Genomic DNA, 144,179 nt, shown 5'->3' with positions numbered 1-144,179 from the left:
TAGTGAGCTGGGACTTCTGCCCCATCATCTGAGGCCAAACCCAGGCTCCTCTCCGGGACACCCAACAGTCAGCTCCTGAAACTCTTCCTCAGCCCCATCCCTTGGTTTCTTATTCTGCTTTGAACACAGACCAGAGGTCAGTATATTAAAGTGTAGGTCTACTTGAAAACATGCAACCCTTTTGACTCAGCAAATGGATTTCTAGGAATGTCTAGAAAGACAAGCAAGTCACCAAGAAAATTATGCGAAGATCAGTCTTAATGATGTTCATCATGCTGTTATTTACATTAGGTTAAACCCTATGAAACTGCCATTTCTTAGGTCAAGAGCAGCCAAATGTCAGAAATTTCATGTTGTTCAGTTAAATTATATAAAAAATTTAGAAACACTTAAACACCCATTAATAGAAATGGTTGGCTGCATTTCCATACCCACTGAGAAACTACTTAGCTGTTGGAAATGATGTCACAGAAGTATACTTGGTAGAACATAAGGAATTCAGAATGATTTTCAATAAAAAATAATGCATACCATCTGATCCCTTTTCTGTAAAAATGAAAAATAAATATGAGATAAGGATAGACCCCAAGATGCTAAGAAGTGTTTTCCCTTGATATTGGGATTGCACATGATTTTCATTTTCTTCTTTTTGTTCATCTGTATTTTCTGACTTTTATAACAAATGTGCATCGCTTGTATAATAATAAAAGTAAGCAACAAAGGGTTTAACACACACACATACCACACACACACAATAATAAAACAAAGTGTGGATCCCAGAGCTGAATCTGAGATGCTGACCAAAGCTGAAGAGAGGAAACTGCCCTATCGCAGCCCGGACCTGAATGCGCACCTCTGCTCTTTGCTGCTGGCGAAAGGCAGGCAGAGGAGGCCAGACAGGAACTCGGAGAAGGGGTGGTGCACTTTCTAGGCGTTCAGGCAGCCGAGAGGCAGAAAAGGCCAGGGTGGACAGGGGTGGGTAGATGGAGAGGGCAGGGCAACCTAGACTCAGAAGAGCCCTTGGAGATGATTTTGTCTAACACCTTGGACAGGTGGCAGAGAGAAGCAAGGAAGTGTTTAGGGTACCAGGTAAGCTCATAGCAGAGCCAGGTTTGGGACTCAGCTCTTTCTAACCCCAGGCTTTGCAAGTGGCCACAAGACCAACCGAGCAGAGTGGGGTGCATGGATGGGCACTGCAGAGCCATCCTGGGGGGTGTGGCAGCGTGGGTGGACAATCCCTCAGTCTAGGCAGCTCTCAGAGTGCAGCCCTGGACTTGGGGTCTCTAGGAGCACAGGTGCACGCTGAGCCAGCTGTCTCCAGCCACGGTGTCCTGTTAATAACCGCGCTAACTGTCCCCACACACGTCAGCACTAATCTCCCACACAGCCTTCCAGGACCTGATTTATCAGAATGGAGGGCACGCTCTTAAAGGGTCACAGCCCACCGCAGATCTCCGCTCCTTTAGCGGTAAGTGGCGGAACATATTTTCTCTGCTAACACTACTGTATGTTAGAGGATAGATTATTTTAGGAATCAAGACTAAATTGAAACAAGGCAGGCTTGATTTTTTTACCCCAGAACCATAGGAGGGGGTCATCTATCAGCGTGACACAGTGGGCACAGTACTAGAGAGTGACTGCAAAGCCCAGGGCGGAGGTCTCGGTTCCAGCACTGATTTGCCCAAGTGACCTTGGGCAAGTCACTTATCCTCACTGAACCTCAGCTTCCTCATCATCAAGGCGGGGGCCACTGTCTCCTGCCCTGGTACATCAGATGGTCTTACAAATACATCAGAGAAACACAAAACGGACATTTTACCAGGAAGGACATGCACACATACACATGGCTGGTAAATACAGAATAGAGGCCACAACAGTGAGAGGCCCGTGTACCGCAAAAAAAAAAATCCCTAATCAACTTAGAAATACAGATTAAACCAGCTAGAGGAAATTTTTTTTTTTTTTTGCGGTACGCGGGCCTCTCACTGCTGTGGCCTCTCCCGTCGCAGAGCACAGGCTCCGGACGCGCAGGCTCAGCAGCCATGGCTCACGGGCCCAGCCACTCCGCGGCATGCGGGATCCTCCCGGACCGGGGCACGAACCCGTGTCCCCTGCATTGGCAGGCGGACCCCCAACCACTGCGCCACCAGGGAAACCTTAGAGGAAATTTTTGATTATCAAATTGACAAAGATTAAAAGGTGATAAAAGCCAGCATCAGTGACTGTGGAGAGATACAGGCCTTTCAAACACTGCTGCTTAGAATATAAATCAGAATGACCTTTGTGGGGGGCAAACTTGGCTGTTAAAATGAGCTTACCCTCTGACACTGCAACTCCAAACCCAAGAATTTGTCCAGAGGAAATAATTAACTGTGTGAACAAAAATGCAAGAACTTTAAGAATTTTATCCCAGAATCTGCTTATAATAGTGGGGGGAAGGGGTGATGAGAAAGATCTAAATATCTGATCATTAGGGATTGGTTAAAGGATGTTACAACCATCTGATGGTACCCAATTTATCTGTCAAAACCATTAGTGACACAAAATTATTCCTCTTTAAGTTTTTTAAAAGTGAGCTTCAAGACAGAATCCAGAGTGAAATCTATGGAGGAAAAAGTACTAGAAGAAAATACATCAAAATATGGACAATGGGGAGTCACTGAACGATGGGCTTATAAGTGATTTTTATTTTCTTCTTTTTGTTTATTTGCATTGTCTACATGTTCTACAGTGGCCATTACACTCTTAATTTTACAGCAAAAAAAAAAAAAAAGTTAGTAACTATCCTTACTCTGTCTCCCCAGGGTGGGAGTGAGGATCAAACTGGAGACACTAAGGAAACTGGGCCACATAGAGGATTATGATTCCACTGTCCTCCCTGAAGCCCCTGCCCTGGGTCAGAGTTGGTCACGCCCTTCTCAGTGCCTCCATTTACTTGTTTGTGTCGTTCTCCCAGTACCGACCTCATGCTACCTTCTCTTAGATTATTTACACACCCATCTCCCCTTGTGGCCTGAGAGGTCACTGTGCAGAAGCCACCATTTCTTGCCATCATCACCTGGTCAGGGCTTGTCATAGAATCACTACCCAGTGAATGCCTGTTGAATTAAACTAAATGGCCATCAGCTAGAGCCAGATCACCTTGGATGCACAGCCTGCTTGCTGCCTTTCAGAGGGGTCAGTTGCCCTTGTCTGTGCCAGGCCCAGCAAAGCCTGGTGTGCGGCACACCCTTTCATCACCATTCTTCCTGGAAGGCTGCTCACAGCTTGCTGATCTGGTGAAACCTTACCTATAGCCTCTCCTCTGTGGGCAGTGGGGGTACAAGGCTATCCCAGACACAATTTCCTTGGAACCTCAAAACAACTTAGGAGGGAGATCAAGGGCTCTCAGCCCCATTTTACAGATAAAGAAACAGAGGCTCTGAGAATTAGAATGAGTTGCCCCTAGAACTACTTAGAAGAGGAGCCTGTGCTCCCAGACTCAAATCCAGTGCTCTTATGCTGTGCTCAGGGTAGCAGAAACCCAGACCCAAATGGATACTCTGAAGTCTTCACACAGTGACAGCTTTGGATTCCAACACTAACCTTCACTAGCTGTGTAGCCTTTAGGCAAGGCCCTTTCCCTCTCAGAGTCTGTTTTCTCATCTGTAAAGTGGTCCTAATAATCTCTGTCTCTGAGGGTTATTGAGGGGATTACATCAGAAGGGGAAGATCTTTCACACAGGATCCAGCTCAGTGTATACAAGTTCCCACGCTAGTCAGATGAGCCTTTGACAAAGGGCTGCCTCCAGACATGGCTGCCCAGGTGGGCTTTCTTCTGTGTTTCTCTGCGGGAATGGCCTTGCTGTCCATGTGCCCTGAGATCAACAGGTGCTGCCCAAGACTGACAGCAGACAGTGCCTCCTCCTCCACCCCTCACCCAAAAAAGGGCTCCAAATTCCTTCTACAGCTTCTTTACTGGGCAGAGAGGAGGGGGTGAGAATAAAAAAGTATGAGACTGATGGAATGTGTCTCTGCCACTGACTCACTGTGGACACATCACTTCTATATAGTGGGATGAATAATGCCCCCATCCCCTCACCCCCCAAATATCACGTCCTAATATCAGGTGTAAATCTTACCTTACATGGCAAGATAGACTTTGCAGGCATGATTAAATTAAGGATACTGAGATGGAGAGATTATCTTCAATTATCTGGGTGGGCCCTAAATGCAGTCACAAAGGTCCTTACATGAGAGAGGCAGGGGGAAATTAGACACAGGCAGATGACAAGGCAATGTAACCACAGAGGCAGAGATTAGAGTGATGTGGCCACAAGCCAAAGAATGCTGGCAGCCAGCCAGAGCTGGAAGAGGCAAAGAATGGATGCACACATACACATCCCTTGGAGCCTCCAGAGGGAGTGTGGCCCTGCCGACACCTATTTCAGCCCAGTGAAACTGATTTTGGACTTCTGGCCTCACAAACTGTGAGAGAATAAAATTGTGTTTGAAGCCATCAAGTTTGTGGTTAATTTATTATGGCAGCCACAAAAAACAAATGTACTTACCCTCTCTGGGCCCATGGGAAAGTTCTGTGATCCAGTGCTTGTAAACTCTCAGGGGCAAACAAAGCTTCCAGTTAAATAATGAAGAAAGTGACTCACTTCTGGGTTGTAGTCTGCAATCATCCGACGTCAAATGTCACCCTTTTCAATGCCAGAGGCCAGTGTAGGACTGAGCACAACCTTACGCCCTAGAAGTGGGTTAGGAGTTCTCAGAAGTGCTCCACCCAGCCCCAAGATCCTGCGACCTGCAGAGCTTATATGTACTCTTTTATGTAAAGGGCCCTATGTTTATTTATTTATTTTTTTTGAGAAAAAGAGTTCTGATTCTCAAAAAAGAAAAAAAGCTTTGGCATAGTCCCCAAGAATATAATTTTAGGAAATGAAATAGCAGAAAAATGAATTATAAAAACCATCAGTCTAGTCCAATCCTTCCCATACAGACCAAGAAACCAATGCCCAGAGAGGAGACAGGCCTCACCCAGGGTGACATCAGCAAGCTAGGAGAGATGGAGAAGTGGCTGCTGTTTCATTTCCAGAAATTACATTCCTTGGGCTTTGCTTCCAGCACCGTCAGCCTCTGGACCAGGGCTACAGCTCGGGCCTTCCAGCTCCTCACACTCACACACACTCACAACACTCACACACTATTAGATTTCTAGCACTCTGTGGTTTGCCAACTTTCATCCTCAGGAAGTCACCATTGTATTAGTTTCCTGGGGCTGCTATAACAAATCACCACCAACTGGGTGGCTTAAAACAACAGAAATTTATTCTCTCACAGTTCTGGAGTCAAAAGCCCCAAATCAAGGTATCAGCAGGGTCATGTTCTCTCTGAAGGTTCTAGGCTTCCAGCTTCTCCTGACAATCCTTGGCATTCCTTGGCTTGTGGCTGCATCACTCCAATCTCTGCCTTTGTCATCACAGGACTCTCTCCCATCTGTGTCTCTGTGTCTCTGTTTTCTCTACTAGTGAGGACACAGTCATTGGATTAGGGTCCACCAGTGTGATGCCATCTTGATTTGATTACATCTGCAAGGAGCCTCTATCACATCACAGGTCTAGGCAGACGTGAGTTTTGGAGGGACACCGTTGATCCCAGCATAGCCATCTATTTGCGCTCTTTATCCAAACAAATGAATATCAGAAGCTTGAGAGTCCAGCATTAGCCAAATACTTAAACGTCTGAAGCATTTTTTCTGTACCTCTATTTCTGCTCTGTGTAGTAGTAACATGTGGCCTGTTCTACCCTTTCTATATTGTGCATTCCTCAGGGTGAAAAATGAGTTCCCAGCCGCCTCACATTGACCTGGCACAAACGAGGAAGTTGGGAACATTTGCTGAACAAATGAATGAAATAAGACATCGAGAACACAGCCCAAAGAATGTAATTTCTGTAAATGGAGCAGAAGCCAATTCTCCACCTCTCCTAGCTTGCTGGTCTCACAGCAGGCAGATGAGTTGCTGTGAGGCCAGCAAGCTTCCAGGGTCTCTGCCTGAAGGAGGCACGAACAAGACTGGCATCCGGCAACCAGCCAGCAGGGGGCAAAGTGGTCTTATGGATGCAGCCCCTAAGGACTGAGTTTGGCTCCATTCACCCAGCAAAGATTCCCAGAATCAGAGTGCTTCTGATTGCAAGGGCTGAGAAAATATCTAGTCCAACTCCTCTTTGTAGACATGGAGAAACTGGGACCCAGGGAGGAAGGGCCTTGCCCAAGCTCACACAGATAGTTGGGATCCAGTTCTCCAGACTCCACTCCCTGGTCAATCTAGTGCTGCCTGCATCATTGGTCTCCCTGGGACCAATCCTTAACAGGGGATAAAAGAGCTTATCAGTTCAACACGCGGCTTTTAAAGGGACTCCTCCCTGATTTAATTCTATGTACACAATGTATATCCCCTTTGACCTAGTGATACTTCTTCCAGAATTGGACCCCAGATGTGCACAAGGATGTTCATCGTGGTGTTGTTTACAAGACAGAAAAATTGGAAACAACATAAATTTCAACAGTAGGGGGCCAGTTTAATCAATGATGACATATCTGTTTATGGACTATTGTGCGATCATTAAAAATAAATTTTAAGAAGATACTTATAAAGAAAATGTTCATGATATAGAAACCTGGGGAAATAATACCTATAGTATGTTCCTAATATTCCAAAATTATACAGATGTGTATATATATCCTTATACCTAAGCAAAGATGGTCCCTGTTTTGGGTCACAGTTTAGGGCACTCCACATTTCATAAACATACACGCAAAGAGTTATTCCAGAAGACATGGGCACTTCTGTTGCTTGGGATCTGGTGCTTGGTGCTGCATAGTGTAGCCTTAAATATCAACTCAAAACTAACATCATTTAAGCCCTAGGAACTATGTCTCCTCTAGCCCTCTGTCTTTAAAAACAAACAGGGACTGAATCCCAGTGCCACAACACTGTGTGGGCTGTGCTGCTCCTGACACCAGAGACAGACACTGCCTCAGAGTGCAGGGAAGATTTGAGCAGTGGACGTGCTTAAGGAAGAGAAAAGACAAATTAATTTGTCAAATACTTCCTCTCAGATAGCATGAAATGCAATCTTTTCTTGCATAACAAAGTATTATCTCCCAGTAGTGCCAAGTGTCCATTTCCTTGCTTTTCTTCATGTTCTAATTCGTGGTTCCAGAGGTACTCACTAATTAGCACATTTGCAACAGCTGCACATAACAGCTGAGGAATATTTTGCAGTAGGACATAATTCATTTTACTCTTAAATTTGTATGCATGTAGGTCTAGACATAATATGCATGAAGCATGATGCCAAGTCTTTACATTGACAACTAGATGGACCTTGGCCATTAAAATAGCATTGAGTTTTACTATTTTGAATATTTAGCTTAATTTACTCAAACATTTGAAAATTAAATGAAAGTTTTCAGCTTTATTGGAATAATTTTTATGTAAATTCTCAATATTTATTAATTATAATTCGAAGTTTGCCCACTCATCTTAATAATTTTGAATATTTTAGAAGAAAAACAACCTTTTTAGGAAAATGATTTAAACATGTGGTATATGGGACTCCAATAGTACTCTTGCCCTGGACCCCTCAAATGTACAGATTAGGCCTGTGTTTAGAAAAAATCCTGAGAAAAAATACATCAGAATTTTAAAGGAAGTTGAATATAGACCGTAAGATTGCCATGATTTTTATTTTATTCTTTTATATTTTTATTTGTATTTTTCCAGATTTTCTGCAATGAAAAACTATTACTTATCTAGTTGGAAAAAACAAGTAAGTATATTTTCAAGTGATGCATCTTTACCAGGTCAGCTCTCCAACCCCACCTCAACATGGAACTTTCTACCCTCAACCAGGATCCTGGGACAGGCTTCTAATTCTATCCCTCTGCTCCCACAATAACCCCAGTCTTCCAGCAGGAGGGACCCCAAGGGTGGCTCCACCCTCAGTCCACTCAGCGTTTTCCCCATCAGCCGACATTGGTGTCAGGTAATGAAATGCATAAAGGAGGCCCTGAATGCCCTATGGGGCGAACAGCATTCTTAGCCCAGAGTTTTCCCCCGAGGAGTTAACTCAGCGCTACTTCTGGGCACTAAGCAGAAACCAGTGCCCTCCCCAGAGTTTGCGATGACCGCGTCTCCCTCAGGACAGGGCTGAAATGCCCCACGACCTGACCTTACAGGATCCTCCTCTGGAAGAAGATCAGGTGATCAAGCATACTGGGGGCAAAGGGGAGATGCTATTATGGTTCTGTTCTCCATTCCCCAGCAGATGGAATTTCCCCATATCGGGAATTGACAATAATGGGGAAAATGTGTGTTTCTTCAGAGAAAACAGCAGTGGGAACAGTGAGGCAGGATGTTCTCACTGGTTCCGATCCAGTCCCAGACTCTGACACCTGAAGCTTCCTCTGCCCATCCCCAAGCACCTTCACCACCCTCCTGGGTCAGGCAGTGAGCGAGGCTGAGTTCCCTTGTCAGGCTATCTAACTTGGAGGAAGCAGTTCCCAGAATTGGGAGAGGAAGCCTCTACACCTACAGGGTCCCCTAAAGGGAAAGCTGGGAGGACCTCAGAGCTGAATCAACCCCTTTTTTTACACATGAGGCTCAGAGTTCCACCAACCACTGGCCCTAGGTCACAAAGCAATCATGTCCCAATGGGAACCCACGAATTTGCTCTTCTGGCACACTGGACAGCCTGAAACTTGCCTTCACATCATGACGTTTTAAATTGAACACTGGATACCTGCCACATTCTTCAAGGAGACCTGCTTACACTTCAGGTTTCTTAGAAAATTATCTCCACCTAGACACTTGCCCTGAGCTGCAAATTGAGCAAAGGCAGAGACTGCAACGCCTGATTCACCACAGTAGCCTCAGCGGTTCCCAGCGTGCTACCTGGTTTGCTGATTCTAAACTGGGCCTTTTCTCATAGTTTCACATCTCTGAGAGTGGGCTACAACTTGCAACCAACCAACCGCAGATCAAAGTTTAATTGGCAGCATTTTTTTCCTTAATAGATTGATCATTGTGTACCATACAATTCATGCATCTTAGATTCAATGAAATATGGTGAAATATGGTAATAGTGGCCAAAACATATTTGTCAAATGAATAAATGTACAAAGCACTGTGTAAGGGTCTACATGCATTTCATTTACTCCTCCCCAAAAATCCTCCTATGAAGGAAGCAATATTTTTCCCATCTAACAGATCAGAAAACTAAAACCTAGAGCAGTTAAGACACTTGTCCAAGATCACACAGCAATGGTGGAGCTATAATCACCCCAGGAGAATGCAATTCCCTTGTCAAGAAGTAGGGTCTGAGGGGTTTCCTGGAATATGCAAATTTCAGTGCTAAAACTAGCAAAGTCCCTGACAAACCAGGATGGATGATCACCCTGCCATCAAGTCCAAGAGTCCTCTATCTCACTGCCTCCATCTTCTCCAGGGACTGCACCTGAGCAGACCCCTAGGTCTGGCAGGATTCCCACAGCTGGGTCCCCCTCTGACTTAGCGGCCCCTCCACTCTTCAGTGCCAGGGAGGCCACCTATGGCCTCCCTTCCCTTAGTGTCTGCCGTCAACAGGCGCTAGATCCAGATGTTCACTGGACTTGCTGGGCTGTTCCCACAGTTGACAGCACATCTGGCTGGGTTCTCGAAGCTTTGTTGAAATTACATACCAGGCTATGTCTCCTTAATTCCCGTTTCATGCTGCTATATGAATTTTGACAAGAAGCTCAATGTTTTTAGGTTCTGGGAAGCTGCTACTATTAGTACATTCAGACCTAAGCAGAAAGGGTCCTTTCCTTTGAGAAGCCTCTCAGCCCTGCTGACCAAGATTGTAGGAATCCACACAGGGCCCAAGTTTGTTCAGAAGGTCAAGTTGCCAATGGGCAGTGCTTCTCAGGGGGGACCCCAACCTGGGGCTCTTATTACAATACAGACTCCAGGTCTTGGCCCAAACTTGGTAAATCAGCCTCCAGGTATGGAGCCCAGATATCTGCATCTGAAATAAACTCACCGGGTGGTTCTGATACGTGCCACAGGTTGTGAACCACAGCTGAAGACAGTTTCAGAAAATCCTGTGGCCCCTGCCTCATGTCACCTCACTCCAGACCCTCTTGCAGCTGGGCCCCCATTCAGGTGGGTCCAGGCTCCTTGGTGCCCCAACTATGGGGATCCTTGACTCTAGCTCCTTCTTTATGGGCCTGTCACTGCTGTCCCACGGTTGGACAGGAGGCATTAAACAGCTCTGTTCCCCCTCAGGGGGTGATGGCTGCAGGACCTGGGAAGCCTGCAGTCACAATTCAAGTACTCATAGGAGCAGCTACCCAGAGCTGAGAGCTACTTTATGACGTGTAAGCATCTTTGGTGCCCTCTCCCCTCCCCCGCTTCACCAGGACCTGGGTTCCCCATCCTCTCTGCCCCAGCCACACCTGCCTCTGCTCTCCCCTCTCCTCACCTGCTAGACTCCCAGGGCTCCCCAATGTACATTGTGGACTCCCTTGTAGTACTGGTAAATTTTACATGAGTAATGAATATATTGATCTGACCACAACTTCATAAATAGAGGCATGGGGTCTGGGGTTTGCTCTCTGCTATATCCTCAGTGCTCAGTAGAGAGCTTGGCACATTGTAGGAACCAATAAATAATTGAATAAATCCCCACATGAACCTATGAAGCAAGAACTATTATTATCCCCACTTTCACAACTAAGGAACTAAGGCAGAGGCAAAGGAATTACCGTCCAGAGACTAACTGGCAGAACAGAGCTGGAACCCACTCTTTGGGCCCCAGATCCCCAAGTTCTATCCCCATGTCTGAGAGGGTTCAGGAGCAGACAGACCTGGAGCTAGTCTGACAACTGGTTTGTCGTCTGTCCTGAGAACAGGCAATGTCTTCATTTTTAAATTTTCACCCCTTTTCTTGCTCCTAGATTTCTGTTTCTGCTTCTCTTTCTTTTTCCCCTCTCTCCCTTCTCAGACCTCCCCTGCCCATTGTGTCTGCAGCATGACAGAGTCACAAAGACCCAGTGAGCTCTTAACAGGGAACTTCTCAAAATAAAGGCAGAGTCGTGCTGAAGACAGAAAAAGCCCATCATCAGGGCCAGGTGATTCACTAGCCCCAGTGAGCTGAGGAAACAGAGGCAAGTAAATGTTGAAAAGAATTAGTGCTTTTTTCGTTTAAAGTCTGTCTTCAACATGAAAGAAAAATAAATTTTTAAAACACAGCTCCTGCAGATGAAGAAAAAGAATAATTGGAAAACTTGGAGAAACAGATATAATAATGATAATTGGAAAGTGGCTTCCACCCTTTAAAATGAATCCTGATGAGATGCATCCTGAAGTGTAAACAGATTTGAACAATAAACTTATTGAACCATATACAATTATTTCTGGAGAGAAATGGATGAGTAGTTGGTTAGACAAATGGAAGAGGTGTGAATGATTCTTAACATTCTGATCTGGCAAAATGGTCCTTGGAAATTAATGGAACAAAAAATTATACCGGGGAAGAGAAGCATCATCAGGAGAAAGCACTAAACATAGGAACCATGAAATGAAAATGCGTTCTTATGAATAAGAGAATTAATGAAATGAATTTAAGAAAAGGTCAAGTTGGGGAGAATATTGGATGGGCTGCAGTTCCACAAAGCCCCTAAATTTACTGTGGCATCTGAAGCACATGACTCTGGAAGTTCAAAGTCCCTGAGAAATCATCCATTCCATGCTTTTTCTATACATGAGGACCTCAGGTCCAGAGAGGTTAATGACTTGTCCAAAGCCACACAGCAAGGTGGGTACCAGTCCTTATGCTGCATTGATGCCACACGTGGATCAAGGAAAGCCGCGCCTCCATTTACTCTGAGCTGCATTTAGTGACAGAAACTTCACTTTAGAAGGTGCTGACAGGCAGGGCACAGGCCTAGAGGAGCTGGCTCAAGAGTGTCCATGCAGAGAACATGCTCTCTAGAGTCAGGGAAACCTGGGTTCAAATCCTGACTCTGTCACTTACCAGCTATGACCTTGCAAGTCACTCCACCTTTGGGAGCCTCAGTCTTCTCATCAGTAAAATGGGGCCAACATTGCCCTCTTTGCAGAATGAAATGAAATATCCCAGGAAAAGCACCTAGTACATGGTAGGAACTCAATAAATGGTGCTGATGTTATAGGCATGACCAGAATTCATTGTCTTAAAATTCAAAAGTTACCAAAAACAAAAAAACTTTTAATGGCAAAAGAAGGAAAACAAAGCATCATGACAGAGTAAGTCTGACAAAAGGAAATGAGGAATGGAGTGTGCTCCAAAAGCTTGCTAGCTTTCCTCAGAGAAGTCAAATGGCCCAGGATTGCAGAAAAAATATACTAAGACAGTGGGCACTGCCTGGGGAAATGCTAGGATCTCTTTACAACTTGGTTCTTGAGATACTCTTGAGGATTTGGACTGCCCTTCCCCAGCTCATGCCCATGAGGGTCCCTCTGCAGAACACTGTCCCCATAACTAGTGGTGCCCACTCTGCAGAAGAGTAGGGGTTTTTGTCAGACCCTCTAGCCCCCATCACTGGGTGTGGTTCAGGGAAAAAGGGCAGGAAGGGCGCTGATGAAGAGACTCCGCTTACCACCACAGGAGGACACCAGGGAGGCACTATCCTCCCAGGGCTGTCTCAGGAGCAGTCAGGTAGGGGCTACCTGGCTAGGGTACGGGATTTTGCAGAGGTCATGTTTGAAAATATCCACAGGGCTTCTGAGATCTGCAGAGCCTAGAGGTGACTCCACCCAGCAGGGCCCCCGAGCAACCCTATTTGCAAGGGAAATGAGAGTGCCTGGTTAAGAACTGACTCCTGTTCTAGTCCTATGAGAAACCAAGGTCTATTTAGCTGGAATTATCTTTACAAAATGGCGCTATGATGAGCTTAATAGTTTATTGCCCAGTAAACTATTATGCTTGAGCTCTGCACAGACGTGACCTAGGAACTCCCAATCAGCAGGACAGACAGACTCAGGCACTCCAAGCTAAGACTATATGGCCATAGCTCTCTAGATCCTTCAGATTAAGCTGCCTGTTTTGACTGAAGTAACTAAACAGCAGTTGACATCCCAGTTCAAATTCTACCACGTTCATAAAGCCTTCCAGATCCCCCCCCATCAGAAGCAGCTCCTTCCTCTAGATCCTGTGACTCCATGTTGACCACTGTCTTTCTGGAATTTAAGACAAGACATGCAGTCCTCTCTGTAGAATGAGAATAACAGTACCTATTTTGTTGGTTTTGAGGGAAGTTTAAATGAGATTACTAAAATGCTGAGAATAGTGCCTGGAACTTACTCAATTCTAAACAAGCGGGCACTATTATGTTCTCCCTTAGGCTGGTCTGAGGCATTTACCAGGCCCACAGTCAGGGCTGGGCTTTGTGGTGGGCTCTGTGGATTTGGTCCTGGCTGAGAGGGCCTGCCAAAAGGCAGAGGATCTGGCTAATGGCAGAAAACCTCCAATCTGGTCAGCACCACGAACAGCTCTGTAGGCATCCTTAGCTGGACTGTGGAGATGCCCCAGAGGTTCACAGCTCCTGAGGGTATACAGACTTTCCAGGGGATATCTAGCACAGATAACTTTAAGGAAATCTATTTCTGGGTTCTCAACTTCCACATGAAACATTTCCTAAAACTAATCTGCCTATGGTGGAAGCATCAGGCCACTTTTCCATTTCCATCTTCCCTTCTATAACACCCCTTCTACTGTACAAACAGACTCATGTATCTTTTCACCCTGAATCTTGTTATGGTGTATTGTCCTGTTGAGTCCAAACTTCTGGGACATCAAATAAAAGGACAATTCAACAGTGTTCTCAATGTCACCTTTAATCCAGGCTCTGTAAACACCACTCCCCAAATCCAGGGCCACCACATACAGTTGTGCAGGTTGTTCACTGCATAATTCCAGGGGTTGCCATCTGCATCATGGTCTATGTGAATGGCTCTCCCTGGAGTTCTGTGGTGCACAGACTGCATGGCTGTATGAGGTGGTCTTCCCCCATCCATCTCATTAAGAGAAACATTTCCAATAAAAGTTAATTGTTTAATAATTATCAAAATTTGCAGTACATTCATGTTATTTTAATCAAGCTTGTATTACTAATAGTTGAAATGATAGCTCAATCCAGAAGAATTTTTTTTAATTCTTAGAGGCTTATGGTCACAGGAAATTAAGAAATTCAATTTATATACATCTTTTTGTTGCAGAGAAGTATGATAGGAAAATCAATAAAAGACTTTCAAGCATAAAAATACATTACATTAGAATAAAATTCTGTGGGGGAAGTGGATTGGAAATATAATTTCCTACTGTTAAATAAGAGCTCATTCGTGTATTTTTTTAAAAGGCTGGTGGTGGGTATAAAATTGCTATGATATTTGTATCTTATTGGACACATTTAAAATAGCGATGTGAGAGTTTTATCTTACAATGTCTATATTTATAGTACACCAGACATTACATCCTTTGTAAATATTTTAAATTGTTTATTTAAAATTATTTTAAATTGCTTCAGATATTCTAGATGTCAACTTTTAAATGCTCAAGAAGGGATACAAATTTTCAAAACTATTTTAGGGAGCATTGAGAAAAAATGGTTAACCCCACTGATATCAACCTATTTTAGACACCAGCCTGTCCCAGCAAGTGGATGCATCCTCTCCACAGCAGAACACATATCTCACGTTGGGAGCACTAATTCTTTGCTTTTCTTTAGGCCAAGCTCAGGCTCAGAGACAGGGACGCTACTGCGTGGAAAGGATGGTCTTTGGCTACCAGAGCAGGTTTGCCTGGCTGCCTGCTGTCATTCCTCTCTTTGCCACAGAACTCGGGTTTTCTTCTGTGTGATTTTGTGCAAGGGTTCACCTCCCTTTGGGCTCCAGCAGTCTGGCTGTCAGGAAGATGAAGGGGTCAATCAGACCCTCAGGACTCAGATGATGGTTTGGGGCTCTGGTTTCTACTCCCCCAATGCTCCCTCACTGAGTGCTTGATACCATGCCTGGCACATAGTAGGCCTACAGTTAATATGTCTACCCACGTGACAACCTCAAATATGGAGAGATCTGCATTTTCCCTATAGAAATTTGCAGAACAAAGCTTTCGACCAATTTGCATGTATAAACTTTTAGGAATATAGATGAGATAGAGGTCTACTTATTTAATAAATTTTAAAATTTAATTTCACATATATGTCAAGTAACTTATATAAAACATATTACTATACCAATATAGTAATTATAAATTAATATGTTAATTGAAATTAACATATTAATATAAAGTCTTATATGAATTACAAATATATTTAGGAATACTGTTTTTCCAAGTTCACATTTAATTCATGAAACAATTATATTCATTCTCTTCACATACAGCTTTGACACTGGTATCTTTACCACCACTAGAGCCACTTCGCGAGTCATCTAACACAGCTTTCCAGAGAACATCATCTTCACTTCCATCCAAGTCATTTAAGATACAGGATGGTTTGCATTTTAGGATGATGCTGTCACTGGAAATTATACTCCTAGCCCCAAGTACCCATTCTCTATTCATGAGCTCTGCAAAGTAACCACTTAGAGTCTATTGTTTTTTAAAGGGATCTTTAAAAGGCTTGTTTATAACATCCAACACTTGCAATTATAAGGAAAAATGACTAAATCTGTGCTTAGTGTTTTTGTCTCCATTTTTGCCTAAGTGACGTTTATAAGCATTTGAAGCATAGCATTGATTGAAGTTATTGGGAGCTAATACGTCATCCCCAAATAGTGCTTTGTGGGTTAATATTAGGTGTTTGAGAGTGAGCCCTGTAACATAAAAGACTTAGTAAGGACTTGAATAGAAGGTAAATCTCTCTTTTCTGAGAGATAATGGGTGAGTGGTGGGGTGGATGAACAGTTGGGTGTTGGAGTCTTTGGCTAAATTCAAGACCCTCCCTCCGAGGTTGGGGCTTCACAGGGGCTGCCCTCCAGGTCCCAAGAGTCCTTCATTGGAATCTCCCCCAAGACTGGCCCACCAGTACAATGGGTTCCAGTTTGGGCAGAGAGAGGCTGAGGGCAGGGCTATCATCCCCACCCCGACCCAAGCCAGAGAAAGGAAGCCATGTTTACCACGTGCTTCCTCTGTACAGACAGCACCCTGGAGCCTTCTCCTCTGCTCCCCCGCTAACGCTCCCAGCCAGGCTGTGAGGTGGCTCTTTAGCCAGGAGGACACTGAAGCTCTAGGCATTTTTCAACTGCATGTATAGAGACATGAAAACTTGGCCAATAATTAATCTCCCAAGTGGTTACAAACTTATGCCCAGTGGCTCAGAGTTCGCTTTGGGAATTAGACGTCCCAGATTTAAATCCTGTTCTTCCACTTAGGAAACGTATGACCAGTAGTGAGTCACTTAATCTTTCAAGCTTTACTTTTCTTACCTATTAAGTGGGGGTAATAATGTCTGCCTCATAGGGCTGTCATGAGGATTAAAATAATGGTACCTAGCCCAGAACCCTGTACATCTGTAAGAACTTTGAGCTTCAAGACTTAAGCCCTGAGAGCAGAGAACATAATATAAAAACAACCAGATGTTCCTTGGGACAACACAAGCTTTCCCTGGGCAACAAGTGGTCACACTGCTGATCTTTGCATGTGTGAAATGCAAAGAAGAAGATAGCAAACTGGCCACCCACCCAGACACACAGTGATTCTAGCAGGGGGTTTGGTGTGTGACAACTATGTTAAAAATCATGTTTGCAACTTGATCTCTTATTTCAAAAACGGTACAGTTCATTATACAGAGAAACAAAAAGACAATTACAATGAACTCTAATTCCCAGGGATAACATTGGTTATTATTTTGGCATCTTTCCAATTCTTTTTCTTTGTTTGTTGATGGTTTTTTATTTGCCTGCTTTTCCTCTCTGATTTTTTATTTTTTAACTGTTTTTTTAAAGGGAATTTTATTTTTATTTATTTATTTTTGGCTGTGTTGGGTCTTCATTGCCGCACGGGCTTTCTCTAGTTGCAGCAAACAGGGGCTACTCTTCGTTGCAGTGCGTGGGCTTCTCATTGTGGTGGATTCTCTTGTGGAGCACAGGCTCTAGGCACGTGGGCTTCAGTAGTTGTGGCATGAGGGCTCAGTAGTTATGGTTTGCAGGCTCTAGAGCGCAGGCTCAGTAGTTGTGGCACATAGGCTTAGTTGCTCCGAGGCATGTGGGATCTTCCCGGACCAGGGCTCGAACTCGTGTCCTCTGCATTGGCAGGTGGATTCTTAACCACCGCACCACCAGGGAAGCCCATGATTTTCCTCTCTTAATTGCAAACATAGCATCATACCCTCCATATTATTTTGTAACTGGCTTTTCTCACTTAACACCCTGTGAACAGCTTTCTATAGCATTAACTATTATTTCACAACATTTTAATGATAATATAATCTACTAACTGATTGTACCATGCTTTTTTTAAAAAAATAATTTCCTTTTTTTTTTTTTGGAGGCTTTTGAATTGTTTCCAATTTTTCCCATTACAAATAAGGCCTCCAGGGCTTCCCTGGTGGCACAGTGGTTGAGAGTCCGCCTGCCGATGCAGGGCACACGGGTTCGTGCCCCGGCCTGGGAGAATCCCACATGCCACGGAGCGGCTAGGCCCATGAGCCATGGCCGCTGGGCCTGCACGTCCGGAGCCTGTGCTCTGCAACAGGAGAGGCCACAACAGTGAGAGGCCCGCGTACCGCAAAAAAATAAATAAATAAATAAGGCCTCTTAGAATTTTACAGTGTATAAAACACTTGCTCCCATCACTTTGGATCTTTTCATTAACTTGAAAAGAGGACAATGTGATCATCATTCTTTCCACTTGACAGTTGAGAAAACTGAGGCTCACAAGGAAAAAAGTGGCTTGCCCAAGGTCACTCAATAACTGGTAAAGCAGCACCCAGCCTGGGTCTTCTGGACCTCCAGCCTGGCCAACTTCCAGACCCTCCTTCCCCACCCCACGCCCCGCCTGACTGCCTCACAGAGTCATAAATCCTCCAAAAGATGCTATGCTTCTGCCTCTTCTTCCCCGGGAGCATCTGGGCTTAGAGGGACCACTTAACTCAAACGAGAAACCCTGACCTCCTACTCCAAAGCAGCTCCTCAAAGACTCTCTGGCCTGTCACCCAGTTTTATTTTGATCATTGTAGTTATCACTACTTATTATTTGCTTGTTTATTTACTTGTCTTTTATATAGTTCAGAAATTCTCAATAGGGCAGAACCAACCCCCGGTGATTGCAAAGCAAGTCATGGGTTGTCTCACATCCTTACAACATCTGAATTTTAACCAGACATCCATGTGGGTCAAAAACCACTCATAATTATCTAAATCTAGACTCAGGCTCCATCTTACACAAAAAGGATCATATGCTTGGTTTAATTGACGCTGACTTTTCCAGGAATGCAACCACCATGGAAAGCAAGAGATTACCTTACTTTCTTCAACTTGGAGTCTCCTCATTTCAGAAAATGACGTTCTCAGTGGCAATACCATTCATGATATTTAAGTCACTGTTATTACAGTTGTATCAGTCTGCATTTGTAGCTGTCACATTCAAAGCAGTTCTAAGTATATTTACCAATATCTTTTTTTTAACCCTTATTTCAAATTGTCAAAGATAAAGAGAAAATGTCATCAACACTCAGTTAGACATTATCTCTTTTTTCCTTAAACTCAAACATTCGTTATAAGTAAGTGAGGAACCAAATGCTTCATGATGCTTTCTGGTGTACTTATGACCAAACATTTGAATGTTGAAATACATATTACTTTATTAAAATTACTTTCCTTTTATTTCTCTATTACATTACAGTAAAAGGCTATGTTGATTTTTTAAATTATGTGAGTAAGTGGAATGTGTTATCCTATTGATACTATGTATAAAATAGATAACTAATGAGAACCTACTGTATAGCACAGGGAACTCTCTTCAATGCTCTGTAGTGACCTAAATGGGAAGGAAATCCAAAAAAGGGGATATATGTATACGTATAGCTGATTCACTTTGCTGTACAGTAGAAACTAACACAACAAGGTAAAGCAACTATACTCCAAAAAAAAGTTTTTTTAAGTTTTTTGGAAAAAACAATGCAAAGAATGTACCTCTCTGGAGAAAGGAAGTGTGGATAAAATGGTCTCACTCGTTTTCCAGATGCATTACTGTCTTGTACTCCTTTGGTTGAAAACATTTACTTCCTAATAGATTACTTCTAATAAAATCTTTATATGACAAAAAAAAAAAAGTGGAATGTGTTACCTGTGAATTTAGTTTCAGAATGACAAAGGAGCCATTCAAAAGATTTGAGTTCCAAAGGGGCCTTTGGGTCTGATTGTGTTGAGAACCACTGTGTAGTCTGTCTCTCCTGCTAGAAGATCAGCTCCATGAAGGCAGGACCTGGTCTGACTGAGTCCCCACACCAGCTCCTGGCACCCAGAAGGGTACTCATTAAAGACCAACTGAATGAAGGAACAATGGAGGCATTTCAGGCATTGTAAACAATTGGATGGAGAAGATATTTATGGGCAGAGTTCAGCCTTTGACAAGTTGATTAGGTAACATTTCTGAAATTCTTTTTCTCCAAGTACCAATTGGGGTAGGAACCCTGATCTGCCTGGATGTTGAGAAGATTCAAGGAGATCACAGATTTGAAGACTCCTGGCACAGGTCCTGGCCCAGGGGAGGGCTGAGTAATTGATTGCTGGTGTTGTTTTTGTTGTTAGATTTTCCAAACAGTAAACCATAACTCTCTATTCTCAGCTACCCAGCCTCCTTCTCTGCTCAAAATCTGGTAGCTGTTATTAATACATTTTCTTAAGAACCTTTTATTCCCATTTACTTCCTCCCACCTCCCCTACCCGAGGCCTGGGCTACCTTCAATAATCTCACTCTAATTGGAAATTGGAGCTGTCAGGATGACCTTCCTTTCCCCTCCCCAGTTCTCACCTTGGTCCATGCTCTGACAGATGCAAAGGTCCCCACGGCTCCAAGCAGAAGCCACAGACCACGAGGACGAGGAGAGGGCCAGAGTCCCCGTGTGCACCATGGCAGAGCAAGCCCGGTGCCCCAGACTTCAGCTGCCACACAGGGAGTGGACCTGGCCCCTCTGCCGATTCTTGGTGATGAAATGCCACTGCCCCCGGGGAGCTGTCTCCAGCCTTCCACAGTGGCTCGGGGCAGGTTTATCACACTCGCTGAGAGAAGACATAATCAATTCCCCAGCTGGCACTTTGCACTGAATACCCACTTTTTCAGCTTGATAGCAGGACTAAATTAGTTATTTAGCAACTAGGCCCTAATTTAGAGCGAGCGAGAGCCTTGACAAGGATCATTGTTCAAGGCCATCCCCCCTTTGCCTTCAGATAGGAGGCCCACAAATCCCCAGAAGGTGATAAATAGACAATTAGAAAATAGATATATTTGGTTAGATCTACAAGGCTCCCCGGCGCTGTCAGGCTCACAATGAAGGGGGCCGGGGTAAATTGGTGGCCAATGAACACCAGCTGCACGGCCATCCGTCCTGCAGACACTCAGCCATATGTGGCCATTTACAGGCCGTCCTGAAGAATAGATTGGACCAATAAGACCAGAGGGAGCTAAAAATACTTGACAAAGTTGGCTGCTCTTCATTTAACAAGAATAAAATATCTAATGGGGTGTAATGGAGGCCATCAATCACCTACTGCCAGACACAGCCGTAATACCACACTTTTAACTATTAATGCAACTTTTTTTTTTCTCTAATAAGTGGGACAGGCACATCCGCTTTGTATACAGGGTGGATGTTTGGGGAGTGGAGATGAATGGGTGATGCTGGAGAGCTGTGGCAGAGGATGAATTTTGGCTTAAAAATAGAAAGAATGGTGGGACTGGAAAGTGGTGTAGCCACTGTGGAAAACAGTATGGTGGTTCCTCAAAAAGTTAAACATAGAATTACCACGTGGGACTTCCCTGGTGGCACAGTGGTTAAGAATCCGCCTGCCAATGCAGGGGACACGGTTCGATCCCTGGTCCAGGAAGATCTCACATGCCGTGGAGCAACTAAGCCCATGCGCCACAACTACTGAGCCTGTGCTCTAGAGCCCGCAAGCCACAACTACTGAAGCCTGGGTGCCTAGAGTCCGTGCTCCGCAACAAGAGAAGCCACCGCAATGAGAAGCCCGCTCACCTCAACAAAAAGTAGCCCCCGCGTGCTGCAACTAGAGGAAGCGTGCACCGAGCAGCGAAGACCCAATGCAGCCAAAAATAATACAAAATTAAAAAAAAAAGAATTACCACGTGATCCAGCAATTCCACTCCTAGGTATATACCCAAAAGAATTGAAAGTAGGGACTCTAACAGATACTTGTAAACCAATGCTCACAGCAGCATTATTCACAATAGCCAAAAGGTGGAAGCAACCAAGAGTCCATCAACGGATGAATAGATAAACAAAATGTGGTGTATATATATAATGGAATATTATTCAGCCTTAAAAAGGATGGAAATCCTAACACATGCTACAACTTGGATGAACCTTGAAGACATTATGATAAATGAGATCAGCCAGACACAAAAGGACAAATATTGTATGATTTCTCTTATATCAAGTACCTAGAATAAGCAAATTCACAGAGACAGAAAGTAGATTGGTGGTTGCCAGGGGGTGGGGGTGGGGGGATGGGGAGTTATTATTTAATGCACAGAGTATCTGCGTGGGATGACCAAAAAGCTCCCGCATTAGATACAGGTGATAGTTGTACAACATTGAATGTAGTTAATGCAATTTAATTATACACTTAAAATGGTTATAATGATAAATTTTATGTTATGTATATTTTACCATAATTTTTTCTAATTATAAATGAGAAACACAGAGCAGGCAAAACTTTTTAATTTGCCTTAAGAACAGAAGAATCTTGTGAGTTCGCTTAATCTAGGAGTATTTTTTTAAAAGTCGCCCCACAAGACTGATCTTCTCTTGGCAAGTCATGATTTCTTGGGGTCTCAGTTTCCTTCTCAATAGATGATAGATAACAACCCCTGATCCCTCTACTTCCTGGAGCTATTGTGAGGCCCAGATGAGACAAATTGGACATGAGCATCCTTCATAAACTGTTAAGCACTATTGTCTAATTTGTCACCATACCTCTTTCCAGTACAGCTAAGAAACACTTCAGGAAACCTACTAAAGGTACTTCATCCATATGAACTGATCCATCAATCTGAAAGATCCCATGGATAGGAAAGTCAGGTCCCCACAGATGGAGACCAGACCCTGTCCTCAACCCACCACCCACTTGGAGAGTCTCCCCCTTGGCCACTGCTGGTTTCATGCATTATTCAGTCACCGGAGTCACCCTACAGTGGCCCTGATGGTGTCCTTCACACAATCTGAGTGTCTCCAGGCAGGACAGACAAGGAACAAGAAGCAGAATGACTTTGAACACACATGCAGAGAGCAGCTGAGCCAGGTGCTATGGCAGCGTGGAGCTGAGCGCTGTTTGCAGGGAAGCAACAGGGGTCTGGGCGTGAGAGGGGATGATGATGGCTGCAGAACAGTGGCCCTCACGTTTCATGGTAATCTCCGTGGTTTGAAGGTTTTGTTGTCTTTTTTACCAACCACCCCCCCCACCAGAATACATATTTGGGGTTTATTGAAAAGATTCCTTCTATTTCAGCTTTAAAAGCACATTTACGCCTTTCAACTCATTTGATCCTCAAAATCACCTTGTGCATAAACAGACTGAATGTTTCTTTCTCCTGAATCTGGCATGCCCTGCTTGTGTCCTAGTTCACCAAGTCTGAATTCAACTCAGTCCCTCTCTGATCACTGTTTTATATACACTCATGAACCCAGATGCCCTACATCCACTTTCTTTTTCCACCCGACTCATGCGCAATTATTAATTCATTTAGCAAATTATACTAGTTAGGATTCACAAGAAGCAGAAAATCAACTCGAACTTAAGCAAGAAAGAGGAAGTTAGTGTAAGGATTAAAGAGAATCTCGTGAAACCCAAGAACAAGAATGCATCTAGGGGGCTTCCCTGGTGGCGCAGTGGTTGGGAGTCCGCCTGCCGATACGGGGGACGCAGGTTCGTGCCCCGGTCCGGGAAGATCCCACATGCTGCGGAGCGGCTGGGCCTGTGAGCCATGGCCGCTGAGCCTGCACGTCCGGAGCCAGTGCTCCGCGGTGGGAGAGGCCACAACAGTGAGAGGCCCGCGTACCGCAAAAAAAAAAAAAGAAGAATGCATCTAGGTCCCAGGGGCAAAACCCAGAAGCTCAACCTTGGTCACCACACTTTTCATCTCCCTTCTCTGGCTGGTATCTGTAATTTTCTCTCTCTCTCTCTCTCTCTCTCTCTCTCTCAATTCCCATATCAGTCTTCTCCAATTCTCAGGTTCAAAGGAAAGGAAATATGGTTGTCAGTGATTCCTGACCTTCACCTCTTCTGTTTTTAACCCCTAGGAAGAAAGAAATCTGGCCTTTCTTCTATCCCAAATCTTAAAAGCCCCAGGAGGAGGCTTATTGGCCCAGGTACCCACTCCTGAATCAACCACCATATGAATAGAATGGGCCGGGGTGGAGGGAGCAATCCTAAAAGAAGAGGTTGGAGGATTTGTGCTAGGAAACAAAACACAAGGTTTCCATTACACAAACACCTCCATGGTCCACCATGTGTGAGGCTTGCATTCATTCAAAAATATGTACTAAACACCTGCTATGTGCTAGCCACTGTGTTTGGTTTAGAGGTTTGGGTTGCATGTGACACACTGAATTTTTTTCCCATTTAAAATGATGGAAAATTGGATCCCTGTTAGTGATTGTGTGCAAAATGTCTGATTTTCAGGAATGGATTATGGAAAGTACAGATGTGGTAGGAAAACTGAATTTGAATTGTTTTATAAATGCCTTCACTGAACTACAAATCAATACCCCTCTTGTATTAAGAATCAATATGATAATTGGTTGTATTAAGAGTTTCTGCATCTTCTGCAGAACAGTGATTACTCGTTTGTTCTCCTTAAGTTTCTACATCACTGAGCCACAGATCTGGTTGTGCCTTAAACCCACCTGAGGAGCTTCTAAAAAAATATAGGTGCACATGTCTCACTCCAGACAAATTAAACAGAATCTCTAGAGGCAGGGTTCATGTACCACTATTTTTTTAACTCCCCAGATAATCATTAAGTACACTCAAGTTTGAGAACCACTGCTCTAAACGACAAATTCCTCCAGGAATTTAGAAATAGGAAGACACTGATATAAGAACAAGATTTATAAAACCCACTAGGTTCCTCTTTATCTTGGCTACCAGCAAGCTCAAACAAACTTAGCTATAGTAACTCTTTTGTCCCTGGTTCTTACTTCAATTAACTCTCTCCTTTCTCCAGATGTTCAGATGCTGATTCTTTTCTCTTAATTCACTTGTATTACAATAAAATCCAAATTTTTCTGTGTTCTATCATCAGAATTCCACCCACTCTGACCAACCATTCTAGCATACATAGCCACACATGAACACACACACACACACACACAAAAAAACAGGGTTTAGCCTACTCCAGGAAGCCACACCTCCTGCTTTTGACTTAAATCTTTTTTTCTCCCCCTCTAGAAGTTTGATTGCCTTAAACATGTTCTACAGTGGTTAAAACCTTGACTAATCCAATTTTCTATGAATCAGGGCTATCAAATATTAATATCAACCCACTTTCTGTGGCTTAAAAAATATTTTACTTTGGGAACAAAATATATGGCCTCATTTATGCCTGAGTTCATCAACCAGTTAAAATTTTTTGTGTTGTTCTTTTCATCAGCTCTGACAAAGTGATATGGAATTAGACACCCTGTGAACTATTTCTTTGCTCTAATGTGTGAGCTGCGCTTCACTAGAGGGAATAAAATAATCCACTGTCATTTCTGTTTTTATCATATTCATTTTTGGCAGAGAATTTATTCACTCTTCACTATATAGTTATTTATGTGCTACAATCTCACATTTTTGCATTCCCCAGAGAATGCACCATTAAAACTCTTAATGTGACACCTCATATTTTTAGTAGACTAGAAAATAGTTACAATTTTAATTTAAATTGAAATGACTATGTAATAGCTGGACAAATCAGTTTGAGATCCCCAGAGCTCTTAATTGTAATTCTCCATTGTTTTCTATGCATAAATTTCTTTTCCAAAGTGTTCATTTTGAAATACTCACTCATTTTTTTCAGCTGTTCCATGCTCATTCCAAACTCACTTATTTAATAATTTTCTATGGTTAACAACTTCATGATTAAACTTTAATGTTAAATATAAATGGTTGAAATAATAAGCTTATTAGAGTGTTTAGAAAAGAAAGAGGATTGGACATTTAAGGAATGATGAGTTTAAGTATCAAGTGTTAGAATAGGAGAGATATTCAGTCTGGGCAAGAACAAAGCAGAGTCATAGATTTTGGTATCTATACATATATATACATATTTACACACACAATATATATATATATAACAGATATGAATGTATAAGTCTGCTCCAAGCAATGGACAGAGGAGCCTTAACATGATGGAATTCAGGGCTAGAAGCAGCTATGAGAGTATATAGCCTAACCTACTCATTTTACAAATGAGGAACAAAAAATTCAGAAAGGGAATGATTTTTTTTTTCAAAATCAAATGATGTCTTAGCCAAGGCAAGACTAAGAGAAGAATCAGAGGTGAACTAAAAGAAGGGGGAAAGGATTCTACTAAAGGCGGTCAGACAGCTTCTTTTCTAGAATCTCTGCATCCACCAACACAAGAGTCAGACGGAGCAATAAAGGATATCATAGCCGCCCATTTGCTGTGCTGAGGATGTGTTTCACAGTATCTGATTCTAAGTTTAAAAACAGAAACAAAAGACAACATCCTGGGCTTCCCTGGTGGCGCAGTGGTTAAGAATCCGCCTGCTAATGCAGGGGACACGGGTTCGAGCCCTGGTCCAGGAAGATCTTGCATGCCGCGGAGCAACTAAGCCTGTGAGCCACAACTACTAAGCCTGCCCTCTAGAGCCCGTGAGCCACTCGCCGCAACTAGAGAAAGCCCACGTGCAGCAACAAAGACCCAATGCAGCCATAAATAAATAAATAAGATAACACCTGACCTCCTGTCAGATCAGGTTTTATTTTCACTTGGTCTGGCAATGTTAAGGAGGTGAAAATATCTGCAATAGAAAACGGGTATAATGCCTCTCAGATAAGCCTTGAAAGGTCTGCTCAGCTCTTTTGAACACTACTAGAAACAAGAATATCTATTCTTCCCCCTACATGCCACACCCCAAATCCCTAGGACATACACGCATACGCACACAGCGAACCTAATGAAGGGTGACGGCTAAGCTGTCCCTCTACTTAATGAAGAAAATTGAAACCACCTAGAAAAGAGCCTTAGATAAGTTCCAACAGATATGGGGCCCAATACTGACCCTGCCACTAACTGGCCATGACTTTGGTCAAGTCCATTGACCACACTGGGATTCAATTTCCTTATATAAAATGAGAAGACAGGCCTAAAGTCCTGCCCTTCCAGCTCGAATATTCTGTGGTTTTAATTCTATCCCTTAACTTCGTCTTCATAGCCTTTACTTGACATTTATTGAGTGTGTGTATAGGCCAGACTCTGTGCTTGACACTGGGAATATCAAAGTGAAAAAGACACTGTCCCTGTCCTCTAGGGTCTCAGTCTACTGGAGTGAGATGAACAATATAGAGTGTGGGAATTAAGCAAGAGGGGGCTCAGGATAAATATGAAGTTCCTGGCATAGGCATCTGAATGGTCATGCCACTGTCAAAATTGAATAAAGTGACCTTATATCATTCAAACCAGGACATTTTTCAGAATAAAAGCAGGGATTATTAATAATTATGTTGGGACAACAGGCTTAAACTGAGACTATCCCAGGCAACCTGGGGTGTATAGTCACCCTAAAGACGGGGATTATAGGAGAAAATAGAGTTTGGGGGGATAAAAAGTTTGGGTCTAGAAACATTGCCTTTTAAGTGCCTATGGGACACCTAAATGGAACCGTACAATGGAAAGGTGGACATGGGGGCTTGGAGCTGAGGAGAGAGGTCTGGGCCAGAGATTCAGATTTGGGAACCATCATGAGCCACAGGAAAAATGAGAACATCTAGAGAAGTGCGAAGAACAGGAAGAGATGTTAATGTCTTGACGTTAACATCGAAGGGGCAGACAGAAGAAGAGGCTGAAAAGGAGACTGAGAAGGAGTGTTAGGAAAACCAGAAGAGAATAAAATCAAAAGCAGAGGGAGTTCCAGATGGAGGAAGTGGTCAACTGAGTCAGGGGACAGGAAGAGATAATGCAGTAACTGAAGTCAGCAATGAGCAAATTAGTGGTGGTACCCCTGGAGACTCTACCGCTGGACAGTTTCCTCCATAGCCACACTCTAATATCCCCTTCTGACCAAAGGATTTCTCTTTAAACCTCATCCCATCTGCTTGGAGTCTATTTGTGGATCTGAAAAAAATGGAGATGATATCCACAGACCGTAGAATATTAGTACTTACAAGATCAAATTGCATCAAGGACTGCCATTTGTAAAGCACTTTGCAAACCAGAAATGCCATACTGAAGTTCTCTCTTTTCCTCCTACCCAACATCCTTTCTGCCTCCAAGATCCGATGCTTATGCTCATCCTCACCCTCCTTCCCTTCTGCCTTCGATCTTCATCTTCATAGGTCTTACCTGTCTAGGCTCCATCCAATCATTCTTGCAGCCAAATCCATAAGCATGTGGTCTGAACTTCTTGTCCCTACTTCTCAGCAATTCTCTTGTGTTCCTGAGGTCAGGCTTCTGCCCCACCACACTCTTGAAGCTGCCCCTGGTTCCTCCTTGACAGATCCAATGCCCTCTTCTCATTGCTTAGCCTTCTTGTCCTTTCTGCAGCATCCAGCACTGCTGTTTATCCCTCCTTCAAAGGCCTCCTCTCTTGACTTTAATGGCTTGTTTCCTCTCCCATCTCTTTTCAGTTCCATCACCTATTCTTCAGAGAGTAGTTGACAGTGGCTAGATCCAGTTGCAGTTTCCCTGGGCTGAGATCTAGTCATATCACCCTGGGGCCAGGGGACATGCTAGGCCATTGAAAAGGGCCATTTTCCCCTTCCTAAAGCCAGATCCTAGACTTGAACTTTATATCAAGAAAGTCCTGGGGCTCCCACGCTGCAATGTACAAATCAGATCATAGATTCTCACGTCAAGAACCACTAGAATTATTGCTTCTCAGGGTTGAAAGGGAACCTCAAGGGATTTAGTTCAAACATCACTAAATCCTTACAACCCTTCCTCAATAGTCCCAGTTGAGGGACTGTCCTGCTTCTACTAGAGCACTGCAGGGATAGGGAACTGGCCACTTCCTGGCCAAGCATCTTTCCTTCCCAGACAGCTAAGGAGAAAGGCCTCCATCATAGCAAACCAAATCCAGCTTCTTATTATACCCATGCGTTCTGTCTTCTTTATACCGAATGGGTCCACCCATAAAAGTTCAAATCTCTCTTCCATATATCTTCAGACTTGAAGATGCCTGTCACACCTCCTCCTCAGTCTTGTCGCCATAAAGCCTGGCTACCTCCATGCCTTCCACCATTCCTCACATCACATAGCTTCAAATCCCCTCATGACCCTGACCCACTTATCTGAATGTAACCATTTCCAATAATGAACTAAGTGTGTGTGTGTGTGTGTGTGTGTGTGTGTGTGTGTGCGTGTGTGTGTAAGTTAAAAGGAATTCTTTTTAGTTTTCCTTTAAGTAGTTCATTTTTGCAAACATCAGGGAACAATTTCCGAGAGACAGCATGACATATGATGACATAGGAACAAGGTTACCCAGAGCCCAGCACATCAGACAGTCTGGAAAACCCTTAAGTGAAGAATGCTTGTCTCCATGAAACCTTGATAATTTAAAAGGGACAATGACTATCTGAAGCAGTCAAGGTCTCCATTAAATTCAGCAAAGCTAGGTGACTAGAAGGGGGGGCTTCTCATGCAAGGGACCCTTTGGTCTTTAGCGACATCATTATCTGTGGGTTATTATCATTACTACAAATACTAATATACTTTTATTAAGCACTGGCAATGACCCAGGGCAAGTGAGTTTAAGTTCATATTATATCCATTTTCATTATTGAGAGAAAAGAGGAGAATGAACAAAGGACTATAATGTGAAATTCTAAAGTAGGAAAAATGAAAAAGGGTTAATTAAAAAAAAAAAAACCACAGAGTAAAGAGAAAGGCTCCAACTGTTCGTGGTCAGGAGTCATGATGGATGGTGGATCTTGTCACCCTGGACTTGTCCCTTATGATTTCTCTCCATCTCTCTCTCTAAAAACAGATCCTCCTCTCAGCTAAGGACATGGCAGGGACAGGCGCAGGGGTGGGGAGAAGGCAGTAGATTTATCTCAAGGGCCCCTGAAATTCTACAAATCAATATTTCCTAATTCTAATGTCTAGCCCCAAACAGAATCAAGTTTAACATTTCAAATACATTAAAACATAAAAATAAAATTAAAATATTAAATCCTGAGCGACACCCCCTTCCCCCAAAGACTTTTTTTTGCACCTCTGACTCTAAAATATCAAAGTACACCACTCTCACCTCTGAGTATATACCCTGGCCTTCTGTATGGTTTACGTTTCTTAGGACACATATAAGAAATTTCCCATTAACCACCAAACTTCTCTTAAAGTCTCCTATGGAATTACAACTTTCTGCTCTATAACTCCGAGCTCAGTAATTCAAAACATTTTTCTATGCAAGTTATTTCTCTCCATCAAGCGAATGCCTGAGGCTTTTTAGAGTGTATAAACCAGACTGGGAATTCAGAACACCAAGCAGATCAGCAGGATGGACATCTAAATATAGAGGCAGTGTGTTGTCCAGGCCAGAGTATCCTTATATTTATGTCACGTGTTGAGGTGTTTGTAGCCACTCTGTCGGAGCTACTTATCTTGGTTAAACTTTAATCCATCACTCTAAATTACACATCAAACCTTGATGTCATTTGCAGTATCAGCTAAGAGGAACCCTGAAAAAGGTTTGTACATATTTGCATGTATGTTTCATGTTTATAGAATCAATCCTGGAGACAGTGAGTTGCCCAAGGTCATACAGCAGAATCAGGTCTGCTGAGTTCTTTAAGCGCTTGAGTCCCAGCATCCAGTGCTCTTCCTGCTAAAGTGCACAGGCTCATAGACAGTGATACAAAGGCCACAGTTGGTCTTAGAGAAGTCTTCACAATGCCTCAAAGTAGGAATAAGAGGTCATAGCCAGACCCTTCTCATATGTTATGAGAAAAAGGTGCCTCTTGGAACACTGGTTTAGAATGAGGATTGGGTGGAAGACAGACACCAAAAAAGCCTATGTGTGAACTTCTATGCATCTTGGTGCTGCCCATTGTGTTTTTCATTGAGACCCTTAGCACCCTGATGGCAGGATAATACATTTATTCTTTCCCATATCCCATCTAGTGCCAAGTATCAAGTTCAAATTCAATAAATGTTGACTGAGTAGCTGAACTAAATGAAGTTAAAAATGAGTCAAGAATGACTAAATAGGGGCTTCCCTGGTGGCGCAGTGATTGAGAGTCTGCCTGCCGATGCAGGGGACACGGGTTCGTGCCCCAGCCCGGGAGGATCCCACATGCCGCGGAGAGGCTGGGCCCGTGAGCCGTGGCCGCTGAGCCTGCACGTCCGGAGCCTGTGCTCCGCAGCGGGAGAGGCCACAACAGTGAGAGGCCCGCGTACCGCAAAAAAAAAAAAAAGAGACTAAATAATAAACACGCAGACGTAGAGAATGGACTTGAGGACACGGGGAGGGGGAAGGGTAAGCTGGGGCAAAGTGAGAGAGTGGCATTGACATATATACACTACTACAAACTACTACTACATTTACTACAAATGTAAAATAGCTAGCTAGTGGGAAGCAGCCACATAGCACAGGGAGATCAGCTCGGTGCTTTGTGCCCACCTACAGGGGTGGGATAGGGAGGGTGGGAGGGAGACGCAAGAGGGAGGAGATATGGGGATATATGTATATGTATAGCTGATTCACTTTGTTACAAAGCAGAAACTAACACGCCATTGTAAAGCAACTGTACTCCAATAAAGATGTTTTTAAAAAATGACTAAATATTCAATAAATGGCATGGGATCAACTGGCTAATCATTTGGGGGCGTTAAGTTTGGTAGTGGAGGGACTAGGGCCAGGCATACATATCAGATCTGTGTTTTGGCAAAGCCACTCTACATAGAGTCCAGTGAGGAAGACACTGAAGTTTGTCTGCGGACCCTTGGGGTGGACCCTGTGCTGAGCTGCACATATATTCTAACAATTCTTGCAACCACCCTCTGAAGAGGGCATTATTTTTTCTGTTTTACAGCTGAGAACCTGAAGCTTTCAGAGGCCAAGCAATTGCTCAAAGTCTCCCAGCTAGGATATAACAGAGCTTTTACAATAACTGCTATTTCAAACATCTTAAGTGTTTTAAAATCTGCCAACAACCCCAACTGTTCCACTTAATGACACCCCCATCAGTGTGAGTGCTATTGTCGTTGTTAGCACTTCCCTACTTTCTGGCACTAAGAGATGATCAAGATTCATCTTGCTTATTTCCAGCCCCAGTCCTAGAATTAGCCAATTCTCCAAGAAGCCCTGGTGCCTTTTATTAGAGAATGGTATTAGGAACTAAGATCTGAGCATCCATCTGCTTATTGCTGTCGTAGTGTCTTTGAGACCTTCTCAGCTGACAGGACAAAGAAATATTATGTGCAAATATGAACTTGTGTAATTATACATAGCTTTATATATTTCTATATGAAACCATCTGTATCTATATTAAGGTAAACACCATATGGATCATTCTAGCCTCCTTCCCTTGTTTATCTGTAAATCCCCACTCCAACAGTGAGAAATCTGGCTTCCACCACCCAAAATCCATTTACTTCAGTGTTAGTATACAAGTATCAGAAGTGTTAAACTGTATGCCCATGGGAAACAACTTTATCATCTAGAGTAGAGTGTTTATGTGTGGTTCCTTTTGCATTGAGTCTTACACACTTTCCTCATTTCCAAAGTTACTTAAGTCAGCACCTTTTCCCCCACTCCCTTTAGTGAGGTTGTTTCATACATTCGTAATACAGTTAGATTCTCTTGTCACAGTATACATTTCTTCCTGTGATACCCCATCTTCTAAATGATTTTTTTAAAAATTCATATTATAGTAATGCTATAGACTGAAGGTTTTGTGTCTGCCCCTTACCCCCCCAATTCATATGTTGAAACCTAATCCCCAATGTGATGATATTTGGAGGTGGGGCCTTTGGAAGGTGATTACGTCATAAGGATGAAGCCCTCATGAATGGAATTAATGCTTTTACAAAAGAGAACACCCTCCCCCAAAAAAAGAGACCCCAGAGAACTCACTCACTCCTCCCAGCACGTGAGGTCACAACGACAACCATCTCTGAACCAGGAAGCAAGCATCTGCCAACACCTTGATCTTGGATTTCTCAGCCTCCAGAACTGTGAGAAATAAATGTTGTTTAAGCCACCCACTCTATAGTACATTGCTACAGCAGACTGAATAGACAAAGACAACTAATATTTACTCATTGTGCTTTAAATTTCTATAGATTTTGACAAATGCATAATATTATGTACCCAACATTACGGTATCACACAATAGTTTTACTACCCTAAAAATTTCCTATTCAACACTCCTTCCCATCCCATTAGCAACCAGCCACTGATCTTTTTAATGTCTCCATAGTTTTGCCTTTTCCAGAATGTCATATAATTGTAACCATACAGTAGTCTCTTCAGACTGATTCCTTTCACTTAGTAATATGCATTTAATGTTCCTCCATGTCTTTTCATGGCTTGACAGCTCATTTCTTTTTATTGCTGAATATTCTTCCTTTGTATGGATGTACTACAGCTTCTTTATCCAGTCACATATTAAAGGACATTTTTGTGACTTCCAATTTGGGGCAATTATGAATAAAGCTGTTATAACACCATTCACGTGCAGGTTTTTGTGTGGACCTAAGTTTCAAATCATTTGGGTAAAGACCTAGGAGCACAGTTACTAGGTTATATAGTGAGATTATGTTTAGCTTTGTAACAAACTGTCAAAATGTCTTCCAAAGTGAATGTACCATTTTGCATTTCTACCAGCAATGAATGAGTTCCTGTTGCTCCACATCCTTGTCAATATTTGATATTTTCAGTTTCTTGGATTTTAGCCATTCCAATAGGTGTATAGTGTATCTTGTTGTAATTAGAAATTCTCCAGTGACAAATGATGTTGAGCACCTTGTCATACATTTATTTGCCATCTTCTTTGATGAAGCATCTATTTATATCTTTCACCCTTTTTTTTTTTTTTTTTTGCGGTACGTGGGCCTCTCACTGCTGTGGCCTCTCCCGTTGCGGAGCACAGGCTCTGGACGCGCAGGCTCAGCGGCCATGGCTCACGGGCCCAGCCACTCCACAGCATGTGGGATCTTCCCCGACCGGGGCACGAACCGTGTCACCTGCATCGGCAGGCAGACTCTCAACCACTGTGCCACCAGGGAAGCCCTACCCATTTTTTAAGTTGTATTGTTTTCTTATGGTTGACTTTTAAGAATTCTTTTCTATTTTGGATACAAGTCATTTATCAGATGGGTGTTTAGCAAATATTTTCTCCCATTCTGTGGGTTGTCATTTCACTTTGTTGATGGTGTCCTTTGAAGCACAAGTTTTTAATTTTGGTGAAGTCCAATGTATCTATTTTTCCTCTTGTTGCTTGTGCTTTTCATGTCATATCTAAGTACTCACTGCCTAATCCATGGTCACATTTAATCCTGTATGTTTTTCCAAGAATTTTTATCATTTTAGCTTTTACATTTAGGTCTCTAAAGTTAATTTTTTATATGGTGTGAGGTAGGGGGTCCAACTTCATTTTTACATGTGCATATCCAGTTATCTGAGCACCATTTGCTGAAAATGCTGTTCTTCCCCCATCAAATTGTCCTGGCTTTTTCGTCAAAAATCAGTTGACCATTGTGATAGGCAGAAGAATGTCCCCTGACCAAAGACATTGCAACCTAATTCCTGGGATATATGAAAATGAGATATTAAAAGGAGAATTAAACTTGCAGACAAAATTAAACTTGGCAAAATCTGGTCTTATAATAGGAAATATAATAGATCTTATAATAGGAAATATAATAGGTCTTATAACAGGAAAACAATCCTGCATTATTTGGGTGGGTCCAATGTGATCATCTTTGTTTGAAGATGGAGGATGAAGACCATGAGCTGAGAAATGCAGGCAACCTCTAGAAATTGGAAAAGGAAAGAAGTGGATCCTACTCTACAAGAAAGGCTTTTAAATATATAATTCTGTAGGCCTGTATTACATAATAATTATAATCATAAAAATAAGCTTTTAAAATGCATGAAATCACTGTGGAAAGCTGAAAGTCTTTCAATTCTTATTCCCTTAGTAGACTGTATTCTCCTTACTCAGAGGAAGACACTTTGAACTTGCTACTTTTACTAAAAAGAATCACATAACACACTCAACTGTAGTAAATTACACTGTAATAAGGTCTGAATCAGTGAAGTTTTCCTATGTCTTAACCAGTTTGTGTAAGATTGCTGCTATAAAAGAGCAATCTAATAAGTATCATATATAATCATGCTTTCCTGTATGGTACAATTTCAGGAGAGAGGTATTACCTCTATTTCTAGTATAGGAAAGAACATGGACTTTGGAGCCTGTCATTCCTGGTTCAAATCCAATGCACTTAAAAGTTTTACAACCTGGAGAGAGTTATTACTTTGTCTTTCTGAGCCTCAGCATTCTCCCCTGTAAAAAGGATACCACCTCCCTTGCAGAGTTAGTGTAAAGATAAATGAGTTAATGTGTATAATATATGTTATGATGATTTGAAAACATAGATCTGAATCAGGGGTCAGCAAACTTTTTCTTTCAATACTTTATGATAGTAAGTACTTTCTGTTTTGCCAGTCATACATTGTCAAGACTACTCAACCCTGCCACTGAAGCACAAAAATAGACATTATGAGCTATTTGATATTGGCTGTGCTCCCATAAAACTTTACCAGAAAAGGCTGCAGGGTGGCCCACAAGCTATAGTTTGCTGACCCCTGATACAAATCATCCAGCACAGTATCTGGCACACAGTGGGCACTCAATACCTGACAGCTACTATGATCACTGCTTTATTTCTCCCTATCACAGCTAACAAACACAATCTTTTATTGCTCCTGTGATTCATTCACCATTCTATCATTCCCAACTTCCAAAATATTCAAAACTACCTACATTGCTGTTGCAAAAGCTTCTGGGGTCACTCTACTCCCATCATCCAAACAACTGATCGTCTTCCACGATGTTACTGGACCTCAGATGCTAAAGCAGACAGGAGCTTCAGGACTATTAGTTCAGCTCAGTACTTAAATCCCTTCTATGACCTATCCCACAAATGGTCGTCCAACATGTCTAAACACCTCCAATGACAGGGAAACCACTCTATGTCTAGGTGTCCTTTCTCTTGTCATGTAGCTTGGAGTTTTTCTGAAAGCTCTTTATTGTGAGCTTAAGTTCAATATGGTTCAAGGACTTCCCTGGCGGTCCAGTGGTTAAGACTCCACACTTCCACTGCAGGGAGCATGGGTTCAATCCTTGGTCAGGGAACTAAGATCCCGCATGTCACACGGTGTGGTCAAAAAATTAAAAAAAAAAAAAAAGTCCAATATGGTTCGAGTTGATAAGTATATACTGAGTCCCTACTATGTTCCAGACACTACTACATGCTGGGGACACAAAGATGAATAAGATATGACCTCTATCTCCAACTCTTCACTGGACTGTCTTTGCCTGCTATTCTCACCAAAACAAGACCCATACTCTCCCTTTGGGAGTCCTCCAGGTTCCAAACTCCCAATTCCTTCAACAATTCTTTACAAATTCCCTCATCATTCTTTCAGACTGCCTTCCTCTGGACATAAGATTCACATATGCCCTATAAAGAAGCCCAGGTGTGGCTGGACAATGGAGAATGGAGCCGACTTACAACTATGCAGATTTAGTTTAGTGTCAACAATCTAAACCATATTTGCCTCTTAAGAACTAACCCAGCCTCATTTAATTAACTCACATCCCTTTAATTTTCCAAATGTTTCTAAAGAATTGGAGCTAAGTGATAGATTTTTAGATGATACGGCAACCATTAACATTTTCCTTAAAGAAAAGCAAGATTTACCCTAAATAGCAGTCAGGGAACCTAGTTTTAGTTGATCCAGTCTATGGGTGGCAGAATTAATAACATCATCTCTAGACTGAATTGATCCCCCCAAAAGCTCTTTAATTTAAAAAAATTTTAAAGTAAATATACTAAAAACTCCAATTTAAGGATTGCAATTGTCAGACTGCATGTTTAAAAGTGAAAATAGGAAATAGTATCTCTTATATTAAGGTTAAGCAGTGTTTTATAAATATGTTTATGTGATGGATCCCAAAGTAAAATGTGCTTCTTCCTATGATTCACGGTCAAAAGTTTTTAAGAATCACTGTTCCAGACCATGCCATCTGCTGAAGGAATAGAAGAGTGATTTTCTCTTATATCTTATAAAAACAGATAAACTGGACTTTAGAAAATTTTAAACTTTTGTTCTTCAAAAGACACCATCAAGAAAGTAAAAAGACAACATACACAATGAGAAAATTACAAATAATGTATTTGATAAGGGACTTATATCTAGAACTATATAATTCTTACAACTCAACAATAAAAAGACAACCCAATTAAAAATGGGCAAAGGCTCAAAATAGATATTTCTCCAAAAAAGATGTACAAATGACCAACAGGCACACGAAAAGATGTTCAACATCACTATTCATTAGGGAAGAGAAAATCAAAACCACAATGAGATACCACTTCACAGGACTAAACTAAAAAAGACAGACAATAACAAAGGTTAGAGAGAATGTGGAAAAATTAGAACCCTCATACATTGCTGGTGGGATCATAAAATGGTAAGCAGTTTGTCAGTTTCTCAAAATGTTAGATGACTCAGAAATTCCACCCCTAGGTATACACACTAGAGAACTGAACACCTACATCCACACAAAAATTTGTATACAAATATCCATAGCAGCATTATTCATAATAGCCAAGAAGTAGAAACAACCCAAATATCCATAAACTGATAAATGGATAAATACAATGTGATATATCCATACAATGGAATATCATTCAGCAGTAAAACAGAATGAAGTACTAAAATATGCTACAACATGATCAATCTTGAAAATATTAAGCTGAAAGAAGCCGGACTCAAAAGGCCAAATATTATATGATTCCATTTATACGAAATGTCCAGAGCAGTCAATTCATAAAGGCAGAAAGTAGATTAGTGGTTGCTAGGGGCTGGTGTCGGGGGAGGAACTGGGAGTGACCACAGATGGGTATAGGGTTTCTCTTTCAGCTGGTGAAAATGTTCTAAAATTAGACTGTGGTGATGCTTGCACAAACGTGAATATACTAAAAACCACTGAACTGTACACTTTAAAGGGGTAATTTTATAGTATGTGAATTATATTTCAGTAAAGCTGTTATAAAAAAATTTAAACCCCTTGACAGTTCTCCTTTACCCAAACAGTTTCGTGGAGCCTTCAAGTTCCTTCAAATTTTGCATCACTTACTTCCAGCTAAATTTTCAACTCTCATCTCCTGCTATTTTCCCCTGCACCACCTTCTGCTTCCACCCTGAACATACAAAGCCATTTTATAATTCCATGCCTTTGCACATACCATTCGTGCTGCCAAGAATGTCACACTCTGTCTTCTCTTTCTCTTACATATCCTTCAAGACCAAACACTGTTTCCTTCAAGAAATCACCCCTTACTCCTCCAGACAAAGCTGATCATGCCCTCTCTGCTATAAATACTGGTTGATGTATCTGCCTTGCGAATAGACTCTGAACTCCTTGAGTTTACTAGACAGTATCATCTTCAGCCCTAGAACCCAACGCTTGTAAAAACTTAGTAAACGTTTACTGAATAAATGAATGACAAAACATTCCCTCACTACCGACTAGGAACAGTGCTATTTTTTCTCCAAATAGTTTAATTGGTAAAATCCATACAAATGTAACTTGAGCGCCGGCCTTTAGAGACCAATAAAGTGAAATAAAAATACAAATTTGAGGCCAAGGCTGAGACTTAACGGAAAATTACTATAAAGTAACATTTCATGGGGGTTCGTAGTCCAGATAGTTATCATTGTTGACCGAACATACATACTGAAGTCAATACTCTTTTATTCAACATATTAAATGTGTTGTTTAACTCTGGTAACCACAGCTGTGACTTAGTTAACGATCTCAATAAATCCTACTTAAATCAGAGACAGGAAAAAATTATGCAAATGAATTCTTATCTGTTTTCTACCCAAGGCATATTTGATAACAGATAAAACATACTCCAAATAGTCTCTACTTAATAGTCAAGAAGCCATTTGAGGTTTTATTTGGATCAAAATCAAATACAAAGAAGAGGAGAAGCCTGCTATATTCACAAACGGTTTTATTTCAGAAAGAAATTACACATTAAAAGGAGACATAGTTAAGAGCTTACATTCATGTATGGAAGTGAATCTAAGAAAGTCAACAGTTATTAATATACAAAGCACATGATTAAAAAAGACAGTAAGAGATAATGACAGAGAGGCTTGCCTTAGATTCATCCACGAAATAATATCTTTTGTTTAAAAACAAAAAGATATTGGTCTTTAAGATAGCTCTTTAGAAACGAGTTCGCAGTTCCAGAGGACTTTAAAAACCAAACCCATCACACCAGGCTCCATGTAGGCTGTATCACACCCATACTCATCAGGCAGGGTGGAAACCATTCATCAATTAAACCTTGCAGCTAGACAGGATGTCTTCCACTAATCTCTTGTAAACCCAGGCATCACCCTTAAGCCGCTGCCTCCTGATACCCACCACGTCGGGTTTTTGAAGCTGGCACACTTCTAGCTCAAACTGCATTGTCACTTTGCCAAAATCTGACTGTGTTTGACACTTCAGTGTATAGCTGTGAAAAACAAGATAAGAAGCCAGTTAGCAGGAGAACCATGAATATTCTGTATAATACAAGAGATTTCTATAAGCCTCTAGGAGGCCAGTGGGGAAAATGAACCATTATTTCGTATTAAGCAATATAGTCCTGCTTACAGTTTCCAGATGACCTAGATATGCTTTAGTGATGGAGTATGACTGGTGTTTTCCCAAAAGCTAACCAGGATCTCAAAAAAGAATACAGATGAAAAGGCTTTACCAGAACTCTCCCTTGCTCCAAAGAAAAGCCCTTTTTTCATAGCTATACATGCCATTCGTGCTCAAGAAATCTTCCGGCATCCTTTATGCAAGTCTTTCAATGGTGTAATCTGTGAACATTAGGCCATTTCCACAATGTTCACAACAAAGGAAAGCAGAGGGAAGATTAAGAATATTTTATTTTGTGCACTTTCAATAAAGCTGAAGCCAGCAACCTGTTGGTAGGACACATGTTTCTGAGGTTTTTCTAACAGTAATAAGAGGTTATGATCATTACAACACTTTAGGGCAGAGTTATAAAAGAAAGTCCAATGAGACAGTACATTCCCATGGCTGAAACATATGGCATATATAATTAGAACTGCCACACGAACTACTCTGATAATGGAAAGGCCCTGTCTATATGAAGCCTTCCACACGTCTTAAGAAATAGGTATGGTTCCTGCAAAGTTGCATAAATTGAATTCATGTAAATCAACTTTTAATTTGTTTACATTATATTTTAGTTTTATTTAATTGTCTTACTGATCTTCAATAGATAGATACAAACAGTAAACAACAGGATCAATTCTAAATTTCAGTTCCCTAAATATTTAGGGGCACACGATTAGGCACTGTTCCACGTAAATGGGGAGAAATTACTTGCATCTGTTATGTATTACAAGGTGTATTAAAATATCATTCTTTTTCTTACTAACTTAGTTATGTCCTTTGGGGCTTGATCTATTAAAAATAAGCAGTTGCTATCAGAAATGCCATTAAGGTAAACCCTGTAGTTAAGGTTCCTGATGGGAAGATGAAGCATAGAGCAATTTAGTTATATCAAAGATAAAAAGTGAATTTTCCTCATTGGAAAAAGATAGTAATGGAATATAACCTAGATTAGGGACACCACACCACTGAAAAATTTAGATTTTGTTATTCTGCTTTGTCGCAAAGAAGGTAAAAACAAACAGAGAAGGTAAAAAGAAAAAAGAAGGATAAAGGCAGATCTTCGGGTGGATCAGGAAGTTCGAGGAACAGATTACTGGTGAATAGCCAGTTACCGATCTGATAGATCATATGCTGAAGGAAAAATAATCGAAAGTTTTCTAACACAGATTTGGCGAGAAGTTCTAACGCTGTGGATAAACCCCAAGCATGAAGAACAGGTCAGAGTTAGATGTGATATAGTGATACCTAAAGAAGAAAGCCAGGGTTCACATAAGAGCGCTTGCCAACATTTAGAGATAATGAAAAGTAAAATTACTTTTGCAAAAGATTGTTTCTTGAAATCTTACTCTATACTGACTGTTCCAATTAAATGTTTTCGTTAATCCATCAGTGGTTCTTCTTGTTAGTGCTTTAATAATGAAATTTTAAAGAGACATAACTAAGTGGAAATGTTTAGAAATATGAACATCTTAAGCAACCAGAAGAGGTCTGGCTGTCCAGACCATGAGATTGTGAACAAGGAGGCTTTGATGGCAGTTCACTCAACAGTGGGAAACAGCTAAGGTGAAATAATTTTCTAAAGTACTGAAAAACAGTTCTGTCACATAGAACATCATAAAGAGAAGGAGTCTATATATATCCTTGATTTGTTTGAGGTGTCTCATAAATTTAATTACAACTTATAAATATTATTGTAAAGCAGAACATCAAAGAAAAATAGAAATGCAAAAGAAACCGGAAGAAGTTCAGATTTTCCTATTTTGAAAAGTCTAACTTTGAAAGTGGTGATAATATGGGCACTTAAAAAACTTCTATAGCTGGGCTTCCCTGGTGGGGCGGTGGTTGAGCGCCCCCCTGCCAATGCAGGGGACACGGGTTCGTGCCAGTCCGGGAAGATCCCACATGCCGCGGAGCAGCTGGGCCCGTGAGCCATGGCCACTGAGCCTGTGCGTCCAAAGCCTGTGCTCCGCAACGGGAGAGGCCACAACAGTAAGAGGCCCACGTACCGCAAAAAAAAAAAAAAACAACTTCTATAGCTCATATAAAACAAAAGAGAATAAATTATGAACACAGACACTAACATAAAAGCTTTTTGGAAAAATGAGGCAAGAGAAATATATTTTTTAATTATGTTAAACAATTTATAATTTTTTTTTTGCAGTATGCGGGCCTCTCACTGTTGTGGCCTCTCCCGTTGCGGAGCACAGGCTCCGGATGCGCGGGCTCAGCGGCCATGGCTCACGGGCCCAGCCGCACCGCGGCATGTGGGATCTTCCCGGACTGGGGCACGAAACCGTGTCCCCTGCATCGGCAGGCGGACTCTCAACCACTGCGCCACCAGGGAAGCCCACAATTTATAATTTTTTAATTATATTAAAAACATAGGTTGAGAGGGGAATCAACCTCTGTTTTCTCAAAGTTCAAAAGACGTCAAGTAATAGATCCAAGTGTGCTTCTTACCCCTTTTGTACAAAGTCAACGTGCTTCTTTGGAAGAATAGACATTATTTCATTCAAGAGTTGATCTGGATTCACTAATCTGGTTGTAGTCACGTTATAGTGAGGCTTAAAAAAGAAAAAGAAGGGGTTAAGAAGTAAATCTTTACATCAACACAAAGACCATCCTACCTCATTTAGAGATCCCAAACTCCTCAACATAGTACCATTTCAAGTGGAAATATTTCAAGAAAAACACTGAAAGAATTTACAACCAACTCTTGGTAAGTTGGATTGAGATGGCACTGGGAAAGCTTGGAGAAATCACATTTATTAGTAAGTGCATCCATATCACCCTTTTTATCTTTGCATCTTCCTCTCCTACCAATTTTTTAATAAGTAAATAAATATTAAATAATGTCTATCTCTTTGAGCTCTACCTATTTCCCCCTTCCTACACGGTGATAAAGACTCCTGAAATGTAAACTGTGAGAAAAAAAATGCCCTAGAAAATTCCACTTGTATATAGTTGCATGTGTTTCCTTAATTCTTTCTTGATCATTTAAGGAATTTTACAGAATCCTAGGAGGTGATTCTATGACAATTCTACGAAGGAATGAATATGACAAGTATCCCTTTAAAAAAGTAATGTCAAGTTATTTTTTTCTCATTCACTAACAGCATAATTCTCAGAAATAATTTTTTAATTAATTAATTAATTTTTGGATGAGTTGGGTCTTCGCTGCTGCACGCGGGCTTTCTCTAGTTGCAGCAAGCGGGGGCTACTCTTTGTTATGGTGTGCGGACTTCTCATTGTGGTGGCTTCTCTTTGTTGCAGAGCATGGACCCTAGGCATGTGGGCTTCACTAGTTGTGGCACGTGGGCTCATTAGTTGTGGCTCACAGGCTCTAGAGCGCAGGCTCAGTAGCTGTGGTGCACGGGCTTAGTTGCTCTGCGGCATGTGGGATCTTCCCGCACCAGGGCTTGAACCCGTGTCCCCTGCACTGGCAGGCAGATTCTTAACCATTGCCACCAGGGAAGTCCAGAAATAACTTCATTCTTAATTAGTATCTATCCATCCATTCATTCAACAACTATTTATTGACGGCTTACTAGGTGCCAGGCACTGTTTTATTTTTTAATTTTGATTTTTAAAATTATTATTATTATTATATTTTGGCCACACCATGCGGCTTACGGGGGATCTCAGTTCCCCCACCAGGGACTGAATCCGGGCCGGGCCACAGTGAAAGCCCGGAATCCTAACCACTAGACCACCAGGGAACTTCCCCAGGCACTGTTTTAATAGGTTCTGGAGACAGAAAAAAATCCCTACCTTTCTAGCAGTATCTTCACTGTCAAACAAAATTATACTTTCTATGTCTTTCAGATTTCAGTTCTTTTTATAAATAACAAAATGCTGAGGTTAGAAAAGACCCAACTATCTTACTTTTCACTTTAAGAACCTATGACCTAAAGAAGAGCTATAAGTTTCTTAAGACGGGGTTTTCCAAAATGTGATAAAAATAACAACTGGAGTTACACAATATAACTCTAAGTGGTACATGGATAAATACTTTTATTTTAATTTTATATATTTGTTCCAATCAGATTTAGCAAAATATGATTAGAAAAACTAATGACATATGGTTTCCTTTTAAATAAATACAAGTTTTTAAAGTTAGTCATCTTGGGGCTTCCCTGGTGGGGCAGTGGTTAAGAATCGCCTGCCAATGCAGAGGACATGGGTTCGAGCCCTGGTCCGGGAAGATCCCACATGCTGCAGAGCAACTAAATCCGCGCGCCACAACTACTGAGCCTGCACTCTACAGCCCGGGAGCCACAACTACTGAGCCCACGTGCCACAACTACTGAAGCCCGCGCACCTAGAGCCTGTGCTCCGCAACAAGAGAAGCCACCGCAATGAGAAGCCCGTGCACCGCAACAAAGAGTAGCCCCCGCTCACCGCAACTAGAGAAAGCCCGTGCGCAGCAACGAAGACCCAACACAACCAAAAATAAATAAATAGATAGATAGATAAATAAATAAATAGTCATCTTGATTGTGGTGGTGGTTTCACAGGTACATATATAATGCCAAAGTATATTAATTGTACATTTTTAATATATGCAGATTATTGTATGTCAATTATACCTCTATAAATCTGCTTTTAAAATGCATCATATAAAGAAAGTACCAAATAAATAACAGTGCAGATGATATGCTGATATGCCGACATGAATGTGACTGTCAAATGACTAGAGTTCAGGAACCTCAGCTTCAAGTTATAAAAGGAACAAGTGGCACAGCTATGACAGGCCCCTCTGTCTCTTGGCTTCCAATCCAGGACTTTTTCACCAAATTAGATTGGCTTTTTCAAGATAATAACAAACTGAACACTTTCAAATCACAATTCAAGTGATTCCTTTGTAAAATAAAGAAATAAGCCTATTTTATCTATTTAAATTTCAGATTTTTATAGATTGCTTCCTCAAAGAGGGCTTAACTACATATGATTCGCTATCTTAAAAAATTAAGGTGTTCTTTGTACCATCTTTTCTTCTTTTTGGCCGCACCGTGTAGCATGCAAGATCTTAGTTCCCTAACCAGGGATCAAACCCGTGCTCCCTGCAGTGGAAGTGCAGTCTTAACCACTGAACAGCCAAGGAAGCCCCTTTGTACCATCCTTTTAACTTTTCTGTAAGTTATAATTTTTTAATTTAAGAACGAGGTATGGGGGCTTCCCTGGTGGCGCAGTAGTTGAGAGTCCGCCTGCCGATGCAGGGGACATGGGTTCGTGCCCCGGTCCGGGAAGATCGCACATGCTGCGGAGTAGCTGGGCCCGTGAGCCATGCTGCTGAGCCTGCGTGTCTGGAGCCTGTGCTCCTCAACGAGAAAGGCCACAACAGTGAGAGGCCCGCGTACCGCAAAACAAAAAAAGAACTAGGTGTGGACTTCTCGGGTGGCTCAGTGGTTAAGAATCCCCCTGCCAATGCAGGGGACACAGGTTCAAGCCCTGGTCCGGGAAGATACCACATGCTGCAGAGCAACTAAGCCCGTGCACCAAAACTACTGAGCCTACGCTCTAGAGCCCGCGAGCCACAACTACTGAGCCCGCGTGCTACAACTACTGAAGCCCACGTGCCTAGAGCCTGTGCTCCGCAACAAAGAGAAGCCACCGCAATGAGAAGCCCGCGCACCACAATGAAGAGTAGACCCCGCTCTCCACAACTGGAGAAAAAGCCCGCAAGCAGCAACAAAGACCCAACACAGCCAAAAATAAATAAATGAAAAGAAAAGAACTAGGTGGAAAATGAGGATAATCTCCTAAAGTAAGTCCTTTAGTTCTGAAAAACTTAAAACATTAGAAAGGGTTAAAGATCCAAAGTTAGATAAATCTTCAGATCTTAGGTGTATGCTAATCACAACTGTGGTTCTGCTACATTGGGGTTAAAATGTTCAACAATGACAATAATAATGATACTTGACACTAGAACACCTTATATTTAGAAAGCATTTCATATGCAATATAACATCTCATACAGTCTCATTTATATATCCCAGCTCTGTGAAGCTGCCAGGATAGACATTGTCTCCAGTTTTTACAAATAAAAAAATTGAGATAGTCAGAGATAAAATGACTTATCCAAGCTACACTGTATGAAGCTGAGGCTACAACCCAGGCTTCTCATTCCCAATCTTGTGATTTTTCTCTTATATCCTGGAAGTACTGGGAAATATCTAGAAAGCCAACTAATATCACAGCAGTTCCTACTGAAAAATGCACTCAAGTTCCAAATAATTTACACTGGTGGACATTTTTAGAATATCATCTATTAGTATTTGATAACCACCGAGCTTCTCAATAATGTATATAATTGGACAAGTTTCCTTAATTTTCTTTAATATTTTCAGAGAAATGACACCATGATTTTCATAATCCCAACATCACGGTTTGAAATACCTCACAACTGTCTCCAACTAGAGTACTCTTAGAATAAAAAGATAAAATATGCCTAATAAATAGCCACATGCAACATAAAACTCCAGTACATTATTTAAGTTCAACAAGGCAACAAATACTAATGGAGAAGTCCTATCTTCTCTCACTTTAAGACAGGACATAAATGGGATCTCAGAACATTCTCCCCTGAAGCACCCTTCCACCCAGCAGCTCAGCATTTTTCTTCTCCCAAACCTGCCCAGATTTACTCAAAATGAGACTCTCAGTGCAAAATCTAAACACAGACCCAGTCCCCAAATCATGGGGAACACCACCACCTGCTCTTCCCTCCTTCGGGCCCCACACCTCTTGGAACATGTTTTTATTACAGCAATAAGCTCCATGGATCAGAGCAACATCCCTGCCTGTTTTCACTGCCACTCTGAGTTCCTCAAAGACATGAGCTGTGTCTTATTCTTCCCTTTACCTCTTACTTCCCTCAAACAAAAATGTCATTCATTAGATGTTTGAATGAATGCTCAGAGAGAATCCAAGAGAGTAAGAAATACTTTATATCTACTAATCACTTCTTTTTCTTTTCCTATCCCCACCAAATATACTGTCCACACCACTGACACATTAAACATGCTCTAAAAACATAATAGGTCTGTCAAGTAAGGTCCAAACGTCTTAGCCAGCCTATTTTCCTGACCTGTTGCTATTTTCCTCACACACACCACACTCAAAGTTCAAATTAACTTCCCATGCATTCAGATATTTCTTGAGGGCCTACAAAGGTACCCATGTGTCAGGGACTCTCCTATGTACCAGAGATAGGACAACTGACCTCAAGCCCCCATCCTTAAGGCAGTTCCTTATATATGCCCCATGCTTCCCCACCTCCTCTTTTGCCTCTGTGATTAATCCCCCTACATGAACTTTAATATTTGAATTTTAGTTACTTGTTCCTCCAAAGGAGTAACTGTATCTAATTTACCTCTGCATTCTCAAAGACCACTGCATAGTAAAATGTATATTTTAGGTGCTCAAAAAATATGTATTAGCTAAATGGATGAATAAATAAATTAAAAATACTAATCAATTCATTCATTCAGTACTTTTCTTTAAAAAAAAAAAAAAAGTAGTCCAGTTAGCAGTCAGCTTCCAAAATCCATATTAAAGAATTCCAGTCCACTTACCTTTAGTCTTCTTGGCCCATCTTTGGCCGAGCCCTTCCTTTTGCTCCTGGTAAGCACAGTGATAACCTTATCCAACCCCTTCTCAAGGCTCCCAAACACTTTGGTTCCTTTTCTTTTTGGAGTATCCTCTACATGTACTTGGTTAAGGTTGAGTTCCACTGAGCGACACCTTAAAAAAAAAACAATGAACCCACGAGTAAGAGTTGGACTTCCTGCCTTTTGGGTCCCTCACAGAGGTGCATTTGTCCTGGCTGTTAGGTGCACCTCATTCAGGTATGCCTGGCCAAGCCATCTTACTCTTCCTCAGGGAGCACAAAAGCCATCTTCCACTGAAATGTAGCCATCACCTTTCCCCCAAGTCAACTGCCAAAACTATTTTTCCCCTACCTTTTTTTTAGTGTCAAATATATAGAAAAGTTGAACAAAAAGTATAATAACCATCAACATATCCTTCTAGAGTCAACAATTGTTAATATTTTGCCACATTTGCTTTCTCTACATATATATAATAAATACATTAAAAATATGTACATCAAAGTAATCCATCTGAAGATATCACAACCCTTGGGACTTCCCTGGTGATCCAGTGGGCAAGACTACGCGCTCCCAATGCAGGGGGCCTGGGTTCAATCCTTGGTCGGGGAACCAGATTCCACATGCATGTGGCAACTAAGAGTTCGCCTGCTGCAACTAAGAGTCTGCATGCCACAGCTAAGAGTCCACACACCGCAACTAAGAGTCCGCATGCTGCAACTAAGACCTGGCGCAGAATGAATGAATATTTAAAAAAAAAAGATATCACAACCTTTTACTCTGAAACACTTCAGCATACATCATCAGTGAATAAGGACATCTTCCTACATAACCACAATATCATCATGATATCAAGAAAATTAATAATAATGCCATAGCATCTAATATCTAGTTCACATTCTAATTCTCCCAATTATCCTCAAAATGGAGACTGCTCAAAAAAATAGCTATAAAAGATAATGAAAGGTCACTTATGCTGCAGACCTGTTTGTACAAGAGGAATGGGCTTTATCTGAAGCACCCTTTAGGATCTTTAATATTTTAGAGTGACTGCTGTTTGTTAGTGGATGTCTATACTCCACTGGCAGAAGTGTAGGGAAAGATGGGCCTCAGCACAGGAACTGTATTTTAAGTTAAGGTGCCAGTTGTACTGCTGATGAGTCTCACAATTCCACCCTGAGAAAGGCAGTGGCAACAGCCTCAGTAATGGCCACAGAGCACGTTCATACAGACAGTCCCTGACAGAATCTACATGATGGTTTACCTTAATTGGGTTTATCATATATGAAAAAAGGAAATCTGGTTACATATACTAAAGAAACTATACAAAACTGAACACTTACCGCCTCTCAGGGCTAATGACACCTGTTATTAACTTCTCTGTTCCTGCTGAATTTACCGGCATTTTAACTGGGGTCTCTTTCAGGCACTGGTTTCTAGCTATTAGAAAAACAACAAACACAAACCATATGTAGCTGACATGCTATAGTTTCAAATTTTCCATCAATAATGCATATATCACCTCATTCATTGGCTCAGAAATATTGTAATCACTTGCCCAGTGATGTTAAGGCTCTAATTCTTTAAAGAAATATTTCCAGATGATTTATAATAAAAACAAAATCATTTTGCTATACATGTGTGGCTCTTCTTTTTCTTCACTGTAAAACTGAAGCCATGCTTATGATTTTATCATAAATATCATATGAAAAATCTAAATAGATCACATAAATAATATTTCATGATTACTGATTCTCCTTTCTATAAATAAAAGTCAATCTGTATTTATGCCTTTAATGAATATATTACTGAGAGGTGTTAATTCAATTCATAGACCTTTCAACTCCTATCAGGCAAAGAGAATAGTCCCCTGTGAAAGCTGACAAAAGTTATTAAAGAGGTTGTAAGTTTTGGTTATTTTTATATTCCCTATTCCAAAATTTGGTGTTTTATTCTACTAGGGTATTTGTATCCCAGATAGTTTGTGACAAACCTGCATTAACAAATCTGGTTACTACTCATTAGTTAACTTTTTGTTCATGATCTAAAAGTACACCAATTAGAGATAATAATATTCACTTCATAATAAATATAAGATTCCAAGCTTTTAAAAACAGATCGGGGGTTTTGTTTTGACCATACAGCATTACTCTCTATGACCATACAGCATTACTCTCACTGGTTCCATAAGGACAAGAAGATAAAATTAATCAACAATATCTATCAAAACAGTTTTAATCTTTGTATACTGAGAGTATACAAAAAATTTGAAGGTGATTAATATGCTTTCATTTCAACTAATGTAAATAACATATGCTTAAAAAGCAGCTTGGCTTCTCCTAGCAATCCCTGAGAGCATTGCTAGCCATTTCTGACCTGCTATATGTTTATTTAGCATGATAAGAAGAAGGAATTTCAAGATGTTTTACCACTGCTTAATCTACACAGTAAATACCTTTTGAGGGTGTACTGTAATGATTTGGTGTAGTGAGTATTTCTCTTTTATGCTGGTTCTTATTAACTGGAGTCTTTGGCTCAGGAAATGAAAAGCACTCGTCATTCTTTACAGCAGACTTAGGAGTATATACATTCTCTTTGTTCTTTAATTTATTGACAGATGCTGTGCCTAATACTGGAGTTAATGATTTAGATTCCAGACCAATTGACTCTGTCCAATGCTTGGCAAACTGGAAAATAAAAGTTACTGGATAAAGCACACTGAAGAAGAAAAGTCAATTTCTTTACAACATGCCTTAATCATTTGCAAATTACCTTGCACCATTTTTATTAAAATGAAACACTATCAAAAGGATATTATGGGCAATACCAGGAAATTTGAAAATGTATATTCAGTTCTCTTTAGTACATGTAGATCACTTTAGGCTGTTCTATTGACGGGTAATTTTCAACATGTTTCAGGCCGTATTTAATCAAACATACCCAGATTCTAGGCAATTGAGGATGGGCACATATAAATCCCTAAGAATTGCTTCCCATACCTAGACTGCCAGTTTGTCTCTAATATGTAACAAGAAATAAAAGTTTAGTCAATGGCTCAGAAAAACCATGTTAAAATACGGTAACAGGATAGAAAATATATTTTAATCCTTTTAAATTTATGGTCGAGCTTGCAAAAAAGATAGGAAAATCCTCAGAGGCCAAACTAAAAATAGGAGCAGGAATTCAGAGATGTAATCAAGGCTGAAACTGTCCACTGCCCTAAGGGCATCTACCTACTCTCTAGTATAATCTACAGTAGGAGTAGATTAGACCTACAGCATGGTGCTAAATTAGAGCCAAAGCTCCCATGTAAAGCCAGGAGGGGGTATAACTAAAATGAAAGGGTGAATTAAATATAAACCTGCCCTGCAAAGAGCTCGGCAAGAAAACGTGTCTGTCCTGGCCATGGCTCTGGAGGAGAAAAGAGAGTTTCCTTTAATAATTTTTAAGTAGCCACAGGACAGTCTTTACACAGGTTTGGAACCAAAATTCATACTACGTGCATGATCCCCAGAAATTTCAAGCCTACAATTTGCTTTAAAGTAGTCCCAGTCCTAAACTGGTTGTGTTCCAGGAATGTGACGTGACAGAAGCAAACTCAATTCCTAGCTGAAAGAAAAGCTTCAATCCAACACAACCCAAGACCTCAACCCTTAATCCAAGCTTCAAAGCATTTGCACAGAGTTCCAAGAAAAATAAGCCTATAAAAATAAAAATGCCAAAAGATACAAACACCATGAGCAAAAGTCAGCAGAAAAAAATAAACAAAAGGATCAGACCCATAAAGATGTCATATTGAAATTACCACGTAGAGAATATAAATATGTTCATGTTTAAAATAATAAAAGAAATTGAAAACGTGAAAAGAGGAATGTTAAAGCAGTTTTGAAAAAGAATAAAAATCTCTAGAAATAAAAAACATAATGATAAAAATGAAAAATTCAATAGACAGGTCAAATAACAGATTAAATAGAAATGAGAAGAAGAATGTGAATGTGAAATAAATCTGAAATGATCTAGAATGCAGTCCAGAGAGAAAGATATGGGATATATGAAAGACAGTTTAAAATAAATGGAAAATGAAATTTAATGGTCTAACATATGCCTATTCTGAGTTCCAGAGATAGATAATAAAGACGATGAAAAAGCAGCAATTATTCAAGGAATTTTCCAAAATTGATTAAAGATACAAATCCTCAAATACAGGAAACACAATGAATCATAAACAAGATAAATAAAAAGAAATCCATATCTGTATTTACTAGGCTGTACTACTCTAGTGGACACTACCCACAGAGACAGTAACCCTAACAATGAGACTGCAGAACACCAAAATCAAAGAGAAAATCCCAAAAAGAGTCAGGGAGAAGACTAACTAGAAAGGAACCTGACTGACAGAGATTTCTCAATGGTAACAACAGAAGCAAGAAGACAGTGGAATAATATCTTCAAACTACAGAGTGTAAAATAACTGATAAACTAGAAATCAATACAGAAGGAAACTACATTCTAAAAATGAAAGTGAAATAAAGACAATTTTAGCCAATTTAGAAAGAGTGTTTGTCATCAACTGTGACTTCCACTAAAGGAATTTTTAAAGGATATACTCCAGGAAGAAGAAACATAATTTTAGAATGAACATTTGAGAGATAAGAAGGGTAAGTAGGGCTTCCCTGGTGGTGCAGTGCTTGAGAGTCCGCCTGCTGATGCACAGGACATGGGTCCGTGCCCCGGTATGGGAAGATCCCACATGCCACGGAGCGGCTGGGCCCGTGAGCCATGGCCGCTGAACCTGCACGTCCGGAGCCTGTGCCCCACAATTGGAGAGGCTACAACAGTGAAAGGCCCATGTACAGCAAAAAAAAAAAAAGAAGGGTAAGTGAACAAAAGAAAATGTGAGTCAATCAAATAAATACTGATAGTATACATTCTAAAACTAATATGTAATTTATGAAGTTAAAAATGTATAGAGCTAAAAACGAATTGTACCACAGTTATGCAAGCTGTAACTACTGGGGCTTCCCTGGTGGCTCAGTGGTTAAGAATCCACCTGCCAATGCAGGGCACACGGGTTCGAGCCCTGGTCCAGGAAGATCCCACATGCCGTGGAGCAACTAAGCCCATGCGCCACAACTACTGAGCCTGTACTCTAGAACCCATGAGCCACAACTACTGAGCCTGCGTGCCACAAATACTGAAGCCCATGCGCCTAGAGCCTGTGCTCTGCAACAAGAGAAGCCACCGCAATGAGAAGCCCGCACACTGCAACAAAGAGTAGCCCCCGCTCACCTCAATTAGAGAAAGCCCATGCGCAGCAACGAAGACCCAACACAGCCAAAAAATAAATAAATAAAATATATATTTTTTTCAAACAAAAAAAGATGTAACTAGTGGAGAAAAATGAGTGAAAGGTCCAAGAGACCTCCGTTTACTACTTTTGTAACTTTCTGTGAATACACAGATTTCAAAACGAAAAGCTAAAAAAAATAGATAGCTAAAATACTTACATATTGATAGTATTTAGTAATCTAAGAGAGGGTGATCAGAGATTAGTGTTCTAAGGATTTCATATGTTTAGAAGAAAAGTAAAGATACAGATTAACTTTTTATTTGGTTAAGTTAAATAGCATGTTAAAAGATTAGAGTAAATATTAAAATAAAATAGAAACCAATGGAATGAAGGGAAAAATTGACATAAGAAACAAGAAATATAGGAAAAAAATACAGAAAAAGTGGGACAAATAGAAAGCACAAAATAAGACGGCAGATACATGATAAGAACATTAGTAACCAAAATAAATGTAAATTTGGTAAGTTCTCACTTGAAAGACAAAGATTTTCAGTTTGCATACCAAATCTAGCTATATGCTGTTTTTTAAGAGATATACCTAGGGGGAGTGGAGGAGGGATGGATTGGGAGTTTGGGATTAGCAGATGTAAACTATTATATATAGAATGGATAAACAACAAGGTCCTACTGTATAGCACAGGGAACTATATTCAATATCCTGTGATAAACCATAATGGAAAAGAATCTGAAAAAGAATGTGTGTATGTATAACTGAATCACTTTGCTGTACAGCAGAAATTAACACAACATTTTAAATCAACTATACTTCAAAAAAGTCATTTAAAATCTTTTAAAAAAAAAAGATACCTAAAATATAAGGGCATGAAAGGTTGAAAATAAAAAGATAAAAAAATATAAACCAAGCAAATAACAACCAAAAAATCAATATAGCTATCTTAATATCAGAGAAACAAATAGACTTCAAGGAGAAACATATAACTAGTAATAAAGAGGATCACTATAAATGATAAAAGGTTCAATTCCCCAGAATAAAAATTCTAAACTTGTATGCTAATTATAAACCTTCGTACATATATATATGAAGCAAAAATAGAACTACAAGAAGAAAATGACAAACTACCATCCCATTAGAAGATTTTTAACATATCCCACTCTCAAGCAGATAAATTTATGGGTCAAGCAGACAAAATATTAGTATGGATGTAGAAGATTTAACAACAGAATTTAATAAGATTGGTCTAATAGAAAAATAAAGGCAGAAAATAACAAAATGGAAACTAAAATATAATAGAATCAGTAAGGCCAGAAGTTGGTTCTTTGAAAAGACTAATAAAATTGACAAAATTCTAGTAAGACTGATCCAAAATATGAAAGAGCTGCAATAAACAAATACACTTCAGCAATGAAAAGGGGGACATAAACACAGATACTACAGACATTAACAAGATCATAATATCCTCCTGTTGATTTTATGCCAAAACATTTTGAAACATGTATGAAATGGACACTAGAAAAACAAAATTCACCAAACTGACGAAAAGAAATTGAAATACTGTGTAGTCCTATGAATACAAAAGAAATTGAATCAGTAGTTGACTAGCTTCTCACAGAAACATTCCAGGCCCAGATAGTTACATAATAAGTTCTATCATACATTCAAGGAAAATATAATTAATAGCTCTTAAAAACCATTCCAGAGAATAAAAAAGAAAGAATATGTCCCAAGTCATTTTCAAAGACTAGTTATAATCTTAATGTCAACCAGATACGATTAATATAAGATGGGATGGGCAATCTTAATGCCAATCAGATATGATTAATATAAGATGGGATGGGATGCAAGAACAGAAGAAAGGCTTTCACTCTTTATTCAGCTGTTCCATATTGTTTGAATTTTTTACAAGATGAATTATCTATGTATTAATTATGTATCAATAATAATAACGTTTTCAAAAGAAAAAAAAATCATATAAGAAAGAAGATAATAGGCCAATCTTATTTAAGAACATAGAAGCAAAAAACCTAAAGAAAATGTTAGTAAACTAAACCCAGCAATGTATAAAAAAAGATAGTAATACATCATGATAAACTGGGCTTACCTAAAGAATACAAGATTGGTTTAACATCAAATCTATTAATATAACATATACTACATTAACAAATGGAAAGAACAAAACCAGATGATTATCTCAATAGATGAATTCTCTCTAACATTTTTTCTGCAACAGAGATTCATAATTTTTAAACAAATCTTAGCAAACCAGGACTAGATGAAAAAAAGGTCTTAATCTGAAAAATATGGGGTGAGGGGGCACAGAGGGGAAAGAGGGAAAAGAAGGATAAGGGAAAGGAGAACAGGGAGGGGGAAGGGGAAAGAGGAGGGAAAAAGAGAGAACAAACATCATATTGAATGATAAAATATTAGAAGCATCATTCTACAATTGGGAAGAACAGAAGAATGCTTACTATACTGCTAGGACTACTAAGTGCAGTAATAAAAAGATATTAAAGGCATGAGAACTGGAAAGGAAGTAACAAAACTGTCATCCATAGATGATATAATTTTCTACAACACTCAAAAGAATATACAAACTGTAAGAATTTAAAAGAGTTTAGGAAAGTTGTTGAATATAACATCAATACACAAAGATCAGTTTCATATCTTTACACCAGTATCAGACAGTTTAAAAATGTGATTTAAAAAAACCTACCAAATGGGCTTCCCTGGTGGCGCAGTGGTTGAGAGTCCGCCTGCCAATGCAGGGGACACGGGGTCATGCCCCGGTCCGGGATGATCCCACATGTGGGAAGGTCCCACATGCCGCAGAGCGGCTGGGCCCGTGAGCCATGGCCGCTGAGCCTGCGCGTCTGGAGCCTGTGCTCCGCAACAGGAGAGGCCACAACAGTGAGAGGCCCGCATAGCGCAAAAAAAAACAAAAAAACAAAAAAAAAACAACCTACCATTCCCAATAGCAATAAAAAACAAAAGTACTCAGGTATAAATCTAGTAAAAGATATGTAAGATCATTTTAGAGAAAGTTATAAAATTTTATTGAAAGTAATTAACTAAAACCTAATAGGTATACTGTGTTTACAGATAGGGGGATTTGAGGATATAGACTTCAATTTTTCCCAAGTTGAAGTGTATGTAAAATTTATCAAAATGATTCTAAAATGTATATGGAAATGCAAAGGAGCAAGAATAGACATTCTTAAAGAAGAAGATGGGAGCAAATTGGCCAACCAGATAAAAGAAATATTATAAAACTAAAGAAATAAGATATATGGTATTTGTACAACTAAACCAATAAAACAAACTATTTCTCAGAAGCAGACACACTTATATAACAACTTGATATGTGATAGAAGTGCCATTGTAGATCAGTGCTGAAAGACTGGACTTGTCAATGGTGCTGGCACAACTGATTATAAGAGGGAAAAATTGATTCCCTACCTCATACCATACAAGAGAATTAATTCTCCACAGACTAAAGACTTAATGTGAAAGGAAAAGCTTTAAAACCTTTAGAAGCAATATATGCAAATGCATTTATGACTTCTGTAGAATGATTTCTTTTAAAATACACAAAAATTATAAACCATAAAGGAAAATACTGACAACTTATAACATTAAAATTAATGACTTCTGCCATCAAAGTAAAAAGACAAGTGACAAACTCAGACAATATACCTGCAACACACAACCAACAAAGGATTAGAATTAAAATTAAATTAAGAACTTCCTCAATACCACCAAGAAAAAAGAAACAATCCAACAGAAAAATAGGCAAAGGACACAAAAAAAGCCATTTCATAAAACAGGAAAAACCATTGGCTGATTAATATACAAAGAGATACATATATAACCAGAAAAGTACAAATTAAACCCACAGTGAGATATCACTTTACACTCACCAGATTAGAAGATATTAAATAACAAAAAATATCACGTATTGATAAGTTTGTGGAGCAACAGGGACATGTAAATTATACCTCATTTTTTAAAGAGATGGGGAGGGAAGGGAAGGAAAAAAGAGCAGTGAAGTGCTCCAAAATGGAATCTTGGCTTTCTTCAACTTGGAAATAATTGGCTTCCCTTTCATTTATATTCCAACAATCTCCCATTAATATTTTCAATGGCTTAGGAATTCATTAAATTTGCAAGCACATACTAGATCTTATGTTAGAACCTAGATATTTTTTATAATTGAGGTAACATATTCTACTTTAAACAGTAATAAAAATAACCAACCTGTGGTGCTTGTGGGGTAGCCACACCTGTTGATGAAATGTCTTCACACCATTCATAGTCTATTAATCCAGCCAAATAATTTTCATCACTGGCGATCACATCTTCTAGACTCAGATTCTTTGACTATTCAAAAATAGAAGAACTCAGAAACAACACCACCATGATTCAATTTTAAAAGAGTATATTGCAGGCACAGGGCAAGGTCCTTGAAGCAGAAACAAATGAGACAGTAGACTGAAGGAGATCACCACCCAAAACAGGAAGTCAAAAATATTTAATTCAAATTATTAAAGGGGCTTCCCTGGTGGCGCAGTGGTTGAGAGTCCACCTGCTGATGCACAGAACGCGGGTTCGGGCCCCGGTCTGGGAAGATCCCACATGCCGCGGAGCGGCTGGGCCCATGAGCCTTGGCCGCTGAGCCTGCGTGTCCGGAGCCTGTGCTCCGCAACGGGAGAGGCCACAATAGTGAGAGGCCCGCTTACCGCAAAAAAAAAAAAATGATTAGATAAGAGAATCTCTGACTCTCAAACAAGATGCCTTGGAACATTCTTACGTTATATGGCAATCTACTTAGCATATAATTATCAGATAATCACTATAACACCAGACAAATAACTGTTTTGCAAATCTATAAATAAGCAGCTCTCTGACAAAGTAGAAGATGGAAGGGACTCTGAAATACAGGTTTCTTGGTTGCAAGAACATACTGACTAGCTCGCAATTTCTACTAGGAATAAATTAGACTTATGAAAGATCTCCTGGAGACAGGCTATTTGGGGTCCTATGCTAATAATACCACCAGTCATTTATTTTCCTTCACTCTTCCCCCTCAAAAAACTAGGAGTACACTAGATATACCCTAAATTCTAAGACTATGGAGTATAGTTGGATTTTTTATTTTTCACTCCTTTCCTTTCCTTCAATATCTAGTTAGCCTGGCCAAGCAACTGTACTTGAATTTCTTACATTCCATCCTTTCTAATTTTCTGATTCAAGGACAAGTTTTCTCATACCTGAACTATTCAAATGGACAACATGGTCCCTGCCACAAATCTTCCCACCCTCTCAACCAGGGGTGACAGAGTTCTCCAGGGTTGTCAATTACCATCAACTAGAACTAGCTACATGGAGTGCTAGGCTGAGAAAAATACTAAAGCTAAGTCTATGCCCAGTGGGGAAAAGCACAGTGTCATATGAATGAAGGCTGTCAGGGTACTGCAGTAGAGAATAAAAGCACATAAACATCTCTGACTGAACAATCCTATATACAACTGGATGAACTCTGAAAATCAGTCATATTGGTGACATGTCATGTCTTGCTCAAAAACCCAGTTTCCCATTACTTACAGCATAAAGTGTAACCGTCTGACCTGGCATTTCAAGGTTCCCTACAATCTAGCTCTCAGCTACCCTTCCAGATCACCCATTCACTCTCTTCCTCTTTTACTTTTCCCCCTTGAACTCTTTATTTTAACCAAACAAGTCTAGTCACTGTCAAAAGGATACATCGAGCACATTTAGGTGCCTGAGTTTTTGCTAATTCCATTTATCTTGCCCTGAATTCTGTGCTCCTTCTTTTGTATTTTTCTAAACTTAAATATGGATCCAGTTCAGATCACCCATGGTGACCACTCTCACCCTCTAAAGCCCCTACCACGCACCTCTAGTGCTTAGCTGGCACCCGCCACCTACTACGATGTAGTATTATCTATACGTATATCTTGCCTCAACGTAACTGTTAGACAGCAAGCACTACCCTTTACACAGATTTGTTTCCCAAGAGCTAGCACGGGGCCTGAAAATGCTAATGATGTTGATACGTGGTCTTTTGTGATTCTCAGATCAGACTGTATTATTGTTTCACTGAAAGTGGCATCTATTGATTAACCGTTCAGAATTACTTACTTTCTTATAAACAACACTCCAGAGAAAAAAGAGTGATTCTATCAAGGAGGAGAATAGCACAAAGAGACTATATAGCTTGCTTCAAGCCTTAGTGAGTTGCATAAAGACCAGAAAAAAAAACCCAAAATTTGATTTATATTTCATTGCTTGTCATTAAAATATCTCTTTATTGGCTATAAAAATTGGCTCAATAATATAAATGCCCAAATGATTAAATTATTAGGTAAATAAATGCTCATTAGATGGAAGATAAGAGTAAATATCTTCCCAGATCCTTTCTACTTGGATACTCTATGACTCACATATGCAGATGAATTGAGACCACATTAATCCAGATATAAGAAAAACTAATGGCTTAGGAAAATGTCTAAGACCTTTTAAACTAGGGTCTTAAACCTTAACTGGGGTGTCATAAACCTTAAAATTTAGCTGAGGTTTATTCTAAGTATGGAGGTATCTAATATCTTTCTGAAATTACCTTGATCATAAGCAAAGTTTATGTTTTTGTGTCCTCTTAGACCCAAAGGTATTGACTTGGGTGTGAGACTTTAAAGGGTTTGCCCTGTGAGCAGGATGAGGGATAGGATGATTCATGGAGTCCATGGGTAAAAGATCTGCCTGGGCATGGGATATTCACCAGCCCAGTACAACTCTCGAAGAACAGATTAGAAAAACAACCCAGCAATAAGATTATCTCACTTCAGAGATTTCTTTACACAACAGCCCCTTACACTAACACTTTTGGTTCTTAATTTGGTCAAAAGACCAACTACGGAGAGAAGGGAGACAAGTTAGGTCTGGCAGGGACAAAAGACCCACTATACCTGCAGCACATGATTGAAGAGAGGTCAAAATTGAGTTGTTAAAGGAAATGCCCGTGCAGGGGGGGGCGGGCATTCAGCGTTCAAAAAAAGATTATGAAAGAGGTGGCATTTGAACATTTTTTAAAAACAGTTTTGAGATCTAAAGAAAAAAATATCACCTCACACACATAATCATTTCTGCTATACTGGATTCCATGAAGAGGGCCAACTCTTTCTCTCTGAGAATGACAAAAGTACAGTTTCCTAGTGTTAAAACCATTTAAACTGCAACTTGAATTAATGGAGGGAAGATTATATTACAAAGCTCCACACCTACCTGGCAAAGTATTTGAAAGGTGGAATTTTAAGGCATGGGAGATACAAAGAATCACACAGAAAACAGACACTAATTTGAGCACTTAGGAATGACATGGTGCTTCCAAATATGTAAGGCTTCTCCACCATTCTAAATGTTCATGACAAAGGAAAATGAGACAAAGACAACAAAATAGAAAACAATAATTCAGTTATAACTCATACAAGGAAGTTGAGTTGCATGAGCTACAGCTGCTGCTCAAAACAAACAACCTAAACACTTAATATAAGTGAGTATCAAAATATTCACTGAAATACTTCATGTTATATAAAGTATAATATGTCCTATAATTTACATAAATTATATAAACAAGCATACTAAAAAAAGACTGGAAAGATACAATAAAATATAAACTATTTTATCTATAGGTGGTAGTAGCTTTATAGGTAAATTCTATTTTCCTTTAGCTTATCTGTGGCTTAAAATTATTCTACATCAGGAGTTACTTTTGTGGAAAAAAGGGGAGGGAGAAATTTTTTTTTTTAATGCCATGTAGACATTCAAAATTCTAGTGTTCACATTCAGAATTTCCCATTTTCCTCATCAAAAATATTTAAATCATAAAAATGTCTTGCTTGTGGGCCCCTGACACCAGCAAAGTTAACTTCCCTGGCATGTATCCACTTATGAACAAGATGGGCACATGGCAAGAGCAGAAGGCACTCACACAAAAGCTTCTGACATTCACCTTGATGTTTGTGACTGCAGTCGAGTTGGCTTGTCCACAGGAAGAAAGAAGCCTTAAACGAACTGGTTTTCCCCGAGCCTTCTTGGCTAGGAGTAGAAGATAAGTAGCTGTGAGGTGATCATACTGCCACTGGAGGAAAAGAAAATCAAATTGTTTAGAAGACTAAACTTGCTTTTTGAAATAATGTTTTATTTTAAATTAATTTTTTCCTCAATGTAACAAACATTCAGAATTTAGATTTTTTTTTTTAGCTTTAAAGCATATAATGAAAGACAGCAATCCCCTACACCACTCCCACACACACACAATTTCCACTCCCTAAAAGGCACCTTTGGCTGTTTTTTCTATATTTCTAAATTAATTGCATATACAGTTTTAATTTTTTTCAGCTTCGTATATTATCTCTAGATTTCTTACTATAGAAAATAAGAATTTAGCTCTACTACGACTCCTTCCTTCCCCCGAACATATTTCCCTGCATCCTCCTACTATAGTTTTATAATTTTTAGTTAAATCAACATTTACATTATTATGATTATATAAATAGTATTTGTAACTAAGTAAAGGCAATATTCAAAATATTTAATTGGTACCCTGACCCCAGTGAATCAAAACAGAGGCCAAAATATGAGTAGGTTCTTGGGAAACCCCTGCCATGCCAATTATTAACCTTTTAATTGCTGGATATGAGGCAGTACTGGAGGGAGGTACCAGGCCTAAGGGAGGTTACAGGGCAACAAGGGAGGGCACTCAGTGTAGTAGTTATTTACCAATCGGTATACAAATATTCTAGTATCTTAATAATCTGTATGGCCATACTGGTTGAATATCAGCTCTGCAACCAAACCACACAGGGTGCTATCCTTGCATTTTCTTCTTTTGAAACTTTTTCTTGAAGTTAAAAATAAAAAAGCAGTTAGTCATCTTACTAACTCAACTCCACACTCTCCAACCCTCTTCACCTCCTCCCAACATGTTCACAACACATCAGCTAATCTGTCTCCTCCTCTGTCTCATTTTGGAGACATTCCACCTGATGTCTGCATTCTATGCTCCACTCCGGGCTGGCTTCTTTCTCAGCCTGCAACTCAACTGTCGGTTGAGGGGTTCCCTTCACTTCTATCCTACAATATACCCCTTGGTTTCCTAGATCCTACCTGTTCCTTTCTCTTTGTTTACTTTCTTGTTTTGGTGGAACATTCCCTCCAACAGCTTCCTGAGTGTGGATGAAGAGGAGGTAAATTTTTTGAGATCTTGCATGTCTGATAAATGACCGTATGCTATCCACACGCCTGACTCTGGTTTGCCTGAGTATGGAATTCCAGGCTGACAATAATTTCCACAGCTTTGAAGGCACCATCTCATGGTCTTCTAGCTTCTAGTACAGTTACCGAAAAATCTAAAGTCTTTCTGATTCCCAAGCCTTTGTGTATGACCTTTTGTTTCTCGTCTATAGAAACTTTTTGGATCTCCTTTTCCCCCCTAGTTTTCTGAAATTTCACTAGAACAGGCCTTTGTGTGAAGCTATTTTCATCCATTTTGTCAAACCCTAGTTAAGTCCCTTCATTCTTAGAAACTCATACCTTTCAGTTCTGGAATATTTTTTCTTGTACTATTTCTGTGATGGTTTCCTTCCCCTTCTTCTTCTCTGTTTTATCTTCCTGCAACTTCTATTATGTCTATGTTGGACCTTTCTTACCCCTTCTCTTTTCTTTGTGCATCTCTTTGTCTTTAGGTTCTACTTTTGAAAGATTTCACATTACCTTCATTTTCAAACATTTCTACTGCGCTTTTCATTTCTGTAGTCATATTTTAAATCTTCAAGAGTATCTCTTAAAATGTTACTTTTTAGTCATCTTATTCTTATTTCAAAAAAGAAATAGCTTCTCTTACCTCAGAGAATATTAATTATTGTTTCTTAGCTACTTTCTTCCACTCCCTGCATTATCTGTTTTTTCTGAGCATCTCTGCTTTTTCTTCCTTCTCTCCCACCACCCCATTTGTTTTGATCTTTGACTTTCATGTTAGAGGCCGTCCTCAAAGGTCTGGTGATCTTTGGCTGTCTGTCTCTATTTGAAAGCAAAGAGTATACTATGCAGCTACTTAAGACTCTTGTGTAGTTTAGGCCTGCTCATTACCTTATGGGCTTCTCTCTAAGGTGAAGAGACAGGAACCTGGCTCTCTTGGCTTTTCCCTAGAGATGAGTCTCCCAATATTTTCCCCAACCTCACTGCAATTAGGATAAAATCCTGATCCCAGCATTCTCAGAGTTGAAGAGGGAAGGGAGTTAGAGGCAGTGGTTCACTGTTCAGTAAGAGGAATGTGTGTGTCAATGCATCCATTTCAGAATGGCTCATCACCCCCACCTGAGCTGCATCTGGTACAAGAGTGCCTCTTGTTCAATGTCTCCAATCTTCTGCTGGAGTGGAAAAGAGGTGGCTATCATACAGCACAAGGTAAACAGAGGGACCTAGCAATCTAACTGCTCCTAATACAGACTTTCAACCAATCTTCCTGTTTCCACCCTGCTCACTTCCCTGACTCCAGAGGTTCCTAGGACCTCTGATTCCTGAGCCTTTCTGGAGCTCCAGGGCTCTAATCAATTTGCTTACTGCCTTTTCCCACTGCAGGCACTTTCCTTTCAGCTTTCTCCAAAATGCTAGGTCAGCTGCCACTTAGCCATTTTGTAACTTCTAAAATTTTACTGACATTTTTTTTGTCTCCTCTTTTACTCTCTTCATTGTGAATTGTTTGTCTTTTTATTCCTTTATTGTTATTTTAGTGAGGTTTTAGGAAGTGTTGGATGTAAACATGTCTGTTCAATCTATGTGAATGACTGAAAGTTTCTAAATAATGTACTCAAGACTTTGAGACTCTCTGCCCTACAAAAGTGTTAAATTTTAATGTTAAATAATATTTTGTGCTATGTACCTCACAAAGTACACGATCCAAAGAGGTCTACTATCACCTCTGATTTTATTAATAAATTTTATCTGTTAACATTTTAGATGGCCACAGTCATAGTATATGCTTTGAAATTTACATAATGGATCTACCAATATAGTGGAAGAAGTATCACACTGTGATAAATTATCATGGAATGTTGCCTTTAATCCAGAAAGGTTGGGGGAAAGGAAGGACGGAAAAGGTTTCATGGAGAAGGTACTTGGAAACTAGGTGAAAACTACATAGTTATAATCACTCTCTACTTTCCAGAAGCTATGTTAAAGGTTTTTTCTGGGGGCTTCCCTGGTGGTGCAGTGGTTGAGAGTCCGCCTGCCGATGGGGGACACAGGTTCGTGCCCTGGTCCAGGAAGATCTCACATGCCGCGGAGCGGCTGGGCCCGTGCGCCATGGCTGCTGAGCCTGCGCGTCCGGAGCCTGTGCTCCGCAATGGGAGAGGCCACAACAGTGAAAAAAAAAAAAGGTTTTTTCTGCACCTCCCACATCCATGGTCTCATGTGTGATAGCTGCCTTTTTGAAAGAGATGCCATAAACTGATTAGAGACAATTGCTCAGAAACAAGTTGCCACTTGCTTGTCAACAATGGCATAACCCAGGCATTGTAAACAATACCTGGAAGGCGCTAAGGGTTTTAGGTGGAGTTTTCTAAACAGGCCTCAGAGTTTTATAATCCTGGAAACTCTACTTCCCTAGGCAAAAAAGCATCCTTTTAATAACTGTTTTGCCATAGCCACTTCATACTACTTATTACAATAAGATGCACAGGGGAGTTCTACGTTTAATAACAGATAAATCAACACATTAGTTATGCTTTTCAGGTGATGTCGATCCCCAAGTCTAATGCAACCAATGTCTCCCTTATCTTTTAGGCAGCTCCCTCTTTTGAAAGTCAAATGTCTGAAAGTAAAGCAAAAGGTTTACCTGTTATAAAGAAGGTTCCATTTCTAGAAAACAAAAAACATTTTAAAATCCCCAGTTACTGTTCAGGCAAGCCAAATGTTAAAGGACTGCCTGGGCACCTGGGCTGAGGAGAGGCAGCTACTGGAACAGAGAGTTTGAGAAATTGAGGAGTGGCCCACCATCCTTCTCCTGACCTTGCTCCCGAGGCCCTCAATCTTTAAACTTCCGCCACCAGAACACATGGGTGTTTGCACTGCAGGGGTGAGAGGAAAGGATCTGTCTTGGTCTGTAGGTTCTCGTGTGCATATGCGACCCTCAGTGAAGCCAGATACATAACTGGCTGCTCCACAATCCAGAGCCACTCAAGGCCGGAAGATCGGGGGAAAGTAAGGAAAGCTATGAAGTGGAAGCTCTAGAACCACAGGAGGAAATCTCAACAGGACTATGAGATGGCTCAAAATCATGACACATGAGAGACTCTCACTTCCACATAACAAAAAGCCATTTAAGAATGCTCATGTATATAATATAAAAGTGGTATCCATGAGTTGAATGTTTGGGAATAATATTGTTTCTCTCTCTTTACACAAAGATCAGCAGCACCATACCCAGCACAGATCACATTAAACTGATCTCTGTCCTGTCTAGCCAGCCCCTAGAGCTCCCAAGATGCCACAAAAAAAAATATAACAGACCACGGCTGATCTCAAACCTGGTTTTCCCAAGGCTCTTTAAACTGGAAAGTACCTAGAACCAATGTGAATTCTCTGAGACCACCCAGACCAGGATTTTTCAACTTCAACACTATTTTATAGTTTACCTGGATAATTCTTTGTGGTGGCTATTCTCTAGGATATTTAGCAGCATCCCTGGCCTCTACCCACTAGATGCCATTAGCATATACACACATCCCCATTGTGACAACCAAAAATGTCCCCTGAGGGGCAAAATCACTCCCAGTTGAGAATCACTGACTTAGGCCAAAGCTTCACAAGCTTTAATGTATAGATGAATCACTTAGGGTTTATTAAGATGCAGATTCTGATTCAGCAGGTCTGAGGTGGGACGGAGATTCTGCATTTCTAACAGGCACAAAGTGATGCTGATGCTGCTGATTCTAGATCACACTGTGAAGAGCAAGAATCTAGAGTAATACTTCTCAACTCCTGGCTACACACTGCAATCACTTGGAAAGCTTTTAAAAATTGTGATGCTTATGCCATACCCCAGACCAATGAAATAATAATTTCTGGGGGTGGGATTTAGGCATCAGGATTAAAGTTCCTAGGTGATTACAATGTTCAGGCAAGGTTAAGAAGATGTTGTTTACTCATCCCTAGGACTGGAAAGTAAGTATAAACAGGCATTTAAGAACGAGGGAAAAGTACACAAGAAGAAAAACTTAACTTTCCTCACACATTCTTGATGTTGGTCATGCCTAGCTTTCAGGATAACTGAGATCTTTAAAGAGATGTAACACCAGAAAACAATCTCTATCATGCCTCATTATTTTGTTTTCTTTATCAGAAGTAAGAAAACAATTCCCATTTCCATTTCACTTTTAAGTTTGAAAATTATATGTAGACACCACATAAAGGATACTATTTTAAAGACTTTTTTTTCCCCTAATGATTCTTGCAATTCTAAGTATGTTAGTTTTAAGATTCAGATTTTAAAAGTTTGTGAATCTCATACTAAATTTTTTCTGGATAAAATGACATGATACATGGGACTTGCTTTGAAATACCCTAGCTAAAAAGGGCAGATGGAGGGTAGTGTTGGAATATAGATAAAATTGGCAAAATGTTAATAACTGTTAAAACTGGATGCTGAGTACATGGAAAACCATTGTTATTATACTAGTCTCTCTACTTTTGTAGGTGTTTGAAATTTTCTATAATAAAAATTTAAAAAGAAATTTTTTGAATCCAAAATATAGTTTTCTATTAAAGAGCATCCCAAAGAAAAGGTCATGTAATTTTTTTTAACTTGTTTACACGAAAACTTTGTATTTTCATTGTAAAATACGAAGGATCTGACATATCTGGCAGCAGTTCCCAATTCTTACCATCCCCTTTCATTCCATGAAAAAGTAAATTATCATTCTGTTTTCCAGACATGTTCCGTTTGTCTGGAATTGTCATTCAAAAGACGTATTATGTTATTCAAAAGAATTCCTTCATATCTCCTCCTCACTGAAAAAAATTGTGGCTTAGTAAAGTTTGGTTAGTTTAAAAAAGAATTTGCTTAAGGCCTTTACCTTTCAAGTTAGAAAAGAGAAAAAAACAAATACGATTCATAGGTGATGAGAGACATAGTACTGAACCAGGAGCCATGTTGGCTGCGATCCCTGCCCATCGTGTTAGATTGTACTAAGAGACAGCTGTGAGTGCCTCTATCTCTAGAAAAAAACCACATGTGTAATCTAGAGATTAAGCATCTGAAAGAGCTAAAATGATCCAATACCAGAAATCATGATGATGATTTCATGGTATTTGGTTCATAAGGTTGGGGGTGATGCGATGCTACAAGGTTGCTTTCAGGTAAAATGAAAACTGCTTTGTGTTTACCTCATTTCTACAACAGAATCACAGTTCCACGTTAGAGAATTTAAAGTAGTCAAAATTGAAACTCTGTCAATTCTCTGGACTCATTTGTTCTGTTTCTTAAAAGTATTTTTCCATTGTCTCTTTGATCAATCTCATTTTTAAAGAGTATATACACCAGACATCAGAAAAAAGAGTTGAGTGGAAAACACACATAAACATAAAATAAGTGCAATATTTACACCCATGATAAAATCATAGGTCTGAAAAATGCTATACTATTTTTAATGTACTGATAAAATAAAAAAATAAATAAAATTTACTTTATTTATAAAATAAATAAAATAAAAAATATATAAAATAAAAAATAAATAGATTATTTAATTTATAATTTTTTATTTATTTTTAATTTTATATATATATAATTATATTTTATCAATGATGAAACAAAAGATATTACTCTCAAATTTACGCTGTATTTCTTACCAGTGAAATTAAATCCTCCATTGTTTGCCTGTTGTTTCTGTGATATACAGAAAGTTCCGTTACACAATCTTCATCAAGGTGAATAAGCTACAAAAAAATTTTATCAACTTTATTAACAAAAAATTACAAAATATTTATGGTTTTGAAATTTTAAAATTACCTGGCAAAATCAAACACCAACGTGTAAAAACAACATGAGTTTGTCAAACTCTTGGGTAAGAATAAACATTCTCAGGCTTCCCTGGTGGCACAGTGGTTAAGAATCCACCTGCCAATGCAGGGGACATGGGTTCGAGCCCTGGTCCGGGAAGATCCCACATGCCATGGAGCAACTAAGCCTGTGCGCCACAACTACTGAGCCTGCGCTCTAGAGCCCACGAGCCACAACTACTGAAGCCCGCACGCCTAGAGCCCGTGCTCCGCAACAAGAAAAACCACCGCAATGAGAAGCCCGCACACTGCAACGAAGAGTAGCCCCCGCTCGCCGCAACTAGAGAAAGCCCGCGCCCAGCAACAAAGAGCCAACACAGCCAAAAATAAATAAATATATTTATTTAAAAAAAAGCACGAATAAACATTCTCCGCAATTTTTAAAGATATAAGCAGATAACAATAAGAAGTTCAAGAAGATGATGAACTCTTTCCCAGCCCTTCACATCCCCCTCATCATCTGACCAACTGTTACAATTCTGCTGTGCAGCCAAGGGACTATATTCTCCTTCCCTACCGCAAGACAGGGACCGGTATTTGCATCAAAGAGCAGTCATTGAGGCATCCAAAATCACTGGCAGGACAACAGACTGGGTAAAAGAGTGGCTCAGACTTGTAGCATATCGTCCCCCAGGTTATGTTTGGGTTTAGCACAATCCAAGGAGCCCTTATGATGGTGCCATAGATGCTGCACAATCATCATTACGCTGAAGGTACCAGTAAAGCACAATTTTTAAAAGGAAGAAGTGACACAGCCGCTACACAAACGTTATTTTGCTGAAGGACAGAAATTATCCAAGTATTGTGATCCCTGCATGATGAGACCTCACCAGAGATGGGGCCAGAAATGAGTTCTCAGAACCAAACAAAGATCACTGAGAATGAAAAGGAAGGAAGGGTCTGGCCTGGACCTGGAACAGGAGTTCATAAAATCATATGGGAAAAGAATCATAAGGAATGCAATTTTAAAGTCATGTTTCCAGGGGCTTCCCTGGTGGCGCAGTGGTTGGGAGTCCGACTGCCGATGCAGGGGACGCGGGTTCGTGCCCCGGTCTGGGAAGATCCCAAGCGCCGCGGAGCGGCTGGACCCGTGAGCCATGGCCGCTGAGCCTGCGCGTCCAGAGCCTGTGCTCCGCAACGGGGGAGGCCACAGCAGTGAGAGGCCCGCATACCGAAAAAAAAAAAAAAAAAAGTCATCTTTCCAATGTAAGAATTCGCTTCACAACAGCCCTAATATGGGATGTTTCGTTTTCTGCTTTAAGTCTTCCTCTCCAGAACAGCTGAGATAGCTTCTTCCTCCTCCCCTAAGGTCTGTCTCCCTGTGATCCCTACCCACTGTGAATTGGTACAATCTGACAGCTGACAGGCTTTGGAAGTAGAGAGACCTTGGTTTTAATCATTACAACACAAAATAACCGTGTGACCTTGAGCATATTACTACACCGCTCTGAACCTCAGTTTCATCATCTGTAAAACAGAGATGGCACCTGCCTTGCAATATATGTAACCTATGGGGTGTACCTAGTACATCACCTTAAATGAGTAGCCCCTCAAAAAACTGTTAACTATTTTTACTAACAGTCATAATTCTATTTCCTCTTTGGTATAAGAACTTTCAGAAATTTGAATATTCCTATTATCAACAACCTTTCCTCTCCACGTTTTCTCTTTTCCAGTTCCTTTAACCACTGTTTTAATGATTAACCCCCCTTACCATTCTGGCCCTTTCTTTAGATCACATAGTTCAGGTTTTCACTGACCTTCAAGGTACCAGCATGTGGCAGAGCAATATCATGACCTTCCCTTGTCTGGACACCACACTTGTAACATCGGACTCAAGAGAAAGTCATGTTGCCATCATGAAACCAGAAGAACAGTACAGACAATGACCTGCATGATTGGCTGGTACAAGCTCAACCTCAAGGGCTAAGGAGAATGGGGAGACCACAAAGGTTTATACTGATGGGTTTATGAAAGTCAAAAATGCCACAAGTTAAGTTTTCATTGTGTTGCTTTGACCTTAGCAGCTCCCCAAAATGTAGATTCCTGCTTCAGGAAGGGCTCAACCTCAGAAGCCTGGACACTTTACCACCCAGTTGGGTATCTTCTTGTTGATACCACTGCTCAAGCATGAAGGAAATGATTTCTGGGGTTCCCTCCATGATCTTAAGTTACTTTCTTAAAATCCAAAACCTCTCCCCCATAGCTTCTTGCTCTGTAACTTTACCACAAGGTGTGTGGAGGAAAGGAAGGAAGGGTAGGAAGGAGATGCTATCTTCTTTGCTGGGCTCCTGAACTGGAAAGAATGAAAAGAGTGGGACAAGACACCAAAGTCTGAAAAATACGGTTTATCTCAAGTTTTCCAAAGGGGCTCAACACTTTTAAGTACTCTGAATTCTCAGCCACACATGTTCCAGTTAAATTAAGTACAAAAATGCATACCCAAAGCTAGCCAATTATTTTGGATTATCCGTGCCTACTACATTTCCTGTTCAGTAGGGCAGAAAATAGAACTGAATATAACTTCTATTTGATACAATATTTGGGTACTAGAGCTATGTGTGAAAATGATACAAGGAGATCATACAAAGAGTTACAGAATAGCATCTATATCTTAAATATCCAAGTAAATCTGAATTATTTTTTATAGTTCACTCTTGATAAAACACAATACTGAGGCAGAAAAGCAAATACTTCGAAAAGCAATAATCCCTTACAGCTCTTCTGTATATAACTCATTTGATCCCTGTGACAGCTCTGTAAGGCAGACATGACAGATTAATGACATAACATTTAAAGGCACTCTACAGATGACAAAACAGGATCCAAACATACAGAAGAGACTGGCATTAGAATACCCATATTAGAGGTGAGAAAATGAAGACTCAGAAAAATTTATGCAATTTGCCTGAAACTGGCATTTTTCATCCTAGCCCAGGGTTTTTCCTACCACACCATAATGCCACCTCTCCATAACTCTATTCCAGTAGCTATTCCAACAGAGACCAGACAACTAATGCTCATCACAAAGGCTACAGCTACACAGAATACAGGCCCTGAGTTTGAATTAGCTGGCCTGTCAGATCCATTATATTTCGAAGCCCTTATGTCTGGGTTAAAATCCTGGTTCTACACTTACTAGTTGTTTGACCTTGGGCAAGTTATTTCATGATTCGGTGTCCAGTTGCTTCATCTGTAAATGGGGACAATAACAGTACCTACTTCAGAGGGTTTGTATGAGGATTGAATGAGTTAATAAGAGTTAAAAACACAAAGCCTTTAAAGGTACTATCCTAAGGGCTCTGTCTATATTATATTATAGTACTACAGTAGCACACTTTTCTATTATAGTAAGCATTCAATAAATATTAGTAATTATTATACTAAGATGTAAGGAAAATCATATACTTTTTTGGAACACTCAAAACTATGTATCTTACCTTATACTGTGCCCCAATTTAAAATAATCTTTGTGTTGTTGAAATCAGAGACTTTCTTCATTTGGGCATCTGTTCCACTGCAAACAGTAGCATATCCTACCCTATTAAGGATCACGGCTGAGAAGACATGCAAAGCCCTCCCACACGTGGAGAAATGATGACCCCCAATGGCTGAACGCAGGCATGTGCACCACCCACGTTCACCTCACAAGGGCACGTCACAGCTCCCCTGGCCCTGCTGCTGCGCTGCTCAGACACCATATACTCTGCTGTCCTAGGCTCTCAGTGTTGACGGTTGTTAGCATTAAGTTGCAGCTCTAATTGTGTTTGCTCAATAGATACTAAAGATGTCTTAGAAGGTTAAAGGAAATATGGAGAAGAGAGATTTTAGGGGTTGACAGTCACAGGAGAATCAGGAGGAATTTCAGATCAGGCTGCATGGTCATAACAGTGGGCAGACTAGTGAGAAGGGGTTAAAAACAAACATAGTCTATTTTTCCAAGTATTTATATTTATTGGTATAATTCTTCCAGAAAGCAAATACCCCACAGCTGTATCAGGTCTACAATGTGGCATATATCCAAGCTATTCTGTTGACCCATGCACATAGCCCTCTCCATTGCATACATTGTAGTAGATTGTCAAAAAAACATCCCCAATTAACTGAAAAGGCTATTAAAACACTTCTCCTTTAAAGCATTAAAATGCTTTTCTAACTATGTATCTGTGTAAGGCTGCATTTTCTCCATACGCTTTAATCAAAACAACACATATCAAAACAGACTGAATGCAGAAACAGATGAGTACCCAAGTGTCTTCTATTAAGCTAGACTTTAAAGAAATCAGCAAAGATGTAAAGCAGTGCCACTCTTCTCACTAGATTTATTTCTGAAGTAGTTATGTTTAATTTCTTGATTTCCTTATCTATGAAAAGAGGATAAGAACTGTACCAACTTTGATGGCTATACTTTCCATACTAGCTCTGGGTTTTGCCTTGTGGCTTGCTTTGGCCAGACATTAGTAAGCACAATGCAAGCAGAGGCTTGAAAAATGCTTGAGTGTGGGACTTCCCTGGCAGTCCAGTGGTTAAGACTCTGCACTTACAATGCAGGGGGCGCGTGTCCGATCCCTGGTCAGGGAACTAGGATCTCACATGCCACGCGGTGCAGCCAAAAAAAAAAAGCTTGAGTGTTAGGGTTTGCCCACTTTCTGGCTTCTTCTGGAATCTAGCTGCCATATCAAGAAGCCCAGACTAGCCTGCTGGACAGTGTGGCTCAACAAATAACCAGCACAAACAGTTGGTCTTCTGAGTGATGTTTAGACCATCCAGCCACAGTCAAGTCACCAGTTAACTGCAGCCACATGAGTGACCCCAGGTAAGACTCACACAGGAAACGTCTGGCTGAGCCCCAAACTGCTGATCCACAGAACTGTAAATTATTATTGTTTCAAGTCACTAAATTTTGGGGTGGATTTTTATGCAGCAATAGTTCGCTAATATACAAAGTATACATACCCCTTACATAAAATAGATAAGCAACAGAGATTTACTGTATAACACAGGAAACTACATTCAATATCTTATAATAACCTATAGTGGAAAATAATCTGAAAAAATATACATATGCATAACTGAATCACTATGCTGTACACCTGAAACTAACACAATATTGTAAATCAACTATACTTCAATTAAAAAATATTATATATACCCTTTAATAATGCTCACATTTTTACCAAGTTCAAATTGCCATTTGTTAAAAACTATTTTTTAAAACATTAATGTAGGAATACTTATTAATATAACTGCTTAAACTTGCATAGTACTTTGTGTTATTTAAAGTTCTTTCACACAGACCTACTAGAGAATGGACTTGAGGATATGGGGAGGGGGAAGGGTAAGCTGTGACAAAGTGAGAGAGTGGCATGGACATATATACGCTACCAAACATTAAATAGATAGCTAGTGGGAAGCAGCCACATAGCACAGAGAGATCAGCTCGGTGCTTTGTGACCACCTAGAGGGGTGGGATAGGGAGGATGGGAGGGAGGGAGATGCAAGAGGGAAGAGATATGGGAACATATGTATATGTATAACTGATTCACTTTGTTATAAAGCGGAAACTAACACACCATTGTAAAGCAATTATACTCCAATAAAGATGTTAAAAATAAATAAATAAAGTTCTTTCACATATATATTAGACCAGTTCTCATGGTATGGTCTGTAGACCCCTGAGGATCTCCAATCAAAACATCATAGCAAAACAATGCAGAAGCAAGTGAGATCCAAGTGTCTTCTATTAAGCTAGACTTTAAAGAAATTTGCAAAGATGTAAAACAATGCTAGTCTTCCCACTAAATTTATTTTTTAAATAGTCATTTTTCATAAAAATATTTGTGATAAACTGTAATAGGTTTAGTAGTTACTTTTAAATGAATCGATCACTAAATATTTTAATAAGTGAATAATAAGAGCATAAAGGGGCCCTCAGACTTAAAAGTTTGAGAACCTCTATAACCTTATAACTACTCTGGGAAATAGAAAGAACAGGTTTAACCTACTTTTCACAGACGAATATATAGGTTTGGAAAAGTTAAGTAACTTGCCTAAGATTCCCAGAGCACTGTTCACAATCCTGACTACGTGAGAAACACCAGGGAGCTTTTAAAAAATATCCATTAATTGCTGTGGGACGGAGCACAGGCACTTTTTTTTAAGGTCCTTGTGATTCTCATGTGCAGGCCCGGTTAGGAGCCACTGTCCTAGAGATTAACGGGCAAATATACAATTCAGTTACAATCTCCCAAACACCAATCTGACAGATAAGTCTACAAAATATATTTTCTTTTGTATTTAGACCACATCATTGTACATCCTGAATCCACAGAAAGTTTATGTTTTGTCTTTTAATTTTACTGGATTTCATTTTACTTACAGGAGTCTTGCTTTGCCACTCAACAGGACAGTTGTAATCTTGCATGATCCAGGGATGGTTCAATAGATTTTTCACAGAAATCCGTTTCTTTGGGTCCACCTAGTGGCCATTGAGAGATAGCTGGAGATTAACATTTTAAATCGAGAGCATAGAACACCTTTCCTCCTGAGAACTCAAAATTCATCAGAACAGATGTAAACTTTATCATCACAAAAATGCTGTCAAAGACCTTAAAATGGCCTTGGAATAAATTCTTTTAAAAAGGGAATAGAGGCAAGAAAACTATAGCTACCAACACGGGCTTAGAAGATAAATGTTTAACAAACATGAACTTCATTGGTATGGACATTATTCATGAAGTTAAGTCAATCTATTGTATGATGTAATAGTCTTTTGCTGGAAAACCTATTCACAGGAAATATTCACCAATTTAATATTCAAGCAGGCACAATGCAGGGCATTCACACTGAATATGCAATCTCTACCTCCGATGAGCTTACAATCACATATAACAAGTTGAAAAGCACACCTTTCTTTTCCATTTGTAATTTTCAAATGTGAGGAGAGAAAAATTAATCAACAAAGATTAAGTTTTGGGGAGTTTAGAAGAAAGGATGAGGTGTTTTCAATCTCATTATGGAGATTTGGTGGTCTTGCCCTACTCAAGGTAGGTGAGCTTAAGGTAAATTTTGAATAAAAAGTAGAGATGGCTTAATATATGGAAAAACTGAATACATAATAATGAAAAAAATATTGCTAATAAGGTACTCATATTTTTCAAAGTGTTTCCCATTAATCTCATTTTATCCACGTAATACTATGCAGCAAGCACTGAGGCCAAGCTCAGAATCCCCATTTTATAGGTCAGAACCTGGTTAGGTGGCATGCCTATTGCTTGGTAGGGTGGATAACCAGACTCCAGCACTCCTGTCTTTCACCCTTAGAGATCATAACACCAAATCAGTGGCTCTTAATGTGTGGTTCCCAGACCAGCGGTATCAGTGTCATCTGGGAGCTTATTAGAAATGCAAATTCTTAGCCCTGTCCCAGCTCTACTGAATCAGACACTCTCAGGGTGGTGCCCAGCAATCTGTGTTTCAATAAGCCCATTTGGCAATTCTGATACATGCTAAAGTTTGAGAACCACTGCACTAGATCATGGGGCCCACTCAATTGTACATCAGCTCATTTAAGCATTTATTCTGTATCTACTATATATCTAATGGAAAAAGAGTGGGAGCAAGAAAACAGAAAACAGTGGAGCAAGAGCTGGTTAGAGAAAACAGACAATGCTCAGGAAAAAGGAAGAAAAACCAAATCAGCAAAGATATATGGTAGCAGTCTTTTTTAAAAAATGCATTTGCAAAGAAAGTACCTAGTAGAGAATATCTGCAGAGTAGATATAATGAATGGAATTTTTTACAGCTGATAGATAAATGTAGTAGCACTACAGACATCTTAAAATCAAATAATAACAAAAGACTTCTATTATTTTAAAATAAATAACAAAGATTACCTGTAGCATTTGTTGAAGAAGCAGAATACTACTGGGGGAGAGCCACTTAGGAACCTCATATTTCCCTCTCTACAAAAAACAAAGAAAGCATTTAAGAGATTTAGGTTCAATCAGCCTTGACATAAATTTCTAAGGTTAACAACATGCTGGAGGTTTACTTCCAAGTTTGAGGACTTCATCCAAGTTTAAGATTTGGTAAACATTTTTTTTTTTTTTTTTGCGGTACACGGGCCTCTCACTGTTGTGGCCTCTCCCGTTGCGGAGCACAGGCTCTGGACGCGCAGGCTCAGCGGCCATGGCTCACAGGCCTAGCCGCCCTGCGGCATGTGGGATCCTCCTGGACTGGGGCATGAACCCGTGTCCCCTGCATCGGCAGGCGGACTCTCAACCACTGCGCCACCAGGGAAGCCCGGTAAACATTATTAATAACATAAGAAACCCATTTCTTGCCTTAAAGAAGAAAATCCAGTTAGTTAAACACTATTGTCACCTCTAAAATATCCACATATTGGGTAAGGGCTAGAGCACAGATAATGTAAGAGTGGCAAACGTAAATGTTACAGGGCTTTGGAATCTATAGTATGATTAAATGGACAGGAAGTATACACTGTAGTCAGTGCTTTTATTGCTGAAGCAAAGTTTAGTTTATAATCCCAGAGGAATTGTCAGTTGACAAAAGTGGGTCACAGAAAAGCATATTTGGTAGGAGGACACAGGCTGTGGTTAAAAACAGGTCACATATCATCCGCAAGGCAGAATTCACAATCATTGAGGGAACTGATGAAAGCCACCTTCTAAGGCAAGTACCTCTTTTGGGAATGGAAGAGACTCAGGAGATAAATGTTTATAACCTGTTATACTCAGACATTACAGTCACCAAGTCATCAACCAAAACAAGACTAGGAGCTTGCTAAACACAAATACATGATATAATTCCTCTTCACACAACCTGTCACACACCCCTCTTTCCCAATTCAAAGGAAATGATAGAATCATTTTTTCTTAGCAGAGAACAAATTGTTTAATGATGCTAGGATAACAGGTTAATTATATGAGAAAAATTAAGATTGAACTGTAATTCACAGTCTATATCAAAATTAATTCTGCCCAGATTAAAGAGTTAAATGCAAACACTAAACCATGAGAATACTTAAAGAAAGCATCGGTGATTATTTTTTAGAACCTGTCTAGACATGACAGCAATACCAAAAAACTATAAAGAGTAACAGATGAGGGCTTCCCTGGTGGCGCAGTGGTTGAGCGTCCGCCTGCCGATGCAGGGGACACGGGTTCGTGCCCCGGTCCAGGAAGATCCACATGCCGCGGAGCGGCTGTGCCCGTGAGCCATGGCCGCTGAGCCTGCGCGTCCGGAGCCTGTTGCTCCGCAACGGGAGAGGCCATGACAGTGAGAGGGCCGCGTACCGCAAAACAAAACAAAACAAAAAAAAAAACAACAGATGACAAGATTTAAAAGCTGACACTTCTGTACAACTAACAAAGCTAATTAACAACAAATTGAGGGAAAAAACCTTTCCGCCTAAATGGCAAAAGATTAATACACTTCATCACATAAAAAGCTCTCGCAGATCACCACCAATCCTCTCCTTCCCACATTTCCCCTTCTCAGCAAATGGCAACTGCCTTACCAGCTCCTCAGGTCAGAAACCCTGGATCTTCTTTAGCTCCTCTTTCCCTCACACTTCACATCCGATCCATCAGCAAATCTATTGGTTCTATGTTATATATCCAGAATCACCTGTTACTACCTGTACCACACCTGCAGGGTCTCTCATCTGATATATTGCAAGAGGCTCCTAACTGGTCTTCCAGAGCCCATCACTGTCCCTCACAGTCTAGTCTCTACTTACCAACACCAATGTTCTTTCAAAACGTTGGGTCAGGTCATATCACTTCACTATTCAAAACGCTCTAATGGCTCCCCAACTCACTCAGAATGAAATCCAAATTCCTCACTCTGGCTCCAAGGCCCTACGTGGTCTGTAATCCCACATCCACTCCACTCCTTGCTACCTCTCAAACTCACCTCCTAACTCTCCCGCACTCATCAAACTATGATCACATCACAAGTCAAACACAGTCCTGCCTTAGGCCCTTTGCACTCTTTGTTCCCGCCGCTATAATGCTTTCCCCAATATCAGCAGAGTTTGTGCCTTTATCTTCTTCAGGTCTCCCCTTAAATACCAGTGGTATCATGAGGCCTCCCCAAACCACCTGTATAAATAGCATTCCTGCCCACCATCATCTCTACCTGCCTTTCATGGCACCTTCTTTACAGTCCTTATCCCTACTTGTCATACTACATATTTATTTATTTTCTGCCTCACTATATTAGAATATAAACTCTTTAATCATAGGGATTTTGTCTGTGCTGTTCACCTAGAACATTGTCTGGCCCTAACATATAAAAGGTGCTCAATTAATATTTGTTCCATAAAAGAAGAAATGGGATCAAAGCATACACTCCAAAAGAAAATGGGCAAAGAATATTCACAGGTAATTCCCAAAACAAGAACTTTTAAATGGTTAATAAACATGAAAATATGTTCAACTAATCTAGCAATAAAAAAGCAATTAGGGACTTCCTGGTGGTACTGTGGTTAAGAATCTGCCTGCCAATGCAGTGGACATGGGTTCAAGCCCTGGTCTGGGAAGATCCCACATGCCGTGGAGCAACTAAGCCCGTGCGCCACAACTACTGAGCCCACACGTCACAACTACTGAAGCCCGCGTGCCTAGAGCCCATGCTCCGCAACAAGAGAAGCCTCCACAATGAGAAGCCTGCACACTGCAACAGAGAGTAGCTCCGGCTTGCTGCAACTAGAGAAAGCCCGCACGCAGCAACGAAGACCCAACGCAGCCAAAAAAAAAAAAGCAATTAATTTAAACAAAAATATGATCTACCAAATTGATAAACTTCAAAAAAATTATCCAGTGTTAGAGTTCGGGGATAAGAGCGCTTATATATACAACGAGAGAGCATAAACTTTTCTGAAGAGTAATTTGGAAATATGTATAAAAAGCATTCAAGATCACGTATCCTTGATCCACCAATTTCACTTCTAGCAATTTATCCTAAGCAAATAATTTGGCATACAAAAATGTATTAGTGTTATGAACAGTAACATTCACCACAGAATTGTTTGTGATAACTTTGGAAACTAAGGAACATGGTTTGATGGAATCCAGAGGGCTCCCCAAAATAATCAATGACAAAATAACCTGAATGAGGATCCTGGGTTAGAAATATACCATAGGTCCAGGGAGACAAGGGCAAGCATGCGCGCGCACGCACACACACACACACACACACACACACAACAGTAATTGAACGAGGCTAGAACGGTGGAGGCAAGTAGGTGAAGAAGGCTTCAACTAGCACCAGCACTGGGGTTCTCTGTTCTTATGAATGAATTGTCTAGGACATAATTCTCACAGAAATCAGTCCAGCTTAATGGTGAGGGGAGAAACAGACAGTATAGATCACTCAGAATCCTAGAACTACATGACAGGCTGGATTTTGAATATGTTAAAGAAATAGTCAAAGTTCCAAGGAAGTGTTATCAACCAATTTATTTAAAAAGAAAAGGTGTTAACGTTAAAACAACTCACTCTGATTCAGCCTCTCTGATGAGAGCAGACAGGCTGACCTACAAAGTGTTTCCTAGGAAGGGCAAGAGCTTTCATTTTACAAATGACATTTAATGTTATTAAACTTTTCATTCCCCTTTATCTAAAGCACTCACTAGTACCCAGAGATACCACTCTTATTTATATCTTGCCTGGGCACCTTAACACTTGCCAATGTCAGATGCTGACAGTTTGTTTGTGAATTATAATAATGAAGCCTCTAATTTATTTCTCCTTACTATCCGTCATCCACCAAGCACTGAAGGCTCAGTGCTGCCTGGGCTCCAGGCCTATCCCTGGGAAGGGGGGATTTTTGGATGCTTCAGCCACCTCGCTGGGACTCAGAAGCGAGTCACAGTTGCTGCATGGCTGGCCCTGATCTAGTTGGTCCCACTCTCTTAGCTGAGCTTTTCCTTATTCCTGAGACCAAATGCCACTCATGATTCAAATCCTGGGTACCTGACATGTTCTCTTTCTTGGCAAACTAATCATTTGCCTGGTAACTCAAATACTGTAGCCTGCTTTTGCCAGGGTCCCATAGAAAGTAGAGACCGGCCTATTACTTGCTTACACTGATCAAAGGGTCATGATCTACCTGAATTTCTGATCACAACCTGCACAACCTCTAGAGTGTCCTGTCTTGCTTTACTCACTGGTCAGAACCTGCACCTACTCCAGTGGGTCTCTCCTCCTGCTGACTGCACACAAAGCCAGAACCTGGCTGCTTACTCTCTGGATACCATCTGCACTGGGTTGAATAGTGACCCCCCAATATTCCTGTCCACCTGGAACCTGTGAATGCATCCTTATTTGGAAACAGGGGCTTCTGCAGAAGTAATCAAGTTAAGATGAGATCATATTGGGTTAGGCTGGGCCCTAAATTCAATATGACTGGTGTTCTTATAAAAAAGGGGGAAATTTAGACACAGAGACACAAACACACAGGAGAGAACACCACATGAAAACAGAGGCAGAGACTGGAGTGATGCATCTATAATCCAAGGAATGCCAAGGATTTCAGGCAAACACAAGAAGCTAGAAAGAGGCAAAGGAGTCTCCCTTAGAGCCTTCAGAGACCATGGCCCTGCTAACACCTTGATTTTAGACTAGCCTCCAGAACTGTGAGAGAATAAATATCTGTTGTTTTAAGCCACCATCTTGTAGTACTTTGTGACAACAACCCTAGGAAACTAATATACCATCTATAAGAGTTTAACTTACTTGCATTACCTCTCTCCTATCATCACCTGCCCACCCCGAGGATAAATCTGGTTCCAGGTTCTAGACCTTTCTGGTCTGCTCCAACACACAGATAACAGGTCCATAACCAGAACTATGTAATAAAATAAATGTTATGCCTTTAAATTCAAAAACTACCATCCAAAACAAAAGCATTCTTAACTAAAAGTAGCAGAATTCTATAGAAATCAGATGTAAAAATGAATTTTCAGACCAAAGCACTGAATGACAAGAGCTCCACGTTCCTCTTTGCCTCTTATTTATCACCCCTTTTATCATCCCAACTTGAATTCACGAAGTATCTTTTAATAGATCCCCTGTGCTGTGCTGTAAGTTAGCATCATAGAAGCAATCCTATCTAGAGAGAGGCAGGGAGGATAAGTAAATGAGAAGTGTGGTGCTTGGCACACTGGAAACAGGCAGAGACTGGAGTCATACATTATGTTTGAATCCTAGTCTGCCTTTCATTCGCTCCTTGAGCTTGTACAAGTTATGTCATCTTTCTGACCCTGTTTCCTAAGAGTAGGCTCTGGAGACAAATTGCCTAGATCCAAATCCAGGGTCTACCACTTACTAGCTGTGTGGATGAGCTATTTAACCTTGCCGTGCCTCAGTTTCCTCATCTGTAAAAAGAAGTATAATAACAGTATCAACTCCATAAATTGTTGCTAGCACTCAATGATTTAATACATATAAAGCACTTAGCACACGCACAGAGTAAGAACTCAATACCGTCTAGTTTCTACTATTGCTGCTGCCTCCACTACTATTACTATTACTACTACTACTATTACTACTGTTACTGTGAAGCAAGTATAGTAATGCCACTTACAGGATTATAAAAGGAATGGAAGAGAATGTATGTGAAAGCACTTGGACCAATGCCTTGCACATAAGAGACAATAAATGTTTGTTCAATTTGAAATAAATAGGAGGGGAAGATAGGGCTACTCAAAAAGGTAACAGAGCAAAGATGGCATGTTGGCAAAGCCATGCATGCCAGGGTGCTAAATATTCAGTACAGTAAGAAAGGCTAGAGTCATTCTGAGGATGCACATGCCCTCTCAAAAGAGCTTTGCCCCACTGCAGCTGCCTCAGGATCTCAGCATTGCCTGGTAAGAACACATCAACTAGTCATGTCCTGCTCACATCACCTCCTGAAACATACCCACCCACTTTCTCCATTTGAACAGAACAGCGCTATAGAGTACTATAGACAAACAAAGCATGAGGCCTGTGCCCCATCACCAAGACCTGACATTCTCAGCTTCATTCTCTACACTGAAGTACTAGCAGAAATAAAGTCCAGAGCTGAGTTCTGCTGCCAGGCTTACCCCAACCTCTTATTTGTACACAGTACTTAAAAACACACAAAGCACTTGTACATATATTTTATCCTGTGCAGTAGGCAGGGATTACTAACTACATTACACAGATGAGGAAACTGTCTCAGCCAGGGAAATCAAATACCTGTTCAATGCTGTAAGGCACTGGTTCTCAACTGGAGGTGATTTTTGTCCCCCAGGGGACATCTGGCAGTGTCTGGAGACATTTCTGATAGTCATAATTTGGGGGCTGCTACTGGCATCTAGTGGGTAGAGGCCAGGGATGCTGCTAAACATCCCACAATACACGGTCCCCCACAACAAAGAATTATCTAGTCCAAAATGTCAATGGTGCCAAAGTTGAGAAACATTGTTATAGAGCAATAAAGGGGTAGAGACAGGACTAGAAGAGAGATACAATACTTTTTCTATTGTACCACACTGGAAGTTCTAAGGATACCTAGAAATAGACAGGGAGAAAGGCTCCTTATTTAAATACTGAAAGTATATATCTAAGGATCAAATAGAAAAGGCCTTGAGAGGAACAATTCTGCTGGGGAAGAGCATCTTCACAAAAGGCCCTGTGTTAACCAGGCCTGTGCCCCTTAACCCTGGTTTCTGCTCAATCTTTGGAGAATTCTTATTTATTTAAGGGCTGATTACCTTGCAAATGAGATTAAGAAACAGGTAATAGAGGGAGAATCCAAGTGGGAGGAGGAAAAAAGATCTGTGTGCTAATAAGTGAGATAATCCTGGGAATACTAATGGGCTTGAAATTGTTTGTTTTTTCATACAGTACTAAGAAAGGCAGGTGATCAACCTCTCCAACACATAATAATAGTACTGCAGTCAACCCTATAATTGTAAAGTATTATCTCATAAAGAGATAACTTGCTCATTTTCTTTAAAATTATAAATTATACTTGTTAGAAAGCAATTTTACTTTCAAGCTACTCAACTTTCATTTACTAAATTAGTTATATTTCCTTAATATTTGTGTACCCAGAACTGGAATACAGTCACGCTTGTCTTTGAATGCAATGACAGCAGATGAATATGCAACATTAATAAGATTAATACTCAGTCTATTAGTAACCATGCTGGAAACTGCAGTTTAGCATTTTGCTTAAAATAGTCAACAAACACAAAAGATAAACAAAGTCTGCCTCTTAAACAAGAGTTACATACAGTGTGTCAAATATTGCTGGGTTTTTCAATCAAACCAAGAACTGAGGGAAGTGTTATTCCCAAGTGAGGAATTTTAGAACATTCTAGGCAAAGATACATACTGCATGCAAGTGATACGACACCTTAATTAGATTCAACCAGCAGACTGTATTACACTGTGACTCGGAACAATAGTTCTGAGCCAAGATTACAATAAATTTCAAAATCTATAATGTGTGAAATTAAATTCCATAATAATGCATAAAAGTCCTAATCTGAATCAATTTTCAACTTGCAAATACATGAAAAACTAAAAAAAAATGAAATTCAGAGTAGGAGAAACAAAGAATATACAGTATTAGTAAATAATATTAATTAGGAAGGCTAAATCTCTATTGAACAAGAATTAGACATTTTCTACCATACTCATTGTACCGAAGAAACATTTGATTTACCAAAAATATCAAAACTTGGATCTAATATCTACTATTAGGATGTAACAAGTTTATATTATCTTGGGATAAGTCCCCTCCCCCAAAGGATTCATCCAGGATCCACTAGTGTACTCAAATAAATAAATAAAAGTAGAGAACACTGAAGTTTGTATGTTGGTACACTCACCTCGTATTGGTGAAACAGTACATTAATAATTATGAGCATCACGAATTCCCTGGAGGTCCAGTGGTTAGGACTTTCACTGCCATGGGCCCAGGTCTGATTCCTGGTTGGGGACCTAAGATCCCACAAGCCATGCAGCGCGGCCCGCCCCCCAAAAAATATATACATATATACTTATATATATTTATAATATATATTTGAGTTAGGAGCATTAATTCCATGGCTGCCATATGAATGTGAACTCGCAGTAATAGCAAATGAAGGCAAATAAATAGCATAGAAGTTTGGGTCCAGATAGGTTAAAAAAAAAAAAAAGCAAGCTTAGAGTTAAGTCAGTAAATGAGGAACACCACAGATATAGTGTAGCTTAATTTCAGTAAGGTAATAACAGTCACTTATTTTATCTTTGTGGATAAAACCACAAAATCTTGCTTAAGCGTATCTGATACAGGCTAAAAACCGAGAACACTTAGGGGTGGTCTAGATCTATTCAGTTGTTGTTTTTTAAAAATTTTTTAAAAATATCTATCTATCTGCCTGTCTATCTATCTATCTTTGGCTGCACTGGGTCTTCGTTGCTGCATGCGGGCTTTCTCTAGTTGCAGCAAGCAGGTGCTACTCTTCGTTGCGGTGTGCGGGCTTCTCATTGCAGTGGCTTCTCTTGTTCCAGAGCACAGGCTCTAGGCACATGGGCTTCAGTAGTTGTGGCACATGGGCTCAGGAGTTGTGGCGCACAGGCTTTGTTGCTCTGCAGCATGTGGGATCTTCCTGGCCCAGGGCTCAAAGCTGTGTTGCCTGCATTGGCAGGCAGATGCTTAACCACTGCGCCACCAGGGAAGCCCTCTATTCAGTTTTTTCATCAACAACTTGGATTAGAGATATTTAAGAAATGTACAAAATGTCACAATCCTGGCAAGGACAGCTGATACTACATGAGATCAGAATCAAGATTCAAAATATCAACAGAGGAGAATACTAGGCTGAAACAAACAAGGAAAACTGAATGTGAATAAATAGAAGTCAGAGAACTTAAAGCTATTCAGAGATGGACTGGACCTTGGAAATAATTGACTACGGCAATGCTTTAACACTACTGATAAAGAAAATGAGAACAAGTTGCTCTACCAGGGGTGACACCTAAATTGAGTAGAAAAACTGATGCATAATACCTAATATGAATTAGGAGAACTGGTAAATATAGTCCTGGTAAATCTGAAAAGTTGGGATGTCTGGGAACATTCCCAAGTTAATGGACACAAAAAGAAGCTTGGGATGGGGATCACTTTCTGCTCTGGGAGTCTACGATTCTCTTGAGACTAGCAACTACAGAGATAAGAAACAATATCTCATGGTGGTATGAGAACGGGCTCTGAGCTTGACTAGCTGAGTTCAAATCCCAGCTATGCCACTTACTAGCTATAAGACCCTGAGTAAGTTATGTAAGGTCTCTGCCCCTTAGTTTCCTCATCCATAAGAGGGGGACAATAATAGCAACTACCTCACTCACAGCAGAGTCTGGCAAATAAGAAAAACTCAGGAATGTTTAGTATTACTTTTGTAATAGAGTAAGAATAAGCAACCATGTGCAAGGGTCACAAAAATTTGAAGAACACATACTTCAGAATGCTCTATCTCCCTGGAGGAAAAAAAAAGGAACTGGGGGAGAAAAGCAAAAAATTCCAACAACAAAAAAAGACTGATGTAGATGCTCTAGGCAGAGGAGACTTCAGCACAACCCAAATAAGCACAGAACTCTACTTCTGTATATCTAGAGATAGAGACTCAGACCTGGCCTGCTGAAGGCACCTCCCCCACTTTCCACATCAGCTTTAGAGATTCAAGACTCACACAAAATTTTATTATTCTACTTTTTTAAAAAGTATTACTAGCAAACCAAATTCAACAGCATATTAAAAGATTTATACACCATGACCAAGTAGGATTTATTCTTGAAACGCAAGTTTGGCTCAACATACACAAATCAATATATGTGATAGACCACATTTACAGAATGAAGGTGAAAACCATGATCATGTCAGTTAATGCAGAAAAAACATTTGACAAAATTCAACACCCTTTCATGATAAAAATACTCAACAAACTAGGAACAGGAGGAAACTACCTCAACATAGTAAAAGCCATATATGAAAAATCCATAGCTAACATCATACTCAGTGGTGGAAGACTGAAGCTTTTTCTAAGATCAAGAACAAGACAAGTGGGCTTCCCTGGTGGCGCAGTGGTTGGGAGTCCGCCTGCCGATGCAGGGGACACAGGTTCGTGCCCTAGTCCGGGAGGATCCCACATGCCGCGAAGCGGCTGGGCCCGTGAGCCATGGCCGCTGAGCCTGCGCGTCCGGAGCCTGTGCTCTGCAACGGGGGAGGCCACAGCAGTAAGAGGCCCATGTTCCGCAAAAAAAAAAAAAAAAAAAGATTTTAACCAAACTTTCCTTGCATTTAGCACTCTAGAAAGGAGTAAATTAAGCTCCAACACAGACTCTTAGCTATTCACACATCTATAGAATTGTACATTATGCTACTTACTCAAGAGTGAGGTTTGGGAGGAATGATTTCTTGACAGAACAGTTAGTACTTTTCAATATGATAAATTCCCTGCCTACCTACCCTTCTGTTTAACTTGCTCCTAATGCCTGGGTATGACTTGAAAGAACGGAATGCATGCCTTCCTGCCAAGTATTCTTCTTACATGTGGATTACATCATTTTAACATCACAAATCAAGAATTATAGCCCTGTATAATCATTGCTATAAAGGAGATATAATTATTCTACAAAGTTTATAGTTAGTAAATCCACACCTCATTTTGTTTTACTAGGTATATATCTACAGGGTATATGGAAGGTAGACTGCTCAAAGTCAGACATCTTTATTGAGACTTTTGCATGATCAAGGCAAGTATTCAAAATTTTTCTTGGATAAAATTATTATAGTCATCCTTACAGATTATGAGATCTCACTTCCCAGTTCCCTGACCACCAGGGAACTCCCTATTACAGTCATCCTTTACAGTATAATGTTTTACTGCAATTCCCAAATACTCATCACCAAGAAATCAAGTATCCTTGGAAGACTCAATGTTCACAGAAGGATGTCAATTCCTGCACCAGTTATACTGACATTTGCTTTTGCCCTTATTCAGCTCAGCCATAACTTCAGTAAATTTCCCGGGAGAATAATCCCTAATTTACTGATATTCAATAACTTGGCTGAGAGGGGTTATATTAATTGAGAGACCATCTAAAGAATATGTAGAGTTGACCACTCATTATTCTTGATTGGGGGTCTTCAAAGGCATGTAGGAAGACACACTAGGGCATGGAAAGAATATATTAGGACTTTCATTTCTATCTAAAAAATAAGACAAAAATTAAGCTTTATTAAAATTTAGTATATGGATTGGCAATGGCACCCTCACTAGTCCCTACATAAACTACAGAATGAAGTCATTCTTCCTTGACTGTGACAGTGACACATGACAGGTGACAGTGGCTCTACCTTGCACCACTCTGTGCCTATTGTGAACTACTGTGCCCAGTTAAATGGATTTACAGATCATAGTATCTGGTTTAACTAAACTAAATCTTCACAAAATAGCCAACTGGTTTTAAAAGATTCTTGCATAGAAACCATAGATGAAAGGTTGTTTGTTTGCTACAAGCACAAGCAAACAACAATAACAGAGCTGACACCTTTACTCTTAGTGTGAGGCCATCAGCCAAAACACAAGGTTAAAAAAAGACCTAGGGGCTTCCCTGGTGGCACAGTGGTTAAGAATCCGCCTACCAGTGCAGGGGACACAGGTTCGAGCCCTGGTCCGGGAAGATCCCACATGCCGTGGAGCAACTAAGCCCGTGCTCCACAACTACTGAGCCTGCGCTCTAGAGCCTGCGAGCCACACCTACTGAGCCTGTGTGCCACAGCTACTGAAGCCTGTGTGCCGAGAGCCCATGCTCCGCAACAAGAGAAGCCACCGCAACTAGAGAAAGCCCGCGCACAGCAACAAAGACCCAACACAGCCAAAAATAAATAAATAAATTTATTTTTTTTAAAAAAGAGACCCAATAAGATCTAACAAGTGGTCTTAAAACCTGAAACTATCAAGACTATTTGAAATACACTTATGCACATTACTGCTAACAGTGAACCTCAAACCGAAGTACATACGGCTACGTTGTCATCACAATTACAAGATTTTTAAAAACAAGGATCCAGAATATGAAAACAAATCTCTACAATTTTTTTAGTGATGTTTAAAGGCAAGAAACAACAGCAAAGCAAATTCCAAGTGAATCAAATATTTAAATGTAAAAAAAAATTTTTTTTAAATGCTAGAAGGAAACATGGGAATTTTAAAAAATAATCTATGTAGGAAAGCCTTTCCAAATATGACAATGAAAGACTGATAAATTTGACCAAAAAAAAATAAAACAATTCCTGCATAGCCAAAAAAAAATCTTAAACATAGAAAAAGGTGACATACTATATTGATGGGATTATGGAGAAATAGGCATTTTCATGCTACTACTGGTAGTTGTATAAATTGATAGAACTTTGCTGGGAAGCAATTTGGCAATATCTAATAAAATTACTAATTTACATACCCTTTGACCCAGTAACTCTTCCAGGAATTTTCTTACAGATATATTCACAATGTACAAAATGACCACTTAGAAACTACTTAAATACCCATTAACCTAGGACTGGTTAAATAAATTAAGGTACATATATACACTGCAATTCTGTGAAGTGAATTCTATGAAAAGGTTCTGAGCTGGGTATGAAATGGTGTGATTTCCAAGACACATGTTAGGAGAAGAAGACAAGATACAGAACAGTGTTCGTGGTATGCTACCATTTGTATGAAAAATCTGGGAAGGGGGTAGCATAGATAAATAAAATATAAGATTCCTTATATATTATAAACTAATCTGAAAAAAAATACATAAAAATCTGATATACACTTTGTCACTGGGTAAATAAACAAACTTATGCCAAGAAATTTGAAAAATTCGACAAAATAGACACATTCTTTATGTTCAAAACTGATCTCCTTATCATCCCTGACCTACCAGGAGTCTTCTCCATCTCAGTTGATGGCAGCTCCAACTTTCCAGTTGCTCAGGTTACTCCCCTCATCCCATCCATCAGCAAATTATGTTAGCTATACCTTCAAAACACAACAGATTAGTCTAAACATATATCCTGACTATGTGGTGGCTACATGAATCTATACGTGTGTTAAAATTCGTAGACCTGTTACACACGAAAAATTATTTTACTCTATGTTAATTTTAAAATATATTTTTTTAAAAAAGACACCCTGAGGGAGTTCCCTGGTGGTCCAGTGGTTAAGACTCCATGCTTCTACTGCAAGGGGCAAGGGTTTGATCCCTGGTTGGGGAACTAAGATCCCACATGCCACGCAGCACAGCCAAAAAAAAAAAAAGATACCCAGAATCCAACCACTTCTCACTACCTCAATGACCACCATCTCTTATCTGAAAATTACTACAATATACAATATCCTCCTCACCAGTCTCCATGGTTCTCCTCTTGGCTCCTTGTAGCCTATTTCCTTCCACACAGTAGCCACTGTGGTCCTGATAAAATCTAAACCAGACCATGTCTCTCTTCTGCTCAAAACCCTCTAGTGGGGGCTTTTCCCTGGTGGCGCAGTAGTTAAGAATCCACCCGCCAATGCAGGGGACATGCGTTAGAGCCCTGGTCTGGGAAGATCCCACATGCCACAGAGCAACTAAGCCCGTGCACCACAGCTACTGAGCCTGCACTCTAGAGCCCGCAAGCCACAACTACTGAAGCCCGGGTGCCACAACTACTGAAGCCTGCACACCTAGAGCCCGTGCTCCACAGCAAAAGAAGCCACTGCAATGAGAAGCCCGTGCACTGCAAAGAAGAGTAGCCCCCGCTCGCCGCAACCAGAGAAAGCCCGCGCACAGCAACAAAAGACCCAATGAAGCCAAAAATAAATAAATTAAATAAATAAATGTATTTAAAAAAAAAAAAAAACCTCTAGTGGCTCCCCATTTCATTTGGAGAAAAAGCCAAAATCCTTGTGACAGCTACGGAGCCCAAGGCAGTTGGAGCTCCTGTCCCCTGAGACTTCATTTCCTACGGCTCTCCTCATTTACTCTACTCCAGTGGCACTAGCCCTCTGCCCTCCCTTGACTACACCAGGCATGCTTCTACCTACTAGCCTTTGCTCTGCTTCCTCTGCCTGAAACATTCTCTTCCTTGATAGCCTCTTGACTAACACTCTCACCTCCTTCAAGTCTTGCACAAATCTCACCTCTGACCACCTTATTTAATATTTAATAATGCAACCAGCCCTTCTCTTCCCTCCACACCCCTCCCCATCTGTTCTCCTGATTCCTCTTTACCCTGCCCAATTATTTTTCCAAAGCAAATATCATCTTTTAATATAATTTGTTTGTTATGCTTACTATCTTTTTCCACCACCACCACTATTTTTTCCCTACCACTACAATATAAACTCCATGAGGGCAGGGACCTTCCATCTGTTTTATTCACTGATATATCCCAAGCATCTAGAAAAGTGCCTGGCACAGATTAGGTGTTCAGTAACTAGACTGAACTTAAGATTTAAGAATTTCATCCTAAGATGAGTAAGCAGTGAGGGCACTGAGATAATGGGAGGCCAGTTCACCTAGGATAACACCTACAGCCCACAGGGTGAACTCTGGCTTGTAGTACTTGAGTGAAATGGAAAAGAAGCCACTGGAGAGCTTCCAATAAAGGGATGTGACCTGACTTACTATTTTTAAATCTTCCCATAAAGAAGTCACTGGTGGAGATGGACTTTCAAGCACATTCCATAACACCCCAAAATTCCAACCTTATACTGCCCCCACACACGCACACAAGAAAAGAAACAGTAAAAGGAAGAATACTCCCAATCAACTTTATGTAGCTAGTAAAATCTTGAAACCAACAACAAACAAAATAGTTCTAGAAAGGAAAACTACATATTAATCTCTGAACAAATTTTAAGTCCTGAACAAAATACTGGCAAACCAAATTTAGAAACGTATGTCAATAATAATAGCTAGGACTTCCCGGGTGGTCCAGCGGTTAAGACTCCACCCTCCTAATGCAGGGGGCCCGGGTTCGATCCCTGGTCAGGGAACTAGATCCCACATGCCACAACTAAAAGAGCCCACATGCTGCAACTAAAGATCCTGCATGCCGCAAAGAAGATCCCGCACGCTGCAAAGAAGATTTCGCATGCGGCAACAAAGATCCTGCGTGCCGCGGCTAAGACCCAGCACAGCCAAATAAATAAATAAATATTTTTTTAAAAAAAGATTGTTGGGCCTTTCATTAAAAATAATAATAGCTAACATTTATTGAGCACTACGATAAATGAACTAACTCATTTAATCCTAACATCACTATGTTATGAATACTATCACCCATTTTACACATGAAGAAGCTGACACACAGAGAAGCTAAGTAATTTGCCAAAGTCCACAGATAGAAAGTAGAGATCCTGGATTTTAAAAATACCAATGAGATTCTGATTTAACTGCTCCAGAAGTTGGACCCTATATTTTTTAAAGCACCCCAAGAGATGCTGGTATGCTGCCGGGGTTGTGAACCACTGCGCTAAGTCCATCAGCTAAGGCTTCCCCAGCCCTGAGAGAGATTACCTAGACATAGCCAGGGCAAGAGATGTTTTAGTGAGGATTTAAATATGAAACAAGAAGCAGAGAGGAGAAAACATGATTGGTAAGATCCTTTCCAACAAGGAAATTCTATGATCATGTGTCCCCACACCGTCTTTCTAGAATTCTAGAAGGTATAAGATTTCATGCTATAACACCAAACAGATCCAATTCTACTTCATCTTTGGAGAACCTTGTCGGTCAGTTTATTCTCTGGCATGCAGTACCCCCAGCAAAAAAAAAATATGGGAAAACATACTAGTAGCTTGTAATACTAAAGTTATTTTCAGAACAAAAAACAGAGCTCTACTTTATAGAAAGAGCAGCAAAAAGAGGGAATAACTCAAGAGGTCAACCTAATGTTTTTAGAAAGTGTAACTGGAAAATTGTTACTGAGCTGCCCAAAGACCAAGCCTCCTTCCCACTCCACATCTGTTAACTAAAGCTGAAACTACAAAGCAATCCTAACACTACCCTCCCTGTATCCTGTTGTTGACACGGGGAATGTGGCTCTGTGAGGTCAGGAACTGCTGTCACAGGCAGGAAGCAGAGCCAAGGCAACAACTGCTACCCTGCAAAGTTTAGGGGAGGCTTTGTGAGAAGAGATGGGAGGAAATACGGGCTGTCTTGGCTACCCCAGCAGGCTCCAGGAGGTTGGCCTCCAGCCCACTGCCCCATCCATCTCCCCTCCCCAAGGAGAAGCACAAGCACTCACGGTTCCCCAAAACAGTGGCAACAGCTACTGCTAACATGACTTCTCTTTGATCCTGTAGAATCAGAGCTCCTCAGCCTTCAAGAAATTGGAACCACTGCAATTCCATCACTTCCCAAAACTACCCTTGCAGTTTTGGCACTGATTTTAAAGCTTTTTCCAGGATGGGATACAGGAAAAACTATTAAGTCAAATAAATAAAATAACTGCAGATTGAGCTCAGTGCCCTCAGACTTGGTTGTTCAGTAGGGTAGGCAAAGAGCCAACTGGTTCTACCACTTTCAATTCTGTGTGCTACTTTCCAGAAATGAGAGCTGATGTAGGTAGTCTCCCTACCTAAAGGGTGTTAGAGACCTAATGGTCCAGCCACATAAAACTTCTGACCATTTCTTCCCACATTTCTCCCATCTTACGCCTTGGCTGATACTGCCTACCAGGCATGCTCTCTCCCACAACCCTTTCTGAAGTGCTTCTAACCTTCTTTTAAAGCCCAGCTCAAACTTCACTTACTATAAGATGTTCTCCTCAATCCCACACCCACTCCTGTATTAACTTCATTTAAGCTGTTATAAAATGGCACCCCTCACCCTTTCCCCTTTTTAGATAGCCTTGTATCTGTCTCCAACAAGAAATCTGGCAGACAATGATGAAGTTTCATAGATCTTTGTTCACGTCTTTCAGTATCTCATACAAAGAAGACCTTTAGGAAATATTTATTGAACAGTACGGAATTCAAGCCACATTCAGAGAAGTTGCTCTGCTGGTCTGACTTTGGCTTGCTATGGACACAATATGGTGCCCTTCCTCTTTACATGTCTTCTTTTGTTAGCTTGCTTTGAATATTAACTCTTTAAAAAGAATTTTACTATTTTCCTTCCTATATATGATTTTTGAGTTTTTTTAACTGAATATAGTTTACATAACATAAAATTCACCCTTTTAAAGTATACTGTTCAGTGGTTCTTAGTATAGTCACAAAGTTGTGTAATTATTACCACTATCTAATTCCAGAATGTTTTCATCAACCCAAAAAGAAACCCTGCACCCGTTAGCAGTCACTCCCCACTGCCACTCCACCCCTCCCCCGCCAGCCCCATAACCACAAATCTACTTTCTATCTCTGACATATATGATTTTAACAAAGCTTACAGTACTCTTAACTGTGCTTTTATTATACCTTAAAGCCAAATTTTACCTTCAAAAAGAAACAGTTTCTCTTATTTTAACATAACTATAAACAAAAATGTGATTTAACACAGCAACTTACTAAGGCATCATTTCAGGATACAAAACAAAAACTCTTACCAGAAAAATCAGCTTACATGTCTACTTTCCCACTTGTTTTTGTTTTGTTAAGCTTCTTACTGAAGTATAATGTTCATATAGAAAAGTACACCTATCATAAGGTATACTTTGATAAGTTTTCAAAAACTGAGTACAAGTATAACCATCATCCAGATCAAAAACCAAACAGAAGCCCCACCATGTGTCTCTTTCAGTCACTAACCACCTCCAAGAGTAACCACTATCCTGACTTCTAGCAGCATACATTACTTCTGCTTATTCTTGTACTTTTATAAATAGAAGCATATAGTTTGCAATATAGAAAACTTCTACAATGAAATTCTGTGCCTTGTAATACTCACCATAATCTTCTTGTACAAAGCCATAACATTATCATCATCAAATGGTAGAAAGCCACACATAAGTACATATAAGAGTATGCCCATGCTCCAAACATCTGCCTGAGAAGGAGAAAAAAATAATAATTTTTTAAAAATTAGAACGCATTTCAAAAGGGCACTACATGGAATCATCACAGAGCTGGAAAAGAGCTCAGAAATCTTCCAATTCAACCTGCTCCTTGTACAGTCTGAAGCCCAGAAAGGAAGGCTTGTCCAAAGTCACCCAGTCAATGGCAGGCCACCCAGGTAGGTCTCTTGACCAGTAACCAGTTCAGTTCAGAGTGACTAGTTCAGTGCACTCCCCTCTAATGCTCAATAGAAAATCATTTCTAGTTGGCTTGGATGGATTCGGCATGATAAGGAAGAAGATGAGACTAAGTCTCTGATTCTTTTTTAAATTTATTTAGGCTGCAGTGGGTCTTAGTTGCAGAATGCAGGATCTTTGCTGTGGCATGGGGGATCTTTTCTTTTTCATTTTTTTTTTTCAATTGCGGCATGCATGCGGGATCTAGTTCCCCGACCAGGGATCGAACCTGGGCCCCCTGCATTGGGAGTGCAGAGTCTAACCCACTGGACAACCAGGGAAGTCCCTAGGTCTCTGATTCTGAAAGACAAAACTATAGTACTACTGAGGGTTTATTACATATGAGGATTATGTAAACATGCATGAGGATATCAAAACAAGTCTTAAAATTTACTGCTGATAATCTGCAAATGTAACTAAGCTATACTGTAAAGTCCTCTCTATGTAGAGACACCTTAATAAAGTTCAACAATTGATTTTTCAAGGATCGAGAATAGAAATTCGCCTGCCAGCACAAATAGCCCTACAAATCTCAAAAGCCCAGAAAGGATACAGTAGAAACTAACACGATATTGTAAAGCAACTATACTCCAATAAAATTTTTTTTAAAAGGGGGGGGAGGGGGCAAGAAAAAACAGTCCCAGAAAGGAGCTTAGCCTTTACCTTAGGAAAATTTTAAGAGGTAAAAGGGCAGCATGTAGCATGTTTAAAGAAAAAAAAAGGTGGGGCGAAAGGACAGAGGGGAGAAATAGAGTTAAAATAACTTCAGCAGCATCACACATCTAGGTAGTACCTATACTAAATAACACAAATTTCACACCTAGTCCTGCCTACCAAATCGTATCAAATTATTAGGACTCAACTAGGAAGCCCCAAGTGAACAATTTACTTTCAAGCAAACACCAGATTTTTCTTCCAAGTTGCAGGAGGTCAGAAATTAACCATTTATGCCTGAAAGATATCAAATACTTCATCTATAAATTGAGTCTTGACGGCATGGCACTCCTGACCACGGTGTTATAGTCAAGGTAAAGAGACTACACAGGGAAGAGTGGGCTAACATGGCCTCATCAAATGCCATAAGAAGAGGTCAAAAGAGAGATTACATCTGAGGTTAAAGGAAAAGATGAAGAAAATAGTAGTAACATCCCCACAGAAATCTACAAAAGCCTACTAGAGAGAAAAAAAAGCAGAAAAAGTATTCTTCAGTTAATGCATCAAAGCACCTTCACTTCACTGTTTTGAAATGGATATGAGAATAAATGAATCAACTAAAACCATAAACCAAAGAAAATACAAGTAAATCTATAAGCTACCAACTGCCAAATAAGAAATAAATAACTGGGGGGGAAGAGGGGTTTGAAACCACTTCCTCTGAGAAATTACAAAATGAATTAGAGATGTTTATCATGGAACATTCCTTAAAGCATGATCTGGACCATAAGCAACAGAATAACCAAAAGTACTTTTTTTAGAATGAAGATTGCTAAAGCCCCACCTCAGAAAACAAAACCAAAAACTCTAAACATGCACAGCCCTGAGCTCTGCATATGTTAACAAGTGCCCCCAGACAATTCCTTGGTACACTGTCCTTAAGAAACTGTCCTAGAAGGACAGAAAGTTGAACTAAAATGGATAAGAAAACAAGATCCTATAGGAAAATCTTGATGCATTCAAACCAGCAGGGCCTCATCACCAGACCTCTAGGAATCTTGTGAGCATCAGGCATATGATTACCACTCCTTCTGGGAGACTGAATGGAACAGTGCAAAGAGTAGAGGTGTGCAGTAAGGCCTCACTCAGTTCAAATCTTGACCCATAGTTGCCAGCTGTGACCCTGCAAAGGCACTTAATTTCTGAGCCTCAATTTCTTCATCTTCTTTATCTTATGAAACAGAGTAACAGTATTCGCTCCAAAGGATTTTTGTGAAAGGATCTATCATGTGGAACCCTTGTGCACTGTTATGGGAATGTAAAATGTTGCTGCCACTACAGAAAAGAGTATGGCATTTCCTCAAAATATTAAAAATAGAATTACCATATGATCTAGCAATTCCACATTTGGGTGTATATCCAAAAGAATTGAAAGCAAGGTCTCAAAGAGATATTTGTTTCTATCAGCATTATTCACAATAACCAAAAGATGGAAGCAATCCCAGTGTCTACACACGGATGCATGGAAAAATAAAATGTGATATATACATGCAATGGTATGTTATTCAAGCTTAAAAAGGAACAAAATTCTGATACACAACATGGATGAAGCTTGAAGATATTACACTATGTGAAATAAAGCAGTCACACACACAAAAAAATATTGTATGATTCTACTATACAAGGTACCTAGAATAGTCAAACTCATAGAGACATAAAGTAAAAGGGGGCTTCCCTGGTGGCACAGTGGTTAAGAATACGCCTGCCAATGCAGGGGACACAGGTTCGAGGCCTGGTCTGGGAAGATCCCCCATGCCGCGGAGCAACTAAGCCCGTGAGCCACAACTACTGAGCCTGTGCTCTAGAGCCCGTGAGCCACAACTACTGAGCCCATGTGCCACAACTACTGAAGCCCGTGCGCTAGAGCTCGTGCTCCGCAACAAGAGAAGCCACTGCAATGAGAAGCCCGTGCACTGCAACGAAGAGTAGTCCCCACTCAACACAACTAGAGAAGGCCTGCTTGAAGCAACAAAGACCCAATGCAACCAAAAATAAGTAAATAAAATTGATTCTTAAAAAAAAAAAAATTCAAATTGAGGGACATTTTACAAAATAACTGGCTTCCTCAAAGATTTCAAGGTCATGAAGATAAAGAAAGCCTAAGGAACTCTTTCAAATTAAAGAAGACCAAAGAAACACAACAATGCGATGCATGATCCTGAATGGAATCCTGGACTAGAGGGAAAATATAGCTATAAAGGACCTTACTGGTACAATTAACACCATGTGAATATGAATTGTGGATTAAATAATTGTATCAGGGACTTCCCTGGTGGTCCAGTGGTTAAGAATCCACCTTCCAATGCAGGGGGCGCAGGTTCGATCCTTGGTCGGGGAACTAAGATCCCACATGCCACAGGGCAACTAAGCCCAAGCGCTCTAGAGTCCGTGTGCCACAACTACTGAACCCGCCCACCCTGGAGCCCGCGCACTGCAACGAAGAGCCCACGCACCGCAACCAAGACCCAATGCAGCCAAATAAATAAATATTTAATAAATTGTATCAATGTTAAATTCTCTGATTTCAATAACTAAAGTGTGGTTATAAAAGAGAGAGTCCTTCCTTTAGGAAATATATACATGGTATTTAATGATAAAGGGGTATGATGTCTCCAACTTACTCTCAGTTGGTTCAAAAAATAATACACATACATACAAACATAGAGAATGATAAAACAAATAGGGAAAAATATAAACAATTATGAATTTGGCTAAATATATACAGAAGTTCCTCATTCCACATTTGCGACTATTCTGTAAGTTTGAGATTATATCCAAATAAAAGGTCACCAAAAACAAGTTAGTCCCCATCTTCTCATGTTACAAATTAAGTAAACCAGCATATCTCAAAGTTTCTCCGGCATAACACCAGTTCCAAAAGATGCTCCACGTAAAAAGTGGATTCTGTAGGTGCATAAAATTGAGACTAGCTGCCGTCTGTGATGTTCTACTCTCAAAGGACACTGTACAGGGCTTCCCTGGTGGCACAGTGGTTGAGAGTCCGCCTGCTGATGCAGGGGACACGGGTTCGTGCCCCGGTCCGGGAAGATCTCACATGCCGTGGAACAGCGGGGCCCGTGAGCCATGGCTGCTGAGCCTGCGCGTCTGGAGCCTGTGCTCCGCAACGGAAGAGGCCACAACAGTGAGAGGCCCGCGTACCGCAAAAAAAAAAAAAAGACACTGTACAGGAACATATTAAGATTTGGAGATGTCCTTAACTAAAGAAAACTGTTCAACCTAGCATTTCCAGATCTTCTGACAACTAAACCTTTTTAATTTTATGATACTAATATCAGCAAAACCAGTACTCCAGAGAGTGGAAGGGGCTGACTAGCTCGCGGTAGCCAGTGGTTAAGCAGGCAATGCCCAGGCCTTCTGAGCCTGGGCCTCTTACACGGGACTGCTGGCCTTGAATAGTTGGCTGTGAACAAAGTACACGTTTTCTCTGTGCTAACCAGCATCTCTGAAAACTGCGCCTATAATCCTGGCCTCATGTTCTACCTGGCTGGACTAATCAGTCTAAAACGATGGCACAGTTAAACAGAAAAGCAACCACAACAAGCAACCACGACAACCAGAAATATATCCTTGTTTCAGAAGTATACTGTGTATTATTATATTTATTGCAAGTTGTTCATTTCACTTATTACTTTACATATCTCACTCTCTGAATAGACAGCTCTTTGATTAACAAGTTTATTTCTTACCTCATTACACCCTCAACATACAGTGCCTGACTCACTACAGGTCACCAATAAACATACATTGGTTATATATTGAATTAATCAGTGAATAATTACCTCTGATCCCAGATATGATTTGCCTTGTATTAACTCAGGTGCTGCATAAGCAAGACTCCCACAGCATGTCTGTAGGTGATAATCCTTGTTACCCTGCCAATAAGACAAAAATGAAACACTTATTAACTAGAGCCCTTAAGAAAATTAAAACCCTGATAAACATTCTTCAGCACAAGCAGAGAGATGCTAGATGAAGAATTACCCCAAATAATGAAAATAAAAGACTTCTGCTGCCAACTCAATACTCTGCCTATGTGCATGCACGCACATGTGGCTTCCTCTTCTCTGATTTCCAATACCACGACAACCCGATGCAAAAAAAATTCTTCTCCCCTTAGCTCAGTCAAGTCAGGTTCGTACTTCCCTAGGCATCCATTAGCATAATAATCAGCTTAGCATACATCCAAGCACCCATGTCTTCCCACTCCCAAGTACTCAAGGAAAAAGGGTTATTTCTCTATGGGACCCTACCTCCAATATCAAATCTTTACAAATACAGAAGAGTTTCTTTTCCCCTAGAGGGAAGAGAGCAAATGCTGCACAGAATAGTGCCTTGGGAGTCTGCTTTCTAGACTCGGTTATAACACAAATCACGACCTGAGCTTCCAGATTGTTCAGATGAGGAATCTGCTCAACCTCCTCTGGTCTCCCACAGAAATATGGAGACATAATGAAAATGATACCACTGCCCAACAGTTATACAGAGTTCCACAAATGGCAGATGACTTGTGAAATTATGAGATTTCATTTACAACTGCTACACACACCCAGAAGTAAGCTCCTCATCTTAGGAAAGCTGAGGCCACCCTCTCCCAGCCAACCCCTGCTTTTTGAGATGGTGTCTGTGTGGGTTGAATCTGTGGCAGCCATAAATAAAGGCTAAGGGAGTCTGTCACACACATTCTCCACTGCCTCCTATGATGAACATGACTTAAAACCAGCGTATCTGCTCAAAGTATGCTTTATCTTTATTGCCTGCTGATGAAAAAAAATGCCTTCTAGCATTTGGTTCCCAGACACAAGACTCGACTGACAATCTCTGAAGAGCCAAGGGAAGGAGAGGAAAATCAGAAAGAATCAGACATTCAGCCAAAGGGGCAAAATCTGGCCTCCTTTGCATGCAGCTAATTCTGATTGGGGCAGGAAATAATCATGGGACTCCAAAGGGCTGAGAAAGGTCTGAAATTTCAACATCCTTAATGAGGGTAGACAGCTCATTTTAGAGACTGTGAATACCATCATTAGAGAACTCGGGAGGAAGCTTCCTACAACAGCCACACAGGAGAAGTTCAAAGTCACCTCAAAGAGAAGGTATGCTGGAGAACACCAGTACCTAACTATGGAGTGCAAATTAAAGAAATATATCACGGTATAAATTTTAAAGTGCGTATGGACTTTTTCCTTCTTCTATTAGAAGGAAAAGGGATTGTCTCTCAAAACGTAACTAACCGCTAGTTATATAACCATTTGGATAATAAAGAACAGATTTGCACTAAATTCCCAAAACTCATATCTAAATCAACAAAGGCATCACCTAGTGGCAACACACTCTAACTGCAAGAACATGGTCAATTCAGCATTCACACTGTGACGGCCTCCTGTCACCTAGGTGCTGTAAATTCTCTCACAGCATACCCATGGGGTCTTCAGCAGGACAAACCCTGGACCTAGAGCAGTGGTTTTCAACCTTGGCTGTATATTAAAATCATCTAGAGAACTTATAAAAACCATGAAATTGAACATTCTTCTCAATGGATGCAACCAGGCTCAATAAAGACTAAGTGGAAGTCAGCCTAAGATAACATACTAAGAGGTACACTGACAAAGGAAATAAATGCATTTTTATCTCTGCACTTACCTTGGGTTTTGCACAGAGACCAAAGTCGATCAGCTTTAATTTATGATCTTCATCAAACAACAAATTTTCCTGAAAAAACAAAGATATTTTCATAACTGTCTTCCTTATATCACATCCCACCTCTAGCTATTTCTAAAATCACTTTAAGGTTGTTTATATTAAACAGCGTGGGTACAAGAATGAAAATCATTAAAAAAGAATGAAATGACAAGAACATAAGGGAAGAGAAGATGAATATTGATAACTATCCTGCTTCCCCTCAAGACACATTAGCATAAACCATTTTCTCTTTGGTGCTCTGAGGTTCAACTACAAGCAAACACAATGTGTGCCAAAAGCAAGTTTGAACAAAAAAAGCAAGTTTGAACTCAAATCAAAGTGTTGGATATAAACAGAGGGAATGGATAGAAACAGAGGGAAAAGGATAGAAACTGCCATATCTTGTTAGACCAATTCTAGGTCCCTAACCCTAGTACCAAATAACATTAAAATCCATGTTCACCATCATGCATATCAGTCAGAGCCTACAGACTTAAGAGTATCAAATTTTTATTCTGTCCTTGAAAAGTTGAGTCTGTTCATTCCACTGAACTGTTCCTTTCTGAAGCATAATGGAATGAAAATTAAAGGAAGATGGTGTCAGGAAGAGAGTATTGAGAGGAAAATACTCAATGACAATATTCTCAAAGAAAATACTACAACTCTTCTTTCCTAGAAATAAAACCCTGAGGTTCATATTCTGCAGCTGACTACAAAGATATTTATAATGTCACACATAATTGACAGAGAAAAAGAATGCCAATAATAAGTCTAACCTGAAGAGCCTACCAGGAGTCAAAAGTCAAGGAGGAAAAAGAAGTGATACATTAGGAATAGAACAACAACAACAAAAAGCAAAGCCCAGACAAATTCTAAACAGAAAGAACATTTGGAAACCTAGTAATGACAGGTAAATGATGTTGAACTCTCAGGTGACCATCTGTGAAGCAGTCACTTACTGGTTTGAGGTCCCTGTGAGCGAAGCCTTGGCTGTGCACGTAAGCAACTGCAGACACTATCTGACGGAAGACAACTCGGGTCTCCTCCTCCGACAGGCGATCCTGGGAAATTATGTAGTCAAACAGCTCTCCTCCAGGGCAATACTTAAAGAGCAATAGTCACATAAATATTGTTACTACTTACAGAAATCGCTTCAGAGGAATTTAAAATAAAAAATTATACCAAACTCAGAGATATTATTAATTCAATTTACAAGCAAGGGAACAAACTAAGTAAGGCACATTCAAAAATATACTCTCAGTATTCCAAGAAAGAGAACAACAGTTTTTGGTCTCGAGCAGTTTTATTACCAGTAAGTAGAAGTAGAACCAACTACCACTGTGATTTTAAGTTCATTCAGGGTTTTTATATTTTTATAGCAAAGTATTAATACCCATTCTAATCTTAATGTACTCACATTTAGTGTAGTTACTTGAAACAAACAAAAACCCAGCAGCAATTATTGCTTCTCCATTCAGAAGATCAGTGATTTTCAGTCTATACCAGAAAGAACCAATTATACACAAGTTCCTCAGAGGCTACAAAAGAATGGGTACCAGAGCACAAAGCTCTATCTAGGCTTTCCATCCCTTCTTCACCAGAGCAGCTCCACTATTCTGTAAATGGGGGTTTCCATTTAAGATTTCATTTCATTTTAGCAATATCAATTAAAATTACAGATGGAGATAGCCTATGACCTCATACGTTCACATTTAGGAACTGTTCCTATAGATACACTCTCACATCAAAAAACAATGCACGTTTAAGATCATTCACTGCAGCAGCATAGCTTGTAACAGCAAAAGACTGGAAACAACACTAATGTACTCACACTACATAAAATGGCATTCCATGCAGCCATAAAAAGAAGGAAAAAAAAAAGAGGAAACTCTTTATAAGCTGATATGAAACAATCTCCAATATTAAGTGAAAAAAGCAAGGTATAAAAGAGAATATACTGATATAATGACTTGCAAAAAGCATTATGCTGAATAAAAGAAGCCAAATACAAAAGAGTACATACTGTATGATCCTATTTTTATCAAGCTCTAGAATAGGTAAAACTAATCTCTGGTGATAAAAATCAGGTCAGTGGTTGTTGAGAAGGGCACTGGGACGGTGGGGTAACAGGGATTAACTTCAAGGGTCAGGAGAAAACTTTCTAGTGTAGTAGAAATGTTTTATACCCTGAGTGGGGTGGGAAATACATGGGTATGTACCTTTTTCAAAAACTATGTACCTAATGTGTTCATTTTCTTGTATATAAATTATACTTAGTCAATTTTTAAAATGCTATCCAATAAGATTTACATAAAGAAAACAGCCTACTTTGTATTTTCAAATAAAGAAATACAAAATAGAGTAAAACAAAAACATCAAAAATCTCTATGAATATGCATTGATGGTCTCCAAGCTAAAATGTTAAATAGGGGGGAAAAAAGGTACAGAATAATATTACAGTATGTGACCATTTGTGTGACAGAAACCAGTAAGCTACACATACACATAAATATATGTGAATACACACACACACATATATATATATAAAATACACATAAGTATTTCTAAGTACATGGAAAATACATAGGAAACCAAAAAAGTAAGTGATTAACATAAGGGAAAGGAAACAGGATGACTGGGACAGAGGGGAGAGAGAATTTTACTTTTCAATATATACGCTCTCGTATCTTTTTTTTTTAATATTTATTTTTTTAATTTATTTTCTTTCTTTTTTTTTGGCTGTGTCTTAGTTGTGGCACGCAGGATCTTCCTCGATGCATGCGGGATCTTTCATTGCGGCGCAGGCCTCTCTCTAGTTGTGGCGTGCAGGTTTTCTCTCTCTAGTTGTGAAGCACAGGCTCCAGAGCACAGGGCCTCTGTAGTTCGCGGCACGCACGCTCTCTAGTTGAGGCACATGGGCTCAGTAGTTGTGGCACGCAGGCTTAGTTGCCCCACAGCATGTGGGATCTTAGTTCCCCAACCAGGGATCAAACCTGCATCCTCTGCATTGGAAGGCAGACTCTCCACCACTGGACCACCAGGGAAGTCCCCTCTCTTGTAACCTTTAAATTTTGTCCCAGGTTCATGGATTTTGGTGTTTTTGAAGTATTTAATTTGGACAAAAGGATCAACTTTTAAAAAGGCTTTAATTTCACCACTGTAAACCATGTGGGTGGATCTACAGTGTAATAAAGAGAAAATGGTCCTATGTCCAAAACTTTCAGCATTATGAATTTTAAAATGTGCTTTTAAAACAGAGTTAATCTGTCAAAATGATGTGCAGTTACAAATTATCCGGCTGAGACTAAGGAAAATGAAATGAGATGAATGATACATGTTCTAAAGACTTTACATTTCAAGCCAAAAGGAGCAGGTTAAAACTTAAAAGAGTTTGGTTCAAATAACACATACATTAAAGTCTACCTATAGGTTGCGGGTTGAACTGTGTCATTCCAAAAAGGTATGTTCAAGTCCTAACACCTGGTACCAGTGAATGTGACCTTATATGTCAATAAGGTCTTTATAGATGTAATCAAGTTAGAACGAGGTCATACTGGATTAGGGTGGAACCTAATCCAATTGTTTGTATCCCTGTATGAAGAGATAAATTTGGACACAGACAGACACAGAGGTAAGACAACACCATTTGAAGACAGAGGCAGAGATGGTGCATCTATAAGCCGAGGAATGCCAAGGATCGCCAGCAACCATCTGAAACTAGGAAAGAGGCATAGAACAGACGATTCAGAAGGAAGCAACCATGTACACACCTTGATTTCAGATTTCTAACCTCCAGAACTATGAGACAGTAAGTTCCTGTTTTAAACCACATTTGTGGCAGCCCTAGGCTAATACATCATATAACACTGAAATGAATCCTTCCCTCTAGGAACAAATTCTAACATATTCTGTCCACTAAATTACACCATCCCATTAGGAGGGTATCAGAAAGGATACATTTACAATGTATCTCCAATTTATTATATATGCCTACTTGATCTAAATTGTTACAGAACTCAAACAGGTAAGCCATTTAACATTTACTCTTTCATCAAAAAGAGTCATGTTAAAAAAAAAAAAAAAAAAAAGAGTCATGTTAACAAAATGTTCATTGCAGCTCTATTTACAATAGCCCGGAGATGGAAACAACCTAAGTGCCCATCATCGGATGAATGGATAAAGAAGATGTGACACATATATACAATGGAATATTACTCAGCCATAAAAATAAACGAAATTGAGCTATTTGTAATGAGGTGGATAGACCTAGAGTCTGTCATACAGAGTGAAGTAAGTCAGAAAGAAAAAGACAAATACCATATGCTAACACATATATATGGAATTTAAGAAAAAAAAAAATGTCATGAAGAACCTAGGGGTAAGACAGGAATAAAGACACAGACCTGGGGCTTCCCTGGTGGCGCAGTGGTTGAGAGTCTGCCTGCTGATGCAGGGGACACGGGTTCGTGCCCCGGTCCGGGAGGATCCCACGTGCCGCGGAGCGGATGGGCCCGTGAGCCATGGCCGTTGGGCCTGCGCGTCCAGAGCCTGTGCTCCACAATGGGAGGGGCCGCAGCGGTGAGAGGCCCGCGTACCGCGAAAAAAAAAGACACAGACCTACTGGAGAACGGACTTGAGGATATGGGGAGGGGCAAGGGTGAGCTGTGACAGGGTGAGAGAGAGTCATGGACATATACACACTAACAAACATAAGGTAGATAGCTAGTGGGAAGCAGCCGCATGGCACAGGGATATCGGCTCAGTACTTTGTGACCGCCTGGAGGGGTGGGATAGGGAGGGTGGGAGGGAGGGAGACGCAAGAGGGAAGAGATATGGGAACATATGTATATGTATAACTGATTCACTTTGTTATAAAGCAGAAACTAACACACCATTGTAAAGCAATTATACCCCAATAAAGATGTTAAAAAAAAAAATTTAATCTTTCAGGTGAAATGTACTTTTCCCATAACTATTGATAAAATGAGTGAGAATGGTCTGAATGTTTGTGTCCCTCCAAAAATTCATATGTTGAAATCCTAACCCCCAAAGATGGTGGCATTAGAAAGTGGGGCCTTTGGGAGGTTATTAAGACATGAGGGCAGAGCCCTCATGAATGAAATTAGTGCTCTTCTAAAAGAGGCTCCAGAGATCCCTAACCCTTTCTATCATATAAGGACACAGCAATAAGGTACCAGTTATGAACCAAGAAGAGCGCCCTCACCCGACCATGATGGTGCCTTGATCTTGGAATTCCCAGCCTCCAGAATTGTAAGAAATGAATTTCTGTTGTTCAGAAGCTTCCCAGTCTGTGATATCTTGTTACAGCAGCCCAAACAGACTAAGACAATGACCAAATAATTTTAGGTCTCTGGAACATACTACTGACCTCGAGAACCATGAATATTTTGTTGGCTGTCTCTATCACATGGTAGAGTTGACATATATGCTGATGTCTCAAGTTCTTCAAGGCATCAATTTCTATTTTGACCCGGGGCAAATCACTCTGTGACAAAACATTTCATTAAATGAGCAATAAACCTATTTGGGAAGTGCTCCAAGCATCAATATCACCAACTTTAATACTAAGTAGCAAAAGCAATCAACAGCCTCAAAACAATTTGTTCAACAATATAGAAATAAAAAACAAAACTTATTTGTGTGTACATTTTAAAAAGGCCTTGAGGGTTTTACGAAAGACAAGTTCAATGTGGGGCAATAGTATAACATCTAGAAAAATTAAAATAATCTCAGACTCCCTTTAGAAGGTTAGCATTCCAAACAAGGAAAATGACAGAAACACTACTCAGTGTACATGCCTTGGCTACCACTTCGGTCCCAGCAATGCCCATTAAGAAGCATGCTGAGCTAAAAATTGGTGAATGTAGATAAAAGGTATTCACTGTCTCAGTCTTCCAACTTTTCAAGGAGCTTGAAATTTTTCAAAATAAGAAGTTGGTTGGGGAGGAGGGTAAACCAAGTTGAAAAACTTTCAAAGTCCATATTAAAGATAGAAATCCAGATATCCATGAAGTAAACAAGTAAAATTTTATTATAAAAAGGGACTTGAACTAATGATCTGTGGCTTAATATCCAATTATCTAGGGCCATGCAACCAGATATTAGTTCTTAACCAAGAATCAATTGTAACTTTGACTATTTTGATATGATAATCTTTTTTTTTTCTTCTTTTTTGGGGGATGTGGGAGTCTGATGACTGAAACCCTGAAAGTAATCAAAATATTTTTAAAGTCCCAAGAAGTAACTAAAATAAACATAGCAACAATAAAAAATACAAAAACAGGGGCTTCCCTGGTGGCGCAGTGGTTGAGAGTCCGCCTGCCGATGCAGGGGACACGGGTTCGTGCCCCGGTCTGGGGAGATCCCACATGCTGCGAAGCGGCTGGGCCCATGAGCCATGGCCGCTGAGCCTGCGCGTCCGGAGCCTGTGCTCCGCAATGGGAGAGGCCACAACAGTGAGAGGCCCGCGTAACGCAAAAAAAAAAAAAAAAAAAAAAATACAAAAACAAGTTTAGAAATAATGAACTAATATCATCATATTGATGATTTAGAATAGTTTTGAGTACTGCTGTGGTAATGCATTTTGTAATAACAGGTCACATTTTGTCTGCTATTTAAGTGTTTGCTGTGTCCAAGTAAATAAGTCATACTAAAGTTATAACTGAAGTTGAAATTGCTTAAGGGAATTAATCAGTTTTGTAACCAATGTTTAAATGCTCAAGAAAAATGTTTTTTTAATACCTTTTTATTAGTTTAATAAGTACAGTATTGAGCACTGAAAACAAAAATATTGAAGGAGAGCCTGAATTGTCAGTTGATAGGTTATTAAAAATAATTTCTGATATAGATCATTGTGTGATTCTGGCATATATTTCAGAAGGAGTTCAAAGAAGTGAGTGACGTTATTATAACAAAACATATTCTCTTTGACTATTTATGTATGTTAATCAGCACTTGCATCCTTAAAAATAAAGTAACAGTTGATATTAAACTCTGTCTCGTCCTAACAACATGAGAGACCCCCAAAAAAGTCCAACATGTCTCATATAAATATGCACTTTCAGTAAAGTGATTTTTATGTTTGATAATTATCAACACATAAAATGTTTGTGCTGTTTTACTCAACTGTATACTAATAATAATTATAATGCTAACTCAATCGCAAAGAATAAAAAACTTTAACCCTCAGAGATTTTTGGTCAGAGGATAAAAAAAAAAGATTTTAAAAAAATGTTTTTAATTTATCTCCGAAAAAACAAACAATCACAGATGCATACTAAGAGACTAGTGAATTCTCAGCAGAAAGAGACCAGAACAAAGCATAGAAACCAAACCATACAAGGATGGTAGAAAGAATTAGAAAAAAAAAGACCACTCAGGATGACTTCAAACACTGGGAAGGGTATATAATGCCCAAAGACCATCAAAAGAGACAGATTCTCCCTTAATAGAAAAATAGAAAACTTTATGCACATTATAGCCAAGATCACAAATTAAATGGGCTGCTTTAGAAGGTAATGAGCAACTCAATCCTAGAAGCATTCAGGTAGAGGAAAAAAAGGCTGATTAAGAAAAGGATTTCATAATTTCTAATAAAAGTTAGAATAAATTTTGAGTAAAATTTATTCTTTGAATAAAATTCTGGGACATAAGATCGATCTATACTATAAAGTAGATCAACATTTAGTAAGGGTATCATGAGAAGATAAAGAAGGGAAATATCAATACCCAGAAACACCTACAAGACTATGAAACAACTGCAGAAAAATGGACCCTGTCGACTTCAAATATGTGCCATTGCCCTGTATTAAAATTAAGAACAAAGAAACTCCTTCCCCAGATTACTTTTTTTTAAATTAATTAATTAATTTTTTTTTGGGGGGGGCTGCATTGGGTCTTCATTGCTACACACAGGCTTTCTCTAGTTGCGGCGAGCGGGGGCTACTCTTTGTTGCAGTGTGCAGGTTTCTCATTGCGGTGGTTTCTCTCGTTGAGGAGCACGGGCTCTAGGCACATGGGCTTCAGTAGTTGTGGCTCGCGGGCTCTAGAGTGCAGGCTCAGTAGTTGTGGCGCACAGGCTTAGTTGCTCTGCGGCATGTGGGATCTTCGCGGACCAGGGATTGAACCCATGTCCCCTGCACTGGCAGGCAGATCCTTAACCACTGCGCCACAAGGGAAGTCCCCAGATTACTTTTTAAAACCATAGATTTATACATAACTGGCTATGGAAATGTTATTCTAATAAAAGAGCAGTAACTAGAACATTAGAGCAAATTCAAGTTTTAATTCACAAAACTGATCTATAAATATTTTTTAAGTAATGTTAGACTTACCCCTAGTGCATTTTTATCCATGATTTTTATAGCTACCATTTCTCCAGTGAGGATATGGAAGGCAAGTTTGACCTTTGCAAAGCCACCTAAGTATGGGAAAATGTATTATGAAGAGAGAAGCAAACTAACTTAAATATCATCATCAGAGCAAACTGAGAACTGAGGCACAAAAAACCTTTCCACGTACTTTTATAAGGGTCTATTGATCTATATTTTTCTGAAGTTTGTGGCCCTTTCTTCTTGTTGCTTCCAAGTGTTGGCCATGATCCTAGCCTCTCCTCATCCAATGACTAACTAAAGACTCTTTGCCATGATAGGATATCTTTAATTTTGCAATGAAGAAGTAGGAAAAAAGGATTCATTCTCTAGAAATTTGTTTTATAATTAACATTGCAATTAAACCTACTTTATAATTAACATTGCCAGAACACAATATAAAGTTGGAGAGACAAAAGACAAGTAATATGAAATTTCCATTCAGTGTTAAAACTGTAAAAATAAGCAATTATGTTTCAAAACTGGCTCAAAAGCTGGATAAAGGTCTACATTTAGGTATCTAAAAGAAACCGCCAGCTGAGGGCTTCTAGAAAGAAGCTCCTGGTAGTCCCTCCCATGGTCTTCCTCATCTCAGTAAATGGCGACTCCATCTTCCCAGGTGCTCAGGCCAAAAATCCAGAAGCCATTTTTAGCCCCTCGCTTTTGTCTCACACCACATATCCAACCCTCCAACAAATCACACTGGCTCTGTCTTCAAAAATATATTAAAGTTTACCTTGGGAGAAAGGCAGCAGGCACTGACTAGAAATTTCTATGCCCTGATCTGAGCAGGGAACATATGGGTATATGTGTACAAAAACTCCATCAAAATTAGTACACTTTGCTTATTTTACTATGTGTTATGCCTCAATATACTATACTTAAATGTACATATGTGTGTGTATGTCTGTATACAGAATCTCACCCCTTTCTATACACAGAATCTCACTACCTTCAATTCTATCACCATCCAAGTCACCATCATCTCCAGTATCACTCACCTAAATTATTGCAATAACCTCCTAACATCTATGTTTTTCCATCCTTGCCCTCTCCCAGCCAGTCTTTTCACAACCAAGCAGCCAGAGTGAACCTTAAAAACAAAAGGTCAGACCACTACTTGGCTCAAAACTCTCTAGTGACTTTTATTCTAAATAAAATGAACCACAAGGCCCCTCCTACAATTCTCCTCTCTCTTGCTCCACTTTTTCTTACTAAAATTGGTTGAAGAATTTTAAAACTACATAAGTGAGGCTAAAAAGCTCTTGGCTGCCCAAATACACTATACTCTCAAATAGATGACCTATCCTCTCCAAGAAGAAAATAATTACCTGTCCCAACAGTTTCATATAATTCATAGTATTTGAGAAGTTCATCATAATCTTTCATAGTCCTCCTGGAAGTTTACTCAAAATTATAAAAAGAACCTGTAAGACAAAAACAAAAACAGTACATGATCAAAAAAGGAACTATTAAGAGACTATCTCCTTCATTCTTATTGAGATCCCTAAAAAATAAAAATAGAGAAACCGTATAAGAAAAAAGAGAGAGAGACTATCGCCTTCATTCTTGTAACTCCAAATATAAATAAGTCTTAGGCATATAAATGATACTGGAAAAACTGATCAGCCATATTAAAAAAAAATGGATTCCTATCTCACACCATACATAAGAATCAATTCCAGATCAAATAAAGACTTAAATATGAAAGGTAAGCCTTTAAAAGTTTTAATAGAATATTGTCATCATTTCAGGATAGAAGAGGATCTTTTAAATAGACACAGAAAGTGCTAATCATAAAAAATAATAATAGAGAATTCTCTGGCAGTCCAGTGGTTAGGACTCCAGGCCCTCACTGCCGAGGACCCGGGTTCAATCCCTGGTCGGGGAAGGAACTAAACTCCCACAAGCTGTGTGGCAAGGCCAAAACTAAAAAAAATTTTAAAAATAGATAGATAGATAAATTTTAAAAAGCTAGCATTATTTAAATAAATAAATATTAAATAACATTGAAATTAAGAACCTCTGCATATCCAATGACATCATTTAAGAAAAAAATAACATAAATATGAGAAAATATTTGCAACACTTATAACAGTGGACTTTCACCCAGAATACATATACTCCATCACAACAATATAGAAAAAGACAACCCCACAGAAAAATAAGCAAATGAAATAAAAAAGGCATTTCACAAATAAACACAAATAACCAATAAAAAGATGAAAAAAGGCTCAATTTCATTAGTCATCAGGGATATGCAAATTAAGACTCCAATGATATACAATTTTAAGATACATGTAATGAGATATATATTTTATTATTATGCTTCACAACTTACATGTGTTACATATACTCTGTTTGTTTGTTTGTTTGTTTGTTTATGGCCATGTTGGGTCTTTGTTGCTATGCACAGGTTTTCTCTAGTTGTGGCAAGCGGGGGCTACTCTTTGTTGTGGTGCACAGGCTTCTCATTGCAGTGGCTTCTCTTGTTGCACAGCATGGGCTCTAGGCATGTGGGTGGGCTTCAGTAGTTGTGGCACACGGGCTCAGCTGCATGTGGGATCTTCCCGGACCAGGGATCAAACCTGTGTCCCCTGCATCGGTAGGCAGATTCTTAACCACTGCGTCACCAGGGAAGTCCCTATACTCTTAAGTATATATCAAATAATTTATTAAAATAACACAGACAGACTATTATATATAAAAAAGATAAACAACAAGGACCTACTATATAGCACAGGGAACTCTACTCAATATTCTGTAATAACCAGTATGGAAAAAGAATCGGAAAAAGAATGGTTATATGTATAACTGAATCACTTTGCTATACACCTGAAACTAACACAACATTGTAAATCAACTATACTCCAATATAAAATAAAAATTAAATAAGTAAATGAATAAATAAATAATAAAAAATTAGTTATAAAAGTGTTAGGAGGTCTTATTTGATTTTTGTCTTCCTGAGTTTTAAAATTAACTAGAATTACAAAACACCATGGGGTGAGTACACGTGAGGTCATACTCATACCAGCTTTGTCTTATTTGGGGAGGATAAGTTCCTAGTTGACTATAACTAGAGATTAGCACTGTATCTGGCAGAACTGCTAATGCAATCAGACTATTAACTCTGAACTTTCTTGTATTCATTCATTTATCCATACAGATGTGTTTATTGAGCACCAGTGATGTGCCAGACCTGCACTTGGCACCAAAGCTATAACAGAGAAGAAATATGGTTCCTGCCCTCATAGATCTTGCATTCCAGTGGAGAAGACAAAAGGAAAATTAACAGACAATGAATTAAATAATTATAATTTGTAATAAAGGGCTTCCCTGGTGGCTCAGTGGTTAAGAATCCGCCTGCCAATGCAGGGGACACGGGTTCGATCCCTGGTCCAGGAAGATCCCACATGCTGCGGAGCAACTAAGCCCATGTGCCACAACTACTGACCCCACGTGCCACAACTACTGAAGCCCACACACCTAGAGCCAGTGTTCCACAACAAGAGAAGCCAACACAATAAGAGGCCTGTGCACCACAACAAAGAGTAGCCCCCGCTCGACACAACTAGAGAAAGCCCGCGCGCAGCAACGACGACCCAACACAGCCATAAATAAATAAATAAATAACAATATGTAATAAATACTGGGGAAAATACGCAACAGTGGTTAGAATGGGTCACTAAGAAGGTAATGTTTAAGTCAAGATCTAACTCAAAGAATGAGAAGCAAGAAAAAGCAAACCAGCCCTTCCCATCACAACTTGAAGAATGTTTCCAATAGGAACTGTGCAAGACCATGTAAACAATGTTTCTGTATGAAGCAGTTAAAATGATAATGTTCCTTTATTTGACAGACTGCTGCTTTCTCACCAAGGACATCCTCAGCACTACCTCATTCCTCCCACTTCCGGCTTCCTCAGATACCCAAATGCTGAAATGCTCCTGCTCTTTGACAGTATCCACTCCAAAACTGGTCCTTGGGACTTCCCTGGTGGTCCAGTGGGGAAGATTCCATGCTCCCAATGCAGGGGGCCTGGGTTCAATCCCTGGATGGGGAAGTAGATCCCACACGCACGCTGCAACTAAGAATTCACATGCCACAACTAAGAGCCTGCATGCCACAATTAAGAAGTCCACATGCTGCAACTAAACAAACAAACAAAAAACTGGTCCTTGCTTCCCTAGCACAAGCCCAAATCCTGTAAGCCCCTTTCAACTCACTCTTACTGAGATGCCCAAGATCCTAGGGTATATGGTTTCTCTTGCTGCAGCAAGCTAAGTATACCTAATTGTTTTTTAATCACGGATGTGTCCCTAATGGTCTGTGGTTGATAGGCCTTAACAGGAATTGTTAACCCAAAAAAAATGAGAGGAAGAGCATTCCAGAAAGAGGGAATTTAGGTGCAAAGATCCCAGAGGAAGAAAAGGCTGACATGCACTGAATTTAAACTGCTTTCAGAGGTACCAGGAAAAGGAAATGCAGATTTGGAGCGTGGACAATTGGTTAGGTATACGGGAAAAAAGAAAATTGGATCTCTACCTCACACCACACACAAAATCAATTACAGTAAAGACTGTAAAGTGAAAGACAGACAATTAAGACAGATAAGGCCTTACCTATACCAGACCTATAGCTAGGAGTGGCAAGAGGAAGAGCATGGAGATAACAATTAGAAAAGCAAGAATTCGAATACAGCTTCATGGAAGCCAAGAAGGAAGGAAAAAAGCAACACTACTAAAAAGAAAGTTTCTAGGAAGTAGATTTCTAAATAAATTTGGAAGTGCTCCTATATAGGTTAAGTCCTAGGACCTGAGTTTAGGTACTGCAAAATGGAGCTTTCTTATAGGTAGACATGGGGTGCAAGCTCTCTGAACCTATATAGATACAGTTTCTCTAAGGAGCTCTTCTTCCTAGAGGCCAGTGTGACAGGACAGGACTTGAGATTTCAACCTTGGAAAGAGATGCTTCCACACCCCTTAGAAAGCCACGCAGGAATCAGAGGAGCCCAGGGAAGTGGAGGTCACTGAGTCAGCACAGCACACCAAGGGCTCTAGAGTTCACAAAGGGCTTTGAGTCCAAGACCCAGCTAGTGATAAACTCTTTTGCCTGGTCTGACTCCTGTGCACAAATCTCCTTCTGTGCCCTAGCACTGGTCAACACTAGGTATGGCACCACAGAGTTCAAGATCCCAGGACCCCACTCTCTGTAACATTTAGAAAGATTAGGTAAGTATATGCATAGCCAAATGGGACTTGGGCAAAGTTCTACCTGGAAAGGGCAAAACTCATACATCTTAATTAATGCCTCTCAGTAGTGGAAACCTGGTGCTAGTGCTCATTTCTAGAGCCAGACAGTCTCCCTTCACCAACAGGCAGGGCTTTAGCAAGTCTGCTGAAGGCTCTGGGATTGGTTAAGTGGCCAGCACCATGTTTACTACTTTCAAGTTCTCTGTCCTTCATCCTGGCTCATCCAGAGCTGAGTGGCCAGCATGTTATTAAACCTTAAAAAAGACCTAGAGTTATGAGTTCAACCTCAGGACTGTGGTGAGTTTATAAAGGAAAAGACAGAGCAATAGGGAAGGTCCTTGCTACAGTGAAGATGGGTAATCTTCTTAAACTGAAGTGGAGAAAAAAAATGAATGAAATTATCAAAAGCCCAAGAGACACAGAGGATTTTTTTTTTTTAAGATCCCTTTAAATTTCCTTACAAAATGCCTAAAGCACTCTGATTCCAGGAATCATTTTACTTGGAGATAAAAGGTATGCTATTTAGCAAGTAAAAAGTCTTCAAAAATTTGGTCAGTGAAATGAACACTAGAGCAGAAGTTCTGGAAGGAAAAATATCAAAACCCAAGAAAAAAATCAGCTTAAAAAAAAAGGTTTTAGTAGCAATGTCAAAGCTGAAATAGCAAGAAAGATAAAGATCATGGGCAAAAGACATTCTGATCCAATAAACAATATTAGTCATTTCCTAGGAAGAGGTGGCATTGGACCAACTTAATAAGCAGGTGGAACTTTTAATCTAGCTGAATCTGCATGAACAGCGTAGGCAAACAAAGGAAGCAAAGTCAAGTCCTGATAATAGCGGAAAGCTGGTGATATAAAATGAAATATTTCCGCTTCCCCTGGAGTGGCAAAAGTTGTTCCACGCAAGGAGACAGCAGAGAGGACATATTTATTCTCCCTGGGCACCTGAGACACAGGATTAGAAATATCCTTACTAATTCAGAAACCTTTTAAAGGGCATTTGTTATTGGAGCAAATTGGGAATGAAGTGGAACCACACCCCCAAAAGAGAGGAATCGCAGGACTAAGAATTTTTAAAACAGGAAAAATAGCAGTAAAGGTATAGAGGTCAACACAAGGCTAAGAAATCTTTGGGATCCTGATGATGGAGAAGAGAATGAGCAGGACTTTGGAAATGGGGGAATGTTAGGCTATAAATCTGTTTAGAAAGTGGTCTGCTATAAAAGTAGGCTATCAGGTTCCTTAGAGAGCAAAGCTCCAACTAATGCAGTATTGGGGCATTCAGAACACAGGGGTTAAAGAGGAAACACAAACAGACATTTCAAAGTTTAAAAACCATGAGATGGAGGGAGTTCCCTGATGGCCTAATGGTTAGGATTCCCGGCTTTCACTGCCATGGCCTGGATTGAATCTCTGGTCAGGGAACTGAGATCCTGCAAGCTGCGCAGCTCGGCCAAAAAATAAAAACAAACAAACTAAAAAACATGAGATGGAAATGGACAAAGGGAAAGAAGTAGGCCTTAGGAAGTATAAGTAACACTCCAAATTGCCACCACTGCACATGCCTAAATTCCATATAAAGGACTGGGCTATTTCAAATTGCCACACTTAGAAAGAGAAAGCAATTAGTATGATGTTGGAATTCATTTTCCCAGACAGGGATATAAGAGTGTCATAACCAACTTCTTGACAGATTTTTCCCAAATGAGTTTTCAACTTCCAGGTTATGGCCTCCAGTCAACTAGCAGAGATCAACTCTCACCAGTGTAAGACTAAATCACACACCTCCTATTTTTCTTCCTTCCATTTTGTTATCTACCCCCTTCTCTCAAATCACACCATGTCTTTAGGTGAGTAATACCAATGTGGCCCTAAACTGTATCTACTGAATCCAGGGAACATCATTCGTGCTACTGTATAAGAAAACTGGTGTTTACGTTGCAAAACTGCTATAATGATAGCAGATTTTACTTGGCTTTTAAATTTTGTAGAAGTGGAGCTGGTTCTAAATATTCTGAAGTGCTCTCCCTGTTTATCCTCTAGAGTCTGGAAATACAGAACACACAAAAGACTTTTGACTGGAGTAACCCACTTGCTGCTAAAGGAAGTATATGATCAGTCAATGTGGAAGACAGCCTCCCAACTGTGGATAATGAAGAAGGAAACTAGACCCCAGACACCTGAATGTCCTTCTAAATGTGACTAAGTAGAAGAACTGGAGCTATATACAATTGGGGTCTTGAACTTTTCTGAGGAAAGAAGGAATTGCCTAGATAGTGGAAGAAAGTTTATCAGTAAATTTTATAAGATAGCAACAAATTGGGGGCATTTTCCTACCAACATAGTCTTATCTGGGCTATGCTATTACCTGCTGTATAATACATTTACATTATCTAGTGAACTTGGTATGACACTGATGCTGAGGATATTTCAAATGAGAAGTAAAATACAGAATGGCATATAATGTGCCCTTGTAATACATTTAATTAACATACTGTCCTGCTCCCCTGCAGAGGCTTCTGGGAGCACCAGTAAAGAGGCATTCACTCCCAAAGGTAGTAAGGGACTGATCTGGCCATCTGGTTGGTCCATAGTAGAAATACTGAAAGGACAGATCCACTGGTGAGACACGCCCATGAAGGTGCAGTAAGGATGTTTCTGATTTATCCCACACAACACAGAGATAGAAACCAAAATATGAACAAAAAAGTTAGGAACACTGGGCTGTAAGCAAAACTCCAGGCACTACCTTCCCCCTTTCCACTACCAGGAGAAATACCAATTGTGAAGCTCAAGGACAATTATTCATCCTAGGAGCTAGAGGCCTGATCACTCTCCTGGGACGCCCTCCTTTGGAAGTCTCCCTTTTTCCCACTGGTCTCCCGGTGGGTCACTCCTTTTAGTGCTATAGCATTCGGTGCATATTCCCCTTTTAGTGTTAAGCCTCTTAAGCCACTACTTTCGGAAGGTGAAGGAAAAGGAAGGATTTGGACTCTGAAAAGGGGGTGATTAGACATAACACATTTCCTTGTTTACTGAACTGCCTAGTAAATTGAGTTGTACGAACAGAAATAACTCGAAACCCTTCTTTGAACTTCTTTCCCGGAGACCGTCAGTGTCATGGAAACATGGAATGGGAATTCACATCTATCACAGCCTCCTAGGTGGCAAGCGCTTTACCTCACCGATAACCCGGAGGCGGATACGATCCCTATCCCACTTACAGAGGAGAAAACCAGGGGTCGGAAAGGCTATCTCATCCAAGGAACTGTGCTCATAAGGTGGGACTCCGGTGAAGTTCCCCAGTCTCCTGTGAGCCAGGAGCACTCTGGGCCCGAGCCGCCGTCCCCCGCGCCGCGCACGGCCGGAACCCCGGCCTTCACCCACGCGGGACTCACTGACCTGAGGGCGGAGGGCCGGGAGGGACTGGGCCAGGCAGAAAGACAGACGCGCCGGTCTGCCGTCCGAAAGGAACCGGTGAGCGCAGAGAGCTCCTAGAAACTTTTTGGATAGCCACGCTCTGGCCGTTTCCGCCCGCCAAGGGAATCAAACCTCGCGCGCCGGAAGGGGCGGGGACGCAGCGGCGTCTGGGCGGTCGCAGCGAGGCGGGGGCGCTGTCGCCCTAGGACAGCGAGCGGACCCAAGGAGTGGGATGGTTAAGAGGCCTCTGGAGCTTGCTGAGAGGTGACTTAAGGCCTTGGTCTTCGACCTGGAGTGCCCCTCCCCGGAGGGCACGTGAAGATTTTCGTGGAGTCGTGAGCATACAAAGTTTTTACATAATTCAACTTTAAGTTCTCTTTCCTAAAATTGATTTGCAGAGAAGTCGCTAGTAGTTACAGTCTCATTTTCGTCCTCCCCTTGCCCAGTGGCCCTTCTCCCAACCAACAAAAGACAAGTATACCTCTCCCCTCTAAAAATCTTACTAAAATATGTTGCCACGAGGAATAAAACCCCCAGGGGACAAATTGTCCATTAGATAGCTCAAGGTACCAGAAACACCTACCTAGCATCACAGGAGAAGTCCTTCTAATACGTTTTGCTGTTTGGTCATTATTTATGTGACTTTCATGGGCTGCATGAATTACTTCAATTGTAATGAAAATCCAGAAGGAAAAAAAAATTATAGCAAGAGGAAAGAAAAAAATATTAAGTATAAATTTATATATGTATTTTTTAAATAGACTTTTTCTTAAAAGAACGGTTTAGATTCACAGCAAATCTGAGGGGTACAGAGATTCCTCCTAAACCCTCTGTCCCAACCACATGCATAGCCTCCCCCATTATCAATATCCCCCACCAGAGTGGTACATCTGTTACAATTTATGAACCTACATTATCACCCAAAGACCACAATTTACATGAGGGTTCCCTCTTGGTGTTGTACATTTTATGGGTTTAGACAAATGTATAATGACATGTCTCCACCATTATAGTATCATACAGAGTAGTTTCACTGCCCTAAATTTTTCTGCTCTGCCTACCTGTGAAGTGGAATAGTGTTATATGTGTATTTTTATTGCAATGAAGTGTGCTATTGCACTGGATAAGAGATTTTCAAGCAAAAAAAAAAAAAAAATTAAACTAAGATGACATTCTGTGGAACCAAAATATGAGTTAGGAGAAAAAAGAGGGAAAACAAGCAAGTTAAAAAGTAAATTGTTTATTTTGTTCGTGTAATTTTTATTGGATAATAGTGGGTATCAAATCATTCTGGTATTTCCAATCCATTGCATATCTTTTAAAGACTTACAGCTTTACTTTCAGAGGTTTACAATAACCAGTTGTTTTAAAAAAATATTTACAATTTATCCAAAAATTAAAACCTTTGTGACTATTTAAAATTATAACAAGAGAATGCATGGTGGGAAGCCATTCAGTGTTTATAGCCTGGCCTCCAGCATTATGAGAATACAGCTGAAACGGAAAGGGCTGGGTTTTGAAGATGACACAGCTCTAAAAAGCTTGGAGGGAGTGCGAAGGAAGCTTTGTGCAACTCTTGGCAGGAATAAGGGTTAGCAAGGCCTCCGCGGTTCACTGCTGCTAAGAAGGCGCAGCAGGCCTGGTCGCCCTGCCATGAGGCAGAACAGCAGTCCCCAACCTTTTTAGCACCAGAGACCAGTTTCGTGGAAGACAATTTGAACATGGGGCGAGAGGAGGGGTAATGCAAGTGATGGTTCAGGCGGTAATGCGAATGATGCAGAGCGGCAGATGAAGCTTCGCTCTCGCTAGCTGGCCACTCACCTCCTGCTGTGTGGTCGGTACCGGTCTGCGCCCTGGGGGTCGAGGACCCCTGAGCTGGAATAGACGTCTCTATGGTCAAGTAAACATAGAGCGATTTCTCTCTTTCCCACCCGGTGGGGCTGCACACGAGCAGTAGCCGCAGTATGGGAAAGATGGAGGAAGAGCAAAGAAGGAAGATCCCTTTGGTTCCAGAAAACCTCCTGAAAAAGAGGAAGGCTTATCAGGCCCTCAAAGCCACCCAGGCAAAGCAGGCGCTTTTGCACAAGGAGGAACAGAGGAATGGAAAAGGGCTCAAGTTTAAGCAACTAGAATGGTTTCTACATGATTCCTGGCAGCAGCTGTGTGACAGGGTGCGCCTCAGACTAGAAGTGAAACCTCATGGCTTGAAAGTGCCAGATAAATATTCTTTGGCCTTCGTTGTATTCATCCAAAGGATTAATGGGGTGAGTTCACTGGTGCAGAGGACCATTGCAAGACTTCGCCTGAATAAGATTTTCAGTGGTGTCTTTGTGAAAGTAACCCCTAAAACCATAAAAACGCTCTGTAGAGTGGAACCTTATATGACCTGGGGATTTACAAATCTGAAGTCTGTTTGGGAACTCATCTTGAAACGTGGACAAGCCAAGATCAAGAACAAAACCATCCGACAGACGACACAGTGATTGAGGAGCACCTGGGGAAGTTTGGTTTCATTTGCTTTGGGAGACCTCATTCATGAAGTTGCCTTCCTGAGGAAGAATTTTCAGTTGATCTCAGGGGTTTTGTGCCCTTTCCAACTCCCAGTGGCCCATCAGGCTACCAAGAATAGAGTGGGTTTCCTCAAGGAGGTGGGCTCACCTGGCTATCGAGGAGAACATCAGTCAGGTCATCCGGCAGCTGAACTAAACCCAGAATATTTGAAAGCACAGTGCATTTGGAAGCATGTGTTTTTGTTTTATGGAATTGTTACCCAGTATCTTCAAAAAAGATTATTTTCTACTATATCTTCAGAAACTGGAGGGGAAGTGTCAGGGAAAAGATGGTGATAGTCATGGCAGGCACTTTTCATCCCACGCCAGGTCCAAGGAAACATTCCTGTGTATTTTCGGTGTTGGTCACCATCCACCTCTGAAACCAGCAAAAGACTCATGCCATGGAGGAGGGATGCTTTGTCACATCTTCTATCCTGGGGTTTAATGTTGGTGAATGAATACCCAAGCATGAATACAAGACAGCAGTGGACCAACCCCAGGGACGTACTTGAACCTAGGGGTTCCTAGGGCCTTGTTTTAGAAAGAATTGTAAGTACAATTAGAGAGAAGAGCACAAAAGCAGTGCTCGGTTGTCTCTGCTGTGAGTCCATGTTCTAACTTTAGTGACAGCGTTGTGAGCTCTCAGACTTACACAGAGCTCTAAGTGTATTTGATGGCTTCCTTATCCTTGCCTGCAGCTGGCTTAATGCTTTTCTTTAGCTCAGGATTTTAACCTGTTGGATCTATGAGAAGGGAAGGACACTTTCCCCAGGAAAACATGCAGAAACTCCAATTCTGTCTTGGAAGTTTAGAGTATTTGTAGACCCTACTCAGGGACCCAAGCACCTTATGTGAAGAAGTCCTGCAGTATCAGGATTGGTCACCCAGGCTCTGACCTTCCTAGTCTCTTCTGGTTCCATGTCCTATGGAAGACCAGAGCTTACCAAGGTAGGTTTTTCCCTTCAAGCCAAATGAGTGTTTCCTTTTAAGAACATGGTGGTAGATTACTGAGTCCCTGTGCCATCTATGACTCAGGGAAATGCCCACATTTAGTTCTTCCGGGCTTCAGGATGGAATTCTCTGGTTTCCCTGATGATCAGTCCTCTCCTTAAACCCAAATCAGGAAAGAGTGAACCATTTTCTTGGTTTGGCATGGATGAAATTAGCAATATTTGGTCTTTTAGGCTGCAGGCAAGCAGCTTAATTGGACCCTTTCCTTATATATTCTAGACTCCAGAAGTATTGCCCTCTACCCTGCAAGTAATAATGTAGACCAACGCTCCTGGAGATGTTAGACCTAAAAAAAGGGTCTGACCCTGCTTGTGTTTGTCATCAGTGTCCACCCCTAAATGGGCCTTCCCTCTGCTCCTGTCACTCACTTAGTTGCCTCAACTTGCCATCTAAGCAGTTGGTGAGGGTGTGCCAGGCCCAGCTTAAGAGCTGAAAACATGCTTAACTATTGTGCCCCTGGTCCTTTAAGATCAGCTCTGCTGGGGCTTCCCTGGTGGCGCAGTGGTTGAGAGTCCGCCTGCCGATTCAGGGGACACGGGTTCGTGCCGCGGAGCGGCTGGGCCCGTGAGCCATGGCCGCTGCGCCTGCGCTTCCGGAGCCTGTGCTCCGCAATGAGAGAGGCCGCAGCGGTGGGAGGCCCGCGTACCGCAAAAAACAGAAAAAAAAAGACCAGCTTTGCTGCAGTTTTGGTTCATGGGGCGCTCAAACATGTTACTGAGCCCAAGCTCATACTACTCGCCGCCCAACAGGCCAATAAATGGAGAGACGAGTTGTTGGGACGAGGAATAGACACTTTATTCAGAAAGCCAGAAAACTGAGAAGATGGCGGGCTCGTGCCCCAAAGAACCAGCTGGCCTGAGTTAGAATTCAGGCTTTTTTTTTTTTTTTTCCTCCAGGCTTCTTTTATACTGAAAGGGGAGAGCGTAAAGTCAAACACTTCCTGGTTCCCATCAGCCTCTGGAGGGGATGTGTTATTCGTTCACAGGTGAGCCTGGCCAGCTAAACAAAGGTATTTTAGCTTAATGCTCATTACCTGGGAGGCAGGGTTGCCAGAGGTTGGCTGTTATGTATAATTTAAGCTTATAGGCAACATCCCTTTACTGATTAACTTGTAATAGAATACAAAATGTTCTTCCCTATTACGAACATAGCTGTGAGATTGAATTGGAGGTATTAACAGTGCCTTAAAATGTGCCAGATTATGAGGTAATTAAATTGCTTGGCTCAAGAGTTAACCTGCCAGCATTAGATGTTACTGATACTGTGAAACAGTAAAAAATCAGATGACTTTAAAATGATGTGTCAAAAAGTAATGCTAAAAGAGCAGCTGTGAGTGTGGAAGCCCAGGGTTTATATCCTGGATCTGTCTTGCCAGTCTTGCCTGTAAAATGGGGCTAATATAGTCAAGCCTGTCTGCCTCACGTGGTTAAGAGTACTAAGGAAAATAACAGTTTTTTTAACTTAGAATTCTATATAAATAAAGGAGGTTATAAAAATTATTACTAAAAGTATGGTGAGAAAATTTAGATATCTACTTAAAGTTTTTCAAACTTATGTTGAGTGTACATATTCAAAAGAGCTTGAGTATTACTGAATTAAGGAGAGTAATTAGGCTGCAAGACAAAACAGTCCAGTGCAAGGAGGCAGGGCTCTGAGCTGTGGAACCTGACCTGAAAGAAGTGCCTGCCCCTCTGTGAACCTGTTTCCTCAAATGGACAATAAGGAGATTGGATATGATTCTGCTGCTCCTTGTTTCTCGAGTCACTAACTGGGTGGGTCAGGCCATTTGGAATGTAATCTCTACCAATAATAACACCATTAGCAGCAATAATAAAACCCTCTACAATTTTTTGAACGATTAATGTGCACTTACATGCATCATCTCTATAACCAAGTGTCTGCCTCTCTCACACAGGGTAATTCATGCTATTCATTCTTTTATCAGTCACCAGTGTCTACCCTATGCCTCACCCTGTTCAGGGCAATGCCAGAAAAGGGAAGAAAAGAGATGTGTCTTCTGCCCAAGGAATCTCAAAGACAGAATAGCCAGATCCATAGACAACCAACTTTAATAAAGGACCAGACAGAAGCACCAAATACAAGTGCACTCAGCCATGCTGTTTAGAGCTGGAAATGGGGAGCAATTAGTTCTGATCAGGGGATTGAGGTATTTTGTACTGGAGTTAGACCTTGAAAAAAAAAGAAAAAGAAAAATTTGACGAGGGAAGAGCATTCCCCAGACAGGAGGAGCTCTATGTGCAGAAGCACAGAGGCAAGAAAACACAAGTCTCCTGGGAGAAAGGTATGTTGGGTGGAGCACAGGAAACAAGGGGTGTGGCAGGAAAGGAAGAGCCAGTAATCAGGGAACCCTTTGTGAAGGGCCTTGTGTGCCAGGCTAGAGTTGGGAGGGGTGCTGACCAGGAAAGGGAGGTGAGCAGTTGTGCATTTCAGAGGAAGCCCACGCAGCCACTCTGCCAGCATAAGAGTATCCGAGCCTGGCAAGGCAAGGCGAGAGCTGTGCTTCTCTGGTGGTGGAATGAGTGCCTGAATGTCAGCACCATTTGCGGCTGAGTCATCAGTGGGGACGGGAAGCAAAGGCTTCAGTCTGTTCATAGCAATGCTGTTTCTCTTCTGAGGCCAGTCAGGTTAGCACACCTCAGGCTACAAACCGTGCCTTGATTCTTATATCCAATCCAAGAGAAAATGGGAAGCCACACAAAATTAAGTTTTGGGCCATAGTCCTACTAGAAAAGGAGATAGCTCCAAAAAACCTATTAAAAATATTTCAGGAATTTGAATTTGAAAACTACTTTGGGAATTTGCTAAATTTCCTAATTTCGATAATTAAATTATGGTTGTATAAGAGAATGTTCTTGTTCATAGGAAAGCATGACATTGGGGGAGAGGAGGAGGAGGAGGAGGAGGATGATGATGATAGGACAAAATGTAGAATTACTGAATCTGGGTAAAGAGTATGTGGGAATTCCTTGTTCTGTTCTATCCTTGCAACTTGCCAATAACTTTGAAATTATTTCAAAATTAAAAGTAACCCAAGGGCTTCCCTGGTGGCGCAGTGGTTGAGAGTCCGCCTGCCGATGCAGGGTAGATGGGTTCGTGCCCCGGTCCAGGAAGATCCCACATGTGGCGGAGCGGCTGGGCCCGTGAGCCATGGCCGCTGAGCGTGCGCGTCCGGAACCTGTGCTCTGCAACGGGAGAGGCCACCACAGTGACAGGCCCACGTACTGCAAAAAAAAAGAAAAAAAAATGTAACCCAAAAATGTCAGGAATATGTTTCTTAATTCCGTTTATCCCTTAGCACCTACCACAGGATCTTAACGTTACTGTAAATAACAATGATTTATCTCTTGAGTTCCATTCTCTGCTAGGCACTACTAGGGGTTGTATACACGTTATTTCTAATCCTGCAGAGTAGATATTCTTATTCCCGTTTTACAAATGAGGAAACTGAAGTTCAAGAAGTTTAAGTATCTGATAAGAATAACAGCCAGGAATCCAAAGCCCAGGATTTTTCTGCTGTAATTCTCAGTTAATTTTTGTTTAATGAAATATGAGAGAAGTTTGAATAATTTAAGGCACCATACAAATATAAGAGACTTTATGAATTACCGAGAATTATGATGAACACTCTGATCTAAAGAATACCCTCATCAATAGGAAAAGGCTAAATGTCAGTGGACTACTGTGCAACCAGTTTTTCAAAAGAATTAGGTAAGTATACTGCCATTAGGGTTGCCAAAGAAAATGGCAACATACTGGGACATATTTACACTAAGAAAATTATCCATTATCCAAAATTCAAATTCAACTGAACATCTTGCATTTTTATTTGCTATATTTGGCAACCCTAAACGCCATGAAACGACGTCTGTTTTCTAAGTGAACAAAATAAGCTACTGATATAAACAAAAACACAGCCCCATTTTTGTTAAGAAAAATGTGTAAGTACAGGAAAATGTCTGGGAGGATATACTTTATAGTGTTAACATTCTCTCTAGAAAATGGAATTAGGATAAGGTATGGAAAGAAGATTTAGTGTTTACTTTCTATACTCTATTTTGTGTATTTTTAGTTGAAATCTTTTTTTTTTTTTTTTTTTTTTTGGTACACGGGCCTCTCACTGCTGTGGCCTCTCCCGTTGCAGAGCACAGGCTCCGGACGTGCAGGCTCAGCGGCCATGGCTCACCGGCCCAGCTGCTCCCCCGCATGTGGGATCTTCCCGGACCGGGGCACAAACCCGTATCCCCTGCATTGGCAGGCGGACCCTCAACGACTGCACCACCAGGGAAGCCCTAGTTGAAATCTTTATTGAGATAATTATAGATTTGTATGCAGTAGTAAGAAATAATGCAGAGAGTTCTGTTGTATGCTTTGCTCAGTTTCTCTCTAAATTGGAAAAAAAAAACAAAACTCTTTTTTCTGTACTACTACTCACACTGAACACTTCTGACACCAGTTGGGTGTCTACAATTCAATTCAATTCTGACACTATCTACCTGAAATTGGCATTAGACCCCAATTGTTAAGAGCTTAGTCCCACACAACTGCTCCCACTTCAGATGCCAATCTGGAATCCAGGCTTCCTGTACTTCTGACCAAGCAGCTATAAATCATGGGTTCTCATGACCCCCTTCTTGAGTTCAATAACCTGCTAGAGCAGCTCACAAAATTCAGAAAAATTAGTTTATTTACTACATTACTGATTTATTATTAAAGGATACAACTCAGGAACAGCCAAATGGAAGAGATGCATAGGGCAAGATGTATGGGAAGGGGCGCAGAGCTTCCATGCCTCTCCAGGACTGTCACCCTCCCAGCACCTTGATGTATTTAGTACCCTCTTCAAAAGCTTCAGTTAGGGTTTTTTATAGAGGCTTCACTATGTAGGCATGATTGATTAAAACTTCCAACCCTTGGGACCTCCCTGGTGGTTAAGACTCCATGCTCCCAATGCAGGGGGCCTGGGTTTGATCCCTGGTCAGAAACCAGATCCTGCACACCACAACTAAAAGATCCTGCACACTGCAACTAAAGATCCCGCATGCCGCAACTAAGATCCGGCGCAGCCAAATAAATAATGAAATAAATAAATAAATATTTTTAAAAATTCCAACCCTCTAATCACATGGTTGACTTTCCAAGCAAAAACCAGTCCCCCATCCTTAGGAGCTTTCCAGGATCCTCCAGCCACTAGTCATCTCATTAACACCAAAAACACACTTACCACTTCAGAGATTACAAGGGTTTTAGAGCTGTGCGCCAGGAAAGGGGGAGTGGGGAGGGCAGACACCAAATACGTATTTCTTACTATGTCACACACCACCAGTGGTAACATGTTGCAAAACAAATTCATCCAAGCTGTTGCATGCATCAATGGTGCATTCCTTTTTATTGCCGAGTAGCACTTCATGGTTGGATGTACCACAGTTTATTTAACCATTCACCTGTCAAAAGCCATCTGGGATGATCACAGTTTGAAGCTATTACAAACAAAGCTGCTATGAACATTTGTGTGTGGGTTATTGCATGCATTTTTAAACTAATTTTTAGATCTAAAAATAATAGATTATATAAAAATGTTATAACATCAATCTGACAAAAAAGAAATAAAGTGCAAAGTAAACAACAAACTGGGAAAGATTTATAATGTATACATAGACAGAATAAACTGGTAGCTGAGATGGCCTCTGGGGAACTGGTTGACCAGAGGAAAGGGAAGGAAAGGCTTCTCACCACTTTGGCTTTATACATTTTGAATTTTATACCAGGCTTATTTATTACCCTTTCAAAACTGAATTGTTTTTCAAAGTAATACCTGCAGTTTAAACAAAAATTGCAACAGGTATGATTACTTACAATTAAAAAAATCTTTTAATGAATGACCTTCTGGATGGAAAGAAAAAAAAAAGAAATCTGTATGTGGACAGTGGTTTCAGAGCTAGATAATCCTCTCCAAATGGCCTTCACTCCCAGAACCTGGGAACCTGGGCAGGAAGTGTTGCTCTGATTGGAAATAACAGAATTTATGAAAATCACCAAAATTTAGAAATTTGGCCCACCCAAAGAGCAAGATTGTGTGTTGCCCATGAAATAAAGATGTTTCCCTCAAATCTTTACCAGGAGAACAAAAACCAGCCAAGTAAAAGGGTCACAATTATCAGAGAAACACTAATCCAGGAAAATAAGTTGTCAGTGACAAAAGGAGGGAAGGAGAAACAAAAGCAAAAATAAACAAATGAGACCTAATTAAACTTAAAATCTTTGCATAGCAAAAGAAACCATCAACAAAACAAAAAGACAATCTACTGAATGGGAGGAAATATTTGTAAATGATATGACCAGTAAGGGGTTAAGATCCAAAATATGTAAACAGCTCATACAACTCAATATCAAAAAAAAAAACCTGATTAAAAAATGGGCAGAAGACCTGAATAGACCTTTTTCCAAAGAAGACATACACATGGTCAATAGGCATATGAAAAGATGCTCAACGTCACTAATCATCAGAGAAATGAAAATCGAAACCACAATGAGAGAGGCTTCCCTGGTGGCGCAGTGGTTGAGAGTCCACCTGCCGATGCAGGGGACGTGGGTTCGTGCCCCGGTCCCCACGTCAATGAGATATCACCTCACACGTGTCAGAATGACTATCATCAAAAAGACCACAAATAACAAATGTCGGTGAGAATGTAGAGAAAAGAGAACCTTTGTACACTGTTGGCAGTAATGTAAATTGGTGCAGCCATTGTGGAAAACAGTATGGAGGTCCCTCAAAAAACTAAAAATAGAACTACCATATGATCCAGCATTTCCACTACTGGATATATATCCAAAGAAAGTGAAAACATTAATTTGAAAAGACACATGTACCCCAATATTCATAGCAACATTATTTACAATAGCTGATACATAGAAGCAACCTAGGTATCCATCAACAGATGAATGGATAAAGATGTGGTGTATATATATATATATATATATATATATATATACAATGGAATATTACTCAGCCATTAAAAAGAATGAAATTTTTCCATTTGCAACAACATAGATGGACCTGGAGGGTATTATGCTTAGTGAAATAAGTCAGACAGAGAAATACAAATACTGTATGAGATCACTTGCCTGTGGAATCTAAAAAATAAATCCAGTGAATATAACAAAAAAGAAACTGACTCACAGATATAAACAGCAAGCTAGTGGTTACCAGTAGGGAGAGGGAAAGGGGGAGGGGCAAGATGGGGATAGAGGATTAATAGGGACAAACTACCATGTATAAATTAAGCAACAAGGATATATTGTATAGCAACAGGGAATATAGCTAATATTTTATAATAATTTTAAATGGAATATGATCTATAAAAATTTTGAATCACTATGTTGTACACCTGAAACTATATAATATTGTAAATAACTACACCTCAATTTTTTTTTTAAGTGGAGAAGGAAAGGGACCTGAGTAGAGCATTGAGGAAAGAAGGCCAACTTCTAAGACATAAATACTGTGTATCCAGTCCCTGTGGGTGGAGGACTTGTCACCAGAGGAGAGACTGAGCAGGGCAGCAGGGCAGCAGGGAGAATTCTGAGCCCTTTCAGAGCCAGAGGGGACTGTCCCACAGCAGCATCCCAGCACCTTGCCTCTAGCCTGCACACTCTGAGCAATCTTCTGGGAGCTGAGAGTGTCCCACGTGTCTGTTGTCCTCCTGTGAAGGAACCTACAAGCTCTGGCTTTCTCTAGTACTCTTCTGGGGGTTTGGTGACTGCTGTGAACACCCCAAAACTGGGATCTTCTGAGTTTGTGAAGCCTGAGGTATAGTTCTCAGAAGAATACATATTCCACCTCTGTGATCATACAGCCTTATGCTCACATCTCCAGTAGTCCACTTAGCACCAAGGCTTGTGGCCAACTGGTCGAGTGTTACTCCTCCAGAAAGACTCTGTAACTCTAGAGACCAGAGTCTGTGTCTATGTGGCTTATCCAGCCTAGTACACAGTAGGAGCTCAATAAACTTTCTTTTTGAAGTACTGTGTGTGTGTGTGTGTGTGTGTGTGTGAGAGAGAGAGAGAGAGAGAGAGAACTCAGCTTAATTTTGAATTTAAATCCCCATTTTGCTAAAGGAGCAGAAACATAGTCTTTGGAGTCCACCCCTCAATTTCTCCCTCATCCCATTAAGATGATGGAGGTAAGCATCTGACCCTTGGTCATCAGCCCATGCCAGTGGCTCCTGCTACTGCTCTCATTCCTGACAGCCAGGCCTTCTGCCTGGAAGCTCTTTTCCCCTCTGTGCCATCTAAGAGTATGGGAATCAGGGTGCTCCCTCCTCCCAGGCTTCAGCTTTACCTCTTGGGGCTCTGTCCAGAAGGCAGGGCTTGTCCCTCAGAATGCCACTAAGGTCTCCATCATCAGGACTTCCCCTTTGTCTTTTCTTTTTTTCCAGCCTCAGGGAAATCTCTTCTCTGTTTGAGGATGGGGTTCAGGAAGCCCTGCTCTCTCCCACAGAGATTTTGTCTATTCTTGGAGTCTTCTCTATGGAAATGCACACATTTTTGGACACCAAAGCAAGAGAGACTCCTTTGATTTTTCTTTCATCTCTGTCACATTCTTTCCATAAGGACAAGACAACAAAAAAGGCAGCACCTTGAATGAAGGAGGGTGTGGGGGGATGAGTTGAGGGGAGAGTAGTAAACCACATGGAGAAAGGAGTATAGTTAAACATCGCAAAAAATGTTATGTCATAACATAACAACTGAATACATAAACCATAATGGAAAAGAATATAAAAAGAATGTATATATGTGTATAACTGAGTCACCTCGCTGTACACCAGAAATTAACTCAACATTGTAAATCAACTATACTTCAATTAAAGAAATAAATTTTTTTAAAACTCAATACATTTTAAATGGCATGTAAATAAATGAGCATCCACATCTGCCAAGGAAAAAGTGATATTGTGTTGTCTCCCACCTCCAATTCAGCTGCAACACTGTGCCTGAGAGCCGTGACCATCAGAAGAACTTGTCTTCTGGAGGGTCATCTTCTAGAGTCACCAGAGCCCACAGATCACCCTCCTTGGCTACAAACAAAATCTTAAAATAGCTTTAACTCTCTGTTCAGAAGCTATTCATGCCAGCCGGGATTCCCAGAATCTCTGAAGCTGTATTGGAGTGTGGAAAGCCCAACCTGTTCACTCCGAGGAATATTTCTAGGTTCAGGCAAAGCAGCAGATCCAAGAGCAGGAGGATTCAGGCCAGTACTTTGGGACAAGATGGGCTGCAGCTGAGGCATTTTGCACCTGTCTGCTTGGCCTCTGTTGTGCACTCATTCCTCTGCAACAATTATTGTGGACCCCTCCTTACCATGAGTTCATCACAGCAGAGCTTCCTTGGTTCTGCCTCCCCACCAGCAGAGCTGGCAGAAGACTCTGGGACGTGTGTAGATCTGAACTGAAGGAAAAATAGGAGGGCTGAGGTGAAGAAATGGCCATGGCCACAGTAAGAAGGCTCACTGACAGTCTTCTGAAACCTCCAACCCCATAGTCATGATACCACCATGCCCTTGAGAAGGGCTTGCAGATCCCTTAGGGGACCCTAGGGAGTTCACATACCTTCCACCCCCAAGTTCAGGAGGGGCCTGCACCAGGCTTGGAAGCTTCAGAATCGGGGCCTGGATTCTAAGACACTCCAGTGAGCAAGCATATGACAAGTGCTTTCTGTGTATAGAGACAGAAATGAAAGTGATACCACTCACTCATTAACCCACTAGACAAATATCTACTGAGCGCCTGCAAGTCCCTGCTCTCAAAAAGCTTACCTTCTAGTGGGTGAGACCTTCTAGTGAAATCACATAAATAAGTGATTTCATTTTGGATTGTGACACATGCCGACTAAGAAAACTAAGTAGGGACGGGATAGAAAGTGATGCAGAGAGTTGCTGTTTTATTTTTATTCATTTTTATTGAGGTGTAGTTGATTTATAATAGTATACTAGTTTCAGGTGTTCAATGTAGTGATTTAGTATTTTTACAGATTATAATCCATTAAAAGTTATTATAAGATAATGGCTATAATTCCCTGTGCTATACAATATATCCTTGTTCCTCATCTATTTTATACACAGCAGTTTGTATCTCTTAATCCCACATCCCTATCTTGTCCCTGCCTCCTTCCCTCTCCCCACTGGTAACCACTAGTTTGTTTTCTACATCTGTGAGTCTGTTACTGTTTTGCTATATATAGCAGCACTATTTACAATAGCCAAGGTATGGAAGCAACCCATGTGCCCATCAACAGACAAATGGATAAAGAAGACGTGGTATATACATATGCAATGCAATATTACTCAGCTGTAAAAAAAAAAGAATGAAATTCTGCCATTTGCAGCAATGTGGATGAACTTAGAATATTATACTTAGTGAAATAAGTCAGAAAAATACTGTATGATATCACTAATACGTGGAATCTAAAAAATAAACTAATGTATATAGCAAAACAGAGAGCTGCTGCTTTTGATAAGGCCATCTGGAAAGGCCCCTCTGAGGAGGTGATGAGAGAGCAGAGGTGTGAAGGGCCAGAAATAGAGAGCCATGTGAAGATGGGAAAGAACATTCTACACAGAGGGAACAACAGAGACAGGTTCTGAGCAGGACCAGGCTTGGCATGTTCAAAGAAGGCCCATGTGCCTGGAACGAAGGCAGCAAGAGCAGAGAGGCTGGCAGGTAGATGGGGAGGTGGGAGCCACCAGATTGCGTAGGGCCCTGCAGCCCCATGAAGTACTCCAGACTGCATTCCAAGTGTGATGTAAAGTCACAACTGGGGAGTGATATGACTGATTTACATTTTAAAGACCAGAAGGCAGCTGTGTAGGCAATCAGCTGGAAATGGGAAAAGTTTAAGCAGTAAGACCAGTCAAGAAAGCTACTGCTGTCCAAATGGATGATGGTGGCTTGGATTTGGGTGACAGTAGTGGATGGTGAAAAGTTGTTGGGACACTGCCTATATTTTGAAGGAAGAATCTTCTTGGGGAGTGAGGAGAAGAGAGGAGTCAAGGATAACTCCAAAGTTTATGAGCTGAGCAACTGGGTGAATCGTGATATCATTGACTGAGATGGTTATATATAGGGGGTGGGAGGAGGTCTGGAATCAAGAATTCTATCTGAAGCTTTGTTAATTTTGGAACAGCAAGTAGGCAGCTAGATATGTGATTCTGGAACTCTGGGGATAGATTGAGACTACAGACAGACTGGGGAGTCATCCGTGCAGAGGTGGTATTTAAGCTCCAGGACTAGATGAGATGAGTAGGAAGAGAGTGGAGATGGAGAAGAGGTTTGTAAATTGCACACCAGGACATGCCACCACGATGTGGTCAGGAAGAGAAGGAGTGGCTGAGAAGGTACAAGGAGGAGCACATGGTGACTGGGAAGGCCTGGAGAGGAAGTGCATCAAGGAATGCATCAAAAGCTGCTAGGAGATTAAAAATAAGATGAGAACTGAGAGTTAACCATTTGCTAGGGAAGATGGAACCGGTGGTAAACTTTCAGAAAAGCGCTAAGGGGCTTGCCTCACTGAAGTCAACTGAGGAGAAAATGAAAGGTGAGGACAAGAGTGAAGAGAATGAGAGAATCCCAGCAGGAAGCACGTGGCCCCTCCAGCTGCGCGGTTTTAAGAGCCATCTTAATGAAGATACTCTACTGAGGTAGGTGGAGTAAGAGTACTAAAGGGGGAAGTTGAGACTCCCAGGGAATAGAATAGCAGGAAGCTGAGGCCTGAGGGGCAAGAGAGGTATTAACTGAAGCTGGGTGAAAAGCCATGGAAGAGGGGCCACCAGGCACAGAAGTTGTAGTTGAGGAAAGCAGCATTCGGAAACAGAGTGAGGTGGGGAAGAAGCCTGAAGAATAAATCAGGGTGAATTCAATTGGAAGTCATTGGAAGCCAACAGGTAAGGCAGCCTGGTGATAGAATCCACAGAAGCCAGCTTCCCAGAGCAGGGGTGGGTGGAGAATGAATGGGGGTGGGGTATGGAAAGGAACACGAAAAAAATCACTAGAGCTGTAAGCTGGGGGAGGACAGCAAGTACAGGTGACTCCAGTACAAACCAAAAGAGAAGGTAGCAGGCTGCAGAAATGGTAGAGAGAAAAAGCATAGACATCAAATCCTGGCCTCACCACTGTTTTACCATGGACACAGTGATTAACATTCCTGGGAATTGTTAGAATTAAATGAGGAGACTTTCCTGGTGGTCCAGTGTTTAAGAACCCGCCTGCCAATGTAGGGGACACGGGTTCAAGCCCTGGTTCGGGAAGATCCCACATGACGCGGAGCAACTAAGCCCGTGCGCCACAACTACTGAACCTGTGCTCTAGAGCCCGTGAGCCACAATTACTGAGCCCACGTGCCACAACAACTGAAGCCCGCGCGCCTAGAGCCCATGCTCTGCAACAAGAGAAGCCACCGCAATAAGAAGCCCGCGTACCACAACAAAGAGTAGCCCCCGCTCGCCACAACTAGAGAAAGCCCACGCGCAGCAACGAAGACCCAACACAGCCAAAATACATAAATAAATAAATAAATAAATAAAATTTTAAAAAATAAAAATCATGGTGATTTAATGTAGGTTCAATGAGGAAGACATGTCTCGCCTTGTGGGATCTCTGCTGAAAAGTGTTTCTTGTTCTGCTGCTTGAACCTGTGGCTATGTGTGCTGTTACCACCTGGTGGCAGCATGCCCCAGTCATGAGTTTCATTGGAGAGCCGACTCCTTTTAAAAGGTTATGGACAGAAAGACAACCAGACATTATGGACCTCCTGATGAAGTGCACAGCACCACCTTTGAAGTAGCCTTGCCAAAAAAGCAGACCTGAGTCCAATTCAGGCTCTGGATCCAACTACCAATTTACAGAAAATACAGGAATGAAAGAACCATGTTAAACAACCTCATGAGGATGCAAAGCAGCAAAACCAGAGGATGGAAATCTCTATGGGACAAACGCCTTAGTTTCTTAACAGCAACAAAAACAAAAGGGCAAGGAAAAGACAAGGCTGGAAGAGGAATCTTCAGATTAAAAGAGACCAAAGAGGGCTTCCCTGGTGGCACAATGGTTAAGAATCCACCTGCCAATGCAGGGGACACGGGTTCGAGCCCTGGTCCGGGAAGATCCCACATGCCATGGAGCATCTAAGCCCGTGCACCACAACTACTGAGCCTGTGAGCCACATCTATTGAGCCCACATGCCACAACTACTGAAGCCGGCTTGCCTAGAGCCTGTACTCTGCAACAAGAGAAACCACCGCAATGAGAAAACCGTGCACCGCAATGAAGGGTAACCCCCGCTCGCCGCAACTAGAGAAAGCCTGCGTGCAGCAGTGAAGACCCAACGCAGCCAAAAAATAAATAAAGTAAATAAATTTTTAAAAAAAGGACTGAAGAGACAAATTAACATATCACAATAAAAAAAGCGTTCAGGGAAATATGAATGCTGACTGGATTTTGAATGATATTAAGAAATCACTGTTGAATTGGGGGGGTGGGTTGGTCTGGTGGTTTTTTTTTTCAAAGGAAGTACTTTAATATCTCTCTTTTTTAAAAGATACATATTGAAATATAAGATGTATATTTGTAAAGATAGGATGTCTGATATTTACTTCAAAATAATCTGCGGAGGGCAAGGGGTTGAGGAGCCAAAAGCAAAATTGGCTGTGAATTCATTATTGTTGAAGTTAAGTTATAGTACTTGGAGGTTCATTATATCCTTGTGTTATGGACTGTATATGTCTTCCCAACATTCTTATGTTGAAGCCCTAACCCCAAATGTGATGGCATTAGGAAGTATTAGGAGATCATGAAGGTGGAGCCCCCACTAAGAGGGGTAGTGCTCTTATAAGAACAGGAAGAGACACCAGATCTCCCTCTGGTGAGGGTATAGAAAGAAGGCAGCTGTCTGCAAACCGGGAAGAGGGCCTTCACCAGAACTTGACCATGCTGGTACCCTGATCTCAGACTTACTAGCTTTCAAAACTGAGAAATAAATGTCTGTTGTTTAAGCCACCCAGTCTATGGTATTTTGTTAGGGCAGCACAAATATATGGTAGTTGTGGTCAGCAACATGTCAGTCACAGGGAAGCTTTTTAGAAATGCAGAGTCTCAGGCCCCATCCCAGACCTATGAGTCAGAATTGTAGTTTAACAAGCTCCCCAGGTGAATCATAGGAACACTTAATGCTTAAGAAGCATCAAATTACATTATTCTGGGTTGCCCTGGTGGCGCAGTGGTTGAGAGTCCGCCTGCCAATGCAGGGGACACGGGTTCATGCCCAGGTCCAGGAAGGTCCCACATGCCGCGGAGCGGCTGGGCCCGTGAGCCATAGCCGCTGAGCCTGCGCATCCGGAGCCTGTGCTCTGCAACGGGAGAGGCCACAACAGTGAGAGGCCCGCGTACCGAAAAAAAAATTACATTATTCTTTCTATTTTTGTGTATGTTTGAGATTTCCACAGTAAAAATATAAAAACTAAGAAATTATAAAAAGAAACTTTATAATGTATAGCAAACATTACATCAAAGATGCTCATTAAATATTGGTTGAGGTGAGCCAGATGCTGCCCAGATAGCAAATATTTCTAATTTTCTTATCAAAAATAAGTGTATCATAATTTCAGTATGTTATGATTAAAAATACAGCACATATCAATATATTTGATCTTTGCAAAAGGCCTCTAAAGTAACCTTTTGTTACAGATTTCAGGGATGAGTAAAATAAAGTGTAGAGAGACCAAGTGACTCATCCAAGATCTCACAGGTTTTAAGTGGAAAAACTAGGACTTCTAACTCCAAAACCCATTTTCTTTCTACCACTACATCATAATTCTAGGAATTGAAATGTGTCCCAGGCTTTTGTAGTTTGTTTTTGTATAATTTGGTTTGGGTTTTAGTCTTATATATGTGTATTTATTAAAATTTATTTATTTATTTATTTATTTTTGGCTGCGTTGGGTCCTCCTTACTGCATGCAGTCTTTCTCTAGTTGCAGCGAGCGGGAGCTACTCTGTTGTGATGCATGGGCTTCTCATCGCGGTGGCTTTTCTTGTTGCGGAGCACAGGCTCTAGGCGCGCGGGCTTCAGTAGTTGTGGCACGTGGGCTTAGTAGATATGGCTTGCAGGCGGCTCTAGAGCGCAGGCTCAGTAGTTGTGGCACACAGGCTTAGTTGCTCCATGGCATGTGGGATCTTCCCGGGCCAGGGCTCGAACCTATGTCCCCTTCATTGGCAGGCGGATTCTTAACCACTGTGCCACCAGGGAAGTCTCTATATGTCTATTTTTAAAGTTTCTTCTTATAGCATGGCTTGTTGGGCCACAATTATTTTTACTTCCCCCTTTGATCTCTACTGACATTCTGCTGTGAATATAATACAGCTCTGGCTTTTAAATCTTACTTTATTCAAGAGACAATTATCTCAGTCCTTGAATTTATCTCATTCATAAGATCTTGAAACTTGAGTACTAAAGTGACGGAGTTATGAGAATGGCATCAGTGTTTCATGAATTTGTTTGTATGTTGAAATCACTTGGGGAACTTTAAAACTTCCCAATGAAAAAACAACTTCCCGATGGCTAGAGTCTCTGAGGGAAGGATGCTGACATAAATTACCCAGGCAATCCCAGTGGGCAGTCTGGTTTGAGAACCAGTGATCTAGCTATTCTCATTAGAAGCAATGCTACCTAGGGAACATTTCGGAAATATAGGGGGAATTTTGATTACCAAAATATTAAAAATGGCTAAAATTTAAAACAATAAGTGATGGTGAGGATGCAGAAAAACTGGATCGCTCATACGCTGCTGATGAGAATGTAAAATGGTGCAGCTGCTCTGAAAAATAGTTGGGCGGTTCCTTTTAAAACCAAAAATGGACTTAACATATGACCCAGCAATTTCACTGTTAGGCATTTACCTCAGAGAAATGATAATTTATTTTCACACAGAAGCATGTCCATGAATGTTCATAGCAGCTTTATTCACAATAGCCCTAAATTGGAAACTGCCCAAGTGTCTTTCAATAGATGAATGGTTAAATAAACTGTGGTACATCCATACCATGCAGGATGGCTAATTTTATGTGTCAGCTTGACGAGCCACAGGGCACCCAGATTAAATGTTATTTCTGGGTATGTCTGGATAAGATTAGCATTTGAATTGGTGGACTCAAAGCAGATTACATCCCCCACCCCCGCATTTGGGTGGGCATCATCCAATCAACCGAGAGCCTAAATAGAACAAAGGCAGAGGGAGGACAAATTTACCCCTTTTTTCCTGCCTCACTGCTTGAACTGCTGGGACATCTCATCTCCTGTTCTACCCCTGGACTAGGATTTACACCATCAGCTCACCTGGTTCTCAGGCTTTGGGACTCTGACAGAATTACACCACTTGCTTTCCTGGGTCTTCAGCTTGCAGACAGCAGATTATAAGCCTTCTAGCCACCATAATTGCATGAGTCAATTCCTCATAATATATATATACACACACACACATACATATCTCTCTATATATATATATGTACATGTATATATATATATATATATATATATGTATATATATATATCGCTATATATCTCTCTATCTCTCTCTGTCTCTATTGTTCACCTGCCACCTCAAGGTGGCCTTGGGAAGGTCTCTGCAGCATCTTCCACTGCCTCAGCACCACCTGCCCAGCCCTTGACAATGTTCGGAACATGTCCTCATCCTCATGGAACTTGACTATGAAATGGGCAGGAATTAATGTGTCCATTTTACAGATAGATAAACTGAGGCTCTGAGAGTTGCCTGCTCAAAGCAGCTGAGGACAGAGCAGAGAGTCTGGAGAAAGCAAGATGGGGATGAGGAAGATTTAAAAGTGTAAAGGTGAGGAGAGGAGGAGGAAAGTGTCATTGCTAACCCTCTGGTGGACCGTGATCTCAGATCTCAGAATTATATATTATTGTTTTAACCACTGAGTTTTGGGGTGTTTGTTAGGCAGCAAGAAATAACTATTCTCAATGGCTCAAGGCATCCCCTGCTGGAAAGCAAATACTATTACCTTTAATAAAAAGGTATGGGTACCTTTTATAGGACAAATTTTTCAACATATGTATGTATGTATAATATATATATACCTAAACATCAAATTTCAACATATTTTGCATCACCCCCAAAACTCTGGCAAATAGACTGCAAAGCAAGGACTGAGTAAACTTGCAACAATACAGCCTTAAATAGTCGAGCCATTTCCAATTTTCATGATGTACATGCAAACTGTAATTGAAAGGACTATGGGTCTCAGCAGGCTTCCAAGTCAAGATTGGACTCTATCAACAGATTAATTCCAGCTTGGGAAACTGGGTACACAAATGGAATTCTTGAGAAAGACCTGCCAAGGCGATTTGCCTTATGAAATTCTTTTGGCCACTCCCATTGCTGTACTTTGTACCAGACCACCCATGTGGATATGCATATTTCATTGCAAGCCTTCCTGGAGATTGGAGACAAGCCACAGCCACACCAAAAAGCACTAAAAACTAAGTACTACTGACTCCTCTCCAAATCACAGGTACCATTTAGGACTACGATAGCCTGAAAGGGAACTCCTAAGTTTTCACTGCTCTGTAGTGGCTTTCACCTGGAAAGAGAAGAGACATCCATAACTCACTAAGAGATACCCACCGTGAAGTATTCTTGGAGAACTGTGTGGATATGCAGGATAAATAACCCTAGGACTAGCTGTGTGAACTGGGAAACCTCAGAGTGAATCCTGCCTATAGGATTCCTTGCAGTCTTTACCTTACTTGTGACGGTGGTTTGCTGATGCCTACGTGGAAGATCTTCCTTCCCCCTCACTCACCTTCCCCAGCACACAGTGATGATGAACAGCAATTATCCCTAGAAAGGCATATCCATGGCCCAACGAATGCATAGGTATGCATTTGTGGATTGGTCTATCCCAACAGGGGAGAAAATGATGAGGAAAGCAGCCCCTTCCCAATGAAACACTGAAAATATCATGCAGGCAAAACTCAGTTATCAAAAATACCTCTAATGTTTTGGGACTTCCCTGGTGGTCCAGTGGGTAAGACTCCGCCCTCCCAATGCAGGCGGTCCGGGTTTGATCCCTGGTCATGGAACTAGATCCTGCATGCATGCTGCAACTGAGAAGCCCACATGCTGCAACTAAGAAGCCTGCATGCCGCAGCTAAAGAGCCCACACGCCGCAAGGAAGATCCCACGTGCCACAACTAAGACCTGGTGCAGCCTAAATAAATAAATATTAAAAAAATAAAAACCTCTAATGTTTTACTCACCTGCACAAATACTGTAATGCTTTTATAAGAATTCTAAATACTTTGTTGGACAAATAACTGATTTCTTTCAAATAAATGTTATTGCTGCTCTTTCAAAAAGTCTTTTTAAAAAACAAAATAAGGCTTTTTATATTGGAAAATTTGAAATATATGTAAGAATGGACAGAATAATATAATGAACACATACACTCATCAACAAGCTACAACACTTATCAACTCATGGTCAGTCTGGTTTCATCTATACCCCTGCCTACTACCCTCCTGCCCAGATATTGTATCTTGTCATATAAATATTTTAGACATCTCTAAAAATGAGAATTATTTTAAACCATAACCACAATGCTATTCTCACATGTAAAAAAGTTCATACAACTTTCTTAATATAATCAAATATCCAGAGTGCACATTTCCTTAATCATCACATTTTTCTCCCAGTTTGCTCTAATCAGGATTCAAAGCATAAAGATCTATACTTTGTAATTGGTGGCAATGTTTCTTAAGTCTCTTTTAATATGTAGGATTTTTCTTATTCTTTTTCTCTTGTGATTTTTAAAAGGAAATGGTACTATTTACCTATAGAGTTTGTAATCAAATAGTTTTGGTTTTTTGTGTTATTTTTTGGCTGGGTTGGTTCTTCGTTGCTGCGCACGGGCTTTCTCTAGTTGCGGTGAGCAGGGGCTTCTCTTTGTTGCGGAGCACAGGCTCTAGGTGCGCGGGCTTCAGTAGTTGTGGCGTGCAGGCTCAGTAGTTGTGGCACACGGGCTTAGTTGCTCCACGGCATGTGGGATCTTCCCAGACCAGGGCTCGGACCCATGTCCCCTACATTGGCAGGCGGATTCTTAACCACTGCGCCACCAGGGAAGTCCTGTAATCAAATAGTCTTTTTAAAGTTGGCTAACTTTTGATTACAAGATGTGTAATTAATTACAGAGTGTCACAATGTCTCATCTGCCCTACCTGTGTCCAAGGGTTCTCCTCCAGTTCAGTAGTGTGATCACAAGGTACTTTTTGGAGGAGACTCTGAGGTTTTACTGCTGGATAAAAGGAAGTCTCTATTTTGATGGGTTAAGGAATTAGAGCTTCATGATCCTAACCTCTGGCTGCAAAAGCAGCCATAAACAATATGTAGATGAACAGTTGTGTTTTTGTGTTTCAAAAAATTTTATGGACCTTGATTAATTCTTATTATTAGTCTCATTTTGACTTTTCTCAATCATTTAAAATGTAAAAATCATTCTTAGCTCACAGACTTTAGAAAAACAGGCATTGTACTGGATTTAGGCCACAGGAAGGATTTGGCCTACGGGCCATAATTTGCTGACCCTTACCCTAGATCGTAACTTCTATACAGATTTTCCCAAATTTGAAATCTGGCTTTTGGGGGGATGGAACTTGGTAGTAATTTACAAATACATAGGATGGCTCCACTTTAGCTTAAGACAAGAAATAAAGATAATTCTTACATCTCATTTTAACTGTTGGGTGGAGAATGTGTCTAGAACTGAAAACTAAATCCTCAGTTTATTTCAAACATGATTATTATAGATGAGATGAAGTCTTGCGAGAATTATGAAGCCAGGAACGAAAAGCAACTGATCGTGGTCCACATTCTGCGGTTTGATACTTGATATTGATAAATGAATAGAAATCTCCAGCTTCTCTAAATAACTTACCTATGTGAAAAAGACACCTAATATTCTGTTTAAATGAGCTTGATGGTTTAGCAAAGTAGCATAGCAGATGCCCAGTAATGAGTGAATGTCTTTGCTTTTAGAAAAGTGATTCTCAACCTTGGCTGCATTTTAGAGTCACCTGGAAAACGTTTACAACTCCAGATGCTGTGGCTGCACCACCATCATTTAATCACAGTCTCTGGAGATGAAAACTCTCCAGAGTTTTGGATAATTTGGATCCAATGTTGGGAGCTACTACTGTAGTATAATATTCAGAATTTCTGCTCTTTTTCCAGGCACACTGAGTCATGTCCAATATCAAAAGACACAATTCTCAATGTTTACATGATCCTGTGCAGCCTAACTCCTAAGTAGATTCAGATTCTTTGATTATAGACACTTGGCCTTTCTTGCCTTGAATGCATGTGCCAGCTCCAGGTGAACTCCAGGTGGGCTTCTGGATTCTGTATCTGTAACCTTGGCAACAAAGAATTCTACGTGTACAGATCAATTTAAAAAATAGCAAAAGACTTGAATAGACACTTCACAAAAGATCATATATGAATAAGCACATGAGAAGGTTCCCAACATCTTTAGTCATCAGGGAAATGCATATTAAAGCCAAAATGAGATATAATTTCGCACCCACTGACAATACCAAAAGATTAACAATGCTAAATATTGGCAAGGATAGAGCAACTGGAACTCTCATACAGTGGTGATGAGAGCATAAAATGGCACAACTACTTAGATAAACTGCTTAGAGTTTCTTACGAAGTTAAACCCTCATTTATCCCATGACCCAGCAATTCCACTCCTAGGAAATGAAAACAAATGTCCGCTAGAAATGTTCAAGAATGTTCATAGTAGCTTTATTCATAATAGTTCAAAACGGCAAACAACTCCAATTTCCATCGACAGGGAAATGGATCAACAAATTGTGCTACATTCATACAATGGAATACTACTCAGCAATAAGAAGGAATGAAAAAGTAATGCACACAAAAACATAGATGAATCTCAGAAACATTATGTTGAGTGAAGGAAGCATGACACAGAATACATACTGTGTGATTCCATTTATATGAGGTTCAAAGAGAGGCAAAACTAATCTATGGTAATGGAAACCAGAGCAGTTGTTTTCTGGAGGATGGGGAGGTGCGCAAGGATTGACTGGAAAGGGGCAGGGGAATGAGGGAAATTTTTGAAGTGACAGAAATATTCTAAAGCTTCATTGGACTGGTGGTTACCGTGTGAATACAACTGTCAAAACTCATAGAACTGGGGCTTGCCTGGTGGCACAGTGGTTAAGAATCCGCGTGCCAATGCAGGGGGACACAGGTTCGAGCCCTGGTCCGGGAAGATCCCACATGCCGTGGAGCAACTGAGCCCATGCGCCACAACTACTGCGCCTGCGCTCTAGAGCCCGTGCTTCACAGCAAGAGAAACCACCACAATGAGAAGCCTGCGCACTGCAAGGAAGAGTAGCTAGCCCCCACTCGCCGCAACTAAAAGAAAAGCCCAAAAGAAAAGCCTGCAACAAGGACCCAACGCAGCCAAAAATAAATAAATAAACCTCATAGAACTGTATACTTAAGAGCAATGCATTTTATTGTATATACGTTATACCTCAACTTAAAAGTCACATAAGAAGAAGGCTGGAGGCCCTAAGACCACATATCATTGATTCTTGTCTCCAGGAGGCTTCTCGACCTTGGCTGAGGTGAGGATGGGCACGGGCTCTGAACAGCACTCTGACCAAGGCTGGGGTCCCAGAGCTTCCTCCCCACAAGGGCAAGGACCCAGAGGTGGCAAAGTGAAGGAGCGATTGGAGAATATCAGGTAGTGCCACTCTGCACACTGCAGTTCTGCTGGAGCACAGTGTATGTAAAGGGGAAGCTGGGAAACAGAAATGGCAAAGAGACCCTTGAATGCCAGGCTGAAGAGCTTGATCTTAACCATAGGTGATGCAGTCTGCTGGAGGTTTTGAGCAGAGAGCTTCTCAAATAAATGCCGCCTTCTTGAGGGTTTCACTGATTCACCTTTAATTCCTTCTTTTTTTTTTTTTTTTTTTTTTTTTGCGGTACGCGGGCCTCTCACTGTTGTGGCCTCTTCCGTTGCGGAGCACAGGCTCCGGACGCGCAGGCTCAGCGGCCATGGCTCACGGGCCCAGCCGCCCCGCGGCATGTGGGATCCTCCCGGACCGGGGCACGAACCTGCGTCCCCTGCATCGGCAGGCGGACTCTCAAACACTGCGCCACCAGGGAAGCCCCCTTTAATTCCTTCTTAATGCCTTTTTGAATTCAGAGGAATTCATGAAACTTATTAGCTGAAGTTCCTTCTTCTGGATTCTATCAAACTCATAACCTTATTCTTCTGACGATGAGCAAAAGCATGAAGGCTGCTGTTTGCTTTGGATTCAGACTTGTTTTATCCTTTTTCAACACCAGGGAGATGCTTTCATGCAAATTTTCCCGAGGAGCTTACACTCTGGCTCCATTTTCCTCATTTCCAATTCACTACTCACACTCTGCAATCTTATTTCTCATTTCACTGTTCTTAAACCACTCTCACATAGAACCCCAATCCTATTAATTAGGGCTCTGTATTAGTTCATCTAGCAACATGGAACAAATTACCCAATACTTACTTTCATTAAAACAGTGATAATCATTTATTATCTTTTATGTTTTCTGTGGGGCAGGATATCAGATGGGGCACCACCAGAATGGCTTGTCTCTGCCCTTTGATATCTTGAGTCACAGCTGGAAGACTTGAAGACTAGAGGCTGGAATTAGCTGAAGGCTCATTCACTCACATCTACTGACTGATTCTGGTACTGATTCTCAGTACCGGCTGAGACCTTAGCCGGAATTGTTGGCGAGAACACCTACACATGGCCTCTGCATGTGGCTTAGGGTTCCTTGCAATATAGTTGGGGGTTACAATGGCAAACAGAAAGAGAGAGGTGGAATCTGTACCTTTTGATACCTTAGCATAGGATCTCACACAGCACCACCAGGCCATACTCCACTGGTTAGGGCAGTCACAAGCCCCACCCAGCCTCAAGGGATGGGAACACAGACCCAGTCACATTGCAAGTAGAGAACGTACAGTGGGATAAATACATGGATACAGCCATCTTTAGGGAAAATAATCTGCTACACTCTTTCAGTTTTGTGTAATAGAAAACCCAAGACTAACTGGCTTAAACAAAGAAGAAATTTATTGAGTCACATATGTGAAAACTCCAGGGTAGGGCTGACTCCAGGTAAGGCTTGAATAAATGTTAAGCTATGTCATTTGAACCCAATTTCTCTTTTTTTTTTTTTTGCGGTAC

At 40.6% G+C, this 144,179-nt stretch overlaps 1 protein-coding gene and 1 pseudogene across 2 annotated transcripts; one reads left to right on the top strand and one right to left on the bottom strand.

Moving 5' to 3' along the window:
• Positions 1–38,713: 38,713 nt before the first annotated feature.
• Positions 38,714–117,370, bottom strand: MELK (maternal embryonic leucine zipper kinase). Of its 2 annotated transcripts, none has more exons than XM_024763020.1 (18): positions 117,064–117,313; positions 109,916–110,011; positions 108,549–108,634; positions 105,584–105,700; positions 101,154–101,297; positions 100,156–100,224; positions 98,298–98,390; positions 93,441–93,539; positions 75,363–75,431; positions 73,847–73,945; positions 67,258–67,344; positions 60,362–60,490; positions 56,590–56,712; positions 49,482–49,713; positions 48,370–48,466; positions 46,994–47,162; positions 41,877–41,980; positions 38,714–39,240 (listed from the first exon to the last, which is right to left on the bottom strand). In XM_024763020.1, the coding sequence occupies exons 2-18, from the start codon at positions 109,971–109,973 to the stop codon at positions 39,063–39,065; spliced, it is 1,953 nt and encodes a 650-aa protein (XP_024618788.1). In that variant the 5' UTR covers positions 109,974–110,011; positions 117,064–117,313; the 3' UTR covers positions 38,714–39,062. The 2 variants fall into 2 exon arrangements, with proteins under 2 accessions (XP_024618788.1, XP_024618787.1); XM_024763019.1 differs by having other exon boundaries at positions 38,720–39,240; positions 117,242–117,370.
• Positions 117,371–119,214: 1,844 nt separating this feature from the next.
• Positions 119,215–119,965, top strand: LOC112411765 (60S ribosomal protein L7-like 1; annotated as a pseudogene).
• The last annotated feature ends 24,214 nt before the right edge of the window (positions 119,966–144,179 follow it).

This window comes from Neophocaena asiaeorientalis, unplaced genomic scaffold (genome assembly GCF_003031525.2).
Source record: "Neophocaena asiaeorientalis asiaeorientalis breed wild unplaced genomic scaffold, Neophocaena_asiaeorientalis_V1.1 scaffold449, whole genome shotgun sequence".
NCBI classification, from domain to species: domain Eukaryota; kingdom Metazoa; phylum Chordata; class Mammalia; order Artiodactyla; family Phocoenidae; genus Neophocaena; species Neophocaena asiaeorientalis.
The sequence above is the reverse complement of the archived record's forward strand: the minus strand, read 5'-3'. Positions and strand labels throughout refer to the sequence as shown.

Excerpts from the sequence above, each read along its gene's own strand:
- MELK (XM_024763019.1), bottom strand. The coding sequence starts at position 109,973 with ATGAAAGATTATGATGAACTTCTCAAATACTATGAATTATATGAAACT. Across the intron at positions 105,701-108,548 it reads TGGATAAAAATGCACTAGGG|AGTGATTTGCCCCGGGTCAA; the intron begins GTAAGTCTAACA and ends GTTTTGTCACAG. Across the intron at positions 48,467-49,481 it reads TTACAGTACACCCTCAAAAG|CTAGAAACCAGTGCCTGAAA; the intron begins GTATTTACTGTG and ends TTTTTCTAATAG.